Source organism: Melozone crissalis, unplaced genomic scaffold (genome assembly GCF_028551555.1).
Source record: "Melozone crissalis strain CALT ecotype California unplaced genomic scaffold, PUWL_Pcris_2 ptg000006l_1, whole genome shotgun sequence".
Classification (NCBI taxonomy): domain Eukaryota; kingdom Metazoa; phylum Chordata; class Aves; order Passeriformes; family Passerellidae; genus Melozone; species Melozone crissalis.
The window spans coordinates 40,758,629-40,902,807 of record NW_026535784.1 but is presented as its reverse complement, the minus strand read 5'-3'; the positions used below and the strand labels follow the sequence as shown (position 1 = coordinate 40,902,807).

At 39.4% G+C, this 144,179-nt stretch overlaps 1 protein-coding gene across 2 annotated transcripts; it reads left to right on the top strand.

Annotated features, from left to right (window-relative positions):
* Positions 1–34,201: 34,201 nt before the first annotated feature.
* DKK2 (dickkopf WNT signaling pathway inhibitor 2) lies at positions 34,202–108,552 on the top strand. Of its 2 annotated transcripts, XM_054293284.1 has the most exons (7): positions 34,202–34,407; positions 59,681–59,839; positions 65,089–65,177; positions 67,924–68,132; positions 102,621–102,771; positions 103,414–103,563; positions 104,092–108,552. In XM_054293284.1, exons 4-7 carry the CDS (start codon positions 67,998–68,000, stop codon positions 104,340–104,342), a joined length of 687 nt encoding a protein of 228 aa, XP_054149259.1. In that variant the 5' UTR covers positions 34,202–34,407; positions 59,681–59,839; positions 65,089–65,177; positions 67,924–67,997; the 3' UTR covers positions 104,343–108,552. The 2 variants fall into 2 exon arrangements, with proteins under 2 accessions (XP_054149259.1, XP_054149252.1); XM_054293277.1 differs by lacking the exons at positions 34,202–34,407; positions 59,681–59,839; positions 65,089–65,177 and having other exon boundaries at positions 67,875–68,132.
* The last annotated feature ends 35,627 nt before the right edge of the window (positions 108,553–144,179 follow it).

The window sequence follows — 144,179 nt, the reverse complement described above, 5'->3', positions numbered from 1 at the left end:
ACTAATAAACTACTACCAGACTATTGTCTTCTGCAGTTTGATTAAATAACTTATCCTTTGTTAAAAAAAATACATTATTTCATAAAACAAGAAGATTCCATTTGTATTTTTCAGCAAACTGTTATAATCTGCACTACAGAAGATTGACATAATTTTCAGTGACAAAAGTAATCTGTACATAATGTTCTCTCTTTAAGAATCCCTGCATCAAATAACTTAAATTATTGAAGATCCACAACAACCTCTAATTATTTTTTGGTTCTTTTGGATTAACTGTTAACTGGATTAACAGTTTGTTTGAATACCACCCCAAATGTGTGGAAATGGCAACATTCCAGTTTCTTCACAACCATTCCTCAAATGCCTTTATTGTTCTATAACAAGCAGCTTACAGAAGGGATACACCTTAGCTCTCTCTTGAGATGTGTGGTCCCTGATGAACAGCTATAGGTCCATTTCACTGTTCAATCTACCTAATCACCAGTCACACTGAAAAAAATTAAAACTACTAATGATTTATCAAATTGTTTTAGCAAAATCAAGGCAATGCAACAGCTTAAGTGCAAAGGTTTTCATTTTCCTTGAAGCTGTTGTTTCTACTCTATTTCCTTTTTTTCAAAGAATATGGTATGTGCAAAGATGGCAGTTCAGGAAGATTCAGGAAGCAGTGAAACCTCACTTACTAAGAAGTCTCTGCTTTTCCATTAATAAATGGCATACTGTCTTCAGAAAAAAATCTGCTTGCATGTGTACACATCAGAGGATATGAGTAATGAAAAGCCAAGGACAGATGTGGTTGCTTCCCTGAGTGAAGAGAATGAGTCTAACACACTTACTGATGTTTTCTTTGTCTTTATCTCTTGACAGCTGAATATTATTGTTCTCAAATCTGTGTTCCTCTCTTTGGTTATTGCAACAGTTATTGTTCAGCAACTGAACTGGGGATTGCTTATGTTGTGCATGGCTTTGGGGGTTTTACTTTGCTTTTGGAGATCCTCCCTGGATTTGATGCTAGTTTAAGGGAAATGCATGCAACAAATAATTTGTTAGAGATGAATCTGAAAACCAAAATCTCTTATATGATCCGAAGTGCTAGAGCTGATATTTGGCTTCTACTGTTTAAGACCGCATCTGGTCAAATGCATTGGAAAAAATTCTTGTAAAGCTAACTTTTATGATTTGTTCAGATTTATGTTCTGAAATAAATGGCTTCATTTTAGTCAGTTCCAGGCCTGTAGCAGTAATGTTTTCTTGAAAAAGGACCTGCTTAGTGTCCACTAATGAGGAGCAACAGGGGAAGAAATAAGTAAGAAACTTGTTGGGACTGGGGAGCAGAAACAAGTCATGGCACAAGAAGCTGAAGTCACAGGGCATCACAAACCTGATTGGATGAGCTCTAGGAAAGAGAAGAAAATGGAGACTTTACTGATAATTTAGTATTTATGGTACAGTAATAAGATGGAGCACAGAACCAAAGTGCTGGCAGTATATTTTGTAACTAACCATGTTGTCTTGCCTGCTTATGGCTTTAGAGTAATCCAAATTGCAATTAAGTAGCTCAGGTAAATTAGAACATGGTCTTATATCTTTAGACAATCTAACTGAGTGCATTATCTTCAGCTAACCTTGGGCACTTCACATCTTTTTTTCTTACATTGATATTTTTCAGTAGATTGATTTATTAATTTGTGTTCCATTTATCTGCAGGGCCAATGACTTACCATTTCACAAGGAAAATAACACGAGTAGAATCTGGCTTTAGCAATCTACCAAAGTAATGTGGTTCTAAAAGTTTTCACTGTTCATCTAATTCTGGACAGGAATCCATAGCAGCACGTGTGGTGTTCCAAAGGGTAGCTGCTTGAGGTTTTTGTTCTACTGAGTTGATTGCATTTATGGATCTGTAAATTCTACTAGTTGACTGAATAATTTTCTTTTACCCATCTTTCCCATAGATGTTCACAAATCTTCTGGTAGGACAGGGATATGTCAGGCACTTCACCCTTCACAGAGAGTTTAGAAAATTCTCATGTATGATGGTTGTTTTAAATGTAAGAATTTGGAGGCACTGACTTGTCTTGATTATGGGATAGTTGCAGAAATTAGTTGCAAGCAAAATATTTTTTTCTGGTTTTGAGAGCATCTTAAATTAGTATGCATGGTTACAAGAGTGATGCTTAAAGGCTCCATGCAGTTTTTACTCTAGCTAGAATTGCTACATCCTCTGTTAAAGCTCTGGCTCCTGGCAACGTGGATTTTGTGAAAAGTGCCATTAGCAGCTGAAATCAGACATTAAAAATACCTCACCTGCTTCTAAGCCTTTCCTCAAACTTTTACAAAGCCAGCTGTTGCAACAATGCACACAGTTATTTCCCAGTTAAGTCCAGAACTCTCCACCTATGAATGTAGTTCACAGGAGTTGTTCTCCACCTATGAATGTATCAGGGAGGGCAAGTTAGGTTTCATTTTGCTCTTTGTACAAAACATTTATTGCATGGTGCTCCAGGACTCTGAAGGGCAGCCTTGGCAATAATTCCCTCTGTTTCATCTTTTCTGAACTCAAGAAATATGTTATACTTCCTTGTATGCCCTTCTCCAAAGATTTTTGTTGGTTAATAGCAGCTGAGGAACAAGTGGGTCTTCCCTCTTTGTAGTGGATTTCATGTCATTCACCATTTTCCATTGAATGTTTGTGTTTTCCCCATATCTTTGAACATGCAATTTCAGCTGAATATGCTTTACATAATTTATTAGCCTGATTCTTTGTTTAGCTGCCCTGTGGAAAAGGGTCAGCAAACACAATTGTAATGGCTCCTGAGGAATTTCTTTGACGATTGAATAGCTCCAGAGTGGCACAAACCATTCTTTCATCCCCCGAGTCCTCCTGCTCTGTGTGTTTCCAGTGTACAAGGAACACAGTTCCATTGCTTCTGGGATTCAGCTATTCTCTTTTCTGTATCCTGTAGCAGACTTCTGCTTTTAATTAAGCATTTGCAGCCTACACATAAAGGAGGATTAATTGACTGTCCTTCCCTCTCCATTTGCACTTCCTAATGGATGTATATTCAGCTTGACAAGCTGACACTATGTTTTTTCAATTGAGTTCTATGACAGAGACCAACAGGCAAAGTGTGGTTGTACCACAGAGTGGTAAAATTCAATTTCTGAGGAGATGAAGAAAAACAAAACAAGCAAGAAATATAGGCATGAATGGATTAATTAATGAATCTGATCAAATACTGAATATTTCCCAGAGAGTTATAACAAGGTGTAGCTGCATTCAATACATATATTAATAGCTTGTGTTAGTTGGTCTAGGGACATCAAGATTTTACTGTAGGCAGTTTAGTGTGCGGCTGTGTTTTAAAATGTAAGTTATATGGTAAAATGTATAAGGGTGAAGTATCATATGGAAAATATTAAAGGCCTTTATAGAAACATATGATGCTGTATCATTTAGAATAATTCTTTGAGCTAGTTATCTTGTGGAAAAAATTACTCATGCAAGTAAAAGAAATTAAAATGGAAAGGCTAGAATTGCTTCCTTAGACAAGAGGGGAAAAGCTGCCATAAAACTGTAAAAAAAAGGTTTCAGAGAGAGTAGTGCAACAAGGGCACATTCATGACAATTCAAGGAAGCAAATTCAAAACTGATGAAAAGAAATAGCAACAGAATGTGTGGTTAGACTGAAAACTCCACCATAATAAGTCAAGGAAAGCAAGAATTGAGTGAGAGTCAAAAAAGGAATGGAATGTTTTATATAGATGAAAAATTAATTTTCTGAACTGGCTTTAGTAACTGCAAAAGTTCTGTTTGTTCTGTTCCATGTTCCAGAGATTATTTGCAATTTTGTATGAAAGAGTAAATGGATGGAAAGATCCTGGGAGCATGAACCTTGACCGGGACACGGCAGAGCCATCTCTATGCCCAGTTATTGTTTTTGCTTTTTGTCTATCAACCTTCTGGATGTGTTCTTTACTAAACTGTGGTCCAGACTGAAAGGGGGCCTAGATGGCAATTTTTCCCCTTATTAACTCCTAATTTAAGTGTTTTGACACTTTGCTGGGCAATGGGAAGTGTAAGTTTGAATCTCCCCAGTCTAATGAGTGGATTTAAGAAAGGTTTCCCTATAGTTTTGGTAATTTCTCTAACTTCTTTTCTATTTCATAGTAGGCAGAAAGCATTCCTCTTCTCTAGAAAATATTTTAAATCTGTTAAATCTATCTTCAGCAGGAGTGCACTTCAGGTTTTGTGAATGAAAGGCCTCTCTTCTTTTGATTCAAATATCTGAGACAAAGAAAGAAACAAGAGACAATGAATGAGAGACAAAGAAAGACATCAGAGTGTAAACATTTCCTAAGTTTAGATTCTGTCTTAGGGCAGAGACAGAGGAGCAGATGCTGCAGATACCACCTGTGGGTGTCCAGAGCTGTTACCTGTTACCTGCCCATCTCCCGGGCACACACTTATCCCATACAGACTTTACTCGGGATTTTGGACCATGCTCTATGAGGTGCTGGTGACTGTAAATGTTGGGATACCGATCTACTGGATTTTGGGTCCAATCCTCCATTTCAAAGTCACCTACTAAGTATATACTGCAATAAAACTGAATGTAGCATTTTGTTCTTCATGTACTATGTCACTAAAACCACATACAAAACCAAAGTCATAAATCAATTGTTTCCTCTAAATCAAAATAAGGTGAAGTCCTTGGTATGGGATCCCATCCAACTTGCAACATACATACTGACAGACTTTAATCTATTTCAGAGACTGTTGTACACCTAAGGATACAGTAGTAAGAGAAAAATTACACTAACATTTTTCAAATTAAAAATAAATAAAAATCCATAGTTCAACATTTTTTTAATTTCATGGTAACAAAAGTGATTATAGAGTTGAATGATTTCAATAGATGCTTGCTTGTTAGGCTTTGTGCAGCACAAACAAGGCAGCAATGAAAAGAATAGAATCTCAACTCACTGTAACTTATTGACTTTTCCAAGAACATTTATTATTTTAAAAAACTAGCTTTAAACTATGAAGATTATAGCTCCTAGATATTAAATGCCTTCAATCAAACACTTTAGTTTAAAACAGTGATGTCTTTTATGTAATCACCTTCCTCCCTGAGCTGATTGTTTTCTCATGTAAGGAATATTAATTCCTTAATGGCTGGGAATTTGTACTTCAAGCACAAATAAAAATACTGGACAAAAATGAAAATACTGGAGAGAAAAAAAAGGGAACCAAACATCAAAAAGCAATGTGAATAAAATAAAAGCTCCATTTGGGAGTTGCACGTTTCTGCAGCCTCAGGGCTGCAGTATACATTTCTGTCAACACTGTTAATGTGAAAAATAGAATTGACATAATGTAATTGGTACAGTAATGTAGTACATTTGTGCATACATACAGTTGTGTATGATCACTTAAGATATAAAATGGAAAGTTTAAGATATTTTATTTGGACAGTCCTGGTGTGTATGATACACCATTTTTTTCATACAGACTTGGGTGTCTATCTGTGATCACCCAAAATTACCAGCATGTTGTGAGCCTCTGTCTGGGAAGGAGCACATTGCAGGTTCATCAAGAGCAGAGTGTGTGACCAAACATTTGCAGTCAGATTTCAGGGATTCTAAATGTTCATCGGCTCAGCAGAAAACCAAGTAGGGAAAAAAAAGCCCATGCCAGAATTTTACTCTTTGGTACAGAATATGCATAAAGTAATGCTGTCTTTATGATGAGCTTATTATCCAGTTAATCTTGGATCTCTGTTTTTAAATTTAATGTTAGTGAAGAAAGTGGTGTGTTCACAGATGAGAAAAGTTGAGCAAAAATTTTTGAAATTTTATTTTTATTTAATCATCTGACTAACAACCCTCCTTTTTTTTCGTATCCCCTAAAAAACCAAATGTTTTTCACTTTGCCCCCTATTCCTGTAGGTATTTCTTCATCTGGTTGGTTTTGGAGGTTTTCTTTGTTTGTTCTGCTTGGTTGTTGGTTTTTTGGAGGATTGACTTTTTATTTTCCTTGCTTCCTTTTAACAAGCACTTTATATCACCATATAGAATATGGTATAAAACTTGGCACAAAAACAATGCAGAGAAAATAATCTCTTTTCAAAAAGAGGTATTTAGCAAATTATTCTTATTGGTTTTGCATTTTTTAAGCAACCAGTTGCAACTGGCACCTAAACAGCAAGACTTGGAGCTTGCAAAACTCAAAGTGTAAATTCTGCATCTCAATTGGTGCTCATCTCTCACTCTTCTCATTTATTTTTAATCCTACTTCATACTGTGGATTATGAGGTGTAGTTTACCACTTCAATGACATGATTCCCAGTCTTTCCTTCTTCAAATAGTCTCTCAGCACCAAAAGAACTGGTGGTGAGCTGTATTGTCTTTATCATTCAAAGTGTCTTCCTTTGTCTGCCTTAGGTCCCTTATAACACATTTAATTTGTTTTGCACCTCCATCTCCACTCCTTCATTAGTCTTTATAAAAGTTGGCTCTGCCCCAAATAGATTTACTGTTCCAGGAAAAAAAAAAGAAGAAACCCCCATTTTTTTTTCCACTGGGGTTGTCTTTTTCTGCCATAAGAGTGAAAAAAAAAAATATCATATATCTGAAGTTTTGTATTTTTAGGGGAGTTTTTGAAAAGTTTTTTCTTTCAGAGTCTCTTTTTCCTAAAATTTACCCCCTACCATTACTGAAACACTCCAGAGATATTAAGAATACATGTGTGTAGTCATACTTTTTGGTGATTACCCTGACAATATTGAGTACCCATGTAATTCTTAGCTGGCAAAAAGAGACATATGTGCTACTCCATTTTTTTCATGGTATCACATCTATACATCTCCTTAGAATTATCTACATACCCCTATTTTTGGTCCAGTTCTGTTCCACTAATTGCAATCATTACTTGGCCAGCTGTAGAGGGATTAGGGAGCCAGTTAAGAATGTTTGTCAGCTATGTTTTGTTTTTGTCTATAGGAAGCACATGTGTCATTCAGCATTGTCAATACATTACTCATATTATTTAAAAATGGCAGGCTCATTATATTTACAATAAATTGTAAATACTGGAAATATGTTTTTAATACACAACAGTAATATATTACATCAGAAATTCATATTTCTTTCCAATGCATCCTTGAGGAGCTGAATGGACACTCCATACATCAGGATTCATCTCCATCCACATTCCAGTGTCCCAGGCAGGCATATGTGCCTGATTTGGCTGTTTCCTGTGATGCTGAAGCTGAGTGGGGTGCACATGTATCCAGCTGGATGTCACACTGGCATGAACACAGGTGTGTGCCTACAGGCATGTATCACTTTCTACTTGGATGGATGTTGTGCACTCTACCTTAAAGACATTCTTTGTGTATTTTTCTCCATGCAGACAGTCTGGTTTTTCTTCCTTCCATAGTTTTCTTTGCTTAAAGCATACAAAAACCACTCCCTGTTCCATAAGGAAGAAGCTGGAAAGTCATAATAGTTCACTTTATCCTAAGTCTCTCAAGAGTTTCATCAGGAGAAGGGTGGTCCATTTGTAGTAAAAATATGCAAATGTTGCTTTTTTTTCCAGTTTGCAGTCTATTTAAGTGCAAGGCATGGATTTTTATGCATTTTTTCCTTAGTTTGAAATTGCTGAGAGAACGTTTCTAGCAAAAGCTTTGGGCTTATAAGTTGTTTCCAAATAATTTATTTAAATTGTCTTTCGCTATTCATTATTTATTTACTGGTGTTAATTCATGTCCACATGGATAAAGCTTTCAAAAGTGTTGGGAGGGAAATCCACGGCATTTCTCAAGGGTGTGCAACCATTTTTGGGCTGAACTTTCTCACATATGGGTATTTATGATTTTGATAACTTTGCAGAATCTGTGTGTATCTAGTGTGTTCCAGTTGACTTCATGGAGTTGTAAGACTTTAATTTTTTCAAAATCTCTTTTGATTGTATTTCTGATGCTGCTGACCAGGGCTTAACCACATTCCCTGCAGAATACCTTGTAGAAGTCAGTTGTTAAGATGGAAATAACTTGTGACAATGGGCTAAGAAAGCCAAGGCTTTTTTGCTTCCTATCTGCAGGCAGGAGTTTTGAAGTAGTGGAAAATTAATAAAGGCAGAACAAAGAAGCCAGATGTTGTAAGAGGGACTAGAGGAGATTCAAAAAATACTTGCAGCAGAATGAGAGAAGATTTAGGCATGCTTACAGGATGGGAGGTGGTTTTGTTGACCAAGGTCAAAGACAGTGAGCTAAAGTGGGCTGAAGTCTCTCATTTTGAGAATTAATTCTAAATATTTTGGGTGGTTTCACATCATTGGTGAACTTTCTCAAACATATTGAAACATAGTGAGTTAAGACAAATGGTGTTTTAATCTTGTGTGGAGCCAGTTGGGATATCTGTTTGGATATCTGACTGTCTGTGTGTGCTGTGCCCTCCAAAAAAGTAAGTGGAACAGAGGAGAATAACTCAGATTCTTCCTCAGGCACAGAGTTATAGAAAAGTGTTCGCTTAAATTATGAAGTTGCCTCAAAGACCTTCCTCAGGTGAGATCTCAGGAGAGAATCTATGCCCCAGAAATATTTATCATTTCATAAGTACCAGAGTTTGGTGAACTGTGTGCAACATGGTGACCGACCTAATGCCACAGAGGTTGTAGCATTGTCAGTTCTACATCACCTTTATCCAAAAACATTTAAACACAGCAAGGGACCAGCACAGTATGATTAAGATCTTCCACCTCTAGCCCAAGCTGACAACAAGTTTAGAACTGTGGAAAATACTCTTTTTAAACTATTGTCTGCTTGAGCCAGACAATTTAAGCTGTTTCATCCCAGAATAGAGTATGAATTTTAGATAATTCTTTAGGGAAGACAAAGCAGTTTTGGAACTGTAAGCCAATAACATCTATAATAGGTGCCATGCATCTTGCAAGACATTTTACTCTGACATATTAAACTATTACTGTCAAAGTAATCCATGTCTATTGGCTAAACCTTTTCATTAGGTGAAAAGCATTTGCTTGTATAATTAACTTGTGCCTGAGTAATTTGTTTTTCTCAAAATTACCAAAATAAGATAGCTTTGGGAATGTCTGAGATTAACCCAGTAAAGGTTTGTGAATGAACAGCAGCTGAGAGACTGATAAATGAAAATAAAAAGACCAATGCAATGGCATGACTTTACCATCTTTCAGGCATAATCTCTGGTGTATTTAGCAAGTAAATAAATCTGGATTAAATCATTCCCTGATAAAGCAGTAGTTTCTGTGGGACTCCTGTGTATTTATACAGATTGTAACATGAAAAGAATTTTTGCCAGCTGATGTTAATGTATCGAATTGTGGGAATTAATTAATGTCTTGAAGTCTGTGAATGCTGTACTTTTTACATGTGTTTTAAGTAAATGAATTGTTTTCTCATGCACCTTGCAGAAGACGGAAATGCTTCTTTCAGGTATTTATTTTGGCTTTGATATGAAAAGGAAGAGTTTTCAAGCAATTATTCATCTTTTTATGTACTTTGCTCTATTTACTATGTGATGTATTTCTTTAGTGTCAGGATATTGTTTATTATAATCTGAACTGTTTAATACTCTAACCACTTCAAAAAACCTGTCTCTTTAAAGAAACTTGGAAAAATAACTGAGTTTGACAATAATAATTTGAAATCTCCTTTTTCCTACAAAAGTAATTTCTTGATGTAGAGAACAACTTTTTGCTTAACTGCTCCTGTCCCATCACCTTTTTCTTTCCTAAAAAAGCAGTGCATTTCCATTTTTTATGACCGACAGTGCTGTATGCAAGGGTGAATGGACAGTAGAAACAGGTGAATCCGTTTAAACAGCTGGGAAAGCCAGATTTCTTAGAAAAACATTATTTCTTTCCTCCCTTTTAAGCAAGTCTTGAATAGTCTGGGTGTTTTTAAAACATCAGGGGACTTTGCATCCTTAAGAAGAACTTTAAATACATATAGTTTGTCTATTTTATTGTTATTTGCTAGTAGTATCAGCTTTCCAGAGACCAAGCTCTCACTTTTTGGTCTCATGTCGCTTCCAGGCCCCTGGTAACACACTGCCTACTGTACTTTGTATCATGGGGTCAGATGCAGAATGTTTCCACAACATGCCATAAAGTTGTGAATTGTTTAAAGCACTAACTGCTAATAATCTCTTATGAATGGTGTGAGGAGAAACCCAAAGGTTAGTATTTTGTGCTTTTCCAAAATTGCTACAAGCAAGAGGGCTGCAGTTCAAAGAGCGCTCAGTAGACTTGGAACGTAACCTCGAGATGTTTCAAAGCAGATTCTGTTGCTTATTCAGAAAAATTGCTCTTTTAAACATACAGTTATTATCTTTTTTTCTTTCTCTAGGGAGCTAGACAACAAACTGAGAATAGAGACTGAGTCTGTGATACACAAGGATTTTGTGTTTAGAAATTACTGTGGAGCTAGGGAGAGGGTCCTTGTGTCTTTGCAGCATTCAGCAACCACCACCTCTTCCAGCTTCCTCTGGAATGTTGAGCTGTGAGAGGCACAGAAATCATTTAGGCTCCAGCTCCTTTCAAATACTCATCTTCTGACTGTAGAGTTCCTCGTGTAGCAAAGTCGAAAAAAAAAATCTGTGAAACCTGGCAGTAAGGGATAGGGACACCATATTCTTAAAGCAATAAAAACAGAAGTGTGAAACATTTACACAGTGAACATAAACAGTAGCAATTGTATTAACAAGAATAAAATATGTAAGGAATTGTAAACTTTTGCTTTATGACATGGGATAAAGGCAGCAACAGCAATGTGTGAGCTCAGGATTTACCAGTGTAGCAGTCTGAGATGTATCTCAAGTTGTTGCCTGGTTTGTTGGTTGGGAATAACACTCTGCTCCTGACTCTGCAGCTGTAAGAACAGATGGCTTGTACATGGAATGGAGTCTGATCTCCAATGCAGTATGAATTTCCTCTCAGCCCATTTCATCTAGGTCTTTGGGTCCCCAACCATGCACAAGGAAGGTAACCTTGACTCTGAGTGTCGTGTCACTCATAACCTCAGCTCTGAGTGACAAGGGGGGCTTGTTCTGGATGGAAAGGGCTGTGTACACTGAGCTCCAGCCAATCTCCTAAGCCATTCAATCACTAATATCATTAATGAAAGACTCCTGGAAATTATTGCTAATTTTGGGAAGCTAATAGGGGATAGAGCTGCTCACATGTGACTTTATAAAATGAACAATGTTAGAGGACTTCTTTCCTGTTAACCCCATCTTGTCTGCAGTTAATTGCATTTATAAACTTGTGGACTACTATCCCAGCAATGGAAAATCACATCTACCTTTCCTGTTGGGCTAATGACAGATATACCAGTATATGCTTTTTGAAGAATCCACCACTATGATATGTGTTGTGTTAACAATATTATTTTAGTGTATATTTATTAAGGAGTAATACAAGACATAAGCTCACAGCAGAACTGTTATTATGTTTTACTGAGGATAACAGAATCTCCTATATATGAGAAATTTATGCCAATGGTTTCATAATTTTTTGTTTATACTAAAACTGGTGTATGTGGAATACAGAAAATCTCTTTCCTTCTGTTCCATGAAAAATAATTAATATTATAAGAAAATCTGCTGGTTAGAGCTTGTAATAAGTACATTTATTTTCCTATCTTACTTGATAAATCTTGGATCAATGAAATGATGGTGAAATCATATTTCTCACTCTTTTCCTACTAGCCAAGAATTTGGGAAAAATGTTTCCTAAAAATACCAGCCTACTTTTAAAAATACTTTTATGTGAAGTGTTGATCTCTTGGTTTGGGGTCTGTAACTGATAGGTTCTATGTTGAACTGACGACTTCAACTGATCCTTGCTAGAAAATTCTGGAAAGAAACTGACTTAAATCAGTGCCCTCAACTCGTATAAAAATGGTATGAATTCAGATACACTCTCTGCATTTTTGTTTATATTCACCTTTAAATCATGTTTGAATATGTGATAAAAGAAAGGAAATGAGAGGAGAAGAGGGAAACAAACCATCACTTCTCTAATTCTCTGAGCTCATGAGTCTTAGGTAAAAGTGAAAAGGAAAGATATTCATAACAGAGAATCTGATTAAAAGGTCTGTTTTAGATTGCAGTGTAAGCAGGAAATGATGAATCTTGGCAGAGTCTCAACTGTGAAACAAAGCAGTGAAGAAAGCTGATGCTGATGCTTTGGATAGACAGGAGAAAAAGAGGACTCAGAAAATAGGAAATTACAGACATATTTCATTTTGGCAGAGCCAGAGAAATTGGTTATTATTACCACCACTGTATGAACAGTTGCTTATTATCTGTCCTGAAGAAAAACAGGGGCAGGTTAATTCTCTAACCAATAGTCTGAAAATAAAACCAGTGACTTGGGGATTGAGTGCTAGCATAAAATATAGCCAGGCTGCTTTTTCTCTTTCTGGAGAAACATAATTTTGAGAGGAAAATCATGGACTTTTTATTAGCAGTAGGAAATTCAGCATGGGCATTGGGGTCACAGTAGAGAAGTTCAGCAGCTGATATGCCTAATCCCAGTCAATCCTCATCCTTAGCATCAAAGTGACACTCAGTGAAATATATGCTTTTAAATTTATTAATGGTTAATTAATTTCTTTTTTTCTCTCTCTGCTTTTAAGAAAAAAAAAGAGGTAGTATGCTGATTAAATAGTATTCCAGTAGAGTAAGGAAGTTCTAGACTTTCTCAAAAGAGAGAAAAATCAGTGACTCCCTATGTCTTCAGGCCAGCTCCACTGCTTGCTGGAATCCAAAGGAAGAACTGCAAACGGTTGGAAATGACAGTTGTAATACTCTAAGAGTATTTCTGTTCTTTTGTTATCACACAGGAAGATTTGAACTGTTTGTATCAAAATTACCTGATGAAAAATGTTGGGAACCTGGTTTTAAAACAGCAAACTCCTTGCCTAATGATCTGATGCAAAATGAGGTACACTTGAAATTCACCTGAAAATATAACTATAAAATATTTATTCCTCATCTTGATGTTTCCTACTGATAAGGGCTCTCTTTGTTTCTGAATGTGATCTTCTCTGAAGTTCTTTTAATATTTACTGAATTAATGTGGCTTAGTAATATTGGTCATTTACACCATTTGGGCAGCAATTTTGGTGCTCTTTGACATATTTGAACTAAAATTGCCTTACTTTATGTAGGAGAGAGTATTTTCAGCAAAACACTTTATGTCCAGGAGCTATGATTTCCTTCCTGCTTGCCAGAGATGACATTTGTTGACATCTTCACTTTGTGGAAACCACAATCTTTCATCTTTCTGTGAAATATGAGGATGAATGGTTCTACTGCATTGTGCAGCAGTGCTGGATTGGGATAAATCTCTGAAATGTATGGAACTCCTGTTTTCATTTTCTTGATGAACTGTGTTTTTGACTTTATATTAGCAGTGTATTAAATAGCTCCTGCAGTCTTGGAAAATGCAGGTATAATAAGCAAGATTTCAAAAGAATTATAAATGTGACAGAAAGCAGTGTTGTTCCTGACTGCCATGTAGGAATTTTCCTAGTAATCCATAAGCATTGTGTGTGTGTGCACTGGAAAAGAAGCTTAAAATATGTGCTGGACATTTTAAAGCAGAGAAATTGGGATTTTTGATGCATGTGGAATGATGTTGGTTAAGTCCCATGTTCATCAGTAATCTCTCAAATATTAAATACTAATCTGTTACCCTAGGTGCAAGGTGCCTTGTAGATCTGCAGAACAGACCTGACCTCTACTTCCTGGAGCATCTTCAGTTGTGTCAGCACCACAAACGGCCAAAATATTTTGAGCAACAGAGTTTTCAATTTTTCATTTCTCCTTGTTTATACTTGATGGAGAATTTCCTGTTGAAAACTGAGAAAATTTCTGCTTATGTATTGGCCTTTTCTTCCATCTCTGTGCTGGCCAGTGGGACTCCCCTAAAGGGAAAAGTTACTTCTGTCTAGTCCAAAGAGCTCTTTGTGGCTGACCCACCACCTTTTATATCTCTCTCAGTCCCCACCCAACGTTCATACACATCAGGGATGTTTCTTGTAGTTGCAAAATAAGTCTGGTAAGATTTAATGAGGTATTAAACTTTTTTCTCCTTCTGAAATGTTTCTTCCTGTTTCTGAGCAGATAATATACAGAGAATCCATTTGCAAGAACTTGGGGAGTTTATAATCCTTGGGAAGTTTTCTGCTCTGGTTGGTTGAAATCTTTGGATTGGTGCAATCATAACAGGAGTTTTAGAGGGCCTACCCTTGAACGTGGTGAAACTTGGGAGCAATTGATCACTGTATTACCACTCTTAATGATATTGTCTTGAGCTCTGTTACAGCAGTATCTGACTGGCTCTTTAAAAGAAAGGTCTCACATTCAAATGAAACCATGCCAGCTCTTTATGAGTCTCTCTGAGGGTTTATGGCTTTATGTAGAACCCTTAAACTATGTGTTTGAGAAGCAGCTGCATTTGCCACACTTAGAAATCATTGCTAATAATTTCCCTACTTATGCCAAGCTAAAATAAAACACCTCTGGTTCTCCCTCTGAAACTTTCCACTCCGGATAAGGCCAATGAGTATTTTTGGAAATGTTTCTTAGAAAGGTTGGTATAATTAGGCTTGCTTTCTTTTTCCCTGTCTATTTATATGGCAAAAGACACTTTTTTTTGCACTGATCGGAAAGGGCAATATTCCATCTGGCCTTGGACTCAGCATTCACCCCTTTCCTCAGTCTGGGCTTGGGAACTGTCTTGTAATGTATGTGAAAATTTAACCTAATTAATTTCTCTGTTTATAAATAGCTACTTTTAAAGTACTGGTTTGTAGTGAAGGTACTTGTATAGGCAGTTGCCGGCTTAAGAAACAGATTCATTACCAACCCTCCTTTTACAAACTCCTATTGTTTGTGATAATGTTATATATTATTGATATAAATGGCTGATGGCAGATCTCTCTTTCCCCCAAAACTGGGTGAAAAAATAGAGAAATTGATGATCAGACATTGTTTACTCTTAGTGCTCTTGGTCTTCTGCATGCCTGGCAGTATTCTGTGCTCTGTACATTTTTGCTCAGCATTTGTAATTTGCACTGTTCTATCAAACTCCATCATTTTCTTCCACAAAGCTTTTTGATAGGAGAGACTAAATTATTGGAATAGTGAGCAATATAGTGTTACAAAAATGTTGCTGAAATGGTGGATTGGAGCTTGATAGAAGTCAGTGCATTTCTCATGTAGCTTTGATTACTCTGGACAATCAATTGCTTTCTCCATACCCAGACAAAGAAAAGGAAAGCTAATGAGAAAAGTCAAGGCAGAACAGTAGAGGAAATAATAATGAAGTAGTAAAGGACTCTGAACCAAACTTAAAAGTTGCCTAAACTCAAGGTTCTAGGCAAAAGGATATCTTGAAATGGTATTTTGGGTAGTAAACGAGAAATACTTCCCATATTTCAGTTTTCCTGGAAAAATTTATGGAAAGAGGCAGCTGACCATATTTTGGATCCAAGTAACTGCTTTTCCACATATGTTTAATCCCAGCAATTTGGAATAATTGCACTTGGTAGGAGATGCAAGAGAAATCCAGACCTTTGATTTGATGCCTTCATATCAGTAGAAGTTTCTAATGTTGCACAGGTCTGAGTAGTTAGGATAAGGGGTCTAATTTGTGACATCTGAGATTGAATCCCATATTTTTGGCAAACGTTGGAAAATTCTCCAACTAAAAACCTAGGTGGATTTGATCTGCCCAAAGCAATGCAGAGCCACATCAGACTCTAATTTTTCTGTCCCTTTCTGAACTGTAAGAATTTCTCACTGTCATTTTCTCCCCCTTGTTATCTGCTCCATTTCCTCCTCTCCTCCCTTTCCCTAGCTTCTCATTCTTGCCCTGCTCAGGCTCACCAGGATGCACTGCAATGTGAGCAGGAGGTGTGAGGCTGACCAGTTCAGCAGCAGTGGAGAGTAGAAACAGCTGGCAGGACTTGATAGATCTGTTGCCTTCTCTTTGCAGAATGAAGCATTACTATAATGAATAGTGCAAGTATTTGGGCTTGTTTTACTGAAATCTCACTGCTGAGCAGTAGGTTCTTAAAAAGCTGAATTCCACTTCTATTATTCCAGGTCTGTCTTTACTTATCCTATATGGCAACATTTCCTTCTTACACATTACTATTACCTGGTTTATGCAGAGAGAGAATTAATAATACCATGGCTTACCTGTATTCTTTGAAGTGGCATAACTAAAAAGAAAATAATTAAACAACCAATGACTGATTTTTGTTAGCATTTAGGGTTGAAGTCATGCTCAAGATCTGTAAATCTTACTGAGCTAAGTCTCTTTGACTTATTTACCTTTGTAGTTGTGGCTTTGTTCTCTTCTTTGGTGAACTATTTTCCACATTGTGCACTTCCTAGTCTTGGCACATGCTTCCATTTGGAGAAGATACTCTCTGTTATGATTACAGCAGCTGCTCTGCAGATACCTGTTTGTCCTGGCCAAAGCAAAATCACCAGTCATGAGTGAGCAGCTTCAGTTCTGGTTGTTTTATGGACAACATGAAAATCTTTCACATTCATTGGTCATACAAATGATTGATAGACCTCATTATTTTAAAAGAACTATTGTACTGTAATGTTTCCAGATGTTTTCCAATAGAAGCTGTGTTATTACTATAGGGAAGTATCAATCAGTAAATAACCCATGTCACTCGTTGCCCTTCTATGCAATCCCAGGGTTCTGATCTTGTGGTTTGGCTTCATTTACAAAGGACTCATCAATTCAAATGGATTATTGTTCTGTGTGTTGCACTGCAGAGGGACAGCCTGAGTGCAGGATATGATCAACCTACTATGAACTAAGTGCAATCAACTGTGATCAATACTCAAGTGTAAAGTCAACAAGCAAAGCTGAAATGCTGCAAAAATATTATTTTAAGTGAACTGGTAGAGGAATTTGGCCATCTGTTATTCAACCTTTGCTCCACTGTTGTGCTAGAAAGCACTCTGCTCTTCTTTTCATGAAATGACTGTGATGCCTGCAACTAGAAAATGTGAATTTGTTTGCAGCAATCTGTCTTATTTACAAACACTGCCTTCAAAACTATGACAGTAATTGTAATGTAAGAGCCAGGCATTTTCTGATGTCAGTCAGGAAAAGGCATAGATGCTTTGATTCTCACTGAGAACTAGAGGCTTGGAGGGGGTTTTACTCTCTGGCCCTCCCAAATTAACATAGACTTCAAAGTGGCAGTTAACTGAAATAAAATTAATAACGGAAATTTTTTTCAAGAGCATGTGGAAATCTGTAAAATTTAACCTGTAAGCACTATAATATCAAACCTAAATGAGTTTGTCCAAATTTATTGAAAACAAGGATTAGGAACCCTTGGAATTTCGATGCTAAATTTTATGACTTTTAGTAATACTGGTTTTTAACCCTCAGTCTTTAGAGCTGTTTTTAAAAAAAAAACACAAGTCAAGATATGTTGAAGGAAAGGTTCTGTCTCTGGCATAAATGAAAATTGGTATTTGCAGTTTCTAGTTATCTTGAGGTTCAGATCTGAAGAAGAAGAAAAGAAATTAAATGGGCTACGGTGAAAAAATCAGATTCATTTTAGCAGTCACACCATTCAAAAGGACCTGGCCCAGGAATTTGCAGCACTTGGAACGTTCTGCTCATAGAAATTGCTTGCAGGAGGGAGATCTGCAAGGCCTCACAAAAGGTTACTTATGGAGCTGTTTCCAGGTTTCCTCTGTTCTGATGGTTCTGTGCAAGTTCCAATAGCTCCCACCCTCTACAAGCAGCAGTGAGGCTGAGCAACCATTGCTGGTAATATCTGTATTTTCTGTCATGGGCTTTGCAGTCTTCATTCACCACCTGACTGTGTTGGTGATTTGCTCAGACTTCAGTTACTCTCCCTTAGAAGGAGAGAGGATAGAGGGTAAAACAAGGGTGTCCAAGCTCTTGATTCATCATGTAAGAAGCAAATATTGATTTTTTTCATGAGGCGAAGTGCCTTGATGGAAACTTTGGATGTGTTCTGCATTTGGATTGTGGGTTGCACTGCTTTAGCACCAATGCATCACTAATGGAGAAGGACCTCCCCCCCAAAAATAGTATTTGATAACTAATAATACCTGTTGTAAAAGAGATTTTTTAAATGTATAGATTTTTATGTTGCTACTGAGGTCTCTAACCCAAGGAATCTATTGCTGCAATTGCTGAATTAGTGCTGGTACCAGTTGCAGGTTCCTGCATGTGCTAAGTCCCCATGACTGATGTTCCCTTGATTCACTCAGTGACAAAATGATTCTTCTGTCTTGTCTGTCCTTGACCAATCTTTGTCAGCCTGTCCTTGCACTTGCCTATCAAATTCAGCATTTTTTACACAATGTTTTCACAGAGGTATGTGAAATTTTGTTGCACATGCTGGGATGGCGAGTTTATGTGTGAGTACGTGGTTATTTAGACTATATAAAATATTAATGTGTGAAATTTGAGATCTTCTTCATTGCTTTTTACTATTTACCTGGAAGGTGCTCAACTTGTGTGTAGGGAAATGACTGCGAGAAGAGCAATGAAGCTCACAACATACAGAACTGAAACTGATGAGGTGATCTTACCTGTAAGATGTCTGTCTGCATCATAAAAACATCTGGAATGCTTGTTTTTCTGGATGTGACTAACTTTAAGAAAATTGAAAAATGTTATGAAGGCTGAACTCCATAAGAAGAATTTTTATTAACAGTAACCCCTGAACAAATATTTGTATATGGACACAAACTACTTGAAACTCCATAGAAACATTCCTTTTCATTAGACTTTTCCTTTCCATATTTCCTTTGAACTTTCTTAATAAGTTTAGAATTTTGTTTCCTCTGAGCCAACTGGGGCCAAATGCTGATTTCATTTACACTGCTTTACTAATATTACTTTCAAAATACTGATGCCTTAGGTTTCTTTTGCAAGAAGCATTTTCCTATGGTGCTTCACTACTTCCAAAGTGGCTGAATACACACACACCAGCAGCCCAATTAACCATTCAAATATGCCAAACCCTGATGTTTGAGCTTCACAAAAAAAGTCTGGGATATTTCTCAGAAAAAATATTGATTTTCAAAGTGCTTTTATTTTACCTAAGCTGCTTTGTATTTCTGCAAGGAATCTCTTTGCTCAAGCCTTGCAGTGAGTTACCGGACTTCATTTGCCTCATGGGAAGGCTTTTTCTGGTTTTTGAATATGCTCCATGGTTCTTTTTTTGAAAAGCAAAGAATTTTAACTGTCCTGCCACTGGAACCTCTATGGTTCTGTCCCTGGTTTTCTATATTAACTTTTGTATTCCCATCTTGTCACAATCTCTTTGGTCCTTGACAGTGGCGATATCTTTTCTTTCAGGCATGCTGACCTCTCTCGTTGCCTTTGAAGCATTTAAGATCACATCCAAGAGCTGCATTCCAGCTGTGGCGCCTTCTGAGGTACTGAATATATTAAGATAAAAAGAAATAAGCTCAGCTATATTAATAAGAAGCTGAAATGTTTATGCAGGCATGAGCTTTGAGAAATTAGATACTCAAAAATAAGACTTTAATAGGAAGGATGAAGTAACTAAACTGGAAGTCTGAAGAGAGATGCTCCCTTTTCAATATGTTCTGGTCCAGTCAGTACTCATAAAACATTTATTACTACTGTAACTATTTAATACCTAAGTGAAAAATACTTTTCTTAGAGAGCATAACATGAAAAATTTGCAAATTCTCTAGAAGTCCTTTGACTTGTTTTTAAGTTTAGTGAGGCAGTAGTAACTGGCCTCTGTTCTCATATCTCTGTTTCATGAGAATAGATAAATGCATGTGGGCATAATTTACATAATCATAAAACAAATTCAAGAGGATTTCTTTTTCCAATTTGAGCGTTGCAAAGTCTGTACTCTGGTCAGAATCATATCTGACTTCAAAGCTGATAGGTGTAGGAGATCAAGAAGAAGTAAAAATGAGGAATGGGTAAACAAGATGGCAAATCCAATTTTAGGGTCCACAGTATAGGCTCAAATATGTTCTTGGTAGGCATTACAATGGATCAAACTGACCCAGAATAGTTCTACTCATTGAAATGTGCTTGGAGAGGGTAACTTTGCCCTGGTGGGTTTAATTTCCTGGCAGCATAGGAGAGATCACAGGTTCTTTGGGCCTGTTATTGCTGACTTGTGTGTTCAAAGAGAGCTCAGGACTGAAAACTGCCTGTGGCTCCATTTTTTTCTGTGACATCCTGGATGGCTAACAGGAGGCTCACACACTTCCACCAGACCACGGTAGCACTGAGAACCCTTTTCCTCAAAGCTGCATACAAAGCAGGGATTTCTTTCTCCAGCACAGATAAACTCATTGAGAGATGCTGCTGTGCCAGGACTGGCTGCCTTCTTTGGCCAACTCAGAAGGTACCACCCTTAAGCACATATTTCCTGCATCTTATTAAATTGAAGTCAAGGAAGGTGATTTTCTGACTCACATCAGAGGCAACTTATATATACCTAAAATTCCAGCTTGGGAATAGTTCTGTTTTAAACCAATGCAATCAAATCCTGTCTTTAAAGTTATGCACATGTCTAAGTGCTTCAGTGCACTGAAAACTTTCAGCATTTCTAAAAACATTTAGTTGGAACAGTTTTTAAATTGCTGTGTTTAGTTTCTGTTCTTAAAATTGGAACAGTTGTATTTTCATCATGGCAGGAATGAACAGAAACCAGAAATAATGACTCCTCTGAAATCAGTTCATGGGTGATATACAGAGCAGTGGGACTTGCCAAAGTCACATTCTGACTCTACTTTACTTGAGGGAAAGACAGTTTTCACTGTTGATACTCTGGAAAAGAAAAACACATCTGATACAAATGGCTAATTAGATTTTATTTTTCCCAAAACAATTTTTCCAGGAGGTCAAGGAGTTAGTGTTGTTAAGACTTTCTTCTAAGGAAGGATCATAAATATACAAACAGGTGAAAATCCTATTGTGTATGGGTCAGTATAGACCTGTGTGTGATGTCAGCTTCAGGTTCTGAGGATGTGAGCAATGCAAATGGCCTGACCATTATTGTGACTTTTCCCATAAATGGAACATTAGTAAACAGATGAGGAAAGCAAGTAGAGAACAGTAAACTTAACGAGAAATAGGTTTGCATATCACAAAACAAGTTTATAGGGTTATTGTCTGAGGGATGTACAAGAAACGTCTCTGCTTTTTAAAAGTTTCCTTTTGACCACAAAGGATTTTTTTGGTGTGCTATGCAAGAATGAAGACCTTAGACTTCAGATGTTGCCTTCTTTATTTCATTAATGTTAATACAGGAAATCAAAAAAGATCACAAAAACACTATGTCTCATTATCAGGATGTTTCTTTTGATTCTGAACATGCCAGCAAAGCATGCTTGATCGAGCAACATCAAAAGATGAAGCCATTTGTGCTTCGTTGGTTTGCCTCAGATATTTTTTTCTTCAAGGCAGAAGGTTTAACTTTTTTACTTAAACCCCAAGCCATGAGACTGCAAGTGTACATCTCTTATTGCATCTGTATTTTATGGGAATATCTTACTTGAAGCACAACAGATGGACTCATTTTAGCCAAGACTCAGAACCTTCAAATGTTACAGCATTGATATGTGGATACATAGGGCCATGCTTTTATTACTGAGGGGCAGAGATTGTTGATTTTAGTGCTTCCGTACCACAGAAAAATAGCCAACAAAAGAAGGCTTGCAGCTATACTTTTGTTTTTAATAACAAAAATGATTGCATGAAGAATAGTTGCTGAATCAATTGTTTGCTATTTTTATATGGCTACTGCATTACAAATTTTATCTAACTGACCATGCTGATCACTTAAAGTTGTTTTGGTGATTCTAGCTGTTCAGGAGTTGTCAAAAATTCCATGCTGGGTTTCTGCCAATGCACGCTCTACTCCATTACAACACAGATTAATATCATAAATAACACATATTAAACTTAGAAACATATTCTAATTAGCACTTTTTAAATTACAGCAATGCCTATATTTTACTTCAGACCATGAGCCAATGGCTGTGTTTCAAGTATTCAGAGAGCAGTCTTGATCATATTGCAGCTGAAACAAAGCAGATTTTTGCATAGGTGGTATAACAGAACTTCCATTGGGTTGACTTCAGCGAGCTGGTACAATTTGCTACATTTAACCATCCACACTGTACTGAAAGATGCACTGCAGGCTAAGTGGACGGCATACACACTGCTAAGATCCATGCTTTATCACAGTGTGATAAAATATATTATCTGCAACTGTAATAATATCAAAATTACTGGAATTTTTTGTGGAATGGTTTTGACCCTTGATGAAGGTTCTGACAGGATCACTGTTGCTAGCTGCAAGTCAGTAAAAATGGAGTAGGGAGACACCTGAGAGTTAGTTAAACATGATGAAGTGATGCTTTGCTTATTTTGCCAGTTTGGAAGGTATCTATTTCACCTCTTGACAATTTTCCCATAATATTCCACATTTGACGACAAATCCAAGGTGACAGTTGGAAGACTCTTTCTATTGTTTCATGCTTACCAGTATGCTTGAAGTGGATCAAGGTTGTAATGAATTCCAGAAAGCCAAGAGAGTTTCCATCATGCACAATATCAAAATGCGGATCTATACTCAACAAGAAATGCAATAATGGAGCAGCCCGTGGGGCTGGGGAGCATGGGGGATTCATAAAGGGAAATGTACCCTCTTGTTCACCTTTCAAAATCCAGACCAGGTGAGCAGCAGCTAATGGATTTTCCTGTTAGCTCCTGGGTGGCCGCTGTGAGGAGAGAGGTGCACTGAGCAAAGAGGCAGGTTGAGGGATGGAGGATGCAGGAGATCGCAGGGACATGCTGGGCACTCCTCTGTGGGGGCACCAGGAGGGACACAGGGGGTTCTGCAGGAACTGGGACTGCTCTCCTGCACCCACCTTTGCCAGAAACTCTGTGTGAGAAGCAGCCAACCTTTTAGTCTCCCATATAGCAGCTGCAGGCTCCAGGTGCAGACAGAGCAAGCAGAGGGATGATTCCCAGCAGCACCAGTGTGTCGTATTTGCCATGACCATCGCATGGAAATCCTGTGTGTGAAGCCAAATAATGGAGGGGGCAGCTAGAAATGGGGCATGGAGGGAGCAGCCCTTCCTTGATTTGCCATTCTCAGCTGTCCAAATTGTCGTTCTCCCAAATTCCCCCCTTGTCTTGACTGTTCCTTCTTTAGTGCTTCTCATACTGATAATTTGCATTGCATCTAATTAAATACTTCACTGAAGCAAGATGCCTTTCAGGCTCTGAAATGTATCACCTGTCTCAGTTAAGTCGCCAGCTGAGAAGGGACTGGACAGACATTTAAATACAACTGTACTATAGAGTTATAGTCAAGCCTTTTCATTAATTCAAATAGCTGGTAATTTTAAAAATTTGTGCCACCATTTTCACAGGTCCGGCATGTGTATTAGTTTTCCCAATTCTTTGGTGAAGTAGCTGAGTATTTCCACTTCAGTACACGATTCATGGCCCTAAGGATGTGCATTTGCCTCCTTTGTTTTCAGGGAGTGACAAAAACAGTTTTCAGGCCACTTTTCTTCCCCTGATTAAAACTGTTTACAGAAACTGTGTGAAATACTCAAATCAAAGTCTGAAATGCTAATGCTTTAACATGTGCTATAATCTGAAAACGGGTAAATTTTTCTGCACTGGAAATTTGAAGCATGAGGCTGACTCCAGGAGGACAATATAAACAAATGCTACCAACAAAACATCTTATTTAAGGACTTATTAAGGACATGGGATCTTAAACCAACATGGTATTGTTACAATACTGTGCTGATATGTTTTACTTGTCAGTAGAAGTTCTTTTTTATCAATGGTTGCCTTGCTCTGACTTAGATGTACTTTACTGAAGCCAACTCTGTCACAGGAAACTTGGGAAAATTTGCACAGTGTTTTTGTGGGGACACCCTGAGCTAAATAAACCTCAAACATTTTAGTTTGTGGTTTTTTAAGTGATCTTGGATTACTCTTTGATTCTACATGAAATTATATTAAGTTTACGTGATTAGGTGACTGGAACATTCAACTACACAAGATCCGATGTCTTGGCATTTTGAATATATCAGGGTTAAACTGTGAATGAAAACTTTGCGGGGGGGGGGGGGGGGGAAGGGGGGGCTGAGGAAGGTTTGCATGTGTGGGAAGTAATAAAGTCACTTCTGCAAAGAAGTGACCAAAGGAAATATTTGCCCGAGTCCACAGGCTGTCTTGCATAGCTCTGATTGATAAAAACTGAGCAGATCTCAGGATCTTTTATGATACAAAATAACCAATTAAATTTTTCTGTTTATACATTGTACTTTTTCTACTCTGTTTTCATCTGAAATGTCTTGATAAGAAGCAGTAAATGTAAGTTGGGGTCACAAACTCGTAATATTTTGGCAGTAGATAGCAGTGTGAGAGCAAATTTGAAAGAAAGTGTTAAGCTTTAAAGGTCTGCAGTTTGACAGGCTGTTATCTTTTATCCTTCCAGCACAAATCTTTATGCTGACTTCTCTTGTATCCCTTCATTCCCGGAGGGAGCTCGAGTTCGTTCACATGTTGCTGGACAAGAGACAAAGAAGATCTGTTCAGCACATGCAGAACAGATGCTCAGGGGAGGAGGGGGAATTTTCCAGTGCAGTTTCTGCAATATCCATTGCTGCTGTCTTGCTCCCTGTGTAAGCACTGCTGGCCTCTCCAGAGCTGGTCTTGCGGATTTTCCCATCTTGGAGACAGCCCACCCAAGTCAGCTGCTCCTGAAGACAATTGCCTACCAAAAATACTCTCAAAGAGTGCCACCTGCTCCCATACTTCCTTTTCAAGAAGGGAGAATAAAATAGATGGAACCACTGAATACTTGTTTCTCAAAGGTGTGGCTTAAGGTAAGCAAGATACAGGATGAGGAGAGAACACAGAGTGCTGCTGGTGCTCACTCACAGCAGTGGTGCTCAACTTTGGCTTCCCTTTTTTATGTTGTGGGGTTGAACAAGCTGTGGACTTGTTCCAGCAGGAGGTGAGGAGGTGTTATGACTCCTGTGCTCATCTGAGGCAAGCAGGCACATGACACAGAAGGCACACAGTGTGGGCAGATGAAGCTAGAGATATGGCTATTTAAGAGTACAGTAACTTCATCAGCAAGGACCTGATCCTGTGGGGCAGGGAAAGGCACTGTTATTGATGGGAAAAGAGATGAAAGGCAAATGGTCTTTGCAATTTTCTAGCACCTTTTGCAATGACCTTTAAAGGAGTTTTGTGCCAGGGCGGTCAAACCTGAATTGGTTGTGGTGACTTAAGTCCTTGGAATAACAGCACTGAAGATGCCGATAGCATAGAGAAATTGAAATTGTTAGCATAGAGGTGCTGAAGGCATAGAGAAATTACTTTTAGGTGTGAACCCTCAGTCAATTATGCTTAATTTTTTCCTGTTGTTTCCAACAGCACATGGAAACACATAAAAAAATGGATGCAGAAAATAATTTGCTCTTTTAAATCAATATCTCTAATGTTGGAGTCCAGCCCAGCCTAGCTAAAACAGCAAATACACATTCTGCTTCAGCTCACCAGAGGATCAAAAATTAATTAGAAGTAAAAACAGAGCCTACTGATATACATCACTTTTCTCCAGGCTCTGCCATTGCATCTGACCAACAGAATGAAGAGTCACACTTAAAACCAGCCATAAACAAGGCTGCTACGGCATTGTATGACTACTGAATGGCTTTATCACAGTGCAATAAGGCTCCATTATCACTTGCACAAACCAAACTTTGGGACCCCTGATTAGAACAGGGACTTAGGGACTTGAAAAATGCCTTTTCACGCAGGACAAATATTTTAGGTAGGAAAAAATTTGCACAAGTTCCTAGGAAAGAGAGGTGTTTCCCCAAACATTGGCAATAAATGAAAAAAGGAAAGACATCTGGCATTGACAGAAAGCAGAAATGTCCTTGTGACACATGGAAACCTGGCTAAAGTAGGGAGTGTAAAGACTTACCACCCAGCCTGGGACATGGCCCAGGCTGCTTCCTCTCTCTCTGAGGAAAGCTGCGCAGAGCTGCAAACAGATACAATAGTTCGATTTATTTGGTGCTCATGGGCTGATGGAATGTGTTCTGGCTCCTCTAAACCATTTGGGTTCCTGAGTGCTCTGGGACAATTGAGACAGGCTAGGGCAGATGGAGTGTTGCCTGGAATTGATGTGTTGCAGTATATGATTTTATTCAGATGACTGAGACTGGAAAAACCCCAACATTCAGAGAAAGTGCCTACTTTCTGGGTAGGCCCTGCCTTCCCATTTGGAGAATATCTCAGCTGGCCTGAAGGAATTGCTTGTGTTTCCTCCCTCAGTAGTCCTGGTCTTTTGCAGTATTTTCCTGTGTGATGTTGACTAAGGGGAATAAATGGCATGTGTTCAATAGTTGTATTTGTTTCTCTCTGAGACATCCCAGAAGACAATGCTGGACTCCTCTTTCCTCTCTTCTTATTTTGTTACCTGGTTGTGTCTTGTTACAAGCAGGCTGACTACAGTAAGTGATGAACTGTGCAAAGTATGTGGTTATCCTTGGCTGGAAGGGCTCTTTGTTGAGATATGCTGGTGCTGGAGTAATTTTTGCAGCTTCCTAACTGATGTACTTCTCAGCTCAGAATGAAAATTGGAGCAGGATGTTCTCAGGTTAAAATTGTAACTGTGTTATGCAGTTTTTTACTTTTTTTTTCTTCTGGAAATAAAGATAACACAGTGAGGCCACAGACATTTGGTGTTATCAACAACATCTTGAAACAAAGTTGCAAGAAATACAATATATTCTGGTGGTTTTATTTATTTCTTGTTCAAATGACTGAGGGCTTTAAACACGTGATGCTGAATGAGACTTCAGAGTATTTACTTATTTGATATGGAATGTTTTTAAATTGTTAGGCTCAGGACAGTGAGCTTGAGACTATGATGAAACTCATAAATGTGAATTCCCTTTACACAAATAGGATGACCAAATATCAAACCAGAATGTGCTTTGTGTGATAAGAGTCTTTAGTGATCTTCAATTTTCATTCACTTTAGGTGGAATTATTTACTTTCTTGATTACTGAACCAGCTAGTAGTTAAATTTATGACCTTTCCTAAATAGTTTTCAAAAATTTATTGCAAATGGAGCTGATAACAATCAAAAAACCTCAACAGCCTGCATCAGGGAAAAAAAAAACCTCTAGTGTAATAATTATTACAAAGTTTAGCAAAATAAAATGGTGAGAAACTCAAATTTTACAGAACATAAAGGGATCTCTATGCCATGGAAATGTGTATAGGTTTGAGTTGTGGATTTTCTGGAACACATTTTCATAAAACCAATAACATGGTCAAGTGGTTTTACTCTTATGGTTTCCTGGGGCTACTTCTAGTTTATAGAGATTAGGTCAGGGAATATTCCAAGTTTTTTTTTTATTATTCACACTTCACACTGTGCTTTAGATTAAACTGCCCCTTGCCAGTTTTGGAAGATATTGTCTTTACTTTCTTGAAGCTTCCTCATATTATTATTCTATGAGATACCGTGGTGAGTTCAATTTTTGAGAACAATAACCTGCAAACACAGCATTTTCTTTTTCTTAGTCTGGCCTCCTGTTTAAATGAACATTCAGTAGCTTTTTACTAACTTTTTTTTTTTAAAACATAGTTGAATCATAGTGCTTGTTAGTCGTGGCATCTGATTTCAAAGTAAAAGCTGTTTAGCCACAGAGGCTACCTTTGAATCCTTGAACTGGCAAGCACAGCACTTGCCCAGTTTTAATCACATCAGCTGGATTTCAGCCAAATCTCTTTGAGCTTAGAGTTCCTGTGTTTAAGCATCTCAGTTGTGATTCCAGGATCAACTTCATATGGTCCAGAATATTCTTGCATTTAAGTACCTTCTAGTTCTGGTTGAAAGGGATCATTTGGACCTTCTGTCACTTCAGCTGGTTGTCTGGGAGTATGAGGCTCCTGGCTCTGCTAATGCAATGAAAATAGGCAAGTTGCACAGCTGTGGTTCATATAGAAGGATGCTGCATTGCCAATACTTTTACAGGATGTTTTTTGAACTTCTTGTTAGTCTAAGCTTCTCTCCCTTTTCCTGTGCTCCTGCGGTTGGATATTAATATATATTAAAATTTAGGATTACTCTAAAAGTTATTTTTGAATGCAATGTGAATAAATATTGCTTAGAGGAGACTTGGTATTCTCATGCCTTTGGTATTACTACTTTAACTATCTTGACTTGAAAAAAAAAAAAGGGGGAAGGAAGAAAGGTTCCTCTGACCCTGAAATTCCAGATGCCTGAGATTAAAAGAAAGAACTGGGTTATCCCATAATCTATGCTGGCACTATAGCTGCTAAGTAATTTAATGTGAATGCTGTGGAAATGATGATGTATGCCATCAATTGCTGTGAACACAGCTGTGTTTCATCAATCTCTGTTTCCCATGAGACAAAGAACTATCAATGACTTTTACACACTTGATGTCAGCATTGGGTAGGTCTGAAGTTCAATTACTTTATGGAGTTTTGTATTAGCTGTTTTTTGGTCCCCACACCTCTTATGATTTTTATTCAGTAGCAAGTGAGCTATAGCTAACAAAGAGAAATCTCATAAAAAGCCCAACTGCTTTCTTCATAGGAACTGAGATAGAAAGTGACAATATCCCACTTTTATGAGCAACTGGCTTTTCTGTCATTCATCAAATGACAGTCAAATCAGTTCTCTTCCTGACTGACAAGGTTTCCCAAGCCTGGGGTGTTCAGCCATTGCACCATTCTAGACTAAATTTTGCTTGGCTATGGGCTGCCACTTGTCTAATTTTTTTCCTCTCACTGCTTCTTTCTTCTTCTTCTTCTTTCTTATCCTAAGAGGTGTTTCTTTATCTCCATCTCTTTTTATCTTGACACCATATTAAATTAATTTCCAGTAATTTTCTTTTCCCCAGAGAAAATTCTCCTAATCCTCACCTCAAAGTGTGGGGAGAAGTCCCCTCATGCTGCAGCTCATTGACAGCCAATAGTCCCTGTGACAAAGTTCTCATAGTGCTGCTCTAAATGGACAGAAAAATCCTAAAGGAGGTGGTTCTGAGGTTGCTACATTTTGTCTTTGTTACAGACCCAAAAAAGGAATTTTGATTTACTGTGATTGAATTCAGTCATGACATGGGGCAAAAAGCTTGATTCCAATTGTTGGAAGGCCCTGGATGCAATTCTGCCTCCCTGCCACGTTTCAGGTTTTATGCAGGAGCTGCTGCCAGGTTATACTAACACACAATGTCCTATGGAGTGTTCCAGTGGAACCCTGGCTATCTAGATCAGGCAGGGATTTATCCTTGCTGGATGATTTAAGGCATGTCATATATTGTGTATATTGCTTTATTGTGCACCAGCTCTGTTTATCAGCTTCTCATACACAAAGAAATAAAACTCTCATGCACTTCTCATAACACCTTTGCAATGCATATCAGGAATATAACATGATTTCAACTCAACTCAAACGTGGCCTTCCAGTGTTTTATTTACATCTACCTATTGGAGCCAAAGTAAGGTATGTTCATTTACACCTCATCATATTTTGGCTTCGTATTAGACTGCATAAAAAATGTGAAATCTCCGCAGGTAAGAGAAAAGGAGAAAACTCTGCATATTAGGTGTTTTCCCCCAGTTTTAATGCTGAAGATTTTTACTTGCAGATGTTTATTCAGGAAAAAAAAGTATAATACTTTGACAATATTGAGACATTCTTAACATTAGTGCAATGGAAAAAAATCTCAGTTCTGCTATCTTGGTAAAAATTTCTAATATTAATACTCCTGTTTATAGCAGAATGACATTTTTTTCAGCCCTGTCTTTTTGATCACTTCTGCCTTAATGTCTCTCTCCCTCTTAGTCCAGAAGTGCCTCATTTTGCCTACTATTTAGGTGAAGAGTGCTCTTTATTTATAAGCATGCTGGATATTGGGCTGCATTGTTAGAATGCTAGAATGTTCTGGTGCAAACCTGATACACAGTACTGGTGGGATGATGCAAACTGATGGGATGATGTGTGCAAACACTGACAATTCATTACTAGTTTCAAAACTGAGCTAAGTGTTGTAAAGTGGGTGACTCCACAAAGCACATCTTACTTGACAGTTGTGATGCTTTGGCACTTCGGTGAAATGTATGAGGTTAGAGGTGGATTTTTTAGTTACTGCATCCCATTTTGCAGCATGAATTAGACTTGGAAAAAGGTAGAAAAGGCAGTAAATAATATTTGGGGTTCCATTTTTAAGTATTGCTGGGCCTTGGTCCAAATACTAGGTATAACTTAACCAAGGTCTTTTTTAATGTCCTTCAAAAATAATTTCTACTGCTTGTCTTTTGCTAGTGCAGAGATACATGTCTCCCCAAGTAAGCCCAGAAAGAGACATAGAAATCTCTATAATATACTAGGATTTGACTTGCAAGGAGAAGTGAGTTATTAAAAGAAATAGAAGAAAAATGAAAGAAAACCTATGCTTTTAATGAACAGAATAAAGGAGAAAGAGAAGGTTGATTTAATCTATTGATTTGCTGTGAAGTACAAGAACAGATGTTTTCTGTTAGGTCCCTGGATAAAATTCAGTAGGCGCCACTAATACTTAGGGACTGGTGACTCCTGATAAGATTGAAAATTGATGTCTGCCCTATTGTAACCAAATGGAGATGGCAGGTTAGGCTGCTTTAGGTGACTCATTTCAGAGTACTTGAATACAAAAAAAATTATCTCATTTTCCTAGGCTGAGACACAGATGAGAAATGTTTTGCCAAGAGTTTCCAGCTCCAAAGATGTCAGCCATGAAGAGTTTAATCCTTACAGTAGGCAGTGGAGCACATAAAGCTCCTTTGTTGTAGGTCTGAATCCCCTTGGGTGAAAAAGCTCGAAAAAATGGTAGATTATCTTTATTTGCCTGATTTCTGTTTGTCAATCACCTCTTTGAATGTCTAATCCAATAATTATCTACAGAGGTGCTCAGGGAGATGTGATTACCCTGTAGAGGTGTTGGAAGCAAGTCCATTTCAACATTGGCCCAGTTTATCTGACTGCCTCTCCTTCGACAGATCCAAACATTAAACAGATCACATTTAATGGAAGTTCAAAGGCTTTCCCAAAAGGTTCAGAATTCTCTGTGATCAAGGAAAGAAAAAAAAAAAAGTTTCTCATTTGCCTTCTTGGAAACCACTCAAAGCAATGTAATTCTGGAATTTAGATTGTCCCATAGTGCCTTTTGAGAGACCTGTGCAAAGATTGCTGAGGTCAGTGTGTAGATGTTCCCAGGTGTCTGGTCAGCTTTCAGGCAAGGAGAGCAGAAAATCCATGCAGTGAATGCAAAAAAAGTGCACATGTGGTGTGTGTGTGTTACATATGTGTGTGTATATATGTCAGGCAAAAGATTTGAGTTCTTGCTTTCAGTATGAAATCCACCTCAGAAACTGCAGTACTAGGCAGGATCTTTCTGCAAAGGGACTGGAATCTATTCTTCACACTTCTCTTACAAGGAAGACTAGAAGGCCTTCCTCCTCAGCCTTCCTGAGATTTTTGGCATGGGGCTTTTATGTATTTAAATACATTCACATGCACACCCCCTCATATTTGCTCTCATGCATTGCTGCTTTTTCTTAAAGGTATTGTAAGTGCATAGAGAAGTATTTAAAATAACAGAAATACAGGTTGGAAGTCTGTGCTTTCCTGATGAAGTGACTTCTAAGTATGTGCTTGGACTTTTTTAGTTTTGCTGTTTAGTTGTTTTGCAGTAGCAGATGCCCTGAAATGGCAGACAATGTAGATTTTGGTATCACATACAGAAAGTGGCTGTGGCCACTGTGGGACTACCCTGCAAGATGTGGTGTGTAAAACATGGTACTTGGACTCTAGCCTGGGGCAGATTAGTTCCGACTTGTGGGTGAAATTTGTAGAGAAGACAGAAAACTTATAAAGAGCTCTAAGGTCCTTAATGAGAGACTTATGTAGCATAAAATGACGTACGATTTAAAAGATTTGAAGAAAGCGAGGAAGAATTTGAGAAAAAGCATGGCATAGTTTTGATGTGATGTCTTAGGTATGAGCTAGTCAATACTGTTTATAAATCTCCCCCTTTTAATGCATCAGGTCAAAAATTATACTGACCTCTAAACATTGCTAACTAGTTGAAATGAGTCTCAAATATAATCCAGCTGATGTGTAATAGGCATTACAGGCTTGGAATGAAGTCAGATGAATGGAAACATAATTTAACTTTCCAAGTTTCTTTTATTTTTAAAGTATTATAAATGTCTGATTATAACAGATCCTGTACAGAGTGGCTTACTTTCAGCTGTTAGGCAGATCCACATCTCTAAAGAGGGTTTCCTGAGAGTCATTGAGAGCTGGGCAATGTTCCCTGTTCTTCCTGAGAAAGCTACAGGGTTTTTAGCTGCTGTGTGATCAACTTTACTTAGAGAATGACATCTGTAACCTCCTACAATTCTAACAGTGGTCTTGTGTCAGTATAGCACATAATCCCATGCTCAAATTCAAGCCATTCAGTTCTCCTGTTGAAGTCAATAAAATTAATGAAGAGAAAAGGAATTGTTCACATGTTCAGTACTAAAATACAAGGTATTTTTAAATTGTGAAGGACAAAAATGTTAAAATCATCTAGTCAGGTTGTTTGCACAATTCAGCTTGCAGATCATTAATCTGTGTTTTGTGTGGTTCTTCAGGATCTGTGTGGGATCATAGAAAACGTATTTTTAAAGAATATCCAATGCTGAATTGAAGGCTTCAAGTGACAGTCAGCGATTGTGTATTGGCTGGCTAAATGGTTTACCTTCACTCAGAAAAAATACACTTCTGAGTTCTAACCTGAATTTTTACAGTTTCAGCTGCTGAATCTTGTATTTTATCTGGGTCCAATAGTCCTTATCCTCTTCTGCTCAAATAGACATGCAATAACATCAGTGTATTCCTCTCTAACCTTCCTTTTGAAGAAAGTGAGCTGAATTGTGAAACCTTGAATAATTGTTGTACTTCTTTTGTTAGCCTGTTCCAATTTTGTTCCGTTTCAAACGTGTTTGGCAACTCTTTTAAATTGAGAGCAATGTGCCTTGTCTGGAGGGAGAACTTTCTGATGAGCAGCAATGCCTGATGCTCAGAAGCGTGAGCAGCTTGGTTCAGATAAGGACATAGAACTGCAGGCTGGTAAACAAACCTCGTTCCAAATTCCTCATGCTAATTCAAATATGTGCTATCCGTCTAGACTCTGCACGAGAACAGCTCCCTGATGTTGCAGCAGAGATGCAGGAGAAGATATGGAAACGGGGAACAAAAATAGGTGCGAATGACAGCAGTTGTGCCCACAAATCTTGTGCTTCTTCCTAACAAGGAGAGTTGGTCCTTTTGTGCAGGGCTTGAGTCCTTTTGATGCCCATGTTCAGCATCAGCGTGAGACCACATCACGTCTCGCAAGGCTGGGTGCTCTGCTGGCAGAGAGCTGAAACAGAAGAAGAGCTCTTCTAAGCACTAGCTGGAAACTCACTGAAAAGGCACATCCTAATCTGTGAGCATTCCCTTACAGCCAAAATCTGTGTCAACAACATAGCTTCATACTGGTGATACAGAATCAGTCAAACCACTTGTCTTTGGTCTAAGACTGATCTAGGACAAACTGCAGCATTATCGAGCTTCTGGCGCCCAGTCTCCCATACGCAGAAGCTCTGCCCACCTGTTTTATCTTTAACGTTTGTCCCCTGGAGTTCAGGCCAACCATCCACATCAGATTTGCTCTAGGAACTTGCTGAACTGACTCAAGTTTCTCGCCGGGAATAACAAATACATTATCGCGAGCGTCTTGGAAGGATCGAGTTAATGGCCAGAACCGAAGGCTTGCCCAGCTTCCCGCTGGGTATCCATTCCCGCTGCTGCCGCTCCCTCTGAAGGAATCCCGGTGTTCCCGGTGTTCCCGGTGCTCTCGGTGCTCCCGGTGTTCCCGGGGCTGGGAGGCAGCGCTGCCGTCCCCGCGGCCGCCAGCAGGCGGCGCTGCTCACTGCGCGCTGTGGCGGCCCCGGGCCGGCCGAGCCTTCCCGGCCTGCGCTCCCGCCGGGATCAGCCGGGATGTGTGGGACCCGCAGCCGTGACCTCCCTCTGCCCTAAAAGCAAACTTGGAGAGCTACGTTCTTGTCAAATGGAATCAGAGGGAGCCGCCGGTGTTGTCAGGATCCCCCTGATCCCTGGGGACAATCAGGGAAGGTGTCCATGCTGATTCCTTGGACATGACCAATCAAGGTAATCTCTTCTCGCTGGTGGCCGGCGGTAGGACTCGAGGGAATGGCCTGAAGTTGTGTCAGGGGCAGTTCATGCTGGGTATCAGGACAAGGTTCTTCTCCCAGAGGTGTTTGGGCACTGGAACAGCTCCCCAGGGCAGGGGCCGCAGCCCGGCCTGACAGCGCCCGAGCAGTTCCAGGCGATGCTCTCAGGCACAGGCGGTGACTCTCGGCCGTGTGCTGTGCAGGGCCAGGAGCTGAATTCCGTGATCCTTGTGGGTCCCCTCCAGCTCACCTTGTTCTGTAACCCAGACCCAGTGAGGGACATGCAAGAGCTGCAAGGAAGCCTCGCAGTCCTGGAAGTGCCAAAGCTCAAACAAAACTCCCGTACACTCCTGTATAATCCATTCCTATTTAAAGAACTAAAACCTAACGAAATAAAATAAAACTTCATAGATTATTGGGAATTTGATTTGATGTTAGGAAAAGGCTCTTCATCCAGAGGTTGGTTAGGCACTGGAATAGGCTTCCCAGGGCAGTGGTCCCAGCAGCAGGGCTGACAGAGCTCAGAAGTGTTTGGACAATGCTCTCAGGCACGGGGTGTGCCTCTTGGGGTGTCCCGTGCTGGACCAGGAGCTGGACTCCATGACCCTTGTAGTTCTCTTCCAGCACAGGTTATTCTATGATTCTATGAGTGAAGAATGAGGAAATTAGGGATTATATCCGCATAAGATTGAGGTGTTGCTTTCTTTGAGCGATGTAAAATTGTAAATTTAGTGTTCAAATAAGTGTTTATAGGGGAAAAAAAATAAGTGTAGCAACCATGAATTACTTTTAGCATATTCACTTGGAAGTTATGTGTGTACATGTGGCTCTGCTGCCTCAAGTGTGGCAACACAGACATAGGATTTTAATTTGTGATATAGAGTTCAGCTTTGGACTTTTACATTTCCTTTACTTTTTGGTTGAAAAATTATTTGTATACAGTGTACAAAAAAATCATAGCATTGTTTCAGCAAAATCTTTGCTCTTGCAATCTTTTTATTGATAAAATGTAATTTGTGATGACTTGTATGTCTAATCAAGAAAGAGTGACTTGGCCATGGAGATGGTTAGCTTACTATTTATTTTATAAAAATGCATTACTATATGGTTTTCTTTGGGATGTAGCAGAAACCTATTTCTATTGAGAAGAAATACATTTTACATTTGAATTATAGTAACCCGTGGGCACTCTTTTTTCTTGAAGGTTTTAATCCATTATTTTAACTCTTGTTTAATTTCCCTGTATTTTGGGAGACATCTTCCATGCAAAGTTAGATACAAAATTGTACAGCTTCTTTGCAAATAAGCCTCAGGCCTCGAAAAAGCCCCAAACCAAGAAAAAACCAAAAACCCCAAAACAAAATCAAAAAATTCAACAAAAAAAAGAAAACCCACCCCAAACAATAACCAGTGTCTTTTTGGCTAATGTTCCTGGAATATATTTTGGTAATGTTACTGGAAGTAACACAGATTAAAAAAATTGGGGTATAGTCTCATTGTTGGAGCATGAAACCAACAAAGAAGGGATTCTCTTCTTCCTTATTCTCCCTGTAGGCTAATAGTATGAAATGTGCAAAGTCCCAGCTCAGGCTAGGTGCCTCTGCAACAACTCTCATCAGCTGGGGTGAAAAAGTAAAATTACAAAGCAGTGGCTGCAGCCACATGGGAGCATTATCAAGCGGGAATTTCGCACAGGTGCTCTCTCTCTCCCTGTCCTTCAGAACAGGTGTCCACAGGGCCAAGTTTTCAAGGTCAGCTTGAAATTCCTATTCATTGATTTAGAGGTCTGGCTGAAGGGCATATTGAATATTTGTCTTTTGAGGGCAAAATGGACACAGTTTCAAAAGCCATAAATACTTTTCAAGTTACAAATCAGCTGTAATTAGCCAGAGACTCTTATGCAAGGAGCATCCTTAGATTTCCTTTGAGATTTTAATATTAACAAACACAATATTTTCTTTAAGATGCTTAATCCATTTAGTGAAATTTAATTGGAAAAAAAGGGAGACCAAACTATTCTGATACATTTCATGTCACTGTTTGTGATGGATTAAAACTGGGAATTATTGGCTATCTGTGACTTGTGCTCTCTCAGCTCTCTCAAGCTCTCTCTCTCATTTATTTGCATTACTGGTCTCAGTAAACAAGATGGTGCATTTCTTTCGAATGTGTACTTTAAACTAGTTGCAGCTCCTCCTCGGAAGAGGAATATTTGTAACTGACCTTTTTTGTTTGCTTACTTCTTTTACTGATTTGTGAGGCTTTGATTGAAGACTTCCATCTCTTGCTTTTTGCTTTAGCAATGGTAATTCACATTTGTATGTGATTAATTCAGCGGTCACTCCACAGGAGGGTATTAAGTAAAATACTTAGTGTCTTTTCCAGAGACCAGGTTCTCTGCATGGAAAAGCAACACGAGAATAAGAATTAGAATGAATTTTGGTCCTGGTGGAGATTTGTAAAAGATGCCTTCTGCAGGCAGTCTGGCCACTGGGAAGGGCTCTTATGCAAGGCTGGAGGCAGCTACAAGGGTCAGTCCCTGATCCGTGCTTGCTGATGACTACCTTCGTCATCCTGAGCTGCGGCTGCTGAGCAAAGTTTATGTTTTTATTCTCTTTGGTAGCTACTGCACAGAGCTTTGAAGTATCACAGCTTGAAACACCACAGAGCTTTTCTCTGCCAGCCCAGATTACGTATGGGAAGGGGATCAAATAAAACCGATTTAGATACTGCAGTTAGCAATGCTGACATCATCAGTAGTGCCCTTTCAATTCCTCCATCAGCTTTGACTCTCTTTTGCTTTACTATTTGGAAATGGCATTAAATGCTGATAAGGCAGTGTATATTTCAGGTTTCCAAAGTCCTTTGAGTCACTCTTGGACAATCAAACCTTTTTTTGGGATACAGGTACCTGACATTACCTGCTCACGATATGGTGCCTGATCACATCCAGGAAGCTATTTCAGTACTGCTGCATTCCTGCTCTGGTTGGACAAAATGCAGTTCATCTTTTGTTTCCTGCCCATAATGGGATTGTTAAGTGAGTTTTTAGAGCTTTAGGAGACTCTGTGCATCTGAACAGAATCTTAATTGTTGGTGTGTTCTCCTTCAAAGCGAAGGGTGTCATGGCTTTAAGATTCTGAATCTAAATCTCATGGAAGTTGAGGTAATAGAGGTTCAGTGATTTGGGTCCTCTTTCAGGTTCTCACCTCTAGTTTGTTCTTAATCAAAGTTGGATTTCTTGCCCAGGAGAGAAGTGGCTGATGATTACAGAAAGTTTACAGAAAAAGACTGAGGAAGAAGACAAATATCATTCATGACTCTTTATCCATAGTTAGGTGCAGATGTCTGATAGTGCACGTTGTTTGCTAAATCCATTCCATTTCCTAATCTTGTGCCACCATGCACACGTTTGCAGTGGAGTTAGTGTGCAGCAATGCTGAGACTATCTGCTCAAAAACCATTTGCCACCCTGCATCTCACAGATGCCTCTGCCTTCACTTGAAACATATTTTGAGCTGCACGACCCCTGGATTTTTTTAAGATCTGAGATGAAAATGGATGAAAACACATTAGCATGAAACAAATTCTCTAGCTCTTTTGTCAATTTTTTTATCAAGTGTCAGCTATCAATTTAAGAAATTATGGAGCTTGAATGTAAAATTATGTCTTTGGATTATTTCTGCCTAATTTTCTGAAAGAGTAGCACTATTTCTTGGAAGTTAACAGAAGGATAAATGATCATTATATTTCTTAGATCATACCACATCTGATTGGCTGCTCTAAGCACATCACTGGAAGACTGTAGGAGAATAAGTTTAGTCCTGGTTCATTCACATTGTATCTTCTATTCAGTTTAGGACTTCAAGGTTTTGTTTAGCTTTCTCCTCCTCAGCCATACTTTTGATTGTGAAGAATATTTTTCTTTGCATCTATAAAACTGACTTTGGTTGATGATTTCTCTAAGGACTGTTACACTACCTCCAGTGGCAGTGTCTTAGTAGTAAGACAACTTCAATTAAAATATGCTATTTAAACCCCTTTGTTAAGATAATAAGACAAATTGATTTAAAAATATCTATCCCAAGGATTATTTTAATTAAGATAACAAACAGCATGAAAAAGGAGGATTTTTTAACTAAGTGCACGTTTTATCTGCAACTAGTTTTGAGTACTTTGGGAATATGTTGCTTCAGAAATCACCTCATTCTTTTGGTGGAGTGACTGTGCTTTTTAGGTATGCCTGAAAAGACCAAAAGCCATTCTGGATGTGGAGAGCAGGAGTGCAGAGATCATCACACCCATCAGCACCAGGTTCTTCTTGTTTTATGTTACAGCTATGTAATGTTTAAATAAAAATAAATTAAGTGTTAAGTAGAAAGTCTTCCTGCCCTAGTGTGAATAACAACATACTCCTGGCATGACAATATAGCATTGTTAGCTCTGTGCTGGAGATGATCTCATAGTTGGTTTAATCAAAAATCTAATCTATGCTGTTGAGAGGGCCATAGCTTGGGAAATTCAATCTTTTATCGTTTTGCCAAGAACTTTCCTTGGTGTCCTTTGGGTCACATTGGAAGGCTCATTTTGTTGTGCTAGGATTTTCTGAGAGAGAAATCACACAGAGTTTTTGTTGTGGGGCCTCAGAAGGCTTTTCTCACACAGGCTGGGATGCATTAGGGAAATGAGTAAACTAGGGTCATATCATACATGCCTAGTCTATCCACCGCTGTCTGTGTGTTTTGATAGATGAGATGAAAATTGTATTTATTTGCATTGAATACTATTAGTTTTCTTTAAAGAGTTAAAAAATCCTCATTAGTTTTTTTTTTTTTTTAATAATGATAAACCACTTAGGAATCCACAAAGTCAAAAGCTTGCTCGTAAAATTTTCTAGTTCCTTAACTCGAGTGCTTCTAAGTTGCAAATGCTGTTGTTTTTAGAACAACTGCTGTTAATGAGCTGGCTTTTCCAATCAGTTTTGAATGGAATATTAAAAGATAAACTGAAATGATAAACTGATAATATGAAAGATAAACTGTAGTTACATCAGTTTTAATTTTCTGTTCCCTGAGTTTTTTAAGAGGCAGATTATATTCTGTTGGGAAAAGGCTGTTACTGCAGTCTAGAAGAAACCCCTTTTAGATGAGAAGGGAAAGATGCCTGAGGTGTTTGATGTGGGAGCCTCTGTGATACTGTGTTACCTGGAAATAAGGATGGAAAGTCACTGAGATGCAGCTGTTACTACCAAAGAAACTAGAGAGGCAGGAAAGGAAGAATCCTGACCACTGCCAGATGCAGTCTTGGGTGTCATAGAAAACCCCCTCATTTGTATCCAAATCCTGTTTGCATTGTGTTCAATAGCAAAATTCCAGCATAACAACAGATTTGGAAGGGACCTTATCAGAGCCTTATTTCATAGCCTGTGATGATGAATCATCTTCCTTAAACCAGTTTTCATGCATTTCTGTATGACCTCAAACCTTCTCATATAACTACGAAACAGCAAAGAGATATTTATTGTGCAAAGGCTAATGTAAGGCAACTGTAAAAGTAATCTGCCTGAAATGTTTTATTTTGCTGGGCTGTGCAGTTCAGTTTGGTGTTTCAGGAGTCACACAGCAATCCTGCAGATTCTTGGCTTCCCTGAGGAGTGTGATGGCAAAGCCTTGCACTGCTCTGCTCTCATCGCAGTGGCTGGGCCTGTGTCCAATACTTGATAAGCAAGTTATCCCACAGAGTGATACAAAACTCCTTTTGATTTAATGCAAGAGGACATTTTTTCTGTCAGTCAGTAGAAGTTAAAGGTCCACAGGTTCTGGATCCAAGCAGACACTTAGGGGTTCTTTTATCTCTGAGCATGCAGCCTGGGCAAGTCACAGACTCTCACAACCCCATTGACATCCCCAGGATTCAGCACTGGTGCATATCTCCAAGGTTTATTCGTGCTTTCAAGAGGTGTAAATTAAAACCAGCCATTCAAACAAGATATTCTCAATTCCACTTTCATGAGCCACACCTTGTCTTTATCCCCTGTGAGTGTTTTTTCCTATGTGTTACCTGTATCTCCTGATAGCGATAAACTGTAATTCACTTTGAGAGATTTGGGAGTATAATTTCTTCTCTTGGGCATACTATTTCCCCTGAATGCCATGCTAGGAATGTATTAATATCTCTTTTATATGCCAGAGGAATGTGGAATATGCATCCTGGCAGTGTGTTTGGGGCCCAAGGGAGGGCAAGTGAGGAGAGAGGCTGGGCTGATGGAAACGCTGTTCCCTGCGGGAGGTAGGAGTGGTGGAATTTGCTGTGCCACGCTTGCATACTGAGCCTCTTCTCTGTTTTGCCAGTGGCATCCCCACACAACGTTATATCAGCTGTTCCCAGCCCTTCACCGACACCACCCTCTTTTGTGTGACCTTGGGTCACCCCTGGGCTAAATACAAGGAACTGGGTGATGCAGTTTCTTTCTGAGCTTACAGGACACAATAACAAGTGTGAAAACAAGGAGGAAAGAAGGACAACAGAGATCTGGTTCATGCCTCTTTCTTTCTTTAATTTTAGCTGTCATTTATGCATTCACGTTTGTGTTGCTTGAAGCCCCATGGGTTGTTACAAGTTGTCACTAATTAAGACCATGATATATTTTCCTGGCAATTTTCTTTAAGCTCCTTGCTTTGTGTGTTTGACTGAGGGTAGACTTTATCAGCTGTATGCTCTTTCATGTACTTTCTATTTCTGCTAAATAAAAAAGCACCTTTTCCACTCTTTAGTCACAACCCTGGATGGATGTTGTTTTTGTTTTTTTTTTTTTTAACAGGAGTATTTCTCAACATTATCAGCATTGTTATGAAAACTAGTTGTTGTCTTCATTGTTCTTGTAGCCCTTTTCCACTCATAGCATTTATTTATTCACTTAATAAAGTTATAAATCAAGTCATTAGTAAAAATACTGGAAATACCAAACTGAGGACAGGGTCCTTGGCTGCATCTATACACACACACACACACACACACACACACATCATGTTTGTGCATATTTCTAGTGAGTGAGCCACCAACAAGAGCTCCTTGAATGCAGTGCTTCCCTCTAGTCTGTCTCCCCTGGTGGCTTATGAAAATGTCAAGGAAGACAGTATTAAAAGACTTGCTCTGCTAAAACAGTATGGCATCTACTGCATCTCCACTAGGCATGTATCCTGTTACAGGAGAGAAGATTGGTTTATGTGACATGGATCCATGTCTGATAAATCTATATCTGTAAAATACTAACATTTACATTTAGTAGGATTGCACCCTTCCTTTTTCGAGCTTAAGCCTTCTGCTTCAGACTTCTGTCTCATAGCAGTTCTTTTGGGTCTCAGTGCTAGCTTTTCATTCCTGTTCAAGTATTGTGCTGAGGTAATATACTACCTTTCATGTTTCTGGGTTGTGGTGTTTGTTTGTTTGTTAATTTGTTTTGGTAGGAATTGAATTTATCATGTTAAATTTAAAGCTATACTTGTGATACTTAAACTTGCTGGAGAGTATCCCTGTGATTTTTTGAGTGCTTTTATCAGTAATAATCAGTAGTAATTCAGAGGCTGAATCCTGTGATAACAAAGGCATAATCCCTCTGGGGTCCTTGGGAATTTTCTCTTCAGAAATGACCATGCAATTACTGTCAGGATTTCTGTCTTCAGACAGTAGCTGAATAGGCTTTTGGACAGAGTACTATTCTGGTTGCCAATCCCAAGTTTCTCTCCCCACCCAAGTCAGAGAACTGTGTGCAATTACTGCTCCATAAAGGGCTTAGCCAGCTGTGGGATGCTGAACACTCAAAAATCCCATTAATTTGAGAGGGAATTGTTGATCTTGCCCTTTCTCTGGATGAGGCTGTATATGTTTCTAACTAGATTGCTCCAGAGACCTGGCAGTGAGTCTGGAGGGCATTTTCCTAGGCTGTTACTCAAATATCTGCTTGCAAATATGCAAAATATTCCCAAAGGACAAAATGTTGTTGGTAACATGACACACCCTCCCACCACCCCAGAGAATAATGTCTATTAAATCCTTTTTAATTAGTTGTGGTATTATAGATCCTGAGCAGTGCATATTCACAAAACAGTTGTGAAGCCACTGTCCTGTCCCATTTCTCCCTAAGAGGCCTTTGATGCTCTTGGTCCTATTCCGTGGCTCACCAGTGCTATTCAAGTCATTATTTAGGCTTTTCAAAACCTGCCCTCAGGCCCTCAGCTTCTTTGAACATGCCTCAGCTTTTCCAGCCTCTGAGTCCTTTCTTCATACTCTGTACCATGGAAGACTGTTGTGAAACACATTTTCTGCATTCTTACCCCTTCGAGGGCTTCCATATTGAAATGTTCTCCAGACCACTGTATTTGAGGATAAAGCTCCAAAGTTCTGGAAGCTCTGATTTTATAGACTTGAGGGGAAAACCAAATAGGACCTTGAAGGGGATCATCTGTAGAGTTTTTTGAACAGCAGGCTTTTGGAATGGTTTTGTAAAAAATAAGGTTTTCAGTTCAATATTTGTTTTAAGTGAAGAGTAGTCCTCTTGAAACAATTGCAATAACTCAGTCACAAATAGTCAGTTTCCATTGTCGTCTTATTTTGGGCTGTTAGAAAAATACATTGAAGATATTTTTTCTGGAAAACTGACATTCTGAGCAGCTTCTGCTTACTTGATCAGCTCTAGTATTGAGGTGTTGGGAAGAGTCAGAAGAGGAGAGTGGCATTTTAGAGAAGAAAGAAGTTGGATAGCTGAAACTTTAAAAAAATTTAGTGAGAAAGGAGTTGAGGCAATGGATGGTTAGAAGGAAGAGCTTGCAATTTGACTTGTGTCAGCCACAGAAGGTTGAAATGTGAGGGGGCTGTCTTCAGCTGGAATGCTTGTGAGAAAGACAAGGATTTAGCTTAATTTGAACAAAGAATTGGGGACTGAGTTAGCTCTTCAGTAGTAAAATTAAAGTACATTTCATGTTTATACATAGTGTTTATTTTCTTCTTGACATTTCCCTCCCTTCACAAAAGAAAATTAAATACCCTGGATGAAAGCAGAATTTACCTTAAAATTTGATTTGATGGATTTTTCTGAATGAAAAGCATGTAGGTTGCTGCTCCCTTCCTCTATATATGTAGCAATACAGGATGCATGAGTATAAATGTCAGGCAGCTGGGAGCTGTTTGTTTTTGGAGAACTGGAAGCTCTTTGAAAACTGCAGGAGTAGATATGTTTCTGAAGTTTTATTTCATTGTTTAGCTTTCTGTCATCCAGAAGTGCAGTGTTTACTTAAACGTTATACAAGCTCAGTGTTGTAAATTAACAAGTACTGTTGTAAATTAGGAGTCTTGGCTTTAAACTGCTGGACTCAATGTTATAATTGAAAACATCTCTACAAACACTCAGCTGTTGAGTCCAACTTTATAGAAATACCTTGATTTCAGAATATGGCATTCACAAGCAGGTCTGAAATGTTACGCTGAACTAAACCTGAGGTGTACATTTGAATTTTTTATCAAATGACATCTGCCATTCAAATCTGAGAAACCCATGCAATCTAGGGTTTGATTCTCTCTTCCTGTGGCAGAACTCCTGTATGGCTCCTGTGTATGTTGTTGATAAACACAGCCCCTAGCATTAGATTTTAATTTATATGGTTGAAAGACTGTCTTTTCTTTCTGAAGGAAAGTTTGTCACATTGACATTCATGTTTCGTGTCAATTTCTTCATCAAGCTGCATGTAAACACAGTCAGATTGAGAGATGGAAGCTCAGAGCAAGACAGAGGAAAATGTTGGAGGTAAGGTAGCTCTAACCCTAAATAAGAGTTAACCAGTCCCAGAGAGGTGTTTTTTGCAGTAGAAATGTGATGGAATAAAAGGAGTACAAACAAGTCAGGACATTAACACTGTTTCAAAGAGGACAACTCAGGAAGAATCAAATAGGTAAGAAAAGACAAAGCAAAGCTGGGAATGTTTTAAGTAGAAAAAACTTCAGTGTGCACTCTTCATACTGTGATCTCTGTTCTGACTTCCCTTTAAAAAAGAATGTATATATTTTATCCATATATGATGGAACTATTTATTTAAGAGGGTAGCAGAGTGTGAACAATGGGAGTGGAAATGATTGAGCAGTGACAGGATAAACATTTACCATACAGAGATCTTACTTCCAAATAGACTGTGTGCTTTCTGTTAAAGGAAAAAAAAAGAGAGATTTCACACAATCACAGAATTGTTACAAAGGGATCTCTGGGTATCATCTGGTCTAACCCCTGCCAAGGCACCTAGAGCAGGTGACACAGGAACATGACCAGGTGAGTTTTGAATGTCTCCAGAGAGAGATTCAACCTCCCTGGGCAGCCTGTTCCAGTGCTCTGCCATCCTGAATGTAAAGGAGCTTGTCCTCACATTGAGGTGAAACTCCTTGCATTTTAGTTTATGGCCATTATCTTTATCCTTTCACTGTGAACCACTGAAAAGAATGTGGCACTAGGGCACCATCCTCTTGGCTTCTGCCTTTGATGAGGCAGATTGATGAGATCTCCTTTCAGTCTTCTCTTCTCCAGATCCCAAGTCTGGGTCCCAAAAAAGTCCCAGCTCCCACAGTCTCTCCTCATAAGAGAGATGCTTCAGACCCCAGATCCCTTTGTGGCTCTCTGCTGGATGCACTCCAGGATCTCCCTGCCTCTCTTGTACCCAGGAGCCCAGAGCTGGGCACAGCAGTCCAGATGTGCCTCGCCAGGGCTGGGTAAAAGGGAAGGATCACTTCCCCTGACCTGCTGGCCACACTTTTCCTGATGCACCCCAGGATACCTTCAGCCCTGTTGGCCACAAGGGCACTGCTGGCTCATTTCAAGTGACAGATGTAAGTGAGAGGTTTCTTTAAATGATGCTGCTTCAGTGATGGTTTTCCTTGTCTCAGGTATTAAACATGAGGCATTACATGAAACCTAGGTTGTTTCAGAGAGTAAAAACCAGTCTTACTTGTTTCCCTCCCCATGATGGTAGTGTGTGGTACTTTCAGGTTACTGAGTTTTGTGGAGTGATTGTAGGAAGGGAACATGTCATGTGTTGCTTTGTTTGGTTAAAATGATGGCTCAGGCATTTTACCTCCAATTCCTCAAGGGATGAGCTCCCACAGCTGCGTACATCCCTACATAAGCTCTGGGCAAAATTGCTGGTATTGCAAGTGTTGCAATTTCTCAAATCATGAGACAAATACTCACTTTTGGTTGCTTTTCTGATATTTGAAATTACTGAGGCAGCTGCTGCCCTGTTTTTCTGTTTGTGTGTTAAAACCCCTCCAGTTTACCTACATGCAGGCTGGACCATGCCATGTGGTGTCCCTGCTGGTATTGTTCCTTGCTGTGAGAATTGATGGTTTGTTCTCCAGCTGTCTCCTGCTTCCCTCACTACAAGAGCTCTCAGCTTCCATCCTATACCTTGGAGCAGGATGTGGCTGAGGCCAAAACCACCAAGGGTGATTTTGCAGCTTGGAATTTCCCCGTGGCTGTTGTGTCCATCTTCTAAGTATAGCAGCAGAAAAACATTCAATGCAGCAATTGCTTTTGTAAAGAGCTGATTTTAAATGCTGAACATTGCTGCTGTGAACTCAGCTTTGTGTCATTGCAATGATGTACCATGATTTGGTGGAGCACCAGGCCCGTCAGAGCTCACAAAGCATTTGGACAAGAAATGTCAACATTTTTAGAAACATGTCGTGACTTTTGGGGCTGTGCTGTGCAGTGTTGGATTCTATGATTGTGAGTCCATCTCTGATTCTATGATAACTGCTCACTTTGTTGGCTTTTGCTGAGAGGTTTTTAGGGGGTTTGTGTCTCATGTATCTTCAGGAGACTAAAACACTCTGTGTGAGCTGCCATACATAATTTTTCGGTTTTTCATGGCAAATAAAATGCTTGCTAGACCTTAAGTGCCTCTGTTAGGATGAAGTTACATGGGAAGTTACGAGGCATTATTGACATGACTTCCTCATATGAATGAATGCATTGGTAACTTTATTCCAATAACAAATAAAGTCAAGACCTCTCAAGTGTTAGCCATAAACATAAAACCAGACTCTTTTATATGAGGTTGCAGAGGTGTCAGAATTAAATTTTTGCAATTCAAAAGGGAAAACATTTTAAACCATATTAGAAGAAACCTACACCATTTTTTCAAGCCTGTTTAAATATGCTTCTTACTAAAAGAGGTTATATAATTCTTGGCCTCATTAGAAGTCTAGTTAAGCAATTTTAATTTAGCAGCCAAGTGAAAAAAACGAATTAGTGGGCTTTTTGTTGGCAAACTGTTGCACTCAGGTATGGTCAGTTCTGGCACACCAGTCTAACACACCTTAAGAAATGCATTTAAGCCTTTTTTTTGTTGTTGTTCTTTTTTTTTTTTTTTTGTCTGTACATCCAGCTATAGGTGGCAGCTGACATAGCAAAGCATGTACTCAGGTGGAGTCAAAATTGCTGCCAGGGTGAGGAACCATCATCTCTCAAAGCTAGAGCTACGAATTTTCATCTTGAATTTTTCCTTAGCAGTGATAAACATCTTCACTGCACTCCCAGCTCTGCTTTCAGTGGTATTCATGGGATTTGGTTTATCAATGGTAAGAAGCATTAGTGTGGCTGAGCGCCTGTGATCACAGCCAGCCTTCCCTGTACCACCCATTCCTTGGCCTTCTGGCTCCAGCAGTTTCTTCTGCTCCCATGCTGGCCCCCAGTGCTGCTGATGCTGCTGTCATGTGGCAGAGCAAGTGACATTATTATTGGCCAGCCCTGGACTAAAATAGTCCTTTTTCTGCTTTCATTTGTGTAAGATTAATTTTGTAAACATTTTTGTTCATGAAAAATTGTTTTCTTTTCCTGGTTTTTCTCATGCTCCTATGGAAAACTGAACCAGCTCAGCTGAAAGATGGCATGGGAAGAAGGGAGAATGAGGAAGGAGTTGCCTTAACTGGCCCTGATGCTAAAAATCAAAAATCTGGGACTGGAGCTTCAGTGTATAGGTCTATAGCATGGTGGCTTAGCTGGCAAAGCCAATTTCCTTGTTCCTGCTGTGCCCCACCAGCATTCTGAGACTCACCCTATCTCACGTGCCACCTGAGCTATTTTCCTGGAGTTAGTCATTACTAACCTTGCTACTGTGCTTGTGGACTTCAATACAGAGCATACATGAAATTGGTCTGCATTCCTTTGAGTCTTTATGTGTGAATTCTTTGTCTTAAATGAGAATTTTCTAAATACTGGTATTGAAGGGGAGAAGTACTAGAGCTCTCTGGATGTTACGTGTCTGGTGATCATCCTTCTAGCTTTGATTGTTTCACATGTCAGTGATTTTATGTAAGAAACTACAAAACAAATGCATGCTTTGTGTGCACTGAGGAGAGCAGCAGACTGGGCCTCAGCCATTGCTGCATGGAGCCCTCTGGGAACTCATTTACCCTGCAATGCAAATTTGCACTCTTTTGCCTGCAGCCTGTGCCTTGCTTGTAATTCAGGACTAAATATTGACCTTCTTAATTTCCTCTCTTTGTCACACTTTGTTTATGGCTCAGAAGCAGCACATGGAGGGTGGAGAAGCATGCATTTTTTCCTGCTTGTATTAGCCATTGGGTGTAGATCAAGAAATATGTGATCAGCCGTTATTGAACATGATCAATTGCAGTCAACTAAGTTCACATCACTTCCACTAACATTTTTCCATTTAAACTCTTAATTCTCCCTCTTGTGACCTCAAAATGGGAATTTATCACAATCTGCTAGCATTTGGACATATCTGATGTTACAGACAGAGATTTGTGGGTGTCCAGGGGCTAGAGGATCTCAAGCCAGACCGGCAGATTGCAGATCTGTTAATGTAAACTTTGGGGACTGTTTTTACAAAAAGAAACACTAATTTCAATGAGAGCTGACTCTACTTTCAGGGTTACAGGCTGAAATGTGTGCCTGGACTGAGCTGTGTAACAAGCAGAGCATGTGGAAACTCCCATTGAATAAGCCAGAGCAAAGGACCCAGGGAGACCTCTGCTGCAGTGCCTTGATTGTTTTTTAAGAACCTGAATCATATTATCCCTGGTGATTTGTTAAATTTGCATTCAAATTTGAGTTCAAAGCTGAAACTGTGGCCAGCCTAAAGTCACCTGGAGTTTTGCCTTTGACTTCAAAGGGCCACACTTTTTATCCAGTTCTACAGTTCTGAGTATTTGAAGGAACTCTTTTACAGCTCCTCTGCACAGACAGGTCTGTTTGATGTACAGCTCTCCACCATGGCAGCAAAATCTTTTCTCTATGAGGTTTCTGTCCTCCTCTCACTTATCCCTTCTCCTGAAGTTATAAATCTCTGTTTAGGGCAGCGAAATCCTTCTCTGCAACAGCTGGTACTGATTTCAAGGATGCTTCAGGTAAAGAAAGAACGTCAGCAGAGCAATATAATTCCTGTTGGCAGGCATCTTCCCCTAGATATTAAAAAAAGAGAAATGGATCTTTTCTCTCTGTCATGCTTGTTTGTTAGAAGAAAAAGCATGCAAGAAATATCACCTGCATCCCCAAAGCAGTGACCAAAGACACTTGCCATCATCCTCCATCCTGTCCCTCTGAGAAATGTAGGACAGGTAGGAGAACTGCAGAAAATGGTGCTGTGAAGGGATGCAGGACTTCCCTAGGGAGTCATAGGGTAAGTCCCTTTTCATGTGGGTTTTAAAAGTCACCTAAAGTAACTTGGAACAACGCTGTCCCATTGCAGTTCTCATGGCGCTGAAATACTGAACTATGCAAATAGGCAGGATACTTAATAATTTTCCTTCTTCCTTCCTCCCCTCCCCAGAACTGTTACGGAGGCCCTGGCTGTTCTCTTAGCTCAAATAATGTTTGACAGTTCAGAAACAAGACAAAAGACAACCTTCTTTTTTTTTTTTTTTTTCCTTTGTTTTTTTTTTAATCCAGATAATTTAATACAATAAAGAAGCAAAGACATCAAAGCAAGGAAACCGTATACATTGTACAAAGCGTTGGGAATCTGTTCTCTTTTCAAAATTTTGACATGTGCTACGTACTGCGGTTACAGCTATTAAGAAAATACAGACATCTTTCCATGCAGTCCTCTTGCCATTTAAAACAATAATGTGAAATCTGTTTTGATGCTGCACAGAGACACACACAGAGCTTTATTGCTGGCTTTAGTGAAGGTGGGTACAATAGGTTGGCCTTGTACTTCATTAGAGCAAGAGCGTGGCAGTTCATGAGAGGAATGAGAGACATGCATGAGATTTATGACCCAGTGCAAGTTCTGTGTATGCAGACTGCTTTCTTGTTCCGTCTTCAGAGCCCTGCTTAACTTCTTTTGAAGCACGTTTCATTATCCTTTATTGCCTGGGAGGGTGTTTTCAGAGATTTTCCTGCCCTACACCATAGGACTTAGGCAGGAATACTGTTGGGATGTAACTAGGAAATGTACAGGATCTTCTCTTGTGATCTCTCCTATCTAGAGGGCACTATGTAAGCCTGTGCCAGCGTCATCTCTAATCAGCTCAACAGTTCCTGAAACACTTGGTGGAGGCGAGAAATGTTCTAACGTTCCTCACAATTTTTCAGAAAATATCTCTTTTATGGACCAGGTGATGTCTACAAGACCCCCAAGCTTCTCTTTACCTTCGAGCAGTTAAATTATACACACAGTTGAACACAGGGAGTAACATAATTTAGTCCTCTTGGGAGGAGAGGATGAGCTGTAATTCATGTCTTCTTCTGGGATTCCAAATACAACTGCCTGGCTGGTTCATTTTAGAAGTTGAAACTGAGTTATCTCAGTTACCACATTGATTATGCTTGATAGGCTCAGGTTGTTTTAATTATCATCCCCATAAGTGTTTTACAACTGTGGGGAGATGGTTCTAGAAGATAACAAAATATTGAAATAATGAGAAGGGCTGGGATACAAGGTTTCAGATGGGGAGGGATGAATGGTAGTTGTTGGGCTGTATTATTTAGCAGTTTATAAATTAATTATTTTGCAATATTATGTTGCCTGTCTGCAGGTTTGGGTGAAATTTTAAGTGTGAAAATAACATTTTCACAGAAATTTAATAGGCAGCCAGTATCAAATTCCAAAATCCTGCTTCTTGCTTAGGTAAGGAAGGTGAGACAATATAATTGATATTAAAAATAAAAATGTATTTGTGAAAATTACGTGTGAAACCACCAGGTCAGGGCTCTCTTGAGCAGATTTCCAGGTCCCTGGGTTACCTCAGGATCATGAACTTTGTAGTTTAGTAAGGATATATGGTAGATGGGAAAATTTAATAGACCATTTTTAATACAGGGGAGAAGCTTTTCTTTCCTATCAGGTGTAAGAGTAGTTGTACTTTCCCTGAATTCATTCTGATCTCTGCTTCTGGGTGAAGGCTTTGGAAATAAACACTCATCTCTTCTGAAGACTTCTAATGTGAAGAGTAAAACTTTGTGGGTTTTTATCCCTTTGGTTATGAACCATGGTGGGCTACAAAAAGAAAGTAGACCATATTTGGTAAGGACCAGACTTTGTCGCTAGCAAATTTTATTCCTATAAATAATGTGTCTTATTGCTATAAAGTATTGGCTCAAGAGACAGGCTAGACATTGACTAAAGAGACAGGCATCCATCAACAACAAAACTGTGAACCAGACCAAGGGAATATAAGCAAAGGAATGGGGTTGTTTTCATCTTGAATCTTTAGATGGATTCCTGAGATTATTTAGTGCTCTTTGAGTTGCTTAAGTTCCCATTGAACTTGGATTTGTCTTGATCTAGTCCATTCCAGACATTGTTACTTAATCTTTTACATATCCCAAGATGTCACTTGGATTACTAACCAGACTTTTTTATGCTGTCAGCCATAATTTCCCTTGGAATAAGTGTCTTGCTGCATCCAGATAAACATCTTCATATGAAGAACATTTATTGTTGCCCAATATGGAGAAATTCCAGCTCCTACTCCAGTTGGGATGACAAGATTTTCAGACAGCAGTAGTAACTTCTAAGTAAACTCTTACAGAGAGGATATAGACTCATATTAAAATAATATTTATAATCTGCAGATATTCCCTATGGAGAGGGGATTTTAGGACTGATGCATCTCTTTGGGTTGGTGAGCCCATAATGTCAGGCTGAAATACATTCAAGCCACCTGCTAAGTGCACAGCTGAACCTAACACAGCTGAAGGAGGACTTGGGGTAAATGTATGGGTCACAAGTTAACAGCTGGAAAATATGCCAAAGTCTAGCAATTGGAAAGGCCATTTGCTATGCTGCTTTTTGGTATGAAGCTGGTAAAATGGCAAAGGAGGGAGTGACAGTTACTTGTGTTGTGTAACAGGATACAACGGTTCTTCATTTGTCACATGAAAAATCAAATTAACATTTCAAAAAGGCATTTTATACTTTTCAGATGAGACTGGGATTCCAAATGTCATACATAATCTGTAAATCAGAAGTTTATATCATTTTTATGATATATTATGTAATTTTTGAGCATGTCTAGATTAATTTGAAATTTCCCTCTATCTTTTTATTTGTTGCTGCTTTTGGTATAACTATACTGCATTTTTTCTTAATTATGGAGAATGATGATCATAAAACAGGAATCCCATGTTCCATGCATCTCTAATTTGTATCATGGGAACAGGATACTTTATTATTACCATTGGCAGTTGCAACAGCAATTCTTATTCTCTTTATATGAATCAGGCTTTATTAGCATCAGGCCAAATATTATGGATTATGACAGAGTAAGACTCTTTAAGCATGTGGGTAATTGCAGGGTCACAAATAAGCAAAAAAGAAACTGCAGGAAACTTTGGCTTACCCTGTGTTTTAATCGAATCCTGTGAAGCTTCCAGCACATGTTAAACTTTGCTCATAGGAGTGGTGCAGCTGATGGCTAAAAGCTGAATTATCTATGTAGAACAAGAGCATGGTTTTAAGGGGGAGCTGCCAGTCTGTGGCATAGGAGGCACGTGTGACCTGTGAAATATCCCCACATATCTGAGAGCCCCCTGAAGAAGTGACGGAGTGTCCTCTGGTCAAGGGTTAGCCTGGGACAAACCTGCTTGCTGCAAGCACCATTTCCTCAGCACCAGCAGGGCTCCATTTCCAAATGGCTGCTGCCCAAAAGGGGACAGATGAGCCCTCCTAGAAGGACATGGTACAGAAGATCCTTTCCCAGGTCCTCATGCTGGAAGAGATTCAGAGATATGCCTCCATCCACTTCACTCAGTGGTGTGTGAGGAGGGAGAGATCCTTTCCAAAACAGGGGAGAGCATGGCCAAGCCATGATGGTACTGTGTATATTAGTACATTTCTTGCAGCTTCTGGGCATTTTATTTATTAGGTTAGAAATCTTTTTTTTTCCCCAAAGAATTCTGAAAACACTTAGGAAAATGTTCTTGATACACTGAGCCTTTGATACTTAGCTGAAACAACAGGGCTTTAGTAGTTTCCAAGTCTAGCTTTGCTTTAAATGCTGCTCACTGGACTAAGTATTTCTATTCCCTAATTCAGAACATTTCCTTTCCTGGACTCAAAAAAGGAAGTCTCAGAAGGTGAAGAAGACTTAAGCATAAAACACGAGACGGCATAAAACATAAGCATAAAACATATTTCCTCACCTTTGTGAGGAAAACAGCACATAGTAGTGTAAAGAAGCATCTCTTAAACGAGGTGACCACTCTCCACCTACCGAGGTGCAGTTGTTGTGTAGCTCACTAGAGGGCATGTGGCCGTGCTTTATAATCCTGAAGATAAAGAAATTCTTATTAAATGGGGTGGAACAGGGGGAGAAAAAATGTATGAACCAGATATTGCTTCATTGAAAGTAGAAAATGTTAAGAATTGCACTCATTTCAATTGCTCATTCGAGTCCATTGTTTGGAAAAGAAGTTTAGATTAGTCTTACAGTATGCATATAATGGCTTTTCTTTACCAGGGAACGGAAGCAGAGGTATGTGCTGCAATTTACTCTGAATTCATTTTATCCTATTCTTTTTCCTGGTGTTTCTCTGGGAGAAAAAAATGTAGATGCCATAATGATCCCTCCTTATGGAAGCTGCCAGAATAAGCAACTCAGATATTTGCCATAAATATTTCAGAATATCTAGCGTTTCTATTTGTAACCACCTAATCTTGTACACATGTTAAAGGAAATCAATTTTTAAAAACAATTATTTTAGATTTAAGTTTTCTTTAGGCAATAGAAACTAGAGGACCTGGTTATTTTTAATATGCCCCTACCTTGGAGCTTTAAAATATAGAGGCATTTGGGTCAGTTGTTTTCATTTGCTGTATAAACAACCCCTAAATCTCCTGAATTTCCTATATATTTCCAGTTGTTTTCAGTTTTGGGGGTAAAAAAGTCATAATCCAAATAAGTCTAGCAAAACCAGTTCCCCCCTCATTTTTCTGTTGTGTCTCCAAGAGTGCAAAGCTCTTTGTCCTTTACCAGTGTGGTGAGTTTACATTTGCTGAAGTAAGAGGACACAGCTAGAGCACCTGTCAGTTAAGTATGGACACAGAATGAAATATGGCTGAGGACATTTCTTTGGGACTCCTGGGCCAAATTCTGGACTACTTCACTTAGCTTTTGTTTTAGCTGAAACTCTTACTAGTACAAACAGAACTTCATTGAGCAGTGGCCTGTGTTTTGCCAAAACATTGTTCCTCATCATCTCCTAGCTCTATGACCTGGATCTAGAAAGGAGCAAACAAAGTAAAAAAAAGTATAGGAATTCTATAAGACTAGGCAGTGAAGACCATTGCAGAAGGACTCTAATTTGGTTTGCTGAGGGTTTTTTTTGCATCTCCTGTCCATTTCTAAAGAAGCAAGTGCTGAAATGTTTGTGTGGTCCATGAGTGGCCACTGGAGCCTGTCAGTTGCCCTCTGATATGCAGTTCAGTTGAAACACAGCTGCTAATTTTTTCTCCTTGACCCATGTCACTATCATGGCACTTCTGTCTGTTTTTTTCTGTACTCTGGGTACCAGGGTCTGGTTAGTATCCAGCCCCACCTAAGCTTTTAAAACTCTTTAATTTGCCTTCCACCCCTGATGTGTGCACTGTTATTTTTCTGAGCTCACTCCTCTGCTCAGCCACTGCATCACCCCAGATCTGCCTTTGCACATGGCTTTTGTCTCCTGCACTGTTAGTGTAGCCTTTGTGAAGGGATAGCTCTGAATTTCATGGGGGAAAACCTTAGTGCATCTGAACAGAGAATGTGAAAAGCAGGAGAGAAAAAGCTAAAATTTAGAATACCACACCCTCCTTTATGATTTCTCAAAGTTCTCTGTTTCAGCAGTGCCTACAGAAAGCTCCTGAAAGATGCCATGGCTGAGTCAGAGGAGAGTAGCTCACACTGTGGCATTAATTGTAGCATAAAAAGATGTAAAGCACAAACATATGAAAACCAAATATCAGTGGCTGTATACTGCTCTCATAGCCTTCATTTTGAATGGCCTCCTGCTTGGGCCACAACCTGTGGTGAGCCCTGGACTCAGGCCGGTGCATTTGAAGCAGCGAGGGTGAGGGTTGCGTTGGTGCTGCTAGCAGCCGAGGTGGGGCAGCTGCTGGGGCAAACCTCAAAGCCTCTTGGCCAGCAGGGCAGGTCCCCCTGCTTTCTGCTGCTGCCAGCCTGCACACAAATAGCTCTTGTTGGTTAATGACACATTACCTTGTGCTCTCCTTGTTGTATCTGCCACCTGGAGAAGGGATGTGAAGCTGGCGGGTGCACTGGCAACAGCAATGTCACATAAAAATCTGCTCTGGGAGATGGGACAGTAGTGGCACAGCCTCTGCAGAGCATATTTGTCATGTAACAAAATTCCCTGGTTATATTCTCCATCTCCTCTGCATTAAGACAGAAAACAGCTGGGGTTAAGCTGAGTCACTTCAAAATTGTACTTAAAATCAGCTAGTTACACTAATGAAGGGCTGGTACCGACCCTCTCCCGACATAACTTTACATTCTGACTCTGAGAACACAATAAACCTGATGCTGTTCAGCCATAATTAAGAAAAAAAGAGTAAACAAAAGCAGTCTCTCTGATGAAGAAAATTAATTTGATGTATCAAAGTAGCAACAAAACTTTTTTTCCCCCCTATATTGTTTCCCTTACTAAAGAACCCATTCTGCATCTGCCATGAAGATTTGGATGGTGGGTTGAGATCACACTGAAAGTCAGGGTGGCCTACATCAGAAAAGTTGCATTTCACAGAACATTTGCTATTGATATGTTGGGAAAGTGTCAGACTTGTGGGAGGACTGGAGAGTATTTGCATGATACATTAATAAGAAACAGTTTAGTATACTAGATTACTAAAGCATGGTTAATTTTGAAGCCAAAGCCCACACATTCTTAACTTTGTTTCCCAGCTGAAGAGCCAGTGTGCTCTCATGCATTGTACAGAAACCAGAGTGTTGTTCTTTGAAAGCAAACCCAGTGTTTAGAAAATGCAAAACTGAGCTAACAGCTCAGCATATAGGCATCACACAGGATGTTATTTTAAGCTGTAATGGAGAAATGTCAGTACAGTCAGTATTTGTATTTGCAGCACGTGCATTTTGAAAAAGCAGGTTACATACGTTCTTGCTTTACAAGTCTTATGAAACCGAGATAGTTTCATTTGTCTTGCGAAGTTCAGTATCTGACAGGCTGATGGGAGGGAGGTCTGCTCACCAGCTCATAGAGGCTTTAATGTGCCAGTTTGATGGGGAGCTGCTTTTTGAGACCACGTTCCTCCTCCCAGGAGCATTTCGAAACAAAATTTTCTGAACTTCAGAATTTAACTGACTTAACCAGGTTTGCTGTACCACATCTCCAGCTACTGTACTTGTCTTCTGGAAGCAATATTCATCTTTTCCACCTTGAGAAAAGCACTGGGCCTATGGGAATGAATGTTTTCTAAAGCTATTGAAAATGTAGTCCTATTTGCTATGATCATATAAAGAATTAGAACTAGACTACATTAAGTTTCTTCTCATTTTAATAAATGCAATCAAAAAATAATACAACCTTTGAGTCAAAACTCAGGTGGCATTGTTGCTGGAGAATGAAAAAGCTATCAAAAGGTGCTGTGATTAGCTGGTCGCCTGTAAATTCAGTGTTTAGGAGCTGAGAGGTAATAATGTTAAAGTCAGAGAGCCACTGCGTGTGAGTAAGTTTTAATCATCTTAATTGATTTTATTGGGTTTTTTTGAGAGGTATTTTTCTCTCTTTGATAATGAATGCAGTCTAAGAGTGGCTTTCATTGAAGCAGCAGAATTCTACCACCCGGATGCTTTGTGCTGAGCTTGTGCCTTACAGTTAATGTCACTGTTGCTCTTGAGTTGTAAATGGTGTCCCCTCAAAAAGTGCCTTAGTTCTTCCTCCTTTGGTTTGTTAGATTTTTTACATTCCTGTCTGAAAAGTACCTAACTCTGGGAATAACCATCTGGACTGCTTTGATGGTTTGTTGCTGACCATGTGTGTGGTTGTGTGTGGTAGCAAATGAAAAAAACCAGTGTCTTAGCCACTGATTAATAAATAGTACCATACAATTTGGAAGGCTGGTTTTTTCCACAGAGAAGCTCCCGGCTCCTGCCGCAGACATACTGAGTTGGTGATCATCTGTAAACTGGTAGGAGCAGAGATAGCAAAAAACTCACTAATATAACCATGTGAATGGTAAAAAAACCACTAATAAAACAGGTATATCAGTTAACCCAAATTATTTTTTCTTTGATTATGCACAGAATCCCTGTGAAGAACCTTCTCTTGTTCAGTTTTAGGTAAAGTGATTTTATCATAGTAGTGTTCTTTTGATGTATGGAGGCATGGATATAAAAGATTTTTTCAGTAAACATATACAGTATTTAAATATTTATGTCAGAATTGATGCTTTGCTTTAATAAGAACTATAAGTAGAAGTTAGCACTTTATTTTTTTTTTTATTCTTCATTCCCCTTGTTTCAATGTTGTGGGCTACTTACTGTTGTTTTGTGAAAAATTCCTAACCAAGAAAGACTAAGATTTAGCATATCTCAGTACCATGTTGTTTTTCATTTGGTATGTAAAATTGGGAAGACTGCATAGCCTGGACATAGAGTATGGGGTATAAGTGGGATATTCTTTCTCACTAGCAATCAGAGCCAAGTCTACGCAGATACACAGAAGTAAAAAATTGGAGCTTTGGAAAATATAAGGTAAATGTCCAAAGTTGATCAGCCTGGTGAAGAAAACCAGAGTCAATGTATTCAGCTGCAGATTTGAAACCTTGGGGACACCACCTGCAGAGCTGTGTCCATCTCTGGGGTCCCCACCACAGGAAGGACATTGACCTGTTGGAGCAAGTCCAAAGGAGGGGCCACCAAGTTGATTGGGAGGGATGGAGCACCTCTTGTGTGAGGAAAGGGTGAGGGAATTGGGATTGCTGAGCTCAAACCAGTCTGTGATTCTGTGATTCTATTTAAACTCTTCTCACCTCCCATAAGTCCTACCTAGATTATTATCTGGTTCACTTTTTATGTTAAATCTCTTAATATTTACTCTGTTTCTTAGATTTTTCTCTCTTCCTAATAATTTGAATTCATTCCACTGTTTTAATAATTAATTTTCTCTCTACTGATACTTCATGCAAAATTGAGATGGCCAGTAGCATCTTTTGTTACAGTCAATCTTTTCATGGGGATTCCAAAGCTATTATTATTGAACTGGGCAATATGAATGATTTTAGTACCTTTTGTGTCAGGACACAAGTTTATATTTTAGACTATGAACTAATGCTTCAAACCTCTAGGGAAGAATAAAGGATCAAGTCTGGGCTGAAAGAATCAGAAACTTGAAATGAGAATCATTTGAAAACCTCACATTTCCATGTTTCCATTAATTTGTTATGTTATGCTCTGAAAAAAGGAAAGTCAAATTCAAAGACCAAAGTCCACATAGCTTTCTACACACAAACTAGCATTTCATCTAGATTATACATGTAAATAAAGTTGCAGCTTGCTCCTAAGACATAAAAAGCAAAGGTCAGATGATGGAAATAAAGGGAAAAACATGTAAGTCTGTTTGTTCTGCATTTCTTGGCAGCTAATATAGTCAGTATTCTGGTACTTGTTATGTAGAAAAATAGAGCTGCCTATTGTGGATAACAGCAAATAAGGCAAAGGACCGGTTTTGTTCCTCTTGTAACTCCATCAGTGTCAGTGCACTTGAACCAGGAATTCATTTAGCAGGGGTCTCTGAGTCACCAGCTGAGGTTCAAGTGCTAACTTCTTCTAAGACCCAGAGAAGTTAAGCTGAGTAAGGCTGGCAAAAAGGTTCAATTAACCCTTTCATCTGGAAAACTCTGGGACAGAGGAGGGTCTGGAGCACAGTGATAGACGGAGCCAAGCCTTGGGAAGGAAGCTGAGGCTGAGGTTTACATAGTCATTGTCTTCGAATTACCAAAGGCTGTGAATGAGACTGGTTTACCAAGCCAGATGGGAGTAAATTTAGATGCTCCCAGGATTATTTGGGCTTTGAGCAGTGAAGCAAGCTCCCTTCTCACTAGCAAACTGGGCTGCACACCAAAGAGGAGAGCCTCCCTTTTCTTCTCCTCACCTTTATTTGTCATTTTCCTGCACCAAGAATAAAATGGGGAAATAGCTACAGCCAGAGAGCTGAGTATAAATATCCACTGGCAAGAGGAAAACTGCAGCACCTTGTTGTGACTGTAACCATCGAGCTTCACAGTTGCTCTCCCTCGCCTGTGCATTAAGCCAGGAATGAAGCCTGCACAGTTCACTAAATGGCTATCCTAATTTTACCTTCTTCAAAGATTTTAGGGAGAAAAATGTACCATAATCCTGCACTTTCCTCCTACTCTATTTAGAAGATGTGTAGACAATGTCTTTAAAACACTATGGACTGAACTCCTTATTTTATTGCTGTCCACTTTCAGTGACAGATAGATCAAAGAGCTATGGTATCTTTAGTGCTGCCTTGAGGTTCTTTTTTCTCTGCTATGCAATAAAATACAGTTGTATTAACCTGTTAGTAGGACAGATTTTGAGCCTGTTTAATGAACTAGCCATTAAGCATAAATTCTTTTATTATGGGCAAGGAATTTTTTCCATCATATTAGAATCTCCAGATTCTAAAGCAATATACTTGTGGTACAAAAACTGGAGGGTGGGGGGATGGAAGTGGGCTGTAAAGAAGCTTATTTTAAAATATTTATCTCTTTATATTTTAGGTGTTTTTTGAAAAAAAAAGACAGGCCATAATATTGAACAGTCATACAGAGAAGGAAGCAACCACAGTTATTTATAAAGCAGAGGGTCTCCTCTTGCCCTGAGAGTGGGATATCTACAGCCTCTAGATACACCATCCTAACTCCAAAACCATATATAAGGTAGGTTTGAAAGCCAAAGCATATGCACAAAGGTATTTTTACTTTTGGTCTTTTATACAGTCTTCAGTTGTGACTGCTGAAGACAACATGAAATCTGTTTATCAGACAACATGAAATAAATGTAATAAACAACAATCAGTTTTTTCAGTCCTTATTATAGCTAAGGTTGCACAATGATTTCCATTCTAACCCTTTTTAACCTCATAATTTTCTACTGCTTTCATTTTCCCTTCCTTTCAGAGAAGGGAATTTTCCTTACGGTTATTTTTCTTCGGAAAGTTTGAGTAACTTGGCTCAATATTGCTAAAAATATTGCAAAGAAAATGGGTGTATGTAGGCTTGCTAATTATAGATATTTTTCTTGTTTTAACAACTCTTCAACATATGCAGCTGGGAGAGGGAGAGAGGCTGAAATTTCAGCTATTTCCATATCAAGCCAGCCGCCTTTCTGAGCTACCGTGGATTCATGTTTTGGTTTGTGAGTTGTGATCCTCTGGAAAAGAACATGCTGAGCGTTCCCAGTGTTGCTCACAGACATCCTCCCCACGGCTCTTGGTGCTGGGGAAAGCTCTGGTGGGGCCAGCAGCATTCCTGCTCACACACACACACACAGCAGGAGCACGGGGAGTGCTGCCTGGCCTTTGCTCTGCATGTGTGGTTGGCCCCCAGGGAGATTGTGGGGGAGACTGGGGGGTTTAGCTTGTGGTCTCCCAAGGGTGGGACCTGCCCCCTCATTGTGTTTGGCTGAAACCTTCATTTTGGAAAGAACTTCTTTGTCTGATCAGCGCTAAAATACAGGTGGCTTTGGGAGTGTGGTCAGATGGCGTTTAGTTCACTGACATGGTGAAGGTGTTTTGGACAAAAAAAATAAATAGCTTGAAATAATTTAAGATGACCTATTATTGCATTGGCTTTTGACGCAATGTTTAACAATGGTTATTAATTTTGATGGGCTGGGAGTGCTTTGCCATCCTTCCAAGAAGTTGGTTATTCCTGCTCCAAAGGGTTAATTTTTGTCAGAGAGGCTGATTGAAATCCTGGACTGCGAGCAACCAAGCTAGTCACAGCACACTGTGTTGTGAATTAACTCTGACACCATCCTGGCCTGTTTTAATCAGCAAAAGGAGTTATTTATGAGGAATAACTGTAACATTCAGTACTCATCTTTTTCAAAAAATACCAGCAGGAGAAAAAAATATAAATAAGAATTTCAAAACAGTTTTATTGCATCATTTGCCTTCCTGCTCACGAGGAGCATGGTGCTAGGAATTAGACCCAAAAATACAGAAATCAAAGGACGTGATATTTCTCCTCCTGTCTCCGTGCCCGGGGCTGCACGCTGTGAGCCTGCCTCTCTCCAGGCTGTGGTTGTGCCTCCTGCTCGGGCTGCAGCTGGAGCCTCCCGTCGCGACCCAGCCGGGTCAGGCGGCAATTACAGCAGTGGCTGTGCCTGCTGACAGTTTTGGGATGAGGGGAACCTTTGGAGAGGAAGAGGTGAGCCGAGGCTGCTTGATGTGGCCGGGCACGGCGTCAGCAGGGGGGTGCTCCGCAGCCGGCACCGAGCTCCGGCCAGGCGTGTTGTGGTGGCAGCGAGAGAGCGCTGGCAATGCCACCGCTGGCAGTGCCCCTGCTGGCAGTGCCACCGCTGGCAGTGCCACCGCTGGCAGTGCCACCGCTGCCAGCACCTCCCTGCGCCACCCTGCAGGGCACCGACAGCGTGTCCCACCGCACTGAGCCCTAAGGGATGAAGTCACAGGAGGAAGAGGAGGAGGAGTTTTACTCCTATGGCCGTCTGTCCCAGCATCTGCAGCAGGGTCTCCGTGGCACTCTTGGCTCGCAGGGTTATGGCTGTGGCTTTCACACACCCTCTGTCAAGAGGGAAAGAGGAGGAGGAGCGGGGGGGACAGTTCCTGGGGCAGGAGTACCACCTATGGACTTCAGTGCAGCGTGGCATAAGCTCTAATGAGGGCTGGTGATATAGAAATGTTACCTGTGGAGAAGAGGTTTGTGGTGGCCATGGGTTGCATTACTGTGTATTTCTGGACAGCCATGTCATGGCTTGAGGCCCCAGCTTGTCCTCTGGGGGCTTTGCTGGGGCCACAGTCCCAGGCCATGAGACATTTGCTGGAAGTACTGGAGTGGGGGCATCCTGTTGCCCTTGGTCCCCATTCCACCAGCAGTGCCTGCACACTCTTGCCTGTCTAGCGCAAAGCCTTTTCTGTTGAGAGGGTTTGATTGTGACCTAAATATAGAAATGGTGAAAAAAGGAAATCAATGAACCCAAAAAGTCGTCCTCAAGGAGGAGATCCTTAAATGTACTTTACAAAAAATAATATTGTTGAGCTATTGCCTTAGCAAAAGCTAGTTATTGTTTGATGGTCCTGATTCAATTTTTTTAGTCAAAAATATAATAAAAGACATAATAGGCCCCAAGAGCAGTGCTAGGAGAGATTTGGCCATATCCAAATTGTTAGAGTTTATGTGAGGGGCAATGGAAATTCAGTGCAGCTGTAAACCTAAAAAATAATAACAAAAACCAATACACCTCTATGTAATAGAATGTCTTTTGCATGACAAGTATTCCTAAATGATTTATATAGAATTAAAAACAGATTTAATTTGAAGAACAGGTAATTTTGTTTGTTTAAGGGGAAGGAAAACATAGGACATTAGAGTTAACTAAAGCTGATGTAAATCAAAAAGGGTTCAACTAAAGTCACATGGCTTAAAATATAGATGCTGGAAAATATACAGGATCGTAATTGTGCCCATAATATTTTACATTTACAGTGTGTAATTTTGCCCCTTTGGAGGAGGTCAGGTAAAGGATCTCTTCATTACATCCTATTTCTCTTTTGTCTTAAATTTGGTTTATTAATTTCTTGTGTTCCTTCATTTCTTGCTTTTGTCTTGACTTCTGCTAGATTCTGCTCTTTCCAAATATTTAGTCTCTTAAAACTTTCCGAGTCAAAGGAGGGGGAAGCAAGATGACAAAAGGTTGCTTTTCTTTTCCATGTTTCTCCTGACACCCTCCCCCCACCAAATCCTATTCTCCTCCCAAGAAAAATGAAAAAAGGCCTACAATTAACTTAATGGAACTCCCTGGCAAAGAAAAACAAGGAGACAGTAGAAAAGGAATTAAAATATTGATATCTGTGAATGAAAATACCCCAGATTTAAATAAATTTTATGCCTTTTCTTGTCAAGAATAAGTTGTATAACTGGAAAAATTCTGTAAAACTTCTGTTTGCTTAAGGCCACTCAATTGTCCCATTAAATTTATAAACAAGTTTAATTAAAAGAACCAAAGCATTTGTGAAATAGAAGTATGTGTTTGAACCATTTAAACCTCCAGCATTTGTTCAGGGAATGAATACTGGCTTTAGAAATAAAGAGAATCTGTGTCGTGTCTCCTCTCCATGGGTGCAAGTGAGACACATGAAAAACTCTATGTTTCTTACAGAAAGCATGCTAGTTTAGCTCCAAAGAGATACAAATGCAGACTTCTGTATTGCAATAAATATGTTTTTTATAATGAAAGGAGAGCTGAACACTTGTGGCCCGCTGATGTAGTTCTCAGTGTTTGCACTGGAGGTCTCACTGGCATTTAATGATCATGGCCCTCTTAGCTGACAGGCTTCTGTGCCTGGGCTGTAACCAGCTCAGCCTCTCCTTCTGCCTACTGGAATTCTTCAGGAAGAAACAGCAGTTAATGTGGAATGTACCCAGGGTCATGGGATAAGTCCCACCTCTTGAGCATCCCAGGAGGATTTGTGGTTATGTATGCCATGGTGAGGAGCAGACTCAGGATGGCACTTGGTGAGAGGTTTCTTGTGACTTTCCCACATGTCATGTAGGATTTGCCATTCACTGGTTTATTTGATTTTTTTTTTTTTTTGGGTAGTGCTGCTTCCATTATTCTGTATGGTTACTTGCAAAGTGTCCTTTTGGACACAAAATACTGAATTGCTCTGAGTGGAGTGACTAACCACACACCAAGTATGTGGGCCTTAACTTCTCCAGAATAGGCATCAAACTTAGTGGAGAACTTACAGGTAGACTGTGTTTCTGCATGATCTGTAGTGTGACAACCTCTGCTTAGTGCACTCCATGCACTTGGTTCTCTGGTAGAGGAGCCCCATGGCGAAACACAATGTGCCCTGTGGCATTTTATGTTTTAGAAGTTCTTGATGTTTCTCAAAACCTAAGTTGCAGTGACACAGTCATAAATCTGGAAAGCAGTGATGCTTCTTCATATTTTTGCCTCCATACTGGCTTGTTTAAGTGGATATTGTGAAATCAGTCTGTGTACAGACTCTGACGTGCATCAGGGCTGCTGAAGTGAGGAGCACAGGTAATTTACACATCAGTTTGGAAGTCTGTATTTGAAGTAGAAAAGGCATGGGTTGAATGCTAGGTAAAAATGGGGGGGGAAAAAGCAAAACAAAAAACTCCCCATCAAACTACCAAATAGCTAGTTTCTCTACAGGTACTTCTCTACAAGTACAAGCTTTTGTTAAGGGGAGAGAAACAAAAGCTCCTCCCTAGCACAGATTTGTTGTCCTGCCCATCTACATCTGCTTTCTGTGGTCTTGAGCATCCTGTTGGCCTGGCAGCAGCTGCCCTGCAGTGAAGTGGGTTGTTGCTTCCTCTGGAGGGAAATGTCTGTCAGGCTAATGAAGCAATACCTGTTCCCACTCCCTCAGAGATGCTGCAGAATATCTGCCCTTCAGAGCAGTGAGTCACAAGATAGATCTTGCCCTGTTGTTAAGTTACCCATTTCTATTCCCACTAAATTTAAATTAATGCTTGGAAACTTAGTTGAATACAACTGACTGATGAACTTCATACTTCAATGAATCCAGACTGATTGACAAAATGAGTTTGGGGCACCTGTTCTGAGATAGCTGAAAAGCTTTGATCATTCCTTCCCAGTTTTCTTCAAATTTCTAAGTGTTGTGGATGTACAAGGACTTTGTTATTTACATCTAAAGATTTGTAATGTGGCTTGAGTTTTCCGTGTATTAATGTAAATAAAAATTTTAATAAGGTATTAATAGACATATATTTAATTAATTTAGAGTCTGCTTACTATCTGATCCTTTATGTGCTGTGTGCCTCTTTTAATACCACCCATGTCCATTTATTTCAAGAAGAGCTGTATGATATTGGCATGAGGTCATTGTATTGTGTTTTTAATGGCATGAATTCTCTTCGTATGTCTCATCAAATTATTTTGTTTTCTTTAGAATCTTCCCTTATTCCAAGAAACTCTGGTGGATAGTACTCTACCACTGACTTAAAAATTTGTGTTTGTTCCTGGGTAAGAGAAACGCAGGTGAGATAAGAATTTTCCATGACATTACCTATTAGAGCTTTTCCTGTGGGCATGGATAACTGTTTGCTTTTGGGTTTGGGAGGACTGAAGCGCCATGAGGCCTGGGTGTCAAAAGCCAAGTCAAAAACAATCAAAAAAGACTGGCTTACATCTCTTTCCTGTGAAGTAGCAAATTCCTTTCTGATATTTCAGAAACATTTCCTTCAAAATGTCCCCAAGCATTACCAAGGATTAAGTCAGAAAGGTAATTTTAGTTTATTCGGAGCTGCCCAAAGCTAGAAAAAAAGGAAATACTACAAAGAAGACAAACTTGAGGGCGCTTTTTTTCATTCTTTGCTCTTTGCCAAGCTGCGTACAAAAAAAAAATCAATTTTAATTTTGAACCTAAGTTTTTGAAATCTGAAATAAAGTCCAATAAAATTTCTTTCAGTTTCAAATCCAGTAAACACAAATGCATCTGAAGCCTGAGTCAGAGCAAGTGCCATACTCTGTAGAAGAGTTTAAAACTCAGTCTTGACACTGATATGTCATTTCAGTTGTTCCTTAAAAACAAAAAAATTAGTAATTCCCTAAAGAGATCCTTAGATAAAGAAGATAAAATATCCAAAAAGTGTCCCAGGAGATGAATTTAAATTCTCTCAAACAGTTCTAAGGTTTGAGCTGTGGATAAAGACAGAAATTGCTCCATTCTTCACAAGGTGCTCTGTTTAATATAATACAGCCCATGAGGTTAGGACACATTGCTACCAGTCAAATGACACTAGCTAGACAACATTTGACAGACCTTATCCAAGGTGGTGTGGTTCCTGGGGCATTCCTGCAGAGCTCCCAAGTCCCCAGGAGGGTTTCTGCTCACTGCGAGGGAGCAGCAGCACTGGAGGCCACAACGGTGCCTGGCTCCTTTCTGGTTTTTCTTGCCTTGGCAGCTGCTGTTTACACAATAGTTAATTTACAATAAATGAAATTTCGAACTGCACATTTCTTGTTCCCCCCTTTCTGCTATGTAAAGGGTTAGAGTAAGAGGAAATGATTGATTAGAGGAGGGACCCTTCAGAAGAGGGGAAAAGCATGAAAATTCTCTCCACTGTTCCCAGACAAGGTAATGTTCATACAAGAACATGTGGAACAGCAAGAACGCTGTTCCCCTCACCATCTTTTGCTCCCTCCACCCCCTTTCACATGCTCAGGGGAAGGACAAGGGCTTGTAGCTGCTCCATGGCAGTAACTGAGTGCCTCACAGTGATGTTCTCTTCTTTGTTCTAGAGCTTTTGCAGGGAAAAGTTAAGAGTTGTACTGTTCTGCTAATTTTGTGCTCTGTGTCCCTATATACCTTCTGTTTCTGAAACGCGCTGTTTTGGTGCTGCAGCGAGGTGATGTCTTGGATGGTGTGAGTGTACTTCGTAGCACTGGGGGTTTTACAATCGGATGTGTGCTCAGGCCGAGGAAATGGAGAAGGTGAATACGAAGAAAGTGTCTTGGGTTGATGTTGGCACTGTGGTGTGAGAAGGGGCAGGTGTGGAAGAGTGCAGCGCAGCCTTCTCGGCTGGCCGTGCCCTGAGCTTGGACATCGCTGGCTGGGGCAGCAGGTTCGGCAGGGCTCGCTTGCCGCCCCACGCCCTCCCAGCTCTGCGCGTCCGAGCGTTCCGGGGTTTGCGGGGCGTCTCGACGCGCCTGTCCCGGTGCGGCAGCCCGGTGTCGGGGAGGGGGCACGGGGGGCTGAGCCCCGAGCGGGGCCGGGCACGGCAGGAGCGGGGCCGGGAGCGGAGCACGCCCGGCCCGGGCTGACCCCGCCGCAGAGAGGGGAACCCCTGGGCTGGGGGGAAGGGGTCGGAAGGCGCTGCCCGGAGTGTCCCCCCCGGGGATGGGATTGCGGGCTGCCGAGGGGCCAGCGAGAGACTCCGAGACCACCGAGTGCGAGGGGCAGCGGCGCAGGAAGCCCGGCGGGGGCTCTGCCTCCCCTGCCGGGTCCCGGCGGGCCGGCCCCGGGGCTGCCCCGCCGCCGGATGCCCAGAACCCCTCGCCCCGCACCGACCGGGCTGCAGGAGGAGGAGGAGAGGAGGAGGAGGAGGAGGAAGAGTAGGAGGAGACCGGCGCTTTCACTCCTGCTGACTGCTGAGGCAAAAGGCAGAAAAAGGAGGAGGGGAATAAAAAGTAAAGAGGGGGGAGAGAGAGTGAAAGAAAACTAAGCCCAGCTTTTGCCGGTGCTGCTTGGATTGGATCTGGTTTGAGTTTCCTCTCTGCTGGCTTGAGCAGCAAGAGGAGGAGTGGGGGGAAGTCGCTCACTCTTCCTCTGAAGCTTTAGCAAACGTGCTGGTGCCTGTGCTGCCGGGGAGCTGCCCGGGTGCAGTTCCTTCGCAGCATATTGCTCTCACTGCCTGGACTTCTCGAGGACCTGGAGGAAAAAGACATCACAGACCTGACAGTTGCTCACTGCCTATAGACTTGTCACTTTTTTTTTTATTTTATTTTTTTTTTTTTTTTTTTTTTTTCCCTAGGAGATTCTTTTTTAAAAGTATTTTTCTCCCGTGTCTCAGAGCAGCAGTTCCTTGAGTGGCTTTGAAATCCATTGCTTCCTTATCAACTTCGGGAGATATTTAGAAAAACTTTTACCCCCTCTCTTCTGTTCTCATAGCCAAAAAAAAAAAAAAAAAAGGAAAAAAGGACAAAAAAAGATAATCCTTTTTTGGGGGAGGGGAGATGATCGTGCTGATGTGGAATAAGTGCTCCTGCTGTCTCCTCTTACTAGCCGCGGTCCTGATCGTGGAGAGCTCCCAGCTAGACAGCTCCAGCTCCAAGGTGAACTCCATCAAGTCCACCCTGATGGGGGAGGCTCCAACTCAGGCAACCAACAGATCTGCAGGCATCCACCAGGGACTGATGCTTGCTAGCAGTAAGAAGGGCAAAATGCTAGAGCAGATGGGAAAACCTCCCAAGCACTATCACCGGCAAGGAGAGGTAGGACGTGGCTTCATTGCTTGAGTGTCTGTCCGTGTGCTGTATGTAAATAATTGCTGGTCTTCCCCCTCATATTATTTTCAGAGCTTTAATATCCTAAATTAATTAATTTACTTCATTGGGCTTGCCTGGGACAATATAATCTCATAGTAGATGTTAAGAACTGTGCAAGTGGGAGGTTTAAACCATTCATTTTTCTCTGTAGGGTTAATAACTGATGGAAGAAAGAGCAATCTATAAAACTATCATCTTTTCTTTTTTTCGACTCCTTCAAAAGGCTGCCAGAAGCAAAGGAAGAAATTTCTTGGTAACTCTCAAGACAGTAAATGAGTTGAATTTGAATAGGTGGGGAAAATTTGAACGTGAAGTAAAAAATTCACAGCAGTGTAACAAACTTGGTTTTAGAAATCACACCTGGCAAGTTGAACTCTGGTATCTTTATCCTTGGTGAGAATAAAAAATCATGCTATCCCTGTGGTATACTTTAAGGTTCAGTCCTTTGTTTAATAAGACAGAAAACTAATTCTATGTTTCTTGTCCAGAATATGCTCCAATGATTGTGGAAGTTTTGTTTGGTTATTAGAGTTGGAATGTGAAGAAGATAGAAAAGGTTATAGAAAAGAAAAAGAAGGTTAAGGGGGAAAAACCCCAACACTCTGACTTGCTTGTGCAGTCTTCTTTCCTCCCTACCCTGTCTGGAAACTTGCAAGTTGATAGAAAATAATCTTCATTCAACTGTCTTTGCGCTAAACTATAAAGCAACATTTTAAATCATCAGTCCTTTTCTTCCTCTCAGGTCTTGACTTGGATGGTACGAATGTTTGTGTTGTGATGTTGAAAGAGGTAGACTTCTTCAAAAAATGTAGATTTTATTGGGTATTATTAGTATCTCTAAATACAGCTGCTTTTCATAAGCAACATTCTAGCAGCAAGAGAGTGTGCCAACATTCAGCACTAAAAAGGCAAAATACTCAATGCCTGAAGGGTCTGTACTTGCTTAAACTTTCCTTATAGTAGCAGAGAAGCTGAAAATTCAAGTAATCCACTGAATTTGCTAAAGTGTTTCACATCAGCTTCCTAATAATTGAATGTTATAATTTGGTTTTGTGTGCAAGCATAGTAACAGTAGTGGTAGTTTTGGTTTTTGTGTCTGAGAAATTTCCAAGCTTTCTTTCCATAGCCACTCAATTGCTTTATAATTTGCGCAGAATTTGGTTGCCTCTCCTTACCTCTAAGCAAAGTTTAGCAAGAGATGCTGTGATGAAGTTTCATATTACTAAAGTACTGTACTCTTCTCTAGTTCACATTTTACTAATTACAATTACATTGCTATCACCTTCAGGAGATAGAGGTGCCCAATGCACCTTCTTATACGTTCTCCTTGGATTTTCTTTTGTTTTCTACATATTCACAAAATGTCCAAATACAAGTCCTGTTTTCCCCCTGAGTGTTAGCAGTCTCATGAGTTTTGTGAGTCTCTGCTGCCCAGCTTTTGCCTTTTGGAGAAGTCTTGCCACCTTCCCCCATGTACAACATCCTCAGCACTTCACTGTGTATTCAGTGCAATGTTGAGAATATTTGATTATAATTCACCCAGTTCCTGAAAAACAATTTGTGCTACCCACTGGTTGTGTTTGCAAGATTTGCCCCTAACTTGCCAGCCTGGACTGGGATTTCTGGATGCTTCTAGTTACTGGCATGAGCTCACAAGGCACACTTCAAGGGAGAGATGGCTCTGTAAGTATCTGTAGTGGTAGAGGAGATGTCATGCCTATTAAGATTTCATGTTTGTAGCATAAGCAAAGACCCCCAGAGAATTGGTGGCTGTGACTCCCAGGGAGTGAAGCCTGACCTCCCGTCAAGGGCTGTCAGCACTGAATTTACCCTCTCTCTCTGAGATTCTGTCCCCAGATCCGGCATGGCCCCACACAGATGCATGTGAAAATGACACAGATTTGCTCCCTATAATTCTAGATGCTACTTTTGGCCATCTGCCTGAAGCAACACAGTTAATGCAGAATTGCAATGGAAAGAATTAAAAAAGGAAAAGACAGGGAAAAGAAAATGAAAAAGAGGAAAGAAAAAAAAGGAAAAGAAAAAATTAAAGAAAAGAAGAAAAAAAAGAGAAGAAAAGAGAAAAAGAGTATCTTTTCTGAAAAGGTTTTCTCTTTGGTGATTCTTCCAGCTGTCGGGCTGGTAAGCCGCTGCATTTTTAACAGCTGGGTCAAACATATCAACCAATTAAGACATGATATTTTCATAATCTTTTTTGAAGTACTCTCATATTAGGTCAGTATTTAATTTGTTTAGATTATGGGACTTTGCACTGAAGTTTACCATGCCACTTGCAAAAGAGCAGGCCTATGCATTTCTTTCTAAAACAATCTGTTGAATTAGTGGAATTTGTAATGTCTCAAAAGTAAGAGTATCTTTTATATCTTGGCAACATTAGATGGTGAGTTGAGTGTCTTGTTTACAAGTAGGAAATAGTTTTAATAAGGACCAAGGATATGCATGTTAAAGATAAATTAATAGAATTTTGCTGTTGTAAAATCTCTGAGCTGTGCTTTCAGCTCTGGATTTACATGTGGTGGAAATCACCAAAACTGATGAAAGGACCATCAGCCTACAACCTATTTGCTTTTCAATTATGTTAATTCTGAGGACTACGAGCAACTTGGGAGTGTTTAATCAGTGATAAATCAACTGATACAATAGTTGATGGCTTATCTGGAGTGTTGATGTTTTTCAGCTGGTAGTTACAGTGCTTCTGCCCAGAAAGGGAAGATCCAGTGCGCTTTTGTCAGGCAAAGTTCCAGTTTAAATTAATGAAAATACTCATATGAGCAAAGCAAGTTGATCCAGCTTGCAGAGAGACTGGCGGGGCAAATGTGGATTTTAGTAGACTTAACATTTTTATGTCTTTCTGAGGAATATTATTTATTTTCTGGTCTTATTCCCTTTACTGCCTTGGATCAGCAGGGAATGAGAAGCACTGATGTGCTAAATCGGTGAGATTTCATTCTCTTCACTATTCTTTACTGTCAGTGCTGCTTTTCCTCTTCTACAAACTGTTAATGTTTTCCCAATTTCACAGAGAATCAGGAAGTGTCTACAGCATTTGTACAAGGGAAATTTTTGCTCAAAGCCAGTATTGTACAGTGCATGCTAATCTAGGTTACTTTGAGGAGGTCAGGATCATATCCTGTCAGCTATTTATTTCCTTTCAAAACTTGATTTAGAGAAATGCTTCTAGGGATATCCAACACCTCAGTTCCATGACCTGTCTGTGAAAGTGTTCTGGACATATCCCCTCCCTAGGAAAATATGATACAGTGAACAGGGTCATAATTGACAGTGAAGATAGATTAATTTTTCTGTGTGTTAGCTATAGCTTCCACTGTGTTTGGGCAAGGTCTCCCACGTGAGTGCTCTAGCTCAGCTATAGAGATGCAGCCTGAAAGGAAAAATAGAACATACTGTACGATGCTTGAAAGGCCATTCCACAGATTCCTGGTTGATGACTTTGTAGCCTCTTTAATTCCCTTCACCATCTTTTAGACTTCCTGCCTCTGGGTTTTAGTCCCCTCTCTCTTCTGAGGCGTGTCCCCTCTGTCAATGCCGGGGTTTGCGCGCCTTCACACTCAATTGCCTTTAATGATCTGGCAGGTTGTGACCTACCAAGCTTTATTTCAAGCTATTTTCTCTCCTTAATCTATGGGTGCTATTATCTTCTTCCCTTCCCACCTCCTGGCCACAAGCTGTCGCTTCAGTTCATTCCCCAGCTAGATGTGTCTCTCATTCCCTTTGTCCCTTTGCTGCTGCATATCGGTGTGGGTTTGTGCTTCCCCTTGAGACTCTCCCTTCCCCATGAACATGATGGGAGCAGTAGCAATGAAGGGAGGAACTGGGACATCCAGTAGAGAGAACTGACACATCTGTGAGGCTAAGGGATAATGAGGTCTGGAAAAGGGAGAAAGGAGTGAAAAGCTGGGACAAGTTTTAGTGCTGCAGAGGCACAACAGACAGCTATCAGATAAGCCTTAGTATTCCAAATGCACTTGGTTTAATGCTAAGATGTGTTTATTTTTTTTAAATTCTATTGCAGCTTGAGCTAAGATGTTTGAGACCACAGAAGCCAAACTAAAGAGGCATTTATTCAAATTACTAATTTGATACTGACCTCATACCTATTAACGCATGGACATACATGTGTTTCTTGGACAGGACATAGTTACCCACAAGGACTTGCTAGAAAATGTTTGGATGATGCTTTGTAGCGAGTAAAACAGCATGAGATGTAGTAATTGAATGCAGTGCCCTGACAATGTTACAATAAAATGTACCAAAGACACCAAAAATGTAACCACAATATCTTAAATAGCTAGCAACCAAGACAGTAAAAATTATTTCTTCATGGGATTAAAAATAAATTAATTAAAATAGCTAGAAATTGCATCCAGCAATAGCTGCCTTTAATTTGTTAATTTAATTTAAAAAAATACAGAATTGCTAAATCTGCAGAGGCCACCAGAGGATTAATTCCTTGCTCTTGCTGTTTGGTGTTAGAAATCTGGGTGACATACTGGTTCACTGGCAGCAGTCTTGCTAAATAACCTACTGGCTTCCCTCTTAACTGCAAAAAATGGGGTGCAGAGTATTATCTCCTTCCTGGGTCATGCTTGGTGTCTCCTTCAAATTGCTATTATTAACTGATGTCATAATATAAAGCAAAAGCTCCTATAAAGTAGCTTTACTACCAGTATTTCCTATTAGCTTTGCAACAATGCCTAGAAAATTTCTAGAACTCTGATGTGCTGCTGGGTGTGCAAGTACTTAGGAAGAGTCAGTTTCTGTATGGAAAGTCTGTCAGTGCTTAATGGCAACACAGAAGATGATGAAGCATGATTACATTTTCCCCTCAGAAAAGTGAGTCTGATTAACTCATTATGTTTGATTAACTGATGCTTTGCAGATGCAAATATAGCACAAGTTTAATTTTGATATTAATTATCTCAACACCGGATGTATCTTGCAAGCACTTCGTATCTCATGGCTTGTCAGTAGAGCCTTTGGTCCTTTTACACTTGTTCTTACAAATGCCTCACCCTGGAAATGTTGTTCAGGAGGAATTTAGCTCTGCAAAGGAGGAGCCCCATGAAGCTTCTGCTTCTGTTTGGTTTTCCAGCATGACTTTCCTCTCCAGGTTTTGTATATCTGCTTATTTTTTTAAGTATATCCAAACAAGTTTTAGATATATGTAAAAATGTTAATTTGGAGAACACTTTCAAAACAGAGAGCTTCCCCTCCTGCGTGTGCTTGCCAAGGTCCCTACCAAGTTCATGCTACCACCTGCATGCACACACGAGCTGTGGCTGGCAGGAATCAGGGTGTGGTGGGACACACCTGGAGCCAGCAGCCCCTGCTTGGCCCATCATTGCCATGGGGCTTGTCATCGTGTCCTGTCGAGCTTTGTGTTGGTTTTGGCACCACAGTCATGAAATGTGTAAGATGGATTTAAGGAGCTGGAGTTTGTGTGATACCATAGACATGGTGGAGACAGCTAGAAGCCATCATTCTGCTCTTCCTGCACTGGTAAAATTCCAAGTCTATTAAGAATTTATATTTAGTTTTTTCTTTTAGTGAACTGAAGATAATCCTTTTGAAATCTTTATCTTTTACTGCTGTGTTCTAGGTGGTGTTTCTGGTACTTTTAGGTTGAAACCTATAGGAAGCTTCTATGAGCTTCATATCCATGGATGTGAAAGGCCAATACAAAAGCCAAGAAGATCAGAAGATTTGCTTTGCTCCTCTTTCAAAATGATTGTTGCCTGCAAAAGTTTTTATTTTCATTAGAGACAATGAACTTCATCTCATCTTTTTCTCACCAAGTGTAGGATGTGCATTGGCAGTGTGTGTCCCCAAAACATCACTTTTCTTCAGTGTAACTTTTCCCCTTTTTGGTTGAAGGTCAAATTTATTCTAATGGAAATTGTAATGAACATTAAGCAATTTTCAAATTGTAATAAAATGTGGAAATAGGTGATTTATGGTATTTCCAAGCTAGTTGCAGAATCCTTTGCTCCAGAATGGGCTACAGAATGTAGTGCTAGAGAGCGAGCGAGACGGCTTAAAAGGATACATATGTTCATACTAAAGGACAGCATAATACTAAATCACAGCAATCTTCAAATAAAATAATGAGTTTTGTTCATCTTGGTTACAGTTTTTTGGGGATAGGTCTTAAATGCCTCTATGATTTATACATTTTTGTTCACACAAACAGAACCTGAGTTATGAAAATAAATGGAATACAAACACACAGTGGGAACATGGAGTTCACTCATTCAGCAGCTGTTTTGTTCTTACTAACGGAAAGAGCAGAGCAATGCTACAAAAAAGAAAAAAAACTTAAAAGTTGTTGGGTTTCCCCCCCTCTCAAAGCACATAAGCACACGGTTCAGCCCCTTGGGACTTTCTTAAAGCTAAGCTTTGATATGATTGAATTTTCATATGCATAGTAATGAATCTTTGAGACATGCATGTTGCACATGTGTAGTGCAAATGGCACTGGTTTAGCATTTTTAGCAGTAAGCAAAGGCAGACTGCTCTGCACATGCTTGGGAATGAGGTGTTGCTTCACTCTGCAAGCCTTCTGCCTCATTCTCTGTGCATCATGTAAGTGTGAACCAGGCTGTGCATGCTTTTAAAAGCATATTTATCGGTCCAGTGAATGAGAGGACAGGGTTCAGTTCTACGTGTTTTGGCAGCTTGCCTTGAGTAAAGCAGTGACTTGCTGTCAGCATGATCTCCTCTCTGCAATCTGAAATTACTACAGTGGAGATCTCTTAAAGGAACTGCGAACACAATGCGTTGATGTTGCAGCAGGAAACTTTTATTCTTGGAATCTCATTCTTAACTGGAACAGCATCAGGGAAAGTAGTGCATCTGGTGGGGAAGATCTCCTTTACTTTTCCTTTTGCACAGAGCAAGGTATCTTCCCAAACTGGGTTAGTTTTTGAGATTTTTTTTTGCTATATGTCCCTACAGAAAACGGTGCACCTCTTCTTGGCAGTCTGAAAAGAAACTAAACTGGACATTCTGCTGTGGCCTGACCAGTCAGGATCAGTACATACTGCAGTGTACTTGCCATACTTCTTTGTTTCTTTTCTTCTGGCTTGAAAATGAGAGCAGAGACCCCTCCCACCCAGTTTGTTGTGGACTAAGGATACTGTTTTCTACCTCAAAAATTAAAAGTTTGTGGTTTTTTCTGTCTTCTGGGGTTTTTGGTTGCCCACACAGAGACTGAGCTATGAGTCTTTTACTCTCCCTCTGGTAGGAGTACTCGGTGCGTACTTCCTTTCTTTTTTAAGCATCATCTCCCTCTCATTCTTCAGGAGGGAGGGAAGACAGGACATAGCAAATGGTCATGTTTTACCAGACCTGCCATTCTTAAATTTCAGTTTATCATCCACTGAGGTAGCAATAATGACACCATCTGGCTCACATAACCAACCACTCTGTGTGAACTGAGTGCTATGGGGTTGCCCAGTGAGACTGAAAGTTGTTCTTTCAGACCTGTTCAGTTGCTGTTACTCCCAACAAAGCTAAATTTCATTTGTTTATTATTCAAAACCAATTCCTTTGGTAGGGTGAGAGAGTGTTGATGTAGGTCAGAATTCAGGAATGGAAATTTTGGGAACCAAGGAAGAACCATGAAAATAGGAGGTTGCCATCTTCTCTCCACACTTTCTCCATATGCAGCCAAATGTTGATGTTGCCTCATGTCATCTTACAGGTAAAGAGAAAAACTGCCTAGGCTTGCAAGTCTACTTTATAGTTTGGTGGTTAGTACTAAACTGCTCAGCTGCATACAATGTTTTTGTAATTGTTTAAATAAATACTGAGTTCTTAAAATGCTCTTTAGGAATGCTTGTAAACTTCTGTGCTTGGATTTTTCCCCATTGCTATCTTCCAGACATCCCACTCCTCGCCAGGAAAATGGCTTTTTAACAAGAAGAATACTCTGGAAATTACTTTCTGAGAGGGTCCTGGCCACAGCAGCTGCAACAAATTGCCACTGAACTTCAGTCCCAATTGATTTTTATTGCTAAAAGGATAAGTGACCAAGTGAATACTTGCATTATAGCTTCACGACAGTTTATTAAGTATCAAACTGTAGTGTGTGATCTTGTCTAACCAGAAGAAGGTTTTCTCTGCAGAGAAAAATTTCCCTCAGACTTTGTACTGATGCTTAAGCTGCAAGAGGGTGTGAGAGTCCTGCCAGTCCCAAACTGTTCTGTGGTTAGGCTGGCTTAGGTTTTTCCTCTGTCAGAGCTGGTCGGTGATGTCAGCATAAGCAGAGCTATAACAGCATGAGGCCGCTGAGAAGTCAAAGCACCGCAATCCATTGCGTGTTGGTCCACCTCCTGCTGAGGAAACAAGTCCATGGGGGGCATTTCCTGAGCATGAGGGTTTTGAGTGGCAGCACAGCTTCAGCATAGCTCAGATTGTGCTAATTGTGAAGCATTTTTGGCATGATTTTCCAAATAAGCAATACAGAGCCCAGGAAGGTAAATAAAGGATGAAGCAAAATCTTGAGATGGTACAGGAGGCATGCTTGTGTCCTTGAGCAGGATTTGCCACCTGGAAAGGAGGTGCAGGTGGGCTTGCCCTTGTCTCAGCCTCTCTACTCTAGCTCTGAGGATCCCTCCTTCCCCAGACACGCTGGCCTCCCTGTCACTGCTGTAGCTTTGGGGCTTGGGTTTGGTTTTGTCCGATGAATTTAAAAGGATGATGCATTTTCTTAAGAACTATCCTCTCAAGTTATCAGTGAAGAATAGATAAGAGAATCTTTATTTCAGGCATACATGTGCACTCCAGGTGCGAAGGGAACTCTTAAACTGTTTATGAGCGCACAAAGCCCCATGAACAAAGAGGGCAGAAAAGAACGTTGTCATTTTAAGGAAAAATATGTTTTAAGGCCCTGTTAAAAAATAAAGCCAAAACAGAGCTGCAAATGGGCTGCAGATTGTCTGTGTAAGAGAGATTAGCACCCTGAAAATCTCTGATAGTCTTGTGCCACAGATAGTCCCAGTTAGCCAAGATGCCATTTGAGTGGTTATCCACTGTCAGGCTCTTGTCTTGGAGAGTTACCCACAAAAGCCTCTTCCAATAGGCATACACAGGTAAGCAGGATATCACCGCCTTGACTCTGTTTTAAAGGTTTTAGATGACTAGAAGTCAATGGAGACATTGTATGAAAGGTGTGATGGTGGGGTGTGAGTTCCAGATCTGGGTACCCTTGTCACTTTTAAGTTTGGTGGGGTTGAAGTCTATTTTACTGTTAAAGGGTCAGAAGAGTCAAGGACAGTTAAAATGAGAGAAAACACATTACTTTAACAGCCATGTGAGGATTTCTTAATTTGTTTCTAACAGCTTTGAGGTACACTGAGGGTAGCATCCATAGTGATGGTGACAATTCACTACTCAAACAAAAATGATGTAACTCGCTCCCCTCCTGCACTGCTTTCCAGCAGATGCACCAAACAATTTGGCCATAGACACAAGTTCATGCTGCCAGAAATGCTACACTTCAGTTCTTTGCTCTGCAAAATATGCTGCTTTACTGCCCTTCTTATCCAAGAAGTGCCACACGCTTCTGCACAGAAAGCCATCTCAAAGGTTTGGCCCTGTTTACTGACAGGATGAGTCTGAAATGTATTTATGTACCTAACTCCCTGGATATTTTCAGTGGGAATTAGGTTCTTCATGCATTTAGGGAGTGTAGTCATGGTCTTTTCCATGCACAAGAGGAATTCAGAGGAAGTCTTCTGTCTGAGACTTAGTGCAAGGCATGCTCAGGGACAAGGACCTCTCTTCTCCTTCATCACCTATGTAAGGTGGTCTGAGTTTGGTCATCAGAATAATTTGTTATAATTATTATTACAGAAAGTTTAATCAGAATAATTTATGCTGTTCCCTCAATGATGAAATAATTATCTAAAAAATCAGTTATAGGTCATATCTAAGGTAGCAGACACGGTTACACCAGCCCTTCTCTCTGGGTTACAATCTTCATCTAGAATAACTTTTTTCTTAAACCAGCATATCTTTTAAAATTTTTTTTTCCTGTGAAACTGGACATTGATGCAGTGATGTTGCAAGGAGAGCTGTAGTGCTTGTCTTTAATGAGCCTCTTCCTGACCCACCCTGTGTAAAGCAGTTGACACATCATGTGTTGTGCAGCTGGGACGGCTACCCTGGCACATATCTCTGATATATGAACTTTTTGACTTTGGCCTTTTGGAAGCACTGGTCCCATGCTGTTCTCTAGAGTCGTGTTTAAGTCATTTCCCAGATACTGTGGATATAGGGCCGGTAGGAGCAAAAGCTGCAGTGGAATTCACGAGTACAGATTTAGCTGATTCTGTGAAAACAGATTGCACAACATAGACTGACAGTTTCTGGATTTGATTTTCTCTCTTTCCTTGGTTTGACCTCCAGTGCTCCTTCTGTCAGCTGGTCAGTATTTGGTTCTGTAGTTGTAGAGCTTGTGCGTTGTGTGTGTATGTGTGAATAGGTTTTTTTTTGGTTGTTTCAGTTTTTTTGTGGGGTTGTTGTTTTAATTTTGCAATGTAGCCCTTTCAATTTGAATTTTACTCCTTGATCAAAAGGCAGGCCAGTTTCTGTGAGGCAGCAGCTGGAGGGCTTGAAGGGTGCTGAGGTGGCACGGGGGGAATTTCAGGCAGAGTGATCCATGCTGCTGAGCAGTCTGAGCAGACAAGAACAGCCATGGACAAAGTTCATGTCCTGTCAGTGGAACACTGAATATCTCTGTCCCTGTGGTACAGGGAGCTCAGCTGCTCCTGATGCTTTTGAGTCTACTGGAAGTGTTGGTTCTTGTTTGCTTTGACCATTTGTTAGTAAAATGGCCACTGCTTTTACTTTTGATCCCCTTCTGCCCTAAATGACCCTATTGTCAGGAAATCAATTTAAAGAGTAGTTACTAGAGAACATTTTGTGAACATTTGATCAAAATCAAATTGCTCCATCTTTGGTCTTCAGATACTTATGCCAATGGAGCTATAACTCAAGTACAAAAACTTTAAAGAGACAGAATTGCCAAGATATAACCCATTTCATAACTGATTAGAATAACAGAAAATTGATCAAAAAGAAGCAGGATTAAGCCATAATTCATATGGCTTCATGTATAACAGCCATATTTCACTATACAGGGAGGTTATGAGCAAAGCTTCACATAAACATTTCAGCACTGATGCTGTTCAACTTACTGGCAAATTTTCTGGAAAATGGGCACAGAAATTTTGACAAAAATTTATTCACAGCAGTAAAAACTTAAGTGAACTACAGAGTTGCAGTAAATGCCAGTATACTGACCATCTGAGAGATAAATCCCAAGGGTAAAATTCTAATAGTGTAAAGTAACACAATATGGTACTGTGTGATGGCAATTTGGCACATAAGTGATAACCTGTAATTTAGAGTAAATTTAGCTATCTTTAACGGTGAAGCTGCACCAGAGAGAAAAAAATTAAATTCTATCAGGAAGTGAAAAAAAAAAAAAAAAAGGACATTTTTAAACTGGTTCTAATCTCATGGTGCTGAGTAACTGTGAAAAGATATAAAAGCAGTCAGGATTAAATGGAGAAGGGATGATCATAACACCAGAACTGCTTAAACACAGGAGAAAGTAAATAGAATGCAAAGACCCAGTTTGGAAAAGGGATGCCCATAGGAGAACAGAATGGAGAGAAATAAAGGTACCCGAGAGTCAGAAGAAAGTGAGTGAGGAACAATTGCTCAGTGTTTGCTGTAGAAGAAGAGCCAAGAGCAGACAGTGTGAAATTATCAGGCAGCCAGGAACCACTTTTTCATGTTGTGGATCTCATTGCCACATGATGCTGTGAGAACCATGTGTGGGAACTGCTCACATGGAGAGGAGACAGGCACAGAGATGAGAGGTGGCACTGGTAGGTGCTGAACTTCCAGCGTCGGATGTGTCTAAGGGGCTGTTGGCTGAAACTGAGAGAGTGCAACTGGGAGAGATCCTTCTGTGCTTGCCTATAACCTTATTCCTCTGAGTATTTGCATCTAGCTGGGTGCTGGCCTGGCCACTTTTCTCTGATGGGTTGTAGCAACTTTTATGTACTTATGCAGTTAATAATTTTTATCCACATAAAATCAATATTTTTTAAAATCAATATCATAAGTATCCCAGCTTGTTGCCTTAATTAATCAGGAAATGTAAGCATATCTGGTTCAAAGTAAGCATTTGTGTTTTGTGTACTTCTGTTAGGATATGCATATACAAATAAGGTGCAAAAACTTAATTTCTGAGCTGAACCCAGTCCTTGGGTCTATGACAGTGGGCACTGATTTTCTTGTCCTCTCCAATACCATGGACATCAGTGCTAACACTCCCACGAATGCCAGTGTGGCTTTGTTATACACATTTTTAGTCAAAATGTTAAATAGTCCAAAGAGATTGCTGCAGCAAATGGAAAACATGACTGCAATGAAAAGGAAATGGAAAGAAGAAGAGGCAAAGAGGCTTAGAACAGATTTACAAAGTATTCAGGATACACAAGTCAGGGGAGTCTTTTGAAAGATTTTTGCTAAAATTTAATCAGCTGCAGAAGTAAATACTTTCCAAAAAGGGTAAGATTTTCAAGTCATTTATTACTCAGAATAAAGATTTTTGGGGTTTGGGGAGGGGGGTGGGGTGGGGGGAGTTGGGGGTGGGGTGTGTGTCTTTCTAATTTCCTCAAGAATTTTGCTAATGAATAAATCCTTCCCTCGCAAATTATCATTATACACAGGGCTGAGTATCTTTAAAGTTTTGAAAAGTCCAATGTTTCCAAAGTTGTTGCAGTTTTGATGGAAACTACTCTGATGCCAGGGAAGTACAGGGTTGGCTGGCTCTGTCTACAAATGGATAAAAAAAACTGAGGACAAAGAGCAACTCAGAATTACAGTCAAACTCTAGTAACCACCTTTTTTATCTTTGAAGTAAATTTGACCACAGATTTTAGGAGCCTAAGTAGAATTCACAGTGTTGTAAGTCCTGGTATGTGTATGTTTGTGTGCATGTCTTTCCCTGCTTTCACCAGATCCTTTTCTGCATCAGGCAAAAGTTGGAGTTCACAAAATATTGTGTTCCCTCTGTTGTTTTCCCCTTGCAGCAGTCTCTGGTCACCATCTCTGACTTAACGAGTATTGATAGTATTAAAAAAATAAGTTTTAAACCCTCCTTTGATCTTCTCTTCCACCTGCAAACTCCAAAAGAGTTAAAAGCCATGGTTAACACACTTGTTTAAATACTTTGGCATTCAAACTTGGATTCCAACCATGCAGGTTCAGTAAGAAACTTGGCAGGACTGCTGCCTCTCCACTGTGCTTGACAGCAAGGTGTGACATCTTGTGACCAGTTGATTGATGTGAAGATACTTGGTGCATTTATGGCTAATGCAGCACATGAATTTTGGTAGATGAGACCGAGTCCAGTCTGCTCCTTTCTCTAAAGCACACGTGGAAAGGAACTTGCTATCCTGAACTTGTCTGCTTGCTAAAATCTCTGACATCTTTTTTGCTGGTAAAAAAAAAATCCCAGCTAATCGTGTGTTATTTGTTAATTTTGCTGGTTTTGTGCACATGGTGTATTAGCTATCTGAGCAGAGCATTTTCAATGGCTCTGTAAAATATATTTACAAGGGCCACAAATGCTTTGTTGGTTGGACTTCAAGCATAATACTTGGTTGGCTCAGTCATCAGTTATGCTAAATTTCTATGGCATTGATTCAAAAGAACCTGTCAGTGTATGCCATCTGAATTTCCCCATCAGAAAAATGCTCCTCTTTGAAACAGCTATATGATATTTTAAGGAACTAAAAGCACTTGGAAGATGATAACATAGATAACCAATCCAAACATTTTCACAATAGGGAGTATTTTTAGAGAAGAGAAACACAGAAGAAATTAAATGTCATAAAGTTTAATAGGAAGTGCACAGATTCAATATGGCCCTACTTAAATCAATATGCTTTTAAACAGTAGTTTTTCTAAACACGCCTTGGAATATTTTTATTTTTAAAAATGCATACCTAACAAAAAAAATCTTGGAATAAAAAGAATCTTTTTTTTTTGTTTAGTTGTTCAATGTAAAAAAAAAAAAGTTGCTGTTTTCACAATGAGTACAGATTCTAAGCAGAAAAATATAATAATTTATTGCTGAAAGGAAGAATATTTGTTTTGAGAACCTGCATTTGCTCTTGAATCAGCAGGTTATGCTGCATTCATTTCATATCCTTCTCAGCTTTCATGCTCTCTCATCCATCTCTTTTTGATATTATATTAAACTCTTGAGTGTATAGAAATTTAGGTTCCCAGGACTCTGAGTTAGACTGGAACTCAATTAATCTGACAGACTTTGGAAACTGGGACTGTAATTCCCAGTTCATTTAGATGCTTAATGATCATTCAGTCTTCTGTCTGTGTTTCTACTTGCTCACTCACTTTTTACACAGTAGGAGTCAGTCAGTCTTCAGATCAGAAGCATATGGTACCCCTCCAGCAGACAAACATTTTCCACCAACATTTTGAAGAGAATGAAAATCTAAATAAATAACCCCCAAGGCTGAAAGCAGCCTATTCACCAAACAGCAATTCCACAGGAAAAATAAATGTTCAGCAAAGTGATCTTTCATTTGAAAATTGGATCCAGACTCTACAAACCGAGAAGGGTGAGCAACTGTGTCATATGTGGTGCAATGCAGTTTGTCTGCAAAGTGTGCTGCCACAAGGTACTGATGTTCTGCTTATGGGGAAAAGCAAATTGGGCAAAAGTTAAACAGTTTGTTTGTCAGCAAACTGTTGGAATCATGATACCATGAATATTATCCCTCATGAATTATAAATGGTTAATGCATACGGACCATCCACCAGCTAGTTCAGAATGATGCAATTCAGAACAGATTCATCTTTCAACACTTTGTTTTGAAAAGTGTAGATTTTTGTTCTTTGAAGAAAGATGGTAAAATCTGAAGGGCAAACAAAAATTAGGCTTTTGGAAGGTCAGACACATAGTTCCATGTTTATCTTTTGCTCTAATATTGTAGTTTCTCGGTAAATTAATCATTGTTGCCTTGGGTTTTTTTGCAAGGAATTCATTTCTTCCATGGAGCTAACTTCAGTAGTAGTAGTAGTATCTTATTGAGGATGGAGGAAGGAAAAGTACTGTAAGGACTTAAGGGCCAGTTATCCTGTCAAAATGCAGTGTTATAACTCAGCTGCCTTTTCAAGTAGCCATGTGAATTTGAAATCAAACGGATCTTTTCTGAAAAGAAAAATCACTCTAAGTATTATAACTTAGAAAATACCATTTTTCCTCAGTTGCACTGATTTTTTTTCCACCTGTGCAAGTCATCTGAATTGGAAGGAAATTTCAACAATATATAAGAACTAAATCCCATATCTTTGGGCTTCAGGCTAAGGTGAATTTGTGTTTAAATTGATTTAGCAAGTGATCAGTCAGAAAAAGATTTTAAGAAGGTAACTAAAGCATTTCTACCTTTAAAATACTTACAAAATTTTGGCCAAGGACATAATTTTAGGAGTGGTATAGTAAAGACAATATCTATAATTTTCCTTCTGTTATAGTATATGCTAGTATGATATTTTTTATATTATATATGGCTTACATATCTGTACATATGTGCCTATATACTAAGACCATTTATCATATGTGGATTAAACATGAAGTTTAAAATTTACTCTCTGGGGGTTTTTGCTGATACTGTGTTGTTATTAGAACTGCTTTTGCAATCTCTAGTAACAAGAAAAGGGAATACACCATAAAAGAAGTTCAAGAAGTATTGATAGAAACACAAAACCTTCAGTTCTTGTTAGTGGGAAAAAACCCTTAAAGAAATTTGGTCTTTTGAAAACAAAATTATTCATGATTTTAAAATTAATTATTCAGTCTTACTAAATGCTCAAAGCATAGCAAATTTCCTTTTCTAAATAGTTTTGAAGATAAGGTTGGAGTGTGGAAGTAAAGTAAAATTATTATAAAACAGGTTGTTTTAAAAATGGCATAATGTGCTTTCATGTGTATTGTTTTCTAAAATTTAAATTTAGTCAGTTCACAAACAGGATGAGAATTATTCTATCTCTTGGAGATTAAATCTTTCCTGAGATCAGGCTGTGCACTTTTTCTGGTTCACTCATTAACAATAGTCATAATTTTGTGATTGCTTTTTGGTCAAGAACTTTGCTGTTCATGCACATGCTAAAGAATATTACTGTCTGGATTCAGGTTAATAGGTGTCATAAACGAGGGGAAATATTTACTGTGTTAAGGAAATTCAGAAAACAAACGATTTTAGATGGATCTGATGGCACAATTTAACATTATCCCTTACTTCAGCAACTGGATTTCAGATGGAAAGACTAATCAGGACATTTGTAGCACAAAGCTAGTGTTTCTTTGGCTGAAGAAGCTTTGTTGAAGCATAAAATAATTTCTGCTTGAAGGGACTGCTTTGACTAGGGTCCTCCCCCCAAAATAACCACAGTAATAGTAAGTGTAAGATTGGTCTCATATAGATGTGCAGAAATGTGAATTGTTAACTTCAATCTGATTCCTTGGTACTACTTGTCATATTCCTGTGGAAATTAGTGGGAGATTACAAATTTCTACCAACAGAAAATCTGGCTCTGCAAATAATTTTATATTTATATTTTATATTTTATATTTTATATTTTATAATTTATATTTTATATTAATTATTTTATATTAATTATTTTCATTCCTATCATTTTAAACCACACTGGCACAAAAAAAGCCTGCATTAATTCTTTCCTCTTATAACTGTGCATCTTGGCATATCTGACATCCAGCAGTAGTAAGGAATGCCAGCCAGCCTTCCATGTCTGTTTTTATGAAGTTGTATGCCAGTTGAAACTGCCCTACAAATATGTGTTGTCTTTGTCCTACCCCTCAGCTTCAGAGCCACATTTTAAAACATGGCTATAATGCTTTTTTGCTTGTGTAGATAGATCTGTTAGCTGGTGTTTCTGTGTTGTGTTTATCATGAAAATTTGTTGGAAAACTCGGTTATATCCAATTATTTCTAAACCACTTCCTACTTGGTAAGGTAAGGATGGGATTGATAAAACAAAGAAGTGTTCATTCGATGTGTGGTTTTGTGACTCACTGGGTAAAACTATTTATGCTGTGTGACTCCAGTAGGTTTTCAAACAACATCAAGGAGATATTTATTGGCACTGCTGGTTTTGTGGCACTGAGAAAAGAATAAATAAGTGTAAAGGAACAACTGTTTGAAGTTCTTCTAGGAGAAGTTAAATCCCATATTTTCCAACAATGTGAATGAATCTGCATTTGAATGCTAAACCAGAAAGGTTTATGGTGCATATGGTACCTATTTGAATTTTTTAAATGTCTAATTTCTGCCATGGAAATAGAGGCCAGCTTGAGTTATTTATTGTGGGATGCAGAAGGAAATCATGACCCTTTGCAGGGACACGTTAGAATCCCTGCACCATTCAGCCAGTTTTCTCCTGTCACACCTACTTAAATTTTCAAAAAGAAGCTTTAATGTATTGAGTGTGCTCTGGATCTTACTAGTTCCGAGCACTTATGACAGCTTTCAGAGATTGCTGGTGGCTCCCAGTAGATTGTAATTCTAGAAACAGGAGCCTGATGCTAAGCATCACCACCTGTTCCCCATTATTTTCCTTCAGAAGAAAACAATGCAAGTATAAGATTACATACTAATGGAACTCATTTTCACTAAATAGGTACATTTGGTCACATATTATTTGGTGGCCCTTAAAAGAAAAAGAGGAAAATAGTATGCTGTTTTCAAAAGGGAGAGGCAAATAAAACTTAAATTCAGAGTTTCCTAACTAGGATAGCTAAACCAAATTCTTCCATGGCCGGTATACCAATATGCACTATATAAGTACATACAGATTGCTTGTTGGAATAGCTGTGTTTTCAATTTGATTTGTTGTCCTATCCTAAAAGGCTTTGGACTTCATTAATCTCTTTGTAAATTCCCTTTAGAGCTAGATTTGAACCTTTTTGGCATTTGCCCTGAATTCCTATTTCTGCTTTGCTTAAAACAGTGCAGGTCTCATCTCTAACCAAGGTTTCTCTACTGCCCCTCAGTAGAAAAAATTATAAGCAGATATAGCACGGTTATAATGACACTTGCAAGTTAAGTAGTTCTCTGTTATATTCTGTTGTTATTTGCCATACACCAGCGTGGTCCCATGTTGTATCTCTGCTATAAAGTCATGTGACATATATCTAGGTAATGAAGGAATGTTTAAAATGAACTCATCACTGCTTTTCTTATTAGGTGAGAAAAGGGTTTAGTAGGGCGTATGCACATGTAGGCAGTACGTTTTTCAAGCATGGGAGCATGTGTATGTCTCCCTCCCTGGAATCCTGAACACATCAGCATTCATGTAGAAGCTGTGATAGCCTGGCTTGCTCAGGGTACTCACCAGTCCTGCTTTTGGGTGCAGACCAGCCTCTAAAGTTGTATCTATATATCTACTTCTTGGCAATTCTTGTTGCTGTTTTCCCTTTTGCTAATATCTCATTCCCAAGACCATTCTGAAAAAACCAGCTTTTTCCCTGCTTGTGTTGCTTGGTGATTCTTCTCTGAGAATCCATGTCAGACTGTTGGTAGCCCTTCTTCTTAGTCTTGTTGTTAGTCTCCTTTCTAGCCTTAGTCTTGCTTCTTGCAAACTCTTCAGTAAAAAGTGGTGGGTTTTTTGAGATAGCATACTTTTTGAGGTGTGCTACTTCCTGATTTTTACAAGCAAGGTTCAGCAGTTCATTGAATGGCAGCAAATTAAGGGTGACTTTATCCACTTCTTTCACCTTTGGGGAGATGAGGTGTTATTAGCAGTGTTTCTTCTGTTCGCACTTGGGAGACAAACCCTTCAGTCAGTAATCCCATCAAAATTAATGGGGTCATGTGTGTGGGATGCTTTGTAGCTACTTAAATCAATTTTCTGGAGTAGATTTGGTGTATGAGACAGCCGAAATGGAAGTACTGTCTCAGCCATAATTACCAATGGAAAAGACTTAGGATCAGGCCTTTGATCTGGTTTATTCTCTCAGATGTGTTTGTTCTGTAGTATTGGACTGGATTCTTAACTCTGAAGCTGGGGTTTTGCACAGAGGAAGCAGAAATAGATTTATGGAGTGCTCTATAGCTGCTTTTTCTGAATGAATTACTGCTCTAATGACATTTATTCAGCGACTACGTTTGTCTGCAAATCAGGTTATTTAAGTTTTTAAGAGTTTCATTTCAGATGTACCAAATGGATTTTGGTGGACATTGTCAGACCATGACATTACTCAGTACATAAATAAATGGATGTGGTGTTTCTGAAAAATTGACAGACACAGTCTTAGCTTTTCTGTGATCAGAACAAAGCATTTCTATGCCTCTTTTCAAAAGTGTGTCCAAGTTGCTTTAAAATAACTGAAAGTGAATGCTTCCAAACAGCAGGAAATTTACATTTAATAATTTTTCTTCTGCCATGTATTGATGACCGGCTGTTCAAATCTTTGATCATGAGGTAAGTCTGCAATGAGTAAATCTATTTTTAAGCTCAGTGAAACCATGGGATCACTGTGAGAACTACTCACATTAGGGAGAGATTACAAGATCATGGCTTTTTAGCCTTTTGATTTATCAAATAACTTTAAAACTTCGTTCTGATTTTGGCTGGGAAAGCCCTTTTGTTGGCCAAACACAAAATTTCCATTTGTTTGCATCAGTTTTTTTTTCTCACAGAGCAGATAGCAGCTCTGCTGGATTCAACATCTAAAAGCTCTCTGGCAGGATGGGTGCTTGCAACCAGCCTGCTGAGCACTGTAGCTTTACTGTTATTTGTGTAGCTTGCTAATAAAAACAGTGATCTGGGAGAGTCATGAGCAGAGTTCTGCCTAATGGAGTCTCATTTAGACTTGTGGCTTGCTGCTTTTCTTTTGAACTTCTCAAAAGTCTTTCTTGAGTTACACTTGATAGGAATGATAAGGGTACTGCTGCACGTTCCTCAGCAAATCTGTAACACACAGGGTGTTTTTCCACTTAGATGTGTGTGTATTTACGTGGAAGTTGGGCCTAAGACACAGTCTTGTTTCCAGACCAGATGTGCTTTGACTTGAAGACTCTAAGATCATTAATTTTGATTTTTGGTGCATTGTAAATGACAGTGGCTTAGGCATTGGTAAAGAGCAGCTGACACTGAAAAGAAACGAGGAAAGTAAGTCAGCAAACATTTGTATAAATAGCTGAAAGAGGTGCTGGGGAGGATCCAGGCACTTGTATTTTGCTCTTAGCATGCACTCTCTACTGACCATCACTCTACAAATGGCTGGGTCTTAGTGGTGTGGCAAATTGTTTCATTGCTGCTAATTTGTCAGTGCCTCCCATCTTGCTTCATTGAGTTTTATAATGAAGACTTAAAACTACAGCAGAGGAATAGGTCAGTGATTGCAAGGGGGTGTGTGTAGACCAACTTAAAGAAAAATGGACTAACTGCACTAGGATGTGCTTCTTCCTGGTTTTTTTTTGGGTTTTTTTTTGTTTTTTTTTTTTTTCCAGGTCTCATGATCAAGCATGGTAAGTCTTGTTAATACAAGCTAAAGGAAAAAAAGAAAATATTTGGAAAGGGATGTTTTGGAGCAGAATGATTATGTTCTCTCAGAATGTGTTAGAAAAACATCAAAATATCAATGTAGTTGTATTTTATGTTCAAGAAATATTCTGAAACATACACAGGCCTAACTTATAGACACTACACTTATGACATGTTTTACTGAGGGACTACTCAGTATCCATGCTCATGCTCTTTCACTCAGTCTACATGTGGGCTTCAGCCTGATTGCATTGGTTTAACTGAGGAAAAAAAATGTCTTTCATTGAATAAACCTGGAAAAATACACTTACATTAGATTAAGTCTTTGAAAATACACTATATGCTATCTAAGGCTTGAACTAAGTATTGTGGCAGGTGAGGATAGCCTGACACTCTCAAACCAAGAATTTTGACTGATAGTTTATTTATACTGACAAAGTTTACCTCTCTAAAATATATTATCTCTTGGCTGTTAACCCTTTAAGATAAGCACTGATTTGCCTTTGGGCCAAGACCTGAAGTGACATGCCCAATTGAGAAGCTTTTGATTAAAATGAGAGTAGTGCACCAAAATGATCAATTAGAGTTTTCAGGCAGAATGCAGCACAAGCCTGTGCCCCAGTGCCTCAACTTAGAGAGATCCTCTGAGTAGGCAAAGTGCTGAATGCTCCTATCTCATATGAACCTTTGAGTGGGTTTCAAGGAAAAACCACCAAATTTAAGAAAAAGTTCTAATTTTTAAACAGTTGTACATAGTTACTTTATGGGCTGATTTTCCTACTTGGGAGAAACTTCTTGGGACAATAGGAATTGTGCCTATTTTGAGAATGAGTGGTCTGTGGAAAGGGGGTCATTTTCTGTTTTGGTTTGGGGTTTTTTTTCCCCCTGTGATTTTTCACAAAATATGCAAACTCTCAGGTGAATTTAGTCACTTGGCTGTGCCAAGAACTGCCTAGTGGGTTTTGCAGCTCTTCCAACAAGAGCAGGTGTGTAACCACCACTATGTAAGAGTTACTTTAGTGCAGGTGGAGGGAGATCCTCAGGGCCAATTGCTCATCAGAGCTAAAGACATGGCCCAAAGGGAATTGTGCTGTCTTCTTGTTTTAGTTCTAATGTATTCTGAGCAATCCTATCTCCTGGAGATTTAGGAGAGCAGGAAACTGAAAGGGAATTGCTTGACTTGGGAAATACCCTTCTCATGACTAAGGAAAACCACCTAGTGTTCATCACTTTTCTGTGATGAAGTACTTTTAATTCATGTCAGCCTGGTCTGTTTTTCTGCCTCTTTGTCACGTAGGAAAATAATCTGTTGCCCAATAGGTGAATCACACTTTGTGTACAGTAAACTATTACAAATGTACGTATATTGTCAGAAATATAAATATGCAAATAACATCAAGGATCCGAAAAACGTCACTACTGCTGGTTGAACTACCCAAGACTTAGTTATAAATAGTTTTATCTGTGTAACTGAAATTATTTTTTTTCCCTGGAGTGTCTTATGAAGTATAGGGAAACAGTAAGTCATACCTCCATATCTGGCATATCTTCCAGCAAACACTGTAGCAAAAAGTAAGGAAAGAAATCTTCTCTTGTCATGGTTACATAGCCATGGTCAATGTTTGATTTCAGCATGAAATTTAAGGAAACCTCTGCTCGTAGCCATGTTCTAAAAGATTTTGCCAGTTCTGAGTTTGTCTGTAAAATATGTTTTTAAAAATCAAGTTATTTCTCTGAACTATGCTTCCATGGGTATCACTCAAAAGTAGGATACATTTTTTCCCACTTGGCTGGGAAATATGGCCATATTGATTTGTATTTGTGTCTCTCTGTAAAGGAGATAATTATTGCAGTTATTATCACTTATATTTAGCACATCTGAAAAGATGGGTAGAAATTCAGAAAAAAAAAAAAAGAAATAATTATACAGTTAAATGAATTATTTCTGTTCTGTGTACTTATGTGGCCTCGACACAGCAAGCCATTTATACCCCACTACCTTGGGTCCATCTGCTTAAAGAAAACAAGAAAGAAAAAAATAAAGGCAGACAAAACCAATGAAGTACAACACTTGAAATCTTTTCTGCCCTTGTTGGTTTCGCTGTGTAGACTGTCTAACAGGTAAAGAACTGATCATATACAATTTTAAGAAAGCACAGCACCTAGACAGCACAGCACCCAGAGGCTGCCTCTGGGCGAGGTTACAATGCCAGCAAGAGGAGGCCAGATACAGGATGACTCTATGTTTGCAATCCAGGGCATATAAATGTGAAAAATGCCTGCTAATGAAGCGTGCAGTACCCTGGGGAATGCAGCTCATGCAGAATAGAAGTTGTCAAGAAGGTGGTGCAATATTACCATGGTTCCTGCTTCTTTGCCTTTCCTAACAAGAATCAGATATACACGGAAGTTTTCACTACAATAAAGTTGCAAGAACTAAAAAGTAGTATCAGGTTGCTGCATCTGGCTTAGCTTTAAAAGTGGAAATATAGTAATGGGATAAATGAAAGGGCCACCCACTATAAAGTGTGGGTGACCAGTATAAGGAAAAAGCACCCCCGCTTTAATGCTTATTTATTCCAAAGGCTGTTACAAAGAAATTGCTCTCAGTCTGATGTAGTGCCAAACACAGGGGATTAAGCTTTTTAGTGACTTTTTGTTGACCAACATCCAAGACATCGAGGAACAAAAGAGATTCTGTAACTCCACATAAAGAATATTATTTTCAGACAAGAAGAGAGTGCTTGAAAACATAAGTTCAGAAGATAGGATAAAGGGTAGCAGGGAAGAGGATAAATGCATGTCTCAGCAGCAGAACAGTTTACTTTGAGGTTGGAGAAGAGATTTAGAGCTAATTCCATGTTAAATGCCAGAATTCAATGTAATTGCTTGCTAACGATGACTAGAATAGGACAGTGTCCATTTTGGCTGGGTTCAGAAATTGTATAGGATTATTTTTCTTTCTTTCTTTCTTTCTTTCTCCTCTCTTTTTTCTTTCATTTCCTTGGATTAGGTGGAGTTTTTTTCCCTACAAATCAGATATTTTCTGAAATCCTACTGTTCTGTCCCTTTTGTGTTATGGTCCCTAGGACTAAGGAAGCCTTGCTTGAAAATGGAAAGGGGCCCATAAGATTGAGAAGAGGGTGTAGTCGGAGTACAGTGTCTGGAATGAAAGATGGTCCCCCAGTGACTATTGCAGACTGAAACTAAGAGCAGTCTCTACTAACTCAGGGGCTGCAGACATAAATGTAGTCTGAAGCCACCCTGTTCTTGCCTCCTGGACTGCATGTGCTCGCTCTGTCTTCTGAGAATTGGGGTCTGGGTTTGTTTGAATTAATAGTGAAGTCATTACACTATGTAAATATGTTAGTCTTCATCTGGTTTTACTCACAAGCTATTCTTGCCTTGCTGTGCTGTTCCTGTTTTCTTGTTTGTGCAAAATTAACCAGGAGCGTTTTAAAATAAAAGGGGGTAAAAGGGTGAATAGTGTTGAAACCTTGATTGCTACGTTATTTACCACAGGCTGAAGTTTGGTAGGCAGTTCCAACTTAATCATATAATAAGAGTACAATGGCATTTTTAATGGAGCTTTTAGGAATCCTTTCCCTTTGTCACTTTGGCCTTCATTGAGTAAACTGTGATAATTTGCCTTAATAGCCTAGAATTACAATTTTTCATTTTACTCTTACTGAGGAGTCAGCTGAGCAGCAGTATGAGTCTAAGCACTTCACAGAGGTTGCCTGTGCCCTCAGGAGGCTGTGACCAAGTGTTTTCCCAGGACAACTGGTTTTCTGCAGGTTCGCCCACTGCATAGGCACTGCTGGCTCCTCATCCAAGCACACCTGCTCCTAGAATGAGTCAGGATGAGAAGCTATACTCTCATACTGTAATCCTTCTTAGTGCTATGAAAAGGAAAGCCCCCAGCTGCATTATTGACTTGTCCTGTTTGTCAGTCTCACTCGTGCAGACCAATTGTAAAAACTGAAGAAATAATAACTTTTTTTGTTTCTTTCTTTTTCCTTAAAACTCACGGACTTCTGTGGCAATGCCTCTGAATCATCTGTGTTACAAGAGATTGGAAAGTGGGAGCTGTTGCAGGTACCTCAGAGTTGGTTGGTTGTTCTGACATTAAAGCTGATGGAATTTTGATGTCTGATTTCCATTCTCTGTAGGTGCTTTGGCATTCTCAGCTCCCCCTGCAATGGAGCAGTCACAGCCATCATGTTGCAGAGGAACTCACATAGAAGAGGAAAAGAGGGAAGGTGTTCGGAATATCAGATGTCAGTGGTGGTTTCTGATGCATAGAGAAAGAACTGGGGGTTGGAAGAGCCATATGAGTCAGGTGTTCCCACACAGATGACCATCAGGGAAGGAGAGAATAATGCTGGCATTCAGTAATGATGTTAGATTGTGGTCAGCAATCTGCTGAGGTGGAGACTGCAGTTCATCCTTTTCAGACATAAGGCATCTGGCTGTCTCTCCATCTGCCACAAACTCATGCTTTCAGGGCTCTCCTTTTAAATAAGAGAAGCAGAGAAAGCGCATTTTGAAAAATGGTGTCTTAAATGCTTTGTATTCTGCAATGCAAAGTGTATTCTGTAAGGAATAGCAAAGAGTAATTTCCAGGGTGAGGATTGCAGATGCTGCACAAATGTTTATAACCTGAAAGCATTTTCTCTCCAGGCAGTGTAGCAGACGAAGAGCTTTTGCACTGACTTCAGTGAGACAGGTTTTCCCCCTCGCTTTTCTAGAATTTGTGAATGTTTGAAAGCAAAGGCAGTTTACTTGCTTAGTAGGAATACTACAGAAGGTAAAGCTGTCATCTAATTTTTCTTGCTCTGTATACATGCTTGCAGAGATGGCTCCCAGTAAAAGCTCCACCTTGACAGTGTGCCATGATTTGTAGATGTTCAAACCCAGGTGTTAAGCAGTAACTCACTGCCAGTTTCCAGGAGTATTAATCTACACCCAACCACATCATCTGAGTATTTCCCTCTGGTTTAATGCCTGGTACTTTAGGAGCCATAGGGTCTGCTAGCTGTTTTCATTTAGATTCTTAGTATTCCAACTGCTCATCCATTGCAGTAAACATGTTGATCAGAAATCTGGAAGACTCATGCTGAAATGGGTGATAAATAGCCAATTAGAGACAAAACTAAAAAGAAAAACCTTCAGAAAAAGAGTGGGGAAAAGGCAGAGATAAAAGGGCAAGAACAGTCTGCTGAAAAGACTGGACATAGAACAAAATGTGTGTTAACAAACCTTCATTCTTTGAGCAGCCTTTGGTGATGCATTCGAAAATGACGTAAAATCAAGGCTTGGAGGTTTCCTGTCATATTGATTTAGAGCTACACTGTTGACTTCAAAGATTACCTAACATTGTTTTGATGCTCTGTTGTGATGCTGCTGCTGCTAGTTCACCAAACAACATGAATCAGACACATTGAGACAGAGCCTGTAAGATTTGGGGTCAAACTGAATGTTCCCCAAATTTTTGTACCTTCTTTAATCATCTCTTCTGTAAGGTCCCAGTTCTACAGAGCAGGAAGCCACCTTCAAAATCAAGCAGAGTAGGTGGCTGGTGATCTCTCAAAATGTTGAGGAGGAAACGCTGCCATGAAATATCATGGTCACAATACCAGGTAGACAGGGAAAAGCTGAGCACCTCTGTATGTACACTGTGCATGGAGCAGGAAACATAGTTTGATTTCTTTGAGAAAAGAGAATTCAGCAGAGTGATGCCAATATGGACCTAAGGGTGATAATTTGTCTTAAAGATGGGATAGAATTGGAAAACTTATAGCTGTGCTCCCTCAGGGACAACAACGTATATGCTGTATTCTGGAGCAAGTTTGATGCTGTTCTGTGATAAGCAATGTACATCTGTGCATATTTTGGACATACTGTGCTGCCCTTTAAGTTACCTGGAAATGTAACTCATTTCTGGTTTTACCTGGTTTTACTGAGGTCAGCTTCCACCTCCTTCACAGTCATTGTTTTAAAATTTACAGAAGTATGGTGAGGAATTGAAGGTGAATTAAGTTCAATAAAATTTTAAGGTGGATTATTCTAAATGTGTTAAACATTTGTGTTTATACTGTCATGCCACATGTAAAATGCACTAAATTAAGGCAAGTTTAACTGAGATAATAGTATCCTCCAGGAAATTTTGCTGATCCACTTGCATTCTTTCAGATTACCTTCCTCCATATGTCTTTCTGAAACCAAGGCCAGCTTTAAACAGACACTACGTTCTCCCAGTAGGACACAAAATGTAGGTAGTTCTGTAAGAGAAGGTGTAGATTTATAAGCTATAGAATAGGTTGAAGTGATCTAGATACTCTAGACCTAAAATGCTTGTTGAAATTAGTTGTGTGGGCTGAGTGACCCATAGGGTCACATTGAGTGAGATATCATTCAGGAAAATCTTTGGAGGTTTTTTCCTGTCTGCACTGGGAGAGTCGCTGCTAACACTGACTAGTGCTGTGTGAAATAGGGCAGCACAGCTCCCCTGTTTATTTGGAGGAGTCTGAACTCTCTTTCCACCAGATGCAGCTACACACTCCCCCTGAGCACAGCTCCCTCCAAAACTGCTTAGTGCTTGCAGAACAGGATGTTGTTTTCCATGGCATTATTATTTGGACAAGGAAAACTTGCGAGAGGACCCCTGTGAGTCTTGCCTCAGTTGGTTCAGAGGGACCCCAGTGAGGTTTGTTTTCTGGTTGTTAAGATCTGAGTTTTCTTTGGCTCTAGCAAATCATGAGAGCTGGACTACTGCAGGTCATAGAAATGTTCTTTCCCTGGTGGTCTAGCAGTGGATTGAGAATTCCTTTGAAAAATGAATATTTATTGTTTAATAATGCAGGCTTCTGGGACCATTATCCACACAGTTTGAAGGAATGATCTTTGGAAGCTGCAATATATGTATCCATGATGTAGCACTCTGTGAATCAGACCTCAAGTAACAGCAGTGTTGTGTTAAATTGAAGAGTTAAAAATAAATTATCTCTAGAAGAAAGTGCTTGTACTGAATCTAGAGGCTGAATATGGCATTTTTCTCTTTAGGTCTGAGAGAGAAATGGGTCAGAGTCATATTAACAGTAACAAGGTTTGGTGAGAAAAATTGAATCATTAAGCTTGCTACGGTAACTGAAAGAAGTAAAACTGTTTCATTGCAACTACTGTTAAGGTTTTCTTTTAGGAAGGATCTGTGCCACAGCAGTCACTGAGAGTTGAGAGTTTCTGGTTTTTCAGTCTGAGACAGGATCCATGTCTGGAGCTGTCTGAGAGCACAGCATGATTTCCTCTGTGGGATAAATTAACCATGGCTTTGTGCTTGCACACAGTGAGATCCCTCGCTATCATCTATGCCTCTGCTGAGCTAAGAATAGAAAAAAGCTACATCAGCAGTGCTGTGGGAAAAATACATCACTCCAGATGGCTGCTGATAAATGCTTTTCTTGCTTGGGATTAATAATAAAGTAGTAAATAATGGTAATTTCTCATCCACATCTTAACCTATATGTCTGCTTAGCAGCTAGGAGAAAGTTAGGCTGGAGTCTGTCAAAGGTGGATTTTTCTGGATACACCTGAGAAGCTCTCAGTAAGTAGTTTAGTTGCCTTGCAGGGAAAAAGACAACCCACAAAGAGCTGGGAGTTTGCTTCGTTTGTTGGTTATTAAAAGGCTTTGAATTCCCCTCTTACCCCCTCCATTCTGCTTTATCACATTCATGTGGTGCTGGATAAAGAGCTGTTATTTCCATTGTTACTAAGGTTTGTATCCTGTGAGATCATGTTAGGATTTCTCTCAGACTTCTGAGAGAATCTTCACTCTGTCTCCAAAGAGGCGAGTAGGACAAATCCCACATGTGATGTATTCATTTAGCTCTACAGGCCACATGTTGCATACAACTGTCCCACCAATGTTGATCTGTTAAAAGCCAAAACAAATTTGAGACCCAACTCAGAATCAGGCCCAACTGGGGAGCCAAACAATGACTTGCATTCTTTGTAGTTAGTCTTGACAGCAGGCTACTCGGTTAAAGCATATGTTTGCATTTCCTAATTTATTGGCATGCTTTTAATTTGGATTACTAATTCTTCAGAGAAAGAGAAAAGAAAAAGAAAACATGGCACCCCTGTGGCTATTTCATATGTTTGCTCCATGGGGATCAAGTCCTTGCTCTGAAAGATAGTTCTGTCCTGTCCAAAGCAAGATGGGAAGGAGAGACTCTCACCATGATTGAGCCAGTTGGTTGCTTCATTGTGCCTGATGGCTTTGGAATATTAAGCAATATGCCCAAGACTAAAGGCAAACAAGCTCTTTTGTTCATCTCTCAAGTGGAGGTTGGAAACTCTGTCCTCTTGTCTATAGTTCAGGACAGTTTTGATCATCTAGCCAGCATATTGGCTACAGAGAGTTCAGCTTCCATCTCCTTCACAGTCATTATTTTAAAATGTACAGAAGAATGATTAATTGAAATGGAGAAAATAACTTTTTTTTCCTTAAGTAACAAGTGAATAATAAACTGAGTTGCAGTACCAATTCATTTGTGGCAACCAGTCTCACAGACATTGTATGAATATAAAAGATTGTGTAGATGTGATATAGAAGAGATTTTGACAGCAGAAGATGTCTTTAGTATGTGGTAGCACAGCCTAGTGACACAGGTATTTGCACAGGATATTAGTAAATAGGGATAATATGTACAAAACTGAGTAAAAGCCTAAATTAGCTTTCTGACATATGGGTACCAGGGAAGCAAGGCCATTCCAGGGTTAATATATGTGTCCATTTCCTTGAGTCCCTTGTCTCACCTTTGCAATATGGCTACTGCCTCGTTGCCAAGTGAGAGAGGATGATGAAGGACTGACCTGGTAGCTCTGGAGAGCTCTCACTTCCTGGCTGTACAACTGGTTGTAGCTTTTCTCCTCTTCCACTCAGTCCCCACTATAATCAGGGAATGATTGTATGGACCAAGTCTGGCAGGGTATGCAAAACAATACATGCAGTGGTACTGTCATTTCTGTGGTACATGAAATTCATCTGTCTCACTGAGTGCTGCTTGGCATCCGCAGTGAAAGGCTAATGGACAACCTCCATGCTGTTTCTTCTGCTGGGAGGGGTAGTAGCCATGATTTTCTGCCAGGACTGACTCTGCACTTGGATTTTATGATGTGTTTTTTAAAAAAAGTTAATTGCTTCTGAGGGAATCACTACTGATATCTTTTCCATCAAAACACCTATTTGGGCACAGCTCCTGGCAGCGTTGAAGGCAGGTCTAAAGCCAGCAGTGTCTCAACTGCTTGTGCTGGATAAGTGATGACACAGTCTAGGTAAAAATGCCAGTGACTCTTCCTGCCTTTCACTGACTTGTTATTACCTAGTACGGTGTGGGGTACTTCAGCATAAAAACAAATAAAACATCCTAATACGAGCAGATTGAGAGCCTGGTGATTAAGACACTGGCTGGGAATATGGTCTTCAAATATTTGCTGGAGGCCATGCTGAAATTCAAGACCTTATCTCCCAAAGCTCAATAAAGTATGTTTGCCATCAGTCTTCTCACCCTTCAGCACATTACAGCGTCTGTCTTACTCTTCCCCCTGGAGTGCTTCTCCATTACATTTTATAGTGCCAGACAGAGAGACTCAAACTGTTTGACTTCTTAGCACAACAGTCTCACCACTTAATATTGCTACAGCTTGCAGTGAAACTCTGTGGTACCTATAAAATATGTGTGATAGCAAATGACTCCAGCAAAAATATCAAGAAAGTGTCATTGCACTGAGAAAAGGGGCTAAGAGCTCCTCTGTCAGAAGGAGAAAGACAAAGGTAAGCATAAACCTCACTGCTGCATGATTCTCAAATCGTGGGAATGACATTACCCACTTAACCATAAAATGTAGACAATCAGTTCCTTACACAGCCTTCCTGGGAAGTTAATATAAAAAGGAAGATCTTAGTGCTTGGAACGGCTTGTTCAACTATAAAAATCCCCAACTTTTGTCCTCTATCCTCTGCATAAATTTCCTTGAGTATTTCTATCATGCATTCATGAAATTTTGAATATAAATTCAGAAGGGAAGGAATATTCTCTCTCCCTAAGAGAAAAGTTTAACATCTCAGTATTGTTGTGACCTGACTGGTAAGGGTTAGTCTTGGTGGACTGATGAAGGTGACATTTTGGCGCAGCACAAGCAACACCCATTTCAACATCTAGCCTGAATCCTCCAACATTGCAAAAATCCCTTTGCTGTACAGTTTTGGACAAGTAATCAACAGTATCTTTTATACAAGGATACAAAGCTAATTGGAATGGCTTAGGAAAAACCATGTCAGTAAACAATGCTCTTAATCAGACAACACATTCTGAAAATGTGACTCATTATCACAGAGGACATCTAGTTCATGTCATGCTACGGGTGACTTGATTGCCTGCAAGTGGGATAAAAAAATAAGATTGTTTAAATGCAGCTTCAGAGAGTGCTACGTATTTTATCTCAGTTTCATCTGGTTTCCCATGCTATCAAAGTTGTGTTTAGTGGATGGAGATTTACAACCAGAAAATGATACGTGTAGCTGAAGAATGTGAAGAGATGATGTGCCTTATAGAATTAGTTATCATTGCTGGGGAAGTAGAGCTGGTTTACAGCTTGCTTCTTCCCTCTCCATCTGGGACTGATCTGTGTCTTTGTGTTGTATATAGGAAATGTTCTCTTCAATTCTCTGAACGTAAAGACTCTGTTCCAGGCACTGTGGTGCAGGAGATTTTGGAAATCTTGACTTTTACATAGATAATAGTTAACATGCACGTTTTTACAAGTATGTTTTCTTTACCCTGTATTTTAAAGAAGTATACCTAGATTGACTCAACTGGCAATAAAGGAATAATTATGAATGCATTTCCCTCCTGCTAGCCAAGGCTAAGTACACAATATGTTATTTTATTTTTCTGTTTCTATGATGAATGCTACACAGCAATAGGAATTACTCTGCTGAGAGCAGGAGTTATGTCTATTCTAACGAATGTCTAGTGACTAGGAAACAGACACAAGGCTATAGAGACATTTTTGTTTCAAGGTCCTGTGATTGATAGCCAGGCTATAAATGGATAGTGATTTTGGCAGATCAAAATAGTTGGTGGCAGCAGGCATTTGCAAGAGGGTTTCTTGTATGGCTGGCTGGTAGCTGGTCTTTTGAGTGGACCTATTAGTTATTATCTAAGCTACATGTAACAGACTTATTTTTTTATGTGCTGCAGTCATTTGCCTTAGGTAGGTCAGTTTTGGCTTAATGTAATTCAGAAGTATCATTTTTATTTAGGAATGGGCTCTAGATTGGGAAGAAAGGCTGAGTTCTGTTGATTTTCCTAGCAATTTTTGAAGTTGTCTTTTGTTACTTTCACCATTCTCAAGGACAGAGTGTAGAGCTGACAATTAGATGCATATCTTAAAATATCTTTTTCATGTCACTCAGCTTAAAAGCCAAAAGTAAAACCATCACTAGATATGGTATGTGAGAGCATTCATTAGCACCATTCAGGATCAGGGAAGTCTTTTTTTTGAGAAGCTATTTGAGGAACCAAAATAAAACTGCAAGTAGGCTTCTTGCTGACAAGTTGCAGGTGTATGCCACATGCCCATGTTGGAAAAAAGATGCGGTTGTGAAGGTCTTGATGACAGACAAGGGTCTAAAATGCCTTCATCTCCAGGTTTTAGCCAGTCCATCTGTTTTTTATTTGCGTTTCCTCCAGCTAGCAGAGTTAGTATTTTCCAAACTCGGTATAACCATGCACAAATCTATATAAAATTGCTTTATTTTTGCATTGTAAGATACATAGGTTAGTAGGGTACAATTTAAATAAGTCTTACTTTTATGGTAACTATATAATAAATTTTAAGTCAGTTTTATTTATTAGTTTTGGAAAAATGAGGGACAGGAGTGATGAGATTGAGGAAAGAGCACTTTAGCTCCACTTAGAATAAGTAGAATCTGCTTATGCCTTAAGAGTACCAAAAAGGTATTTCTATTTGTCTTTTATTGGTACTTCTAGCTTAAAAGATCTGTCCTTCTTTGATTTCCTCCTCTTGAGGAAATGTCCATTCTTAAGGTTAAAAGACTTCCACATAGTTCAGATTACTCCAAACAGCTGCACCCTGGAAAAATTCTCAAAGGCACATTTTCAGAGGACAGAAGTAAAGAGGCAACAACACTTGGGAAATACCCAGCCAGCACTTTTGGTACTGTAATGTAAATTTTGACAAACAACTCATGAAGTCACATGAGAAATGGCATAGTTTCCCCTCCCACTACTGACATGAGAGAAATTAGGTTTTCTTTGAAGACCTCTTGTTTCTTATGTGATTCTCATCAGAATCACATGAAAATAGGTAAACAAGAGTTTCTTCACCTAAAGAAACAACTTTCAAAATGTATTCTTAAAGACCTTGAAGTTTTTCTTTTCTGAGAGAAATGTATGTTTTGATTTCAAAAATGATTACAGAAAAGTAATCATTCTACACTGGAAAGTAGTCAGTTGAGCTTTTTTTTGGGGGGGGGTGAACAATTAATTGAAAAATCATTTTGAAAAACAATAGTTTTATTTACTTGAAATACTGGAGAAAATTAGTTGAGGAAATGTAAACGTAATTTTTCAGGAAGTGTACAAAATTTATTGTCATTTTTTTTATTTAAACAAGTGCTTCAAGAATAATTTTGAGGAATGGGGAAAAAATCTGTAATTAATTTTACAGGCAGTAAAATTAGATTGAAACAGATAGCATAGTTGTAGCTGTGTGGGAGTCAGCAGAAAGCATCCTGGAATGTGGCAGTGTGTATCATTGTGTCTCTTTCATGAATCTTCTCTTTTCCTTTTGTAGGAACAAAGTTTTCTTTATCTTTATGGGAGAATGCAGTGCTTTTGCTTTTGCTTTTTCCTTTTTAAAGTCTGTTTTCCTGTGAGGTAATGCTGGTTTTGATGAATAGAGAAGAATTGTGTACCCATGTATCTGCTTGTAGGGAATTATACATGGAAGATATTTTGTGCTCTGTAATACATTCCATGGTGCCTACCATAGGGTATTGTTCAGCAGGTGGCAGGTATAAGGAGTATACTGAGACCAGAAGGGAATGAAAGGTTATCAAAGTGAAATGCTGACCAGTGACGTTTGGTCACTTCCAAGGACTCCCACTGGTGTGGCCAGGCATTAGTGGTGCAGTTACAGACATTTGATTGAGTGTGATGCAGATACTCATGGTGACAACACTGAGCTTATTGATAATAACCCAGTGTGTTTGACATCTGCCAAAGGAAGAATACCTCCTCAGAGTTTAAAATTAAATGTTACCTTTTGGAGGGTGTGTTTCAGTATTGTTACTGGCTTTCATGGCTGTATTGATTGTTCATTGTAGAGTTTTAAGCTCTTGCCTATGAATCAGATCCCTGAATCCACAAAAATATGAATTCTCTTGGGCTCATATATGTTTGAAGTAAGGAAAGATGAAACCATGAGTAAGCATCTCTTATTCTTTATGGAATGACCAGCAGTTGTGTGAGCTTAAAGATTGCTGTGTGGCTGCAGTGGAGGACCCCTAGTTGCATCTCCTAGCCCCGTGAATTGTTACCTCAGCTACTGTTTTATTTTGGAGGTTTCAGTGGCAGTTTTTCATGTTTTTTGTTTGTTTGCTCATTTTATTTTTTGTTTTTCTAACAGGCTGCATCCATTCCTTGTGCAAAGGCGTGCCTTACTGTAGACCTTTCTGTTCCCCTCCAGGCCTATCCCTGCAGTAACGACAAGGAGTGCGAGGTGGGGCGGTACTGCCACAGCCCTCACCAAGCCACGTCCGCGTGCATGGTGTGCCGCAGGAAGAAGAAGCGCTGCCACCGGGACGGGATGTGCTGCCCCGGGAACCGCTGCAACAACGGTATGGCTGCCAGCCATGGCCTTTCCTGCACAAAATCAGCCTTCTTGGCACCATCTGTTGCTATGAGTGCTCCCAGCAACAGTATCTTTTCCTGGGTGGTAGCTCTTCTTTTTCTAAGCCAAGAAAACTTAATTGTCTACTTTGTTCCACTCTGTCTAATTTTCTTTAGTAGTATAGGGCTCAGGTACTACCAGTCTTTTCTTATATTTTGTGGGGAAGTAACACAAAAATGCTGCCTAAAATCACAGCTCTACATTCAGTGTACTTTGATTCCCTGGAAGAATGCACAGAAGTCATATTGTAAGGAAGCAAAGGAGACTTAATGAATCCTGAATCTACTCTCCCTGGGGAGAGTTATAACCATACTGACTGCATTTCCATGGAGACTGGAGAGAGATGTCTGTAAGAAGCTCTCCAGGGGCTCAGACCATCAAGCCAGAGTGACAGAGAGACTGTTTGACAGTGAGTGAAGCAGATCTGTGGTGAGCCTAAGTGCCAGGAACCAGAGATGAACATGTGATTACAGCTGAGCTTCACTGAGGCCAAACCCCGGTGCTTTCATCATCCTGACCTGGTCGGGGCATGTCTCTCAGCTGCTTTTCCTCTCATTCAAATCTTTGAGTGGCTGTCTTTTCCTTGTAGGTATTTGCATACCAGTGACTGAAAGCATCCTTACTCCTCACATCCCTGCTCTAGAAGGGCCACGCAACAAGAAGAATGGTCATTATGCGAGCAAGGATTTGGGATGGCACAACCTGGGGAGGTCCCGATCCAAGCTGTCACACATAAAGGGTAAGATCCCATTTGGACTGGACTGCTCTGTTCTTCAGGTCATGAATCATGTTACTGCTGTTAAGATACAGCAGTGGAAACCAGAGATAGGCAGTAATTTCACAGGGAGTGAATGTCTGTTGTGAGGGATCACAGCATGACTCAGAAAGTGATGTAATGTCAACCGACAGTTCCTGTGATTGAAACAGCATCTGCTTTCTTCTCTGTATCAGATGTGGACTGACAATCATGTTATCAGTTGTGCAAGACTGCAGACATCCTCCTCTTGTAGCAGCCATGTAATTGAACACTTGTAATTCCGTTTACAATCCTGCAGCTGAATTTCTCCTTACTAAGTCATATGGCAGGTCTCATGAATTACACCCTTGAATCTTCCTAATTAGTATTTTCTCTTGTGTTTACATCCTTCAAATAGCCACAGGTGGAAATATCACCTCTCCTTTTTCTCAGTTCCGTTTGCATAAGTCTGAATGAATCTGTAGTTTCACATTTTTCCATGAGATAAAGTAATTTGGTTTCTCTTTTTAGGACATGAAGGCGATCCCTGCCTACGGTCATCAGACTGCATTGAGGGACACTGCTGTGCTCGCCACTTCTGGACCAAAATTTGCAAGCCTGTGTTGCATCAGGGGGAGGTGTGCACCAAACAGCGCAAGAAAGGCTCCCATGGACTGGAGATTTTCCAACGATGTGACTGTGCCAAGGGTTTGTCTTGTAAAGTATGGAAAGATGCGACCTCCTCTTCTAAATCGAGACTTCATGTGTGCCAGAAGATCTGAATGAGGATTGGGAAGATAGTATTGAGTGACTGTGGCTTTATGTGTTTAATGCATTATGGCATGGTGGAAAAAGGGGACTGCAAATGAAAGTGGAGTGGCTAAAGTAACAGTTAGAGTATGAGTAGAAGTCACACCAAATGCATTTCTTTCTGAGCTGGTGGCAAACACAAGTGTAGCTGGAGTTCACCTACTGCGCGGTTCTCCTGTAAATAATTCTCCAGTTTGTGGGAAATGCTAGTATGCAAACAAGTAGAGTGGAAATGAATGTCACTTACCTCGCTGTGTTGTCCCACGATGTTTCAGGGGTTCACTGGGTCTACAGTGGGTCTACAGCGTGGTAAGGATTTTCTACAGAAATTGTATACATTGTACTCCTATAGGAAGCGGTGCATGCCAGGGAGACTCATCTGTCAACACATTATTGGCCACATTGCAGGTGTGAGAAATGGAAATAAAGTTACTGTGAATGTCCACATGCCCTTGTTATTCAGGGCTGACATTCAGCAAGGAAGCGCTCCTGCAGGACAAGAGTGCTATGTTTTCCAGGCCCTTGTGAAGAAGGTGAAAACTGGCCATCTCAAAATTTCAAGAGAGCAGCAGTTTACCTAAGAGGAGGCATTTAAACAGGGTTTTGTTTCCTATACATGGGTAAATTGAAATGCTTTATGTAGTTCAATGTCATAATAAGGCACTTAATTACTTGTATTTTTCTCAGTTTACTGCTAATATGCGTTGGGTTGAACAGATGAAGCAAATATGTGTGCATGCTGAATCCAGAATTATATACAGGCAGATTCTCATTAGTCCTAAATATACTTTCCTTGCCTAAGCATTCTTGCATTATAGACATTTCCAAAAGAAATAGCAGTGTTGAAGTGCTTAACATGAAGAACTTTGAAGTTTTTTCTCTGTTGCTGTTATAATATAACATATTCAACCAACATTTGTTGAGGTGTTTCGAGCATAGTGCTACAGACTCAATTTTTACATCTTATGGCACTCTGCAGCAGTATAATGGATTTGTTCTCGAGACAACAGAGGAAAAGGAGTTGGGTCCTGTGAGCATCTCCACTCCTGCAGAAGAGGATGTAAGAAGATGGCATGACCACAAATGACTTGTTAAACATCATGTGATGTCACAGCATACCAGCCTCCAGCATGTATTCAGCCTGAAACTGATGTGCTCTCACTCTGGACTGTTCTGCCAGGAATGACAGAAATATGTAGACCGTGGAAACAGTTGCCAACCCTACCTTATTTGTGTACTGGTTAAAAAAGAACAGCCCCTCTCCTGTGACTTGTCTCCCAGGTCTTTTCAAACTTTTAAAATTTTACTTATTTTCAAGTATTACTTCGTATAAACTTTGGTAAAGAGACTGATATTATTTTAAAGAAGTCTGATTCTATAATTGACCTACTGCTAAGTTGTAATTACCCATTTTTAATTACCCATTTTCATGTTCTATGATACAAAGATAAAAAGATACTTTTCTGTTTATTCAGTTCTGCGCAGCATGGGTAGGCCATTATGTAATTTAACTTTGAAGATCACATTACCATTATCTGACACATTTTTCCACCAGTGGGATGCCTTAAAGCTTTAGCTTAGCTACACTACTTGACTCAGCCTTCCTAATTAGGACACAGACCTCAGCTTCACTGCCCTTATCTTTCATGAGTCTAAAGCACAAGAGTATTTCACACTCCTCCATCCCTACTGGAAACAACTCTTCTTACTCCAGCATTTTCCAACATCACTGAAACAGGAATAAGGCTCAGAAATTGCAAAATACTAAAAAAGTCCAGGAACCAATTTTACAAGTTTTATTTACACTGACACAGCACATACTCAGAAGAGGAACTCAAGCACTCTTGTTGCTCAAGTGCTCACTACACATAAGGAAAAATGAGCAAGGGAGTTGCAGAAATGGGGTCCTGGCATTTTTAGCTCTTCTTATTGGCCTACCCACAATTTTGCTCTTGCAAAACACAGTTATTTGGGATAATTTATTTACAGGAAATGTTTAATGAGATGTATTTTCTTATAGAGATATTTCTTACACAAAGCTTTGTAGCAAATATATTTGCAGCCTGTTGAATTTAATGTAGAAAAATGTATAATAAGATTAAATATATTAAATTTCTTTTCACATTCCTCCCCAAGTATCTTACCCATATTCTTTTCCTCACCTGCTGCTTAAGAAGAGTAGTTCTTTACAGAAAGACATGCAAATCATTTGAAAAAAACCAATCGTGTCTCTTAGCTATGCAAGTAAAAACATCTGATTGTACTTGTGTCTGTGTGTAGGCTGAGTTCTGGTAAAGAACATGAAGGTCATCTTGAAATCCCCATACATCATTTCCAGAAAACTGGTTTAAGTGACAGCTACCTGTATGCTTCTCTTGGGTTGGTTTAACCCTAAACACTCAAGAATGCATCTTGAAAATAGTGCACCTGGTTGTGTCATGTAAAATCAAGCAGGTTAAGTGGGGAAGGTATCCAGACACATTTCCTGGATAGCGATACATACCAGAGGGACTCATGCTGGATAAAGGTGGTATTTAAATTACACAGCATTTTGTTAGAGGCTACAGCATGCAAATGCACTCCTGCAAAATCTATAACTTGCAATTCTGAAATAGCAACTCACAGCATTCAGCTCTAATAACATGAAACAATCCATGTGACACAACTGCGAATACTGTTAATAAAACCAGCCAAGTTTTGATCCCAGGAAAACGCCTGCAGAGCACAATAAATATTGCAAAATAATGCCTGTGGTTATTGAGCAATGGTCTTGATATCCCTGTTAGATGTTTCTGGTAACCCTTTGCTGCAACAGATGTACATTTGGGGATGTAATGGTCTCCAAATCACACAAGTGATCGTATAAAATGAAAAAGTTTAGCTACTGTCATTTGCAGTATTTGGTTGGTAGGCCTTTGAAAATTCCAACACTTTTGACATCAACATAATGAAATTGTGAGCATTTTCAGAGCCCAATGACTTCAGGAAAGACTGCCAAAGCCTTCAGAGTTTTAATCTGGGGACAAAAACAATAGGCACAGGCAGTTCCTTGCACACCACAAATGCTGAGCCACATAGCTGAATAGAGTAGCGTGCAAGCAGTTTCTAAAGACTGAACTTTGGTTATTTAGAAGACAGTCAGTCACTGTGTTGTGGAAATATACATCAGTTTGAGAATAAAAGAACAGCTACATTTTGGGATAATTGCTCTCACTCACTGTGTCACTCATCACGGGAATTAAGAATGAGTTTGGTTCAGTAACGTTTCAGAAATCTGCTGTCATGACACAAGTACACAAGATGTTATTGCGGAACAATTCAAATAATTTTCCTATTAGCCTAGAATAGCCTCAGCAATGCAACATCTCTTTGGAAATGCTTACCAACATTCCTAAAAATAATGGATTTCTACTTTGTAACTACATATATTTGATTTACAGTATAAATATGGGTGTGTATCTATTACTGTACTATTTGCTTTGTCTCATTTTGTTTGCAACCTATATTATTTATGATTTTAAACATTTTTAATGGAAACAATTAAAATGATTTATCTGCTATCTATAACAACACTTTCAACAGCTTACATCCAGCATCTGCCATCTAAACCAGAATTCACTGAAATTTAAGCCATCTTCTTCATATTCTGACTTTCCAGCTCATTGTCTCAGCAACAGCAAAAAAAGCCCTCACCAAATAAACACCCTAAAAGATCTTGGGCAGAGGCTGAGAAGAGACATTCCTAAACTATTGCTTCCCTCTCTGCTTTTACTTTGGAGCTCTGCATCATCACCTCCACTAGCAAAAGTAAGTGCTATCAAAGAAAATTTGTATTTTTCATCCTTTCCAGTTTGCTTTCCTTCTAGGAAAGAGGAGATCCTGAAGGTCAAAACCAGCAGAAACTCATAACAGAGACTCTAAGCTCAGGATTTTAAGAGTTTTGAGACCTATCCTCTAACTTTCAAAAATTTAATTGTTAGAGAATTATGTAATATCAAGACCGCATTTATAAAAAATAAAGAAACCTTGTTCTTTGGGTTGTCAATCACATGTTCTGAAAATAACTGCCCACAGTGTTGGAGTAAAAACAAACACTTCCTCCTCACCCAGGCAACCTTACCTGTAGTCCCTGACAAAGGGAAAGCAGTGGTTTTGGATTTCTTTTGCTCTGGGCACAGTGTACACAAAGGAATCATTAATTTTGTTTTATAATAAAGTTATGGTTTCTTACCTTGCTTACCAGTCTGAGGTATGATATCTCTCTTTTGCTGCATGACACAGGAGTGAAGAAACAGAGTTAGTTTCAAGTTCTGTGCTCCTTCATTTAAATCCCAGTGTTTCACTGAGATAAATAAAGACTTTCAGCTCAAGTGCCTTATCAGCTAATGCAGTTTTTTACATGCTCATCACTACCAAAGAAGGCTTACAGTACAACACACATCCTGTATCCATTCTTACCATTTGTTCAACTTTATCTGGCTGCTCTGAGTTACTGAGAAGCCCCAGATGTCTGCTTGTTATAGATAAAAGTTAAGAGATAAAAGTTAAGTTAAAATAGGATATAGTTCAATTACATTGTATTAATTTGTTATATTATTTGTATTATGTTAAAAGGAGGGGCGGGCTTATTAGAATGTGCTAGAAGGGTCCAGGGTTTGGTGAAACAGGGGTCTGATGGGCCAAGGCAAGGTCGAAGAGAGCTTGGATGAAAGATCTGACCAATCATTCGAAGAAATTATTCAATACCTGTCAGCATTTACAGCAACAGGATTTCACCCATATGAAAATTACTTGTTGAAAATATTTGGTTGCAAAAAGGTAATTCCCATAATGGTGCCATAAACCTGTCCATGCAATCTGTGCGCTGACAGTCATTACTATAATTAGTAACAATCTCTCTAATTAGGCAATCAAGAAGACACTCATATGAAGGAATGTTGCTTTGCATGCATTCATTTTAACAAAAGCTGAAATCACTTACCTATAATAAGAGTCAACTTCCCTTGAGTTGCCTTTTCCATCTGGACAAAGAGATTCATTTTTATATGACCAAACAAATTTAATGAGCTTCTCAGCTGTGTTATCCGAGCAATTGTCCTAAAAACAACACAGGAAATTAGTTTTCATTTATGAGCTCAAATCTAGTTCTATTTTTGATTATACATTCACATATCTGCATTTTTCTAAAAAGATAAACTGTCCTAATTTTCAGATTGTTTCAGGTTTATTTCACCTCTAACCCAGTTTCAGAATTTAAATCAAAGTAATTTCATGGAATGTAGAAGTAAACAGAATTGAATGTTCATTTCTAGTTTCTACTGAGCGCTAAAAAAATCTAGTAGACAAACTGTCAGGGAAATGTGAGATTAAGCCTTCAACAGCTTGAAATAAATGCTAGAATTCCTGTTTATTTCAGTACATTCTGAGTGTTTCCTTAAATACATCTCTGATATACAAATATTTAGAGTATATAGAGATTGACTTAGCAATGATCCCCTCACTTCAGTGATCAGGAGTAACAACATTACAGGAACAGAAAATAGCTGCAGGAGAAGATTCAGGAGGGGAATAAGGAGATTTGGTTCAAGGTTGAGGGTTTATTGACTTTTTAGAAAGAAAATTACTGTGAAGATGATGATGAAGTGCTATAAAGTCATGAGAGATTGAAAGAAGGTAACCTGATGCAATAATTAAAGATTCTTCATGTTAGAAAGAAGCAGTAGGTCATCATAATGCTCATGTGCATAATGAGATACTTTATTTTACCTACTTACCCCATTTAAACAGTCAAGAATACTGTCCTAAAGCACAGCTCACACATGATATCAAATAATATTTCCCTTAAAGTCATTTCACTTTGAAATCCCTAAGATAGAAGGTGGCTTGTTTAATGTTTAAATACATCTGTTTTATCCCCATTTGGTTTAAATTGGATTCTTTTTCTGTCTGTATGAAGAAGACACATCTAGCCACTCACGTTTCTGTTCATCTAGGGAAATTGATGAGACATGTGCATGTTTGAACATGCACAGAAACTGCTAAAGTGATCAACAGCTCAAATCAGCTTCACTGACACTTGAATTAGTAACTGTGGAGACACTCAAATACTGTAGTTTAAAGCTCATCAGAACTAGAACTTGTGGAAAAATCTATGGAAATTTTTGTTTTTACTCTTTTACTGCTTCTATTTGAGGCTAGAAAGTGGCGTTTTTATCAGTCATTTTTATTTTTGGATAGCTCTAGATATAAATTCCTTTTGAGTACTCCTTCCAGCTCTGGGGCCTCAACATAAGACACACACGGACCTGCTGGAGTGAGTCCAGTGGAGGCCATGGAGAGGCTCAGAGGGCTGGAGCACCTCTGCTCTGCAGACAGGTTGAGAGAGCTGGAATTGTTTAGCCTGGAAAAGAGAAGGCTCTGGGGAGACCTTACAGCACCTTCCAGTGCCTAAAGGGGGCCTACAGGAAAGCTGGAGAGGGACTTTTTACATGGGCAAGTAGTGACAGGATAAGGGAGAATGGCTTTAAACTGACAGAGGGCAGGTTTAGTTTAGATATTAGGAAGAAATCCCTTCTTATGAGGCTGGTGGAGCACTGGGACGGGTTGCCCAGGGAAGTTGTGCATGCCCCATCCCTGGAGGTGCTCAATACCAGGTTGGATGGGGCACTGAGCAACAAGAATTCATGGCAGTGTCCTTGCCTGTGGCAGGGTAGTTGGAACTAGATGATCTTTAAAGTCCCTTCCAAGCCAAACAAATTTTTTATTTTGTCCTTAACCAAGTGTTAAATATTGGTGTTGCATCTTTTTTTTTGCCACAAACAAACACACTACAACACTGACATTTAGAAAATTTCCTTACATGATAGCAGGAAATGTAGACTCCATGCCTCCCTAAGTCACAGGAATGGTTTCCAGTTCTTAACAGGGAAATATTAGCAATGAGAAATTAATTTTAACTTGCTTCCTGTTTGATATAAGGATTGAAAATATATTTTCTTTAGAAAAAGTAGTTTGGATTATTCCTGGGAACTTTAGTGAAAAAGTTTTGTAGAAGACTTTTTGTATTAACAATAAAAATAACAGCAACAACAAGAACAACATGATAGCAGTAATAACAATATTTTTCTAGTTTGTTAGAAGATTTTACTACATTTTTAAATATGTTATTTTTAAGGCTTAAAAATGTACAGGACTTAATAAAGGATTTAACCAAAGAGGAGACCTGGCACAGGATTCCTTTCAGCAAATTTTAACCGTCTGAAGGTCAAACATCATGTCAAGATTATCCAGACAAGAGACACTGAAAAAATCATTCACCTGCCTCGTGTCAGAGCCTGCTTCTCTAGAAGACTGCCTGGTGCTTGGTGCTTGCCTTTTTTTCTCCACTGAGAGGAGGGAGAGCTTCAACACTGAGTTCATACCACAGCTGCTGCTTTCAGATGAGTAAGGAACAGAGAATATTAATTGTACCCTTTGTGCATAGGAGGGGAAGGTTTAAGCATTGTATGCACAGCAGGAAGAGCGAGTCAAATACTGCCTGAGATCAATATTTGAAGATACATGACTGTCTATATTTTAACCTTCTCGTATCTCACGCTAGCATGGTGCAGTTTTTGCACCCACCAAATGAATATTTTATAAACTGCCTCTCATTGCATCTGGTTCTGGATCTGTTCTTCAAACTTCTAACAGAGTGCAGTGCTGCCCTGATCCTTGAGGGACATCTATCATGTGTCATGCCCTCTGAGCATCCCTCCCTCCTGGCTCTGATGATGCCCCCTCACTAACTGACCATTAAATCTTCAGCCAGAGTTTTGACTCTCATTAACCCTTTGTTTCTGGAAGACACCCCTTGTAGACACCAGGACATCCACAGACATCTTTGACATCAGCTGAACCAACAGCATGGCCCTGTTGTTTTGGTTTTGCATATTCCCCCACCAGTCTGCAGCCACCTCTCTGAAAAAACCCTTTGGTGCTGGGGCTGAATTTATCTTCTGTATTTGTACAGCACTTAGCACAAGAGCATACAAATTCACAGACTGGTCTATTACCATTCCTATTTTTACTAATTTATACGTATATTTACTACAAATTACAGATGGGATTATTGTTAACAATTCCTAGAGCCAAATGAATACAGAGCATTGCCCTGTCTCACACTATAATGGTTTTCAAGTTCTTTCATGACCCCCTCCATGTTCAGAGACTTTAGACTAGGAAGGATGCCTGTTGTCAGTAAGTTGGAAAATAATTAGGAGTTTTCAAACCAAAAAAGGCAATAAAAGTATTGTAAAAAAAAAAGAAAGAAAGAAAGGAAAACCTCATACTCTGCATAAAGGTGATCCTAATACAGGCTCTGGGAAGCTGTTCTGCCTTTTCAATGAGAATGTGGATCAAGCTGTGGGTATCCTGGAAGACAAGCTGCAAACACAAGCAAGCTGATGGCAGCTTGGCTCAGTGTCTTCTCACAGGGAGGTATAATTGCTGGTTCTGCATCTGAACATTTCCATCTACAGCCAAAACACTTTAAAGTGTCTTGCCATCACACTTGATATCATGCTAACTGCAGAAACTCTTACTATCTGCTGTTCCCATCCCATGAAAAACATGACTTCACTATAGTGGGATTACAAACTGCTCCTCAAGCAATGTGGTAATTTAAATTCCATTTCCCATATGTACAAGGCAAACAAGCTGTAGATGGACCTTCCAGCTATTCTTTCTATTAAATAACTGATGCATGATGGTCATATGCTAAACTCATTCGTCAATTTTATTTTTTTATCTATTGCCTGGAAAATACAGCAACTTAACCCTGGACGGATGGAAGGGAGACTTCAGGGCTGTGAATTAAAACCAGCCTGCTTGGAGAAGTGAGGACAGGTGCTGGCTTTGGCCAGCTGAGCAGGTGGAGGAGCTGGTTGTAGCAGGAAGGGTCCAGACAGACACACTTATTGGGACGGTGATAAGAGCAGGGCACCTTGTGTAGCCAGTTTCAAACCCTGTAACCTCTCACCTGAAGCACCCTGGCTGAGCCCAGCCATGCCCAAGGAGCTCCACCTGCCCTGATGATGTGCTGGTGAAGGCTCTGCACACCCGGTGGTCACTGCTCCTGGACCCGTTCCCAGAGACGTCGAGTTCCCAGCTTCGGTCCAACTGGCGGCCTCAGTTTGCTCTAACGAGACCCAAGGTGGAAATTAGCTGGAGAGGTGCATTCCTGCTCTCCTCCTGACCAGTGCCTCTCAAGGGAGCTGCTTGCATGCTGCTGTGGCCATCAGAGCTGAGCCATCAGCTCACGCCACCCTGGGACAAGAAAAGGGACACAACCCAGCCATCACACAGCACATGGGGAGGGGTCATGTGTGATGACTGGGTTGCGTCACTTTTCTCGTCCCAGGAAGGAAGAAGCCATGTGCACCTGTGGCTTTATTAAGGAAAAGAAAAGAAGCCTTAAGTACCACATTTCTATATAATTTAAAAAAAATTCCACCTCTTTTAAGTGTTTTCAAGCACTGACATCATGTTTCTAACAAAAAATAGTGCAGTTCTACTTGTATTAGTTTTGTCCCTCAGAGACCTTTTCTTGTATTTCAAACACATCCAAACTAGGAAAACCAAGGACAAATTTAAAAAATCTGTATTTGGAGACACAAATTGGGAAACTATTTTGGGAATGGATTTGATTGGTGAAAGGAAGGACAGTCACTTTAACACAATACATAAAAATGGTTTTGAAATATATTAGACAATAAACAGGGTGAAGAAAGATATTTACACTACTTAGCTGCTCTAAAGCAAGCATGCTCTTAGCCAGAGTTGAAAAACACAGATCCAACTATCTAATTTACATATTTTGAGCTTAATAAAAAAGGCTTAAGCTTTTAAATTACTTTAATCTTATAGAAAAAATTTCAAGGGCTAGATTTCTACTGTGTTTTTTCCTGTATATGCAGGAAGCTAAATGAATCTTGTCTTTGAATGACTTCACATTTAAAACGGTAATAATGAATTGAATTTACGATTCTAGGGAAACAAACAAACTTTCCAGTTCTTGTTTCTACAAGGCAAGTGTTTTGCAGAGACAAAACACTTAATAAGTTCTAAGATACCAGTCTTGAGATGGGGGGTATTTTTAATGTGTCTAAGATATCTGAAGATGTTGAATTGAGACTTTCAGAAATATTTACCTTTTAGTAAAGGTTTTCTCCTGGCTTTTAAGTTGAATTCTTCAATAATTTACATTAAAATTCTACAATAATTTACATTATTTGTTTCTTATGACTGCTCTTGCAACCCCTGCACCTGTTGTATCATTAGCAGACATACCTTCAGAATTGCAACTTGAATTTATATCCTATTGATAAACTTCTAATAACCTGGGTACAAAAAGAGTCCATTTACTCTTGTAACGCTTATAAACCCTGCATATCACGCCACATTTCGTACTCAAATGCAAGACACTCTCTGCATGCTTGAAAGCCTGGCTCAGGTTGGGAGAGCAGCTTCTCAGGGCTCGTCTGGAGGAAGGAGAGGAGAGGAGAGGAGAGGAGAGGAGAGGAGAGGAGAGGAGAGGAGAGGAGAGGAGAGGAGAGGAGAGGAGAGGAGAGGAGAGGAGAGGAGAGGAGAGGAGAGGAATCCTGGTGCCCCAGCCCATTCCCCCCCTGCAGCACGCCGTGCCAGGGGCTGGGACCCCTCTGTCAAGGGCAGTGTGTCCCCTCAGACAGGAATTCCTCTGACCCAAGCCACAGAAGCTTTCCAAAAGGAACTTTGTGGAGTCAACAACCGGGCACCGACACCAGCAGAGAAGATGTAGAAAAAGCAAAAGCAGGAACTGAAAATATTCTCTCTCTTCAGACTGGGCTTAAGCCATTCTTGATGCTTGATCCAAGCTTGTTCCAATCTCATCTCAGTCCCTCCACCTCTGCAGTGCTCCACAACCCTTATCTTCTCTTTCCCTATTCTTTACTACAAATTTCCCCTATTTCTTATCTTCTTAATCCCTAAACAATATTTTTCTGCCAAAAAGGGAGAATTAACATGCCATTTATCATCACAAGATTAATTGCTATGTATTACTGCTCTCCCCCTTTTGTCTATTCCTATACTACTCTGCAAGGCAGGAAGATTACCTCTTACCCTACCCTTTGTATCGTGCCCAGCAACATGTGCCTGGTTTTGGTCGGTCCCTCGTAAATAACACAATCAGTAAAACCTCTGCAAGAAAAAGAGCAAGGAAACTTCCTCACCAGGATTTTTGATGGTGGTGAGATATTTAATCAAGCTGTACTCTGACAGAAAGTCATGGTCTCACTAAGTAGAAAATTATATTTTTAGTCATTTGACTTAGATGGGTGAGTTGTTTATACTCACAGCACGGGCTATAATTCTTTGCTCATGGCCTAATAAAATGCTTCAATTTCTGAAGTTTACCACCTTTTCTTTCTGAATTTCTCTTCACTACTCAGATAGTACAGCTACAATACTTTGTTTCTTGAAAACCTAAAAACCAAAGCAACCCAGACTTCCATTTGTCCCAAGCTCCTGCATGTCATTTTTCTAGGATATTTTAAAACAGAATAATTACACCAAGACCCAGATAATCTATGTAACATCATGAGAAATCAGACAGTATGAGAAGCATTCTGGAAACCTGTGAAACTTGTTCCAACGAAGCTATAAAAACAAACTGCCAGCAGTGCTTGCCAGGTTTCCTAATGTTCTTACCCACTGCCTTTCCCAGCAGGCACTTGAGGCTCCTCAGAGCTTCCATTTGCCCGGCCTTGGTTCCGGTGTGCGGTGGGTCCTGCCCCACATGGGGGCACGTCTCGCTGCAGATCCATCGCTGTGCCTTCCCCGAGCCATGGTGAAACGTGCAGCACACACCATCTGGCTCCTCAGCCTTCTGCCTTCCTGGCTTGCCCTTCCCTGAGCCGCCTCCTTACCCTCCTACGGACACTGTCCCTTTGTTATTACCTGCAAGAGCCACAAGCCCTGTGGGTTTTATGCTCCTGGCTGGGCTTCAGGTTCCAGCGCTTCCCTTGCTTCTCACCCTCCACACACTAATCAGGGTTTCCCTGGTGGGGTCTGGGATATAGATGCCTGTTTAACTTCTGTCCTCAGCATTTCAAAACCATTAGTCAGGGCCTGGACTGTGGCCATCAGAATACAAGAACTGTAAGGTAAACAGTAACTCCCATATTTTCCTCACCCCCTGCATCTGGAAGACAAATAACGAGTCCCACAGTGTATTGTTTATTCTCATCCCATATTAATTTTAGTTATAATGGTCATCTAATAGCCTTTTCCTGGACATTAGGTGGAGCATGGCAAGGTACCATAAAGCATGGAGATGGGTACCCTGAGATGGGAGGATGGCCAACTTGTGCCTTCACACACTTCACCATATTCTGAACTTTATCTCCAACTAGCAATCCTGGTCATTGTCACTCTGAGTTACCTATGACAGTCTGTATTACCTGCAAAACAAATGCTTGATCCAGACCAACCTGTGGTCAGACCAAGCTTCTCTGAGTTAAACCCCATGAAATCCCCAGGCGGCCGTGCCTCTACCTGCCCTGCTATAAATAACATCCAGCCCACCTGTTAAACTCATCTGCAAGCACTGAGCCTTCAGCTCATTGCTGTTAATTCATTCAGGCTCCCCTCTTCTTCATTTTAGGTAATGTCAGGTTGCTTCTCCCTTGGGAGAGATAATGCTGTGCTCACTAATTCCCAGCTTGTGGGAAGGACAGAAGACAATGGGACCTTGTAGAAGACAGAGACAGTCAGAGAAACCTGGAAGACAATCTGCAGCTCCCCTGTCAGTCTCAGGCTTGAGACTATTGGGATCTATTGGCTTGCTTAAATTTTCTTTTGGTAGCAGCCCTTTCCTAAAATGGCCTTCATCTCTCTGATCATTTACCAAATCACTCCACTTCTATATGTGCAAGTTGCAACACTTTTCTTCATTTTAACTTGTCCCTTTGCTTACCAGCATCAACTGTTACTGAAGATCAGCTTCTAAAACGTGCTTTCATTTATATTGCACAACTTGCATAAAATATACTATAGTTTCGCAAACTATGTTAAAATACTGACTTGTCAAATTACATAAATCCTAATAAATATCCAGACCAAAGCTGTACGGTCTCTTGTACTCACATCTGTTCACCTAACAGACCCAGCCCCTGTCTTTATCATAATAATAAATCCTGGTCCTCAACAAGTGCTAGTGAGACGTGCATGCAAGTTGATTTGTTTTCATCAATGCAATACCTAATCAAATTCTGGTACACATTAGTAGTGATCTTCATCATAAAAAAAACCCCAAAACAAAACAGAGAACATGTGAAAATGGAAACAGATGTTTTCCTAACTACCATAATCAAGAAGACCAATTTACAGAGTAGAAAGTTATTTGCATGGTCAACAATGATGTAACAGATCATGTATCTTCTGCTACATGTTATAACAAATACCTCATTTTTTTGCCTTAGGATGAAGTATAAGGCTCTTACCCAAAGACCAGTGAAGGAATTGTACAAAAGCATTTTTTTTTTCAGTTTTATGTTTATGTTGTTTTCAATATTGCAATCTTCATCATTTACTGGTAAATAAAAAAAAGAAAAATGTTATAAAGGATGAAATTGTATTTTTGACACAATCTATTGCTATTGAAATGGTTATGAATCACAAAAGCACTGGACCTTGATTTGTGCCCATACTACATGCAAAAAATTGACCTTGAATGCAATGGAAATCAATCCCTTCTTGGAATAATATTTTTTATAGACTACATGTTCATTTGAATCATGATTTGATACTTGAGGGCATCAAATTTTTATGAAAAATCAAAGAAAAAATAATTAAAAGGAGCAGAGGAGTGTAACTGTATCTAATATTTAAACAGGAGGAAAGATAAAGACTTATGCCTCAAGACTCCAAGGTCTAAACTACTGTCACATCTCACTCATTAGATAAAACATGAAATCTCTTCCTGTTCCCAAAGAAGTAGGAACATAAGACCACAGACAAAAGTAGTTTTACTAGGAGAGGACTGCACAGAGAAAAGCTGTTCCAAAGAGAGGCTTGAATGACACAAAGGGAGATCCTTGGTGCTTGACAGATGGAGAGTGGGACGGCGTCATAAAGATGTTAAGCTATGACAGAGAAAAAATAGTAAAATCAGAAAGAAGTTACTGGTGGTCAGCTGGGAAGAGCGTGTAAGTGCTCTCTGGGGATGTGCACCCCAAGCCCCTAGAAGTTAACAAGAGATTAAATTCATCTTTGTGTAACTGGAATATAGACTGGAGCCAAATAATTTTGCCCTTAGCTTCAGCACTGTCAGGACTTCCACTTATTTCAATGCATCATCAGCATAAGAATACATTTAGCCTTGGTGCTAAACTGCAGTCCACACGAGGAAATGTCATCCAAAATCAAACTTGATACTGAGCTACGCTGATTTATGACATGTGTAGATCCAAAATTTTCAGGAAGAAACCTTCAGCTCAGAAATAATAGAGGAACGTGTAATTCCTGCAAAGCATCTAAATCAAGCGCTTACAGGAGGAAGCTGGGGTCCTGACAGCCCTGGGGGGAGGCTAAGTCCTGAATTCAGGTGGTCTGAATCATCACCTGGCAGGTCCCCTGCACTCTGCAGGAAGCACCAGCGCTGGGGCTGGGCAGCCCCTCTGCCATGTCCTTGGAATGCCCTTTGTCCCGATAGAGGGGAAGCAGAGCATCGCACACATCCTCACGTTTTTTTCCTCTGAAGATTACTTGCTCACTCTCCCACAACAAAGTTTAAAAATGTTAATGAAGAAACCTACATAAGTTAGCATGAACAGAACTGCAGTCACCTCTCAGTTACGCACTTGGAGTGTTGCATAGTTTGTGCACGGAGCAAGGAACAGCTCTGGCACAAGCATTTCACTGGATTTGCTTCCCTAAGGAGCAGATTCACTCTCTCTCTCTACTCCCCACAAACGGATGTAGTAATGAAGCAAGCTATCCCAGGCCAGAAAATGCAGATGTGCTGCTCTGCGTGCTATTGACACCCAACGCCGCGTCCAGCGAGAGTGAAGCCAGAAACGTCCACCACACCCAAAGCGTCTCTGAAGAATCAGACACGTATGCCCTTCCTCCATCAGATAAAAAAACCTGAGAATTATAGGTTTTATTAACTGCTTTCTCCATTGCTTTCCTTCTTGCCTGTCAGCCCATTAATCTGAATGAAGGCCCCTCTGAACACTGTTTCTAACAAAAAACGTCTTCTCAGAGATATTTTACATTTTTCCCAAGAATCGCACTTCGGCTACTGCATGGTCCACCTTCTGTTTCACACACTGCTCATCTTAGAATACAACAAAAAGAAATTATGATTGTGGGGAAAGGAATGCTAGAAGAATGATAGGAGAAGGAGTGATTTTCAAAAAGTAAAATAAACAATTTCTCTAAGTCTCCTGCTGCTCCTCTTCGCTCCCTCTCCCTCCCTACCTGCTTCTATCTCATGCACAAACACTGTACTTTGGATAAGTTACAAAGTTTTGCACAGAATGAAGAGCAGTTATTCTTACTGACAGTACTATATGAAGCCAGTAACTAGGAGTAACTGGGGCCAGGTCCTTTGGGAAAAAGGTCAGCAGAATTCCAAGGTATTTTTTCTGTCAGCACTAAGCAATCAGCAGGGAGTCAAAATTTATCATTATACCGGACTCATGCTTGAGCCTATCAACTTTTTCTTCCAGGAACTTTGGTCCATATATAAATATAGACTAAATATATTCTTACATGCTGAAATGTTTGGCTTTTGTTTTTGCCACAGGCATTCAAATATAGTTATAAAACAATGAACACAAGGAAGGATATATGGACAAATCAGAAAGAGTGCTTAAGACATAAATCTATGGTCTAAGGAAAAAAGTTTTTCTTTAACAATGTGTAACAGATTATGAACCTGATTTTACTATGAACTTATATTTACTCACTTGACATTTGCATTCAGCATTCTAAAATTAATCTAAGTTTCTTTATAAAATAAATATAATTTTTCAATCATATCTGTTTTCTGTGAAAACAGATTTTATGGAAACACATGTAACAGGAAAAAAATCAAAACTCTGTGTAGAACTGCACATGGTCAAAAACCTACAAAATGCATATGCAGCTTCATTGCTAATAAAATCATGCGACAATTATTATGAAGCCTGTTCTTCCCTTCCCTCAGAAGAGCAGAAGAAAAGGCAAATTTGAAATTTTGCAGAAACACCCAGAAAACCACCTCAATAACCCTGTGCTGGGTTAGAGTCAATTTTCTTCCCAGTGGCTGGTATGGGGCTGTGTTTTGGATTTATGCTGAGCACAGAGTTGATAACATAGAGATGTTTTTGTCATTGCTGAGCAGACAAAAGAGCCAAGGCCTTTTTGTACGGCCATGCTGGCAAGGGGACTGAGGGTGCGTGGGACTGGGAGGAGACACAGCCAGCACAGGTGACCCAAACTGACCAGAGGGATATTCCAGACCAAATGACATCATGCTCAGTGTATAGTGTGGGAGGAAGAAATAGAAAGGGAGGGGCATTTGGAATGATGGCGTTTGTCTTCCCAAGTAACCAGTGCATGGGATGGGGCCCTGCTCTCCTGGAGATGGCTGAACACCTGCCTGCCCATGGGAGGCACTGAATTCCTTCCTTATTTTGCTTTGCTTGTGTGTGTGTCTTTTGCTTTTCCTATTAAACTATCTTTATCTCAGCCCACGAGGTTTTGGCCTTTTACCCTTCCAATTCTCTCCCCAGTCCCACTGGTGGGGGAGTGAGCAAGAGGCTGTGTGGGGCTTGGCTGCTGGCCAAATCCATACATTCCCTTGGCATAAGGTAACCAGTTCCCCTATGTACAACTTCCCCTCAAATTCACTCCGTAATTCTTTTTTCCCCAAAAACAATGAAAACTTCAGCCTTGAGAAGAGGAGACTGAGAAGAGTCCTTATTTTGGTTTTTAATGTCCTCACAAGGGGAGACAGGCACTGATATCTTCACTCTTGTGACCAGTGACAGAACCTGATGGAATGGCATGAAGCAGAGTCTCAGGAGGTTTAGGTTGGACATCAGGAAAAGGTTCTTCATCCAGAGGGTTGTTGGGCACTGGAACAGGCTCCCCAGGGAAGTGTTCACAGCACCAAGCCTGCCTGAGCTCAAGAAGTTCAGACAATGCTCTCAGCACAGGGTGTGACTCTTGGGGTGTCCTGTGCAGGGCCAGGAGCTGGAGTCGATGATCCTGATGGGTCCCTTCCAACTCAGCTTATCCTGTGATTCTATGACAGGGTAGCTAAAAACACAGAAACTCAAGGATGGTTAGTACATCCTCTTCCATTTTAAAACCAAATCAAGAGCCACAAACTTTCTCAGGTCCTCAAGCACTTGCTCTGAGCCATGGGCCAGTCATAAACTTTTAGTTCGGCATCAGTCCAGCAAAGCACTTACACATGCACTTAACTTTGAGCACTTGAGCAGTCCCATGGATTTCAGTGGGACTTCTCACAAGTTTGATGTTAAGTGAGGGCAAAAGTGACTTACCTGGACCAGTGCCATAAACTGGAAAGCCCATACTGCTGAGACTGAATATTTTCATGCATGAAGCGCCTGTCCTATTTTGGGGGAATGGATACTTAGAGATAATGCTAATAATCACAAGAACCTCTGTTTTTTCAGGTACAGGAGGGAATGAAAGATTTTTTTGGACAGAAAAGAAAACAAACATCCATCCAAATTGGTATAAGAACCACCGTCAGGTGTTACGTCTGTGTTTCCTAGGACAACGAAAATAATATTATTGTGTTTCCACAGCAACACAAATGTATACGCCATGGTGCAAAATACATTCACAGTATGTAAAGGAAAAAAATGTCTTATATATAGTAGCATAACAGATGAAAGGTCCCTATCCAGCTCAAGGACAGTTTTCCCTCCCAGTAACCCAAATAAAATAAGATCAATCTAGCATTTACATTTTTCTGTTTCTGTGCTATGCACTGACACAGATCTACTGTGCATCCATGAAGCAACCCACATATTTTTGGGGTTTGAGCCCAATAGGTGCTTTACTTTGTGTGGTTAATGAAGGACATCAGCCAGGAACTGTCTTTTTCCTCTGTTTCCAAATGTAGATTGGAAATGCTTTTCTGACCCATTCATTATTTTTAATTTTATAAGTGTGGAGCACTATAGAATGGACAAATAAATAGCACCATGGGCTATGAAAGCTTGAAACTGTAGGCACAGTGATAATTGGCTGGGTCTTGGCTGCCAGACTGGGCCCTAGAGGATTCAGCAGTGCTCAGGTGCAGAGCAGCTCTGTGATTCACACACAAGCAGCCAGCAGGGTGAGAGGGGGGCAGCACACACCAGGTTTTCCAAGAATCACCCCTGTGGTGTAAAATAGAATCAATCCCATGTTGTATTTGCTGGTTTCATTAGAACAGCCTTACAGGGAAGATTTACCTGCACAAAGTCTATGCCATGCATATGCAGTAACTCCTAAACACATCATGTACACAAAGGTTGCTGCTTGTATCTCATGGACCACATTTTTCTCCAGGATGACTCTGGCAGACATAGAAAATCTTTATCCATCACCTATGAAAACCACAACCAAAATGGTCACTCAATCCTTAGCAGAGGTGCCAGTAACTGAAAGGCATGGAGATGAAAGAAGGGATTTTCCCTATAAAACCATCTTTATGATGGTGCATGCTGACTTACTGTTGCTCTAAAATCTGTGAGGAAAAGGAGAAATTGTTTTCATTACTACCAGACTACCCCCAGCTGAACCTGTGCACCAACAGGATCTTATCAACTGTGAGTGGGATATAACTGGACCAAATTTATTTCTGCTTTGAAAAAGTCATAGCCAGCATCTTCTAGGAGTCAGTTCCTCATAGCTCTGTTCCTGATTTTACCATGAAATGTCAGCCTCAGGTTACAGCAAAACTGAAACAGAACTGTGGGACAGCGCAGGAAAGGTTGGCTGGCTGAACTATTTGTGAAATATAATTATTTCATTTTTGATGAGAAAAGAGTGATCAGGGTCACAGATACAAGTATTTACAAGTGCAAGCTATTATCCTAAGAACTCTAGGATTTAGCTAGGGAAAAATACATTTACTGGAATGAACACTGACAAGTAAAATATTTAATCCCTAAAGTTTTATTTCCCCCTAACATAAAATAATATTACTTTGAATGGTCCATAAATAACGTTAATGGAGAGATTTTGAATGGTAAATCTCTAATGATATACGAGAGAGGACTTAAATAGGTTTAACTGGGCTCTTTCTCAAACTTGGCAACTGTGTTACAAATGGTTTTAGGGTTTTTAAAGCAGCATTATAATCTGTTATCTTTTTGGATCAAGTCCTAAAAAAGCTTTTTGTTCAAAATTTGCAAACACCATCAGTGCAGAAGCAATTAGAAGAAAAGCATTTTTAGTGCCCCTACCAAATTCAGAGAAAACACCAAGAGAAAACACCACTCTAGTGCTCTGTGGTGTGATGGGAGCTCTCTACAGATGCCAATGAGGGGTTGTGCAAAGCCTCAGCTGGGCTTCAACACATGGAGTATGTAAAGGGAAGCTTTGTAGCAAACTTCTGCCAACAGAGCTGAGTCCACATCTAGAGCCCAAATGGGTTAAATGCTTCTTTTTAAAAATTAGTGTTCCGATACAGCATTACTCAAAAATAGTCTGAGATAGTCAAGGGTTATTGATCATGTTTTTGTGAGTTAAATAAGAGAAACAGAAAGATGGAGAAGAGTTTGTCCAAATTAGCATAGGAATGCTTTCCTTCCCACCCTCCGCTGAGCCCCTTCTAGTCCTCAACTCTGTGCCTCAAGCAAAACTAGTAACACTGGGACATAAACCACAGGTCAGAATTTGAGGTCATGTGAATTGACAATATTCCCCCCACGCGATAATTTTAAGCAAAATAAAAATTCCATCAATAGTGAGTCATCAACAGAGGTTCAGTCTAAGATCAGAAACAGGACTAAAACTGTGGCTGGAGGAGGAAACAGCCCAAAGCACTGTCTTAGAAAGTGTGCAATGAATTTGTGTGGAAAAGGCTTCGGCCGCACACACTCGCAGCAAAATTGTGCATTAATCTATAACCTTCTCTGGTTCTCATGCTGAACAATTTTAAATGCAATAAAATAAGAGTTAAATTTACTGAACTGATGATATATGTATGCCACAGTTTAGCCCTCTGAAAATATAAAACTGTATCTTATATAATTTAGAGAAAAAATTCTGAAAAATCATTTTGCAAATAAATAACAAATTGAAATCCCTCTAACTAGCAACCTCTTAAGCATATAGAAGAAGAGAATTGTTCAAGAGTATAATTATAGAGGGAAGTCTGTTTTTAATTTTTGTTTTGATATTATTTTGATTTTGGTTACGTGTCACAAAAAAAAAAATTAGATTTGTATTTAGCGTGTGTTACCTTGGTTAAAATGCCGTACAGAGGATTTTACTAAGCCAATGTTAAGATGCCTTAATTCCAGCATTAGAAAGAAACACTATTTAAAAATGTAATAAGTTTTCTACTCTGCTGTAAAATTTCTGGACTACCTAGATGTTATGCTTTATAAATATTTCTACACTGGGGATACAAATTAAGAAAATATCCACAATCAGAAGTTCCACCTCTCACCCTTCTTGTAACATAGACTTCCAGAGCAACTTTCTTCATGTTTATGAGCTGTTGTATCTAAATATTTTTTCCAAAAGACTTCCACAGTATTGGAAGTCTTTTGGAAAAATATTTAAATACAACAAACTAAATTAGATTAATTTAATAAATTAAATATTTAGATAAATTAAATATTTAGATACAACAGCTCTAAATTGTGCATTAATCTCCTACAGATCACATATTGAAATAAAAGCATTTTTGACTACTTAGAATTATAGTCAACTGAGGTCCATGGTTTCAATGCTTATAAAGATGAGTATTAGGTTAAGCAAAACTTATGTCTTTCAAAATTCAGGGAAGGAGGTATATATTCAGAATTTAAATTGAACATGTACACGATCAGAATTTGTATACAAATCAAACTCCTGGCTAAGGTACTCTAAAACAACAACAACAATAATAGTCAGCTCAAATGAGATCAACTTGTACTTTTATTTTCTCTGCCTCAATAAATAGTATTTATTCCTTTTTTATTTCTGTATAATTAATCATTTAGATAAACTAAACTCTGTCATCAATGAAATCAGCTCTAGCAAAGTCAAAATATTATTCAGTGGAATTTTTTCTCCAATTTTCTTGTACAAAAATTAGGAATTCCTCCACTGAATAGACTTACCTGGGTACATAGTCATCAAGAAAAAAGAATTCAAAGCCAGTGGCTGAACAGACTTTTTGCAAACAGGCGATCACTGCGGTTTACTTTTTTTCACATCATGAAATAAGTTTTCAAGGCTTGTTTTTCTCTAATGGCCATTGTAGAATAGAATACCTTCAGCATCATATTTTTTTCCTTACATTTAAGTGCAGTATGGGAGAAAAACAATACTGAGGCTGAATTACATCTGTTAGTGATCATATAATTTCATATTCATACATAATCTTCACTACAAAAAGATTTCATTGGTGGCTGTGTTTCATATAACAAGGACAGCAATTACTAACAGAGTTTTAACACCCCTCCGAAAATCAAAAATCCCTTTAAAAAATCAAATTAGGTATATTGGAAATAATGTGTGCTACAAATCTTTTTATCAAAAGGAAAAAACTTTGAAATAAAGTTTTCTTAGAACTTCTTAATCTGCTTTTCGCTTTACTTTTCCTTTTGTATTTTTTGTGCTTTCACCAAAATTCTCCCATTCGTCTTGCAGCATGTAATGATTTCTTTGCTTTCAGATAAGGAAGAAAATTCAATATTTTTAGCAAATTTAGGTGTCTAAACCAAAAATGCAGGTACGTGTCCAATCACTCAAGGTAAAAAGATATCCTCAAAGCCACTCAAGTAAAAGGGAGGGAGTCATGTATGATAACCCTGAACGGAGTGTTTTGAGGAGGAATTAAAGAGAATGAGACTGTGCAACTTTTAGGCAGGGTATGAAGAATGTAGACAGGAAAAGACAGGAGGCATGTTGAATGAAAGACTCATACAGCTACAGAAAAAAAAGACACTTGCCACGTTTCTCCTTCAATTGAGCAAATTATGCATTCTATATTTAAGATCATCAGTTTTGCTTCAAAGGTCAATCTATTGTACAAATATTCTCTCCTATTTTGAAGAACTTGTATTTTTTAGGAACTCAAATGAAATGAAGTTGCTAAAATTAATGTGTCCCAATTATATATTCTCATCTTCTGATATTTTCATCTTCAGTCTCTTTGGTGGAAAATAGGGATACTTTGTTCAGCTACTCAAGGCAGTGACCTTAAAGCTAAGTACAACACACTTGATTTTGACACCGTTTCAATTAAAATGCTTAAGCAGAAAGAAACTGAAAAAATAGGTGTACCCAAATCCTAATATTTTACCTTTTTGAACCCCACAAGTCCCCTGAATTGTTTGCAAGACTCTCTGCAACAATAATTGGTATGACGGAAGCAGTTCCAAGCCATTTAGTAGAACAAATAATGTCTTGGATTTAATGCTGAGAAAAAACAAAAAACCAAAACAAAACAAAACACCAAAACCAAAACCAACCAAACAAAAAACCCACAAACACAAAACAAAACCCAAAGAACCTAAACAAATAAAAACAAACAAACTCATTGTTTCATGTGTAATTTTTGATCAAATTTGTAAGACATTTCCATAATCCTGATGTTAATACCTCTACTGAAAATCCCAATGAAGGAACTTTTCATGGAATGAAGAAAATTGTTTTGCCAGAGGAAAAATATGAGAATATACCTTTTTTTTCTCAGAGTTCAAAGTCACTGTTCAGTGTTTGCTGAAGGTTTGATTTTGCAACACCTTGAGCCTGATTCAGTTGGTGCCAAATTCCATGGAACTGTACCTCTTCCTTCAGTTAACTATTGGATCATATCCCATCACAAGACAAACTATTCCCTATGATTAACACTTGGGAAACACAGCACTCTCGGTGCCACAAAACATTTGTAGAAAGGATTAAAATGCTTTCAAGATGTGAGAAGTAAAATTAAAAATTAAACTTCAAACAGTACAAGGTTACTTTTAATCAAATACACCATGCAGATAAAACCTTATTTTCATGTATTTGTTTTGTTTAATCAAAAATACTGGTTTGGTATTCCAGAAGATTAAAGTTTCCTTACATCTAACTATGGCAATAAATCATCTGTATTTTTAACACATTTAAAAGTGTTGAGTTCCCTGTGCCTCGGTCACACAAGTTCAGAATTTTCCTACATTTAAATTAAGATCTTTGTCATTTCCAGATTCTTCAGGAATCTTTTCTCATAGGTCAGATTAAGATGTTTCTAGTGTGCCAGAATCATCATCTTTTTCTGTTTGTTTTTTTAAATGAGGATTCCTGTAGGAATTCTGTGAAATGTCAGCATAAAAATACCTTTTTTTCTGTCCTTTGACTGGAGTAGGGCAGCTTGAAAATTCCTAAATTCAACCGCAGCTAGCACTTCTCGTCCTGCAGGGATTCCTGCAGTTCCTGTATTCCTGCTTTCACTTCATTTTTAAGCTGTTACAGATACCTTTTTATGAACTGATATATCTTCACAACTACTTTACAGGCATTTTGTGCTTCAGAATATTTTTCAGACTGAGTTTTCATCTTTCACTCAAGCGAAGAAGTTTATTGCATCTCCTTGCATATCTCTTTGTTTAGTTTCCCAAATATATTTTTGAGCTTATATTTAACTGGAAAAAAGCCATAACACCACACCTCACAATGACTAGTGTGACATGACTCACACCATATAGATCATTGATAGTGATACCAGAAACCCCAATATAAATTCAGTTAGATAAAAATGGACTCTCTTCATACACTTAGATGTAGTAACTTTGCTTGTTTTCCTAAGGCTTGCCTGTTAGCTGATGCTTCAAATCATGCTTTGCTGCTGCCTTGTCTTTTGAGAAATCCTCCTTTACTTGCTTTCCTCTCCTCTATTTTCGTTCCTCTGCCAGCCTATGAAGCACACTGTAATTAATGGCATCTTCGGAGGGTGCTGATGAAGCAGAGCCTGGAGCCCATTCTGTGTGGGAGAAGCAGGGCTGATAATCCCAAATTGAGGGAGCCACATACAATGGAAGTGAGTGTGCAAGCTCCCTGCTTGACCTGCTGATTTTTGATATTGGTCCCAAATATCAAACACTACAGCATAAGTGGTGCATTTTACTCCAAATAAAAACTTTTTCTTGCAGCTCAGATCCCAGGACTTCACATCTGGTTTGAAAGAGTGATAGAAAAGCGACAAGAAAGAAGAAAGGGATAAATGAAAGAGGAAAAATGTGGAAGCCAGGGAAAGAAAGAAGGAAAGGGGAAAACAAAAAGAAATGAAAAAAGGAAACAATGAAAAAAATAAAAGAAAAATAAAAAGAAAGGAAAAAAGGAAATACAAAACAGAGTGGAGGGAGAGGAGGGGAAAGGAGAGGTTCACAGCATCCAGCTCTGTTTCCCGGTCTGAAGCAGTTGTGGGTTTGGACTCAGAGTCACAGATGCTCCAGGAATGTTTCTCACCCTGTTTAATCACCACACCTCAGATAACCACTTGCATTTAAGGGAATGAATCTCCCTTTGCAAAGCTATAAGAATCTTTCCAATTACACCAACAGGATCCTGGTCCACAGGATCCTGTAGTTTATGAGGATAACTACTAGAATTGCTAAAAACATCCTAAATTCTATCTCTAAATGAAAGTACTCTTAATTAAGGTACTTTTGCTGCCTTGCAAAAGACTTGCTCAAACTTGTGTAAATCAGCACAGTCCTTGGCTCGCACAATTTTAATAAGACCCATGTGGATTTAGCCAGATTATATGACACATGTTAAGGTTCATGTTTGATATCAAATTAAGTATATGGATGATTTATGGAAAAGAGTGCACCTCCCTTTCCCCCACGTGAGGTTTAAAGACTAATCTTCAACCAGATCTTCCAACCCTTTCTGCATTTAGGCCTTTCCCACTTGAAACCTTCAATGTTGTTTTTATTACCACAAGAGACTGATACCCAGCCTAGCATCTGTTATTATTCCCTTACCTTCTCTCCCTGGGAGAATGCATGAACCCAGCACATATCACCGTGATTACTGGATGCTGCTAAATTCCTAGAAAAAAGAGCAGCATTGCTTTCCTTGTAGAAGGATTTGATTACACTATTAATCTATGCATTAATGTGCTGCTTGGCTATAAAGGGAATTGTTGAGTGGTTTCTTTTAAAAAAATCCAACATACCAATAAAACAAGTTCTATAAAAGAAATGAACACCCACCATTAGCTCTTACCCACCAGGATCAGCACGACAGATGTATTGATAATGACAGATATTTGGCTGGAATAACTTTGGGAGGCAAAAACATGAGTTAACGCCTCTCTCTCCCCTACAAGTTGCTGTGGTCTAGCATCTGCTCTCAAAAGCAGACAGGTGATGCTGTAGGTCATTCACTCCCTCTTGTCATCTCCACTGACAGAGAAGCTTCACAGGTCACCAGGGACATTAATAAAAATTATGTCCTCAGACTGAAACACAAATTCACTGCTTCACCAGATAACCTTGGGTTATCACTTCTGCTCTTTCCAGGCAATCAGTGCCGTGCTTTGAAGTGCACTTGGTCGTTGTGACCCTAAAAACTCATTTCCATTTGTTCTTTTTTTTTTGGATACGACAGGAATCTAATTCCTGGTGCCGGTATTTGGGGCTTCCTACTCACCGCCCTGGCCCCTTTCCCACCCTTAATACTTCTTATTTTTGCAATGTTTTCCCCAGTGCTTTTTTATTCTAAAATAAAGAAACCTTTCTGTAGGTATTTAGTCAATACTGTAATGAAATCTGATCTTGGTTTCATAACATATGCATATTTTTTTTCCTATTGCTTACTGTCTTTCTTCGGAAGGGAAACTAACCTGGCGAGGACCGTGATGCAAAAAATTTCCTTCTTCTTTAGAACATGGGTACATTCAGGTGTGTTGCAAACTCCTAGAGGAAAAGTTTCAGAACAGTAAATACTTCTGAATATAATACAGATGTATTCATGTTTATATATGATCTCGCCTGATAAATTTGAATCAATGCATAGATCTGGAATTAATTAACTGTGTGTTGTTACTTTCAGCAGACCCTGTCCTCAGCAACAGACAGCAGTCTCTAGTTCTACTTATGGTCTGAGTTATTACAGGCCAAAAAAGATGTCCCTCTAAGATTTACTGCCTGAATAGCCAGGCTGCACTGGTATTTACATGGGATTTTAGTATATGCATATCACAGGGCTCATATCCCTCTTTTACAGATGGCTCTTTCAAAATAATCTGACAACGGTTAAGTTCCTCACATGCTGAGACCACTTGCTGTCCTGTAGGCAAATATACTTTTATTACTTTCCTCTACTGTGTACATAGGATTCCTCTGCAAAGATGATATATTCCTAGGGTCACAGACTGTCTTTTTGTGCTGCATTTTGCTGCACTTCTAGCAATGGGAACACACTGAATAACAAGGGTGAACAGACTAACCAAATTACTAATAAACAGAAAATTCAAATTACTTGACAAAAACCTCATAGGAAAACCTAGTGAAAATGCTGTGGCAGCAAAAGACCTTTATCTGTGTATATACACATAAACTGCTTCTTTCCACCGTGTACCTCAGAGATTTGTGTCCTCTGTTCAATATCTTAGAACGAATTGATCACAGTCTGATTATATACAATTTTTTTACCCCATAAGATATCAATCTATGGGACCACTTTATGGAATCCTGAACCTTTAGGTTTATATACTTTACAATGTCTATAAATTCATTGGCTTAAGAGAGGTTAGGAACAGCCCAACAACATTTTAGAAACCTTCATTATGTGAGTTTTGCTCACGTATCTCCATTAAAAGCAGATGCACAGTTAAATACCTTTTCTGGTTCTGACTTTCATTTGACAGACAAATCCATTTTAGAACAATGCCCTATTAGTGCTAGCAATTTTATTCTACATGCTTTACTGATAAGACCTTAAACGGAGTATGACAGTGCATATAACAGGCAATATATCCAAAGAATTACAGATGACGTTTTATCTGTTCACAGAATGCTGTGCACATTTCTTTAAACTATCTCTGAGAATCCAGTCGTCATCATACAAGAATTTTTCAAAATCTTATTTTAATGAAACACATTTAGAATCTTGTTTTAATGAAACACATTTTACCTTCTCATACATTGAAATGAAATAAGAGTTTGCCCTACTGCTTGCTCCCCTTTAAGGAATCAAAGGCACAAGACAGTTTCCTCACAAAACCAGTAGAATTACCTGCAATTCCAGTTGTCTGTTTCATCCCTCTTTCATTTCCTCTGCCTGACAGCAGGCCACTTGATATGCCCCCAGATGAAAAAAAAAAAAAGGTAAACTCTTTTCATCCTTAGATATCCAGACTTGATTTTTCCCTCACTCCTATGAACTGGACTTTCAAAGTCTGGTCAGCTAGCTGAAGTTTGCCTTTTTCATCACTGCCCTTCTAGCAAACAGAGTAGCTGCAGGAGTTTAAAAATTTTAAATCCTAGTCACAGCTATGATGAAGCCATCTGTCTCCTTCTGTCATGGTTTAGGAATGGTATTCCCCAATTTAGTGTATCCACTGAAACACTGCAAGCCATGTGCTGCTTGCTCACTTCCCCCTGCATTGGACTAAAAAGGAGAATAGGAGGAACAAAAGGTAAAGAGGACAGGTTGAGATAAGAGCAATTTACTGAAAACAACAATGAAATAACAAGGTGATCAGTGACAGCAACAGTGTTAATAAAGTGTATGAGAGAGGAGGGTGATCCACATGCGATTTGTTCTCCACACAGAGCCCTACAACACCTGATTGCTCACTTCCCACTAGGAGACTGGAAGGGCACCCTTTCCCCACCCCCAGAAAATAAGTTTAGATGCTATGGAATAACCTCCATGTCCTAACTATGCCCTCTCCTGACTACTGCAAATATTAACCCTGTTTTGGCCAGAACCAGGACACTTTCTGAGCCTGTCAGCCGTAGAAGAGTGCTGACCACGTCTCCAAAGGCACCTCAGGTTTTTGCAGAGCACTGCATGTTACAGTAAAGATGGATCACAACCTAACTACAAGCAGCGTGCAGAGGACCAAGCTCACCACAGCGTAAAAAATATGCAGCCACTTAATTTCTCCCAGCTCATACCCAAAATACAGATATGACTTGGAGGACACACATTGTCCTTTATGCAGCCTCATTAATCTGAAATAAAGTAATAATAAAATACTTTAAACTTTCTTGTTCCAGTAAAACTCCTTCCTCTTCAATTTCCAATTTATAATACTTGAAGATAAGAAAACTCTAAACAAAAGTAGCAAGAGGATTTAAAAGATAAAAATCATGAATATTTTTCAAAAAGAGCTCAGTATCAGATATAATTTTTGTAAACACTCTTCTAAAAAGCTTTTTACAAACACTTTGTAAAATCCCCACTGCCATGGGAATATCATCCAATGTCCACAATGAATAGATGCATTAAAAGATAAAAACTAAAATTTAAAGTTAAATAAGATACAAGAATGACAAATAGAAACTTTACAGAATGCAATAAGATATAATTTTCATTGGTCAGACAAGGCTTGGAAGAAGAGTACACAACATTATAATCAATTTAAATGAAAATAAAATCAGACACACATGCAACATTTTTACAGATCCCACCCTCTACAGAAATTTCCCAGAAAATTATTTCCTTCCGAGGCAGAAAAATAGTCTTTGGTAAACTGTATACAGCATGTGTCACTTTGGGACAGTTCTCTTGTATAATCTTTGTCTCCAGGCTATAAACATAAAAGATGGATAGATCTAATTTATGAAGGTCACTCCATTCATTTTACCCCTACTTTAAAATATGAACCTATTAATTTTTACAGCAAGAATATTATAGCTACACCCAAACTTCACTATAAAGTCTTCAGTTTCCCTTATTGCAGGTCCAGAGGCCCTAATCAAACTCCAGGAAAGAAAGTTATCAAATTATTCCTGCAAAGAATTAAAAAAAACAAACACAAACATCCAAAAAGCTCACTGCTGAACACGCCAAATGAACTAAATAATGGGAAACACATTCACAATGTCCTTTAATGGTAAGTCTATCCAATTTGTGATTTAAGAGGTCAAGCTATTGGTTATTTTTACATTCCTGGTAATTTAAGAAGAAACAGGCTGGGAAATGTGTACTCACAGGCCTTATAAAACTGCCGGCCTTATTTTGAATAATGGACGTCCATTGTAAAAAGCTTACTGGTGGAAAAGCCCCCCTCCACGATGGAGAGCCCGCTGCCCTTGAGGCTCACAAGGAAGATTGAGTGCTTAAAGAGACAAAAGAAGTCGGCCACAAAAAGTCCTGCCACCCATGAGTCCGGAAAATATGAATTGCTCCAAGAGTTGGGACAGGGAGAGCTGCTGACACCAGATGGGATCGCTCCCTGCAGGAGCTCCGCGCCGCGCTCTCGTGCTGGGAGCCAGCGAGGGCTCTTCTCAGGGCCTCAGGCTAAGCCTCGTAATTGGGCAAGCAAGAGGAAGGAAAGGATGAGGTGGAAAGACGTCTACAGCTCCCAGCTGGGGCAGCCCCAAAGACTTCCACCCTCACTGCACCAGCACAGGCTCCAGCCAGCCCACACACAGAAATCAGCAGCCTGGTCTTACCTGGGCTTATGGCCATTTTATAGGAACTGAAGGCCCTTAGGTTGATGTCAGTGGAATACTCCCTTCAATGTGAAGAAAAAAACCCAACAAATCGAAGGAAATTACAACACATCTGTAAAATAAATTAAAATTTTTAAGTGTATGAAAATCTTGATTTCCCTACTCAAGGTGGACTAGAAAAATAACTCAGACAAAAGACAAGCCTGGATGCTACATTCTAAAAAAGGTAGTTGGAAACCTAAAAAAATCTTGCACAAACCACTGAGCAGCTCTTAGGGAATCAAGGAGTAATTAACAGGTTTTACTTACCTTTCCACTGTCAGGTTAGTGCTGATTCCATACATCATTGTCAAAAAGCATTTAATAATTTCACAATTTGGTTATACAGCATTTCTGCTCAATGATTAGGGCTAACTGGAACATTTCTAATTAAATTTCATTTCATTACAGCCGAACTGGGCATTGTTTATTTGAGGTTTTCTATTCCAGCATGAGTGGAATATAATAGGCTGGTGGTTAGGACACTAACTTGAGGTGTGGAACAGAGAATTCCAGTTTCACTCACTGCCTGTGTTCATCCAGCTCCAGAAGAAATAATCTGCCTGAAGCTAGCCAGAAGCAGCAGCAGGGAATGGGGCTGTGTTCACCCTGTATCTACACAGCTATACTTTTCTAGTTAGTCTTATTCTTCAAAAAATCATACCAATAGATTTTTTGTTTCTCTTTAAGTCATTTGCAGGCCAAGTATTAGGACCATTTTCCTGTGATTCTGAATGAAAAGGAGACTTAATATTTTTTCTTCCACACAGCACTAACCTGGCTTTGTTAAGCATCAGCAGGAACTAAATTGAGTTCCACCAATTATTTCCAATTGCAAGGACAGTGAGCAGGAAGCTGAGACCCACACTTAATATTCAGCAGTAAGCAGGGCTCAATGTCAATATATCAGCTGCTCCAGGACAGGCAGAAAGAGAAGAATTTTCCATGCCTGCTCAGTGGAGAGCTGGCCATCAGTTTGTGCTCTCAGTACACCTGATCTGTTCCACTTCCTCTGACCCCACAAAAATTTACAGTCAAAGCCAGCACAACTTTAGGTATGATGGCCTTCTGCAAGCTGTGTCTGCAGAAATTAAATTAGCAGCAATATATCCTTTGCCTCAAAGGACTGCGCAGAGTCTTCGTCAGTCAGGTTTGTGGAAGGTTAGAGGTCACTGAATGGGAGTTCTGCACCAATGCAAGGCGTTACAACATTACATACTACTAAACTTTGTAGAGCTACAGTGTTTGTGGTAGCCTGGGGATTGTCATGGTCAGAATCAACTATGTCACTCTGCAGTTTTGGTTACTAAGTAAAATAAATAGATTCGGCTATTTGGTTTCAGCGAGGTACATATGTTTTACTAGGTCATTTCGTTCACCCTTTACTTGCTGTCTCTCGTTCCTCTGCTGTCCTCACTCAGGATCAGAGCCTTTCAGGCTGGAAGGGACTTTCGGAGGCCATCCACCCAACACACCCTGACACACAAAGCAGGCCCAGGTCTGGACTCATGCCACACTGCCCAAGGCTTCGTCTAACTTGGTCTCATCCAAGAATGGAGACCACATGGCATCTCTGGTCCATTGCTTGGCTGTCATAGTAAAACTTGTTTTTCTGTGTCAAATAGAAACCAGCCCTCTCTCAATTTATGCCCTCTGTCTCTCCTCCTCTTGCCTTGCAGCTGCTTAAGGCAGCCTTTGGCATTTCCTTGCAGCTTCCCCCTAAGACAGTGCTGTGGCTCCTCTGGGCTGCCTCTCTGCCAGGCTGAACAAACCCAGGTCCCTTTGCTGCCACTCTCAGGGCTCCTGCCTCGCTGCCCCAGCTGTCCTGGTGGCCCTCAGCTGACCCTGCTCTAGTCTATTAACACCTCTCTGTCCTGAAGCCCAAAGCAGGACGCAGTGCTCCAGATGTGGTCTAATGAGTAATAAGTACTGTTTTCTCTTTCAATCTTCATCTCAAAAGCAATCTAACATTTCCAGCGTTGATGGTCCCTAGATTCAAAGACAAAATTGCAGAGATTAGCTGCAAAAATTCCCACTGAAACAGTTTAAAATACTTCAGCCTTTTAATGAACTTAGCCCTGGAGAACTGCTTTAAACTCAATAGGCTGAATTTCTGAAGATCATTTGGAGTTAACAACTTGCATGCACCATGCACCATGACAGCTCTGCCAGGAGGGGCAGAGCCACTTTTACAGTGCACTTTTAGCCATCTTTGCCAAGTTTACCAGCTAGAAGTGCCTCTGCCTCTCCTGATCCTTGAGCAGCATTAATCAGTCACCATTTCTCATATCCTGTCTGATTTATGGTTTTCCTCCAGGGCAAAGGCTTCAACAATTGAGTTTGGGGTTGGACCTACAATCTGACATATGTTAAACATTACCAAATTTTCAGGTGTTGTGGGGTATCGGAACTGTGCAAATAATTACTTTTTTGGAAACATGACTGAAGTTATTTTTAATAAGACTTTGTTTGATTTCTCAGCATTTTGGACTATTTGCTTTCATTACACTTGTAATACATTTCTGGCAATTGCACTCACCTTCCTGTACATGACAGGAAAGCTATGAATGGCTTGATCATATAGAGTGATTTATAAATCTGTTAATTAGTACCATGGATCACTTATTTTAATCCTAAGGCTTAGCTGAGCTGTATACTGGCACAGTGAACAAAGGGAACAAACATATCTGAAAATCGTAGTTATGTTATTTATTTAGCTTTAATAAAAGTTGAAATTAAACACTTTTCTGCTCCCTTGACATAATTTTTGGACTAATCAGGATGGGACACAGTTGAGAATTCAAGAAAATGTACATACCTAGCTGTGATTGATTTAAAATGGTGTTAGGTACATTTCAATGTTCAACCTGAGCCTTCTTTCTCAATACCACAGAGAATCTTTTTAATTACATAGGCCCATTTATAAAAGTCATTTAAAATGGCAAGGACAGAAAGGATTTCCAGTAATATGTTGTCACACTAATACCTCTACACAGCAGCCTCTTTCCCTTGCTGAATTACAAAAGCACACTAAAATTTCCTGCCATTTAAAAATAATCATTAGGAGGAATCAAGGCAATATTCTTTCTATCCAGAGGCTCTTTCTCTGTCTTGCCCCTGCCTTGTCTGGGCTTTAGTACAGCAGTTTGTCTTCTCTGCCAGACTGCTGGGAAGTCAGCAGAGAAAATGTTTGCTAGTTCTACTTTCATTATTTATGTCAAATGTCTTCTCAAAAGATCACCCTCCTCAGGAGCTTCGTTGGCAGCTGAATCAATCATTTTAGCCAAAGCTAAATGTGTCCTACCTAAGCTAAATGAATCCTTAAAAAAAAATGAGTCTTGAAAATCTTGAATTAAGTTTTGAAAAAACAGAATTAATTTTTGTTAATTAATTTAATTTTGAGCAGACAGCATGGAAGGCAAGAAGTGAGGAAAAGGCTGGGAATTCCAGCTCAAAAGTTTAGCAAAGAATCAACCTCTTTTAACAGGATCTTTAAACAGGAACACTTGGCAACATTAGGCAAAACAGCTTATTTCATCTACCTATGCAAAATAAGATAGAGGTGCAGAAAATTGGCTACTTAGTCTATTTGCATGGTTGATTCATTGTTTTTCTTCAGATTCCGCAGATTTTTGTCTCCTGAGCCATCAATACCGACAATATTTGAAAAAATCAATTTTTCTTTGACATGCTAAATTTCATATATGGCTGATACTGAAATGCAAGTTTAAAAGACTGTTTTCCCCTGTGGTTAATGTCTCACGAGCAGAAACTGGCTATGGACAGCCCATTTGAAAGGCAGGCACATCTATTTACTACTCTAACATTACACTAGGAGTGTCAAGAGAAAGATTCTTTTGTACCACTTGAAACTGCCTAACTTATTTCCTAAATGCTGGGAACTGGTGATGAATTTTGATCATCAAAAAGCAATTTGGCATGCCACATAGTGTGTTCAGTTGGTTTATAAGAGACACACCTGGAAAGCACATTTTCCCATAAGATTGAACAGAAAAGAATAGTGCGATGCATAGGGTGATGCTTTATTTAACAGTAGTTTCATAGGCTGTATAATGTTTAAATTTTAGTGACATTTTCTAGATCAACATGAAGAGAAAGTGTCTTGAGAACTCTTACCATTATCCTCCAAATAAAACAACTTTATCTAACAGTATTACAAGTTTTTTTGAAGCTGTGAGTGGTAGCAAAGGGCTAGAAACCTTCAAGAACCAGTTACCTAATCTGGCATTTGTACAAACAGAGATTAGACTGTCAAGCCAAAGAATGTGTCAATCATGATACTGGAAATATAGCAAGTTTACTTTTTAATCCACTGCACATGGAACCTCTTTACAGTGTGTTTCATATCATTGCTTCTCATCCCAATTATCAAAAATCTTTTCTTTCCCTATTCACTATAAGCATGAACAATATAAGCACAACTGCAGGTGGTTGCCAAAGAAGTTACTTCATTGTGGATATCAGTTCATAGTTTCAAAATTAATATTTTCTTTGGCTTGCCTTTGGCTTTTTTTTAGTTTTTATTTTTTCCCTGACCATTTAAGACAGACTAGTACAGAGTCACCTCAAGTTAGCACGCAATGCTGATCTTAAACTACAATGGACAAAAAGAAAACTCTATCAGTGATAATCAGGTTTGCCTTGCAAAGAGCTTTCAGGTTTGTTTTTGTTTTGAGTTTTGCCCCCTCCTGTCCTCTTTGTCCCACATCAGTTCTTGAAACACTTATGAGTGTTAGCTTCATAGCTATACATAAAGAAACTAAAGCTAAAGAAAACTCCTTGACTGACAATTGTGAAGGTGAGTAGATCACTGACAAGTGATTTGAAGGTGAGTAGATTTCACTTGTTTGCTTATACGGTGTGGGGAAATGATAAACATTTATGATAAACATGTGGGAGTACAACCTAATACATTCTTCTGTGTCTCTCTAACCAGAAAACATATTTATTTCTTGCTTTCATTTTTGAATTCTCTAGTCCATTGGACAGTCATATATTTCAGAAAGTATTAGCAACATCTACATATTGATATAATAATTTTGTGGCTTCTGGGAAACCATTGATTTTACTATTTCTAAAATGCTTGGACTACCAATTTAGCAACTTTGAATGCCTCAGCCATCTCCTAAACCGCCAGTGTAGCATCAAAACTAATAAATCCCCTTTTACCCAAATTTCCTTTAAATAGGTTTAGTCATTCATACTATTAATACAAATGTCCTCAGAGCAGACAAAACTTTGGGTGAAATCAAAGCCAGAGCTGGAAAGAAGCAGGGTGTAGCTACCAATAGTTTATGTCAGACACCCAAATGATTTGGATAAGGTCTTTTGATCATGCTGCTGCTGTGTGAGGACACAAAGCAAGCATCTCTTCCTGGTCATCACCAGGAATAATGTATTTAGCAATTAACTCTTTGCTTAGGTGACATTTCCTGATAAGGAATTGTTAATGTCTCTCACATTAACACATACAGTGAGCATCCGCGAGTGATGGGCAAGGAGAGGGTTAAAATTCATTTCTCTCTGCATATGGTTCCTGTCTCAGCTGTGAGATCAGTTATAGGTCCCTGGCCAAAGATAACAGCTAAAATATAACAGATGCTGGTACTTCCACAGCCGAGGTGAAGTATTTCCTTTCATCCTCGCTAGTCCCTGATAATGTCCCAGTTCTCCATTCACTGCAAACGTCAAGGGCACGAGCAGGTTATTACAGCAGGGAATGAATGGGCTGCTTCAACTGAGCCCACGCCTGCACACAGTGTGAAGTTTCTCCAGCCCTAAGGGATTCAAACTTGGTGGGGAGGAAAATGCTGCAGTCACAAAGGCAGTGCCTGGATGCTGAAAGCTGGGGTGCCTCTAATAGGGTACTGCTGGGGAAGAGGGGCTGGCTGTCCTCATCCTGATTTTCCAGGCAGAGTCATCAGTGCAGGGCTATGTGCAAGTACTTCTGGGGCTATCACTGCTCAGTCTTGGCCTGTTGCTTCCTCGTTCCAGTCAAACCAAACGTTTTGGAGGAAGTATCCAACTTGTATGGATGTCCCCAGTGCATGAGGACCCAAACCAGCTTCTCTGAATTCAGACTTTCCTAAATATTGTCAACAATTTATACCACTACCTAGCAGTCATTCATACAGAACATTTTGGCCACCGTTTGAATATGTCTTAACCTGTAGGGTTTTTTGTGCTTTAAACACAACCACCAAATGTTGACACATCTGAAACCAAGTCTACATACATAACATTTTCCAACCATGGGTAATAAGTTTAGGCATGTATTAGTCCAGCAGGTAATTATACTGGCAATCAAGTTTCTTTTCATCACTATAGCTGAAATAACTTTATAAGATACAGTGTTGGCATCAGGGCTGCATCAAAATTGGCAATGTTGCTAGAATATAACAGGGAAAAAAAAAAAAGAAAAAAGGTGCAAGATGATCCACAGAAAAGGAGGGTGGAGTTGGTGTGAAGGGCAAAATTGGATTATTTCTGTAGGAACAATATTCTGGGAAAATGTGGTTCCCAGTTATGCTCATGCATAAAGCTCCAGAGCACAATCATACAGAACTGCAATGCCAGGAATCAAGATGACAGGACAACACTGAGGTACATAAATAGAAAAAAACAGAGAAAATTACTTAAAGAGGAAAGGGAATCTATAAAGAAACAAAAAGAAAAAAAGAGCTTATGGTGTCTATTTTCCTTGCATTAAGTAAGGGGCACTTTCAGAAGAAATACACAGACTGTAAAACATAGATTTAAGCTCAAATTGTTTTCTACTCTGAAATCAAAGTTGCCAAAAATCCACAAGAGTTGCAGTGGTGATGCGTACAATTCCGAATTTCTCAACACCATCTGGCCATAGTATTTGTACACATCTCAGATTCTGTTTTTGTGAAACATGCACCTTGATTGCTAACCCAAACTAGCAGAAAAATTATACATCAAGATGAACCAAACAAAGTAATAAGACTAGAAAGAGTCACTTTAAATACGAAATACAAATAAGGAAAATCTTGAAATTCACTAAAATGAAAATAAATACTATATGAAATGTAATCTGCTGTTGGTAGGAGAGGACTGTGTGAGCTGTAGCCCAGGTGGATCTCTGTGGATGCTCCTTGTCATTAGGATTACCTGCGTAGCTGCTTGCTTTGGAAACTGACACACAAAAACCAACATTGCCAGTGAAGAAATATTCATTCAGCCTTAAAACTCTTGCTGACAGAAGTATGTTTTTCCAAGTAATAGACACATTTCTGCAAAAACTATAATCTTTCCCTGGGAAAATACTGACAGGCCACTAGAAAGCATATCAAATTAAAATCCTGAAGTAAAACTATACTGGTAAAATATTATCTTTTGCTCATATACATGTGACTGTGCCCTGTGGAAGCTGCCAGCCACGCTCCTGTCCAGGCTGCTCTGCACTCTCATGGCAAATCTCTTCTTCTCAGCAAGAAGAGAGGCTGCAATTTGCTGTAAATGCTGTAGTACAACCAAGAAACTCATTCCAAAGAGAAGAAGGAGAGCGTGAGACAGGCAAAGTACATTCGTCCACTTGGAATTGGGCATTATTTCAGAAAGGCCAGTTAGTCAAAATACAAAATATCCTCAGCTTTGGTACATTTTTTTTTCTCTTTTGGCAATAAAATAGCAAGCTTCATTTTTTTGGACAGTTTGGATTACTTTTTGTGGTTCTGGTTTGAGCAAAATTTTCTTCAGAAGAGTAAAATTTCACCTTTCTTTCAGGAAAAGATTACCTTTCGAGTTGCTTATTAGAAATCAACCTGCAGGGCAGGAAATCTGCCTGAAAACTTAGAATTTCTTAAAAGCATTTCAAAATAAAAGGGGAAGGACAAGAAAAAAATGCAGCAAATATTATTGCCAAAAGTTAAATAAAATATCAAAAGCAAATAAGGCCAGAAAGATGTGGTTTTTTAATTCAATATTTAAGCCAGCATCTTGATGAGAAGTTGTGTTTCTAAAGAAGTACTTTAAAAGAAAATCTCTATTTGAACAGCTATGCTGAGGTTTACCTGAATCTGTAGGGGGAACTAAGTTCTAAAAAAGAAAAGTCGAGCTGCCTTTTTTAAAGAATTGTAACTAAAATGACCAATAACATAGAATTAGACTTTTTTTTTAATCCCTTATTGGAGCCAGGCAAAATAACACCCTTGCAGCTGTAATGATGCTTTTATCTATGAGACAGTGCAAGCTGTTATGTGCCATATATAATTAAGGTGCTACTACAGGATATTTTGTTGATGATATCCAGATATCAGAAAGGGAACAGTAATCAGTGGCAATGGCATGGCATGCTGCTCTCTAACACACTGAGAACAGCTGGGGAAGTTAGATACATGCAAATCCAGAGCTGGCACCTGAAGCTGTGGATATTTCAGAGTGGTAGAAACTGTGGGCCATCTTTTCAGCCACTCTGTTTAGAAGTATTGGCTACTGATCAAACACTTGCCAAATAATTATGAGAATATTGAATTTCATTAGGTCCTTGCAAACACAAACCCCAGCCATAACTAATGTTTTAGCAATGGCAATCGCTGACAGCAAAATTCAGGGTCTTAAGCAAAAAGCATCCTTTCCATGTTCCCACTGACACCTCCTCTTTTCCCTGTGAGGGCCAGATCATTGTTAGCATTTGGATCTCACAGTTCCATCAAGCTCACTGAACAGATTCAAAAGTGCTCCTTGCTACCTTATGGAAATATCAAGTAAAATAAAACTCTTTTCAAAACCTGGGAGAGTAACTGTAGGTCTTCTAAATTTATTTTTGATAGAAGTCTGTTGTGGCAGACAGAGATGAACTGTCTTCTCCTTCTTTTTTTTTTTTTATGCAACATGTGTTAAAGGTATTATTTCATAAAATACATGTTTATTATGCAGTTATCTCAGCCCGAAGGCTTATGGTTTTCCAGCATGTATAAAACAGTACATAACTATAATCCATAGAGACTCTGGGTTTATTTAAGTCTCTTGACTCTCAGCAAAAATACCAAAATAGCATAAGTAAATAGAAGGCTGTCTGAATGTAATAATCTTAAAAATAAACAAACACATCTCGTAAGTGAGCACAGATCAGCAATATTGTCTAGTTTAAGTTCCAAAGCTTACTGTCTCCATCCAGAAACTGGTAAGAATTATTCACATAGTTGTAAACTTACTAGTTTCAACCATGCTTTCCAAATAAATCATGTAACCATATAAAGATATTTTAATAGCCAGATGTGCTTTGGTTCCTCAATCATCTGAGGTAGTAAGAAACATCTGGCAAGGAACCTGTCCAGAGAAGTACATTTTGCCTCCCCATAACAAACACACATACACATATGCATAAGAAGATACCTTCCAGCCTCAAATATGCAGGTCTACCTCTAAATATTACATCTGCTCATGTTTAATGGTTCTCTGTGGTTCAATATTTAACTATTTTAGTATTTAGTCATATGGACAAGTGCATGTGCTTTTGTATTCAGCAAACTACCACTAGGAATAAATGATAAAGAATAATGTTCTTTACTGATTGTATCTCAACCAAACACTCAGTCAAGGAACCAAAACAGATGTCAGCTTCTGAATCTCAAGAGGTGGATCTAGGGGGAACCTTCTGCAAAAGCCAAATAGGTTTTCACACTTAACATGTGCACAAGGAGTTTCAATGTTCCCTTTGCTGAAGCTGGTGCACACACAGAGTTTAAGGGCTGTTTTTGCCAGAATAAATCTAATGCATCCAGTTTTAGTTCTCTGGGCAAACCATTACTGTTTTCCCACGAAACTGAGAATGTAATTCAAAAAAAATGGAAAGTTTTTGGAAAATATGACAGACTTTTGAAAAGGGATTTGGCAGCTTGAAAAACACTATAACAC

What these genes read in the sequence shown, in the direction of transcription:
- DKK2 (XM_054293277.1), top strand. Translation starts at nt 67,875, where the DNA reads ATGATCGTGCTGATGTGGAATAAGTGCTCCTGCTGTCTCCTCTTACTA. An exon ending in ACTATCACCGGCAAGGAGAG is followed by an intron (nt 68,133 to 102,620) that starts GTAGGACGTGGC and finishes GTTCCCCTCCAG; the next exon opens with GCCTATCCCTGCAGTAACGA. An exon ending in CGGGAACCGCTGCAACAACG is followed by an intron (nt 102,772 to 103,413) that starts GTATGGCTGCCA and finishes TTTTCCTTGTAG; the next exon opens with GTATTTGCATACCAGTGACT.